Raw genomic sequence first — 124,445 nt, forward strand, 5'->3', positions numbered from 1 at the left:
GTTCTCATCAAGAACTCTTCTGATCGACCCTTATGGTTGGGGCGATAGATGTTGCAAAGCTTCTTGCCCCTTGATGGCTAAGTCAATAACCTTGCGAGCTTTAACCATCAACTGTACGGATCAAGTCTGATTCAAAGCAAGTTGTCAGTTTTGTTCAGGGGCTTAGTCCTATTCCTTGATGTTTAAGATGTTTCTACCGTGACATCTTCTTTCTAGTTGATAAGATTCAGGTTATGAATCTAGTCACATCCCTAGAGCTTCTAATAGATCCCATAGTTTTTATTTGTTGAATGCTGAGAATGATCCGCAAGCAACTCTTTGTCAAGGTAATGCAGCTGTTTCCTTCAAGGAAAGAAAACCTTTATAGTAGATTAAAGAACCCAAGCAATACTATCAACTTGGAGATCCCATGCTATCTGATCTCAGGCTAAAAAGGCAACAGGCAACATGTCATGAAGTCTCTTTATTTGATGATCCATCTTCCATCCATCAGATATGCCATTACATCTCAACAAAAGCAGTTGCTTTAGAATACTTCTTCCCAGGAAAAAACAAGGAAAGATGAGCACAACACACACACACTAGGAAATTTGAAGAAGACCACATTGTCAAAGACAAATAATTCCAAGCAGGGAAGTCATTTGATGAAGAGAATACAGAAAACAGAAACAAGAGGGGAAAAGGATCAACTGCTCCCTCCCCAAAGCCAAGCATTAGACTTGCCTATAGAGTGAGTCACAATCTCCCCCTTAGTTTTTCTTCCACTTGGGCTTGCATCTCTCATCTCCCTTCTTGAGCTCATAACCCGACCTCTGAGTTCCTGTCCTCCTCCTCCTCCTCCTCCTAATCTGCTGACAAGAACTCCTCAAGTCGTGAACAAGCTGCGCCATCGATCGATCTCCGGCGAAGGGGCGCAGGCAAGGCTTCACAGAAGCTGGGAGACCCCAAATCGAGCTGCTGCCACCGCTCGTAATATAACACAAAAAGAAAGAGTCAGCTCATAAAGAGGACAGAGATGAAGCGGATGTTGGTTTGGCCTGTCTCACGCAGATGATTCATACATCCACTTCCCATTGGAAGAAAAAGGAGAAACGGCAGCGAAAAGGCGCATGCAATGAGGTTTACACCTCACCTTTTCCTATAACATATTGTCGACTGTGCCTATAGAGTATCCTGGGCGAGCCTTTGTAAGTGGCGTTCGAGGATACAACGGTACCTGCTGCCTTTGGGATGTTCAACCTTTATCTACTACTGTAAGACATGGTGGTGGTGGTGGTCATCGACGTCTACTGCAGCGTTTTGCTTCGTAGCTTTCCCCCATTGTACATGTACAAGATGGTCCTCCTCCAACTCTAGCACATTTTATCTCGGAGCATGGAATCCGATGTGGGTTGTCATATGCTTTAAACAGCACTTGGATTGGGTTTCTGCACCAGCCACTCGTTCTCCATCCTTCACATCCTCCATCCATCTATCGTATCCTAAAGGTAAACAACAGTTATCAACTGCTGGGAAACGTTCCCCGGCCCCTCCATTTCCCCCCACAGAATCGACTACATGTTCTTAAAAACTTCACTGCTCACCCAATCTCATCGTTGAAGAGGCAGAACACAACCTACACCGTGTCATCAGATTCTTCTTACATTGTCACTAACTCGAGCACTTACCATATTGCTGTGGCACTGACACCACATGCTGATGCTGCAGATTGTAAGCAAGGTTTTGGCTTCAACTCAGCCAATCTGGATAATGTTGGTCAAGTCATGATCCACCCCATTAATTAAGTCCTCAATGGTCTGCTCAGTACTTGTCTGCAAATTTGTAAGTGGAGAAAGTGGAGTCTAACTAAGAGGGGTGACATATTGAAGATCCACAACCCCTCACAGCTATCTTTTGAGGGACCTACCCATCTTATAGAGCAAAGCAACTGCAGACTGGCTTCCATTCATGCCCCCACTCTCTGGGAGAAAGAACCATCTCCCCCCTCTCCTAGTGAGTTTATCCCACCTCTTCAAAATCCCAAGGGAACTGTAAGCTGTCGAGTATACATTCGAGGATAGAGGTGGGGCTGTCTCAAACTAAAGCCACGGTCGGCAGGTCGATCCCTTTCTCGTTGAGCAGTTTTCCTTAGTTTAATGGGAGGAAGTGAGAGGTTTATCGGGAGAAACATGTGGGGAATTAGTTGAAGTAGGTTAGCTTATTAGGTCATATGTCATTGTTATTACTCGTAGAACAGTTCTATAGTACTAAGAGGGTACTGATTCAGTGCAGGCATCCACCTATCCCTTTCTCTGTCTTCTCTTTCTTTTCTTCAAATGCCAATTTAACGGACTGAAAGTGGCGATCCACTCTCTCTCTCTCTCTCCCTTTATTTTTCTCGAAGGAAGAAGTGCTATTCCTTGTCACGAGGAAGGGAAGGCAAGGCAACCTCTACCTTACTTTAATGTTCATCAATCTGAGTCAAAAAGAGTAGAGTTGTTGTGATCTTTTTAGTGTTTATCCTTCTGAGTCAAAACAGTGGAGTTCTCGTCTGAGAAAGAAAGTGGAGGACAATATTGGAAGACATGCGTCATCCTTCGACAGGGAGGGGGAAATCTTGCAAGTTGCCGTAATAAAGAAGACAGCAGTCAAAAAAACTTGCAGTATGATGATAAAGAGGAAGTCAATTCTTAACTAAATCAATTGGCCTCAGAACCTCAACTTGAAGATGGTGAAGGGGAGAACAAAGATTAGAAGCAACCTAAAGCTATTGTAAGGCTCTAAATCAAAGCTCGACACTGGTCTTTGGATGAAAGATTCAGACACCTTGGAAATTAAAATCTTTTAGATGGGCTTGGATCCAGTCTCTCACTTGAATCATGTTATTTAAATTCACATGTAATATATATGATGCAGCACAAAGATAGCAAGGATGGTTTCTTGCTCTTTTTGGGCTTAAGTTGAGAGCCAGTCCTGTTATTGTCAACTCTAAGTAGGATTATTTTAGTTGATAGATCTAAAATTGAAGGCTGGGCTAACTCTGGAGGGATTAAACCGAAATGTAGCAAGCCAGATTTATGAGGTTCATGAGAGGTGCTTTGAGCTAAATTGTTTCATAGCTATCAGAAAGTGAAATAAGAAATATCATTTTTTTCATTAAAAAAATTAAGAATATAGAAAACACAAGATTTATGACATCATTTACTTACATCTATAAAAAAAAAAATATAATATTATTATAATATGAAATGAAAATAAGCTACAAGTTTGACCCAAACCCCTTATACAACCACTTCGATATATAAAAATCCTAAGGAGTAACATAGACACTACCTTAATTTTATGATGCCAATGGTAATTTATAAAACAATCACATCCTGATTTATAAGATTTTCTTCTTTCTATAGAATTTTTATCATATTTTAATTTCTTATCTTTCCAACAATTTGATTTCTGAAATTTACAAGTATTAATTAATAAACCCGGACATATCTTATTAGTGCCATCAGATGAATCCAACACCAATTCAAAATTCAGAATAAAACAAACATAACATTTATGTAGTCCGACATGCTATACTTAAATCTATCAAAAGATCAAAATTTTTATTATACAGGAATAAACTATAAATTCTCTTGAATTAAACCATACTTAAATCTAAAAGCATTTATATATTTTTTTAATAAACTCCAAAGGATTTCTCTACATTGTTGAAAATATCTTAAAAGTATTTGAAGCATTTGTCTTTACATCCTGTCTCCACTGTTACAGTATCTATGGAACAATCAAATCCTAATCTTTAGAATTTTCTCCTGGTCTTTTCATATTTAAATTCCTTTTTTATCATCTAACAATTTGATTCACCAAAAATTTAAAAATATTAGTTAATTACATAATATCTAACTAGTATCCTTTTCATGGATGGATATAAGGGTATGAATGGAGTATATATATATATTATATGATATTTTTTCCGATATAACATTTATTCTCCTTCTTTGATAATTTACCCTTTGATAGTTCAAGTTTATGATCAAATTATTTTTTACGCCATTGATCACAAAAGTATATTAGTTTATAAATTCATTTCATCGTTAGCACTAGTGGACCTACAAATCTATCACTAGTGCTAAAGGTAAACTAAGATGCAGATATTAGAATTACTAAAATATTTCTACTAATATATTCTAGTTTAAAGTGATTAATGGCATTTGTCTTTCACTATGCAATGACATCAAAATCATTACTTCTTAACGATTCCTTCAAATACTTATTTAACTTTGATTTGACACTATCATTAGTAGTGGTACCACTGACAAATAGTGGTACCACCGACAAATAGCAGTACCAACAAATAGATTAGTAGCGATACCACCAACAAATAGCGGTACCACTTATTTAACAAGTCAATATCTTCTTCCAAAAATGACATTTAATTTAAATAAATCAAAGAAGATCCTTCCTCTTATTTAGATTTGTATATACTCTCTCGCCAAATCATCCTTTCAATTCTACTCATTTGAATGGATAAATCAACACCATAAATCTTTAGAAAATAATACTTTATCAATTTCATCTTAAATCTTGGATCCAAAACAATTACAACTCTCTGTATCTCATGAATTATATTCTAATATTTTTCAAATTTTTCTATCATATTAGATGCTATTGTTCTAATTTCATTGTAACTAGAACTACTCCACTTAAAAATTGCTAACTTTAGCCCACAAACCTTAGGAAAGAAATTATTCATTGTGGAATAATTGATTCCTGAATTTCTATAGCATTATAAAATAATTGTAATTTATCATATGTTTCTTTTTCCACAATCTAATCTTATTCTTCATGCACACATTTATATTGGTATTCTTATTATTTCAAATGAAAAAAATACTTTAACGGATAGATCAAAACAGTGTTAAGTATCAAATAAGTTGAATTTTATCCAGTTTTGCAGTAAGTGCCAACTTCTTAGTGCTCAAACTCAACCTCAAACATTCAAGTTCTTTTTGGTGTTAGTTATCCTCTCAATTGCCTTACTATCAAATTTACAATCCATTCTTAACTATCAAATTTAATAAGTGGGCACAACAATGCATATGAAATAATTCTCCACCCAACATAATACAATTACAAGAAAATTTATCTAACAAAATAGAAATCATAGTGTCACTGGTAGAACAATTATCTATAGTTATAGTAGACAACTTATGGTCAATGTTCCAATCTAACAAACGCTCTATCAATAATGAAGAAATATAAGGACATAGCACATACATAAACCTAAATGATATGTGTAAAGCTATTATAAAATTTAAAAATATAAATTATAATTGAATCATATAAAAATTAATATCTCAAAATTTGACTTCATAGTTTACAAGAGTTATCTATGAAGTGAGTAGTGGCAATCATGTATTCCTCTTCTTTTGGGTAGTAGAAGTTTATATGTCTAAAGTAATAATAATTATACTATATAATTATATAAATATAAGTTCACGTGTCTATAGTAATAATAATTTTATTACGATAATATTTAACCAATTTCATTATTTGTCTTCTCAATTTCATAGATTTTCATGATATCACTTTTAATTGTGTTTTGAGATATAACATTAAATAATGATCGAAGAACTTTAGACGACCTTTTAAAATTATTATGTTCGACCATTGAAATATGGTATTTGTGTAATATAATTATATATTTTCATAAATGTTCATATGTTTATGTAAATATTCATATTCATGCAAAATAATCATATAATCATTCATCTCTCTCGGTAACTTCTAGGTCAAAATTATATGTTCCTAGAGTTCTTTTACCCTCATTTGTTTTAAAAAAATTAATACTGATTACTTAATGTCGTTATGTTTTCATAAATAATATTTTTTGAAATGATCATGTAAATATTTGTCTCATTCTTACTTATACCAGATAACTTTTAGCTATAATAATTACCAACTACCTTACCAACCCCCCTCAATTTTAATCTTATTAAAGAGATACCATTCCATAGAATTTTGTTTTCTTTTCAAGGTTACCTCCTTGTTATCACATATAGTTAAATCTCCCTGAGGTGAAGATCATTATGGACACTTGCTTTGTCAAAGTTGGAGTCATGATATAATCATTTTTTGATTGATTAGTTGACATAATATACCTACAATCTACCAATCAAAATTATAGATATAATTTAGTACATTTTCCTTATAGATCAATCATTTAATTTCTTTTATATGGTTTAAGTACAGGAGTATTATGCCTTTGAGTCGTACAGACACAGTAATCACTCAATTTATTATTATTTTATATTTTTATTATTCAGAGCACACAATTAATTACCAGAGAGAGATACTGTTCTAAAGAGATAAAGATAAACGACATGATATATGAGTATTATGCCTTTGGGTGGGTGTCACACAAGGTGGGTATTAAGTTAGTGTAACTCTCTCTCTCATGAAGAGTTTAGGAAATAAAAATTATAAAATAAGATAGAAAAGATAAATCTCAATAGGATTTTAATTTTTAATAAAATATTTTATTATTTTATTTATAAAATTTGTAAATGTACTAAAAATTAAATATAAGATTGATTTAGTGATTAATGTTGAGTTCAATTATGAAATATGTATATTTTTATTTATATTATTATTAATAAATATTATATATAATAATAAAAACAGGATAGGGATGGGTAAGAGGATAGAGTAGGAATGGTCACCCAATCTATTTTCTTATAATTTTTTAATCCATCCCAATCTATTTTCTTATATACGTACGAGACGGATTCCCATAGGTATCCCTAACTCCGACGCAATCCAAGAATAAACACATTTATATTTCGTCAATTTAGTTGCAGTACCAATCAATCACTCACCGTCCAAAATTCTTTTAGTTGCTTTCTTCATGCTCTGCCATTGCCACTTGTGCACTTGATCAAGCCGCCGGTCTCCCCAACTTGGTAGCACATGTCATTACCAGAGGAGTGCATGCTCGTGTATAGCCGCCTTGTGATTCACATGATAGCCTTGACGTACAAGAAGAAGAGAGAGAGAGAGAGAGAGAGAGATCAACACACGTTCATACGGGAAGCATCGTATGCTCCGCATAACATAATATAATGGTTGTTTGTGTAAGGAATGGTAAGTTTCCGAGAATATAATTGGATAGATAGTATCTTAAATTATCTTACGGTGTACACGTAACCAAATCTTTGTTTTGGTCAACAAATTAATGAGAAGTCACAGTCAAACCCAAACCTTCTCTTACTTGTTGACGTGCACTTCAAACGCCACAATCCAATCACAAAGCTTCGCTCGTATGATGCTCCGCGAGACAAACGTGGAGACCGATATTGCGTCTATCCTTTCCAGCCTTATCGTCGGATCCAACGGATAGGATCTCACCCGAGGGGAGGAACCAGTTTATTTGCAATAATGCGCCGGTAAATCTGCAAGTTCGCTCGCGTTTACGACACCGGCGAAGTCCCCTACGAAACCCTCCCGCAGAAAAAGGGGAAGCGAAGTGGACGTCTTTGGACGCGGCCCCGAATCCTTGAGTAAAGATTCCACTTCGATGCCTGATCGATGGAGACCATGACGTTCCTGGTGCTGAATTGGGTGCAAGATTGATCTATTTAATCGCGGAGCGGGTGAATTGGGGCTCCTTGTTTTTGGGGATTGTGGAGGCGTAGAAGGCGCAGATGGAGGGGTGGAAGTGGTTTTGCTGGAGCCGAGGAGTCCCCTACGATGCCGTTCCTTCCGAGCCGGAGTCCTTCTCCCTCCCTTCTCCCATTCCTGAATGGCCTCAAAGTGAGATTTTGTCTTTTTTACATCGCGAAGTTGAGAAAAAAATTGACTGAAACCAAATTCGTCTCCTTGGCATCGTGAAATCGTATTTTTGTTGATCTTTCTTCTGCTTTCCTTATTTGTTATTTCTTGTGCTCTCAAGAAATTCCAAACAAGAGGGTTGACTCTTTTTTTTTGGCATAGCTTCATGTTGGCTTTCTATAATTTCTTTCCCATATGTTTGCTTATCTTCAGCAATAATTATGTGAAGTGTTGCTTCCTTCTTGTTTTAGTTTCTAATTATGTGATCCATCTGTTTATACAATTTTCCATCTTTGTTTTGCTAAAGATTGGAAGAATTCCACGTAGAAGTAGCAGAAGTGTCATCCCAGCTTGATTCATTGCAGGATCTTTCTTGATATCCGTCAACTGCTACTCGCACTTACCGTGGAACCAACTTTCCAAAATGCATATGTCGTTCTTACACTGGATTTATGCAGTTGCAGCAGTGACTTGTAGCAATATCTTTTCTTCATGGGCACTGTTTCATGTTTTCTAGGTTTTTGAGTTTAAATAGATATCTTTGCATCTGCTGGAAAATGTCTTGTGTATATTCTAATGCCTGGTTTTTCAGGTGGGGCGTTTGCTAAAGGAAGAATATGCATCGGTGAATTGGAAGTTGTACAGATTACCAAGTTTAAGCGCATTTGGAGTTGTTTCTCTTCGAAGGAGAAGAGTAAAGGAGCTGTTTTCTATGAACCCTTAGAAATACCAAATGGATTTTTCAGCTTTGGCCATTATGGTCAGCGGTGTGACCAACCTTTGCATGGTTTTGTGCTTGTGGCGAGAGAAAACGCTGAATTCCAATCGGTGGCTGATCTGCCAGCTCTTCAGAAGCCACTGGATTATACACTCGTCTGGAGTACAGATGACTTCACAGAGGAGTCCCATGTTGGTTGTGGTTACTTCTGGCTTCCAATACCACCTGAGGGGTATCGAGCATTGGGCTACTTGGTTACCAGTGGACCCAACAAGCCCTCAGTTGAAGAAGTTAGATGCGTTCGAAGCGATCTTACAGACACATGCGAAGCTCATGAATTGATGATCGATATGGAAACGGTATTTCCAGAGCTGCCCTGCCGAGTTTGGAAGATGAGACCTTCTTCTCGGGGACTGTTGGGGACAGGTGTTTCTGTTGGGACCTTCTGTTGCAATACGGACTCGACCTCTGAAGATATGTTGAACATCTGTTGTTTGAAGAACTGTGATTCTTCTCTGAAAGCAATGCCAAATTTAGAGCAGTTGCATGCTCTCATCAAGCATTATGGTCCTACTCTTATGTTCCATCCAAAAGAAGTTTATTTGCCTTCATCAGTTTCATGGTTTTTCGAGAAGGGTGCTACTTTGTATAAGAAAGGTATCAAACTTGGAGAGATTATAGATTCAGAAGGTTCAAACCTCCCATTGGGGGGAACAAATGATGGGGAGTACTGGATAGATCTTCCTGATGATGATAGGAATAATCTCGTTAAGAGAGGGAACATAGGCAGTGCAGAACTTTACATTCATGTGAAACCAGCCCTGGGAGGCACGTTCACGGACATTGCCATGTGGATCTTCTGCCCCTTCAATGGCCCTGCTACGATCAAGGTTGGAATGGCAAACTTTCCGCTGAACAAAATCGGGCAGCATGTAGGCGATTGGGAGCATTACACACTTCGGATAAGCAACTTCACCGGTGAACTCTGGAGTATATATTTCTCTCAGCACAGTGGAGGGGAGTGGATCGATGCTTGTGGCTTGGAGTTCTTTGGAGGTAACAGGGCAGTCGTTTATTCCTCAAAGAGTGGCCATGCAAGCTTCCCGCACCCTGGAAACTACCTCCAAGGTTCGGAAAAGCTGGGAATTGGTGTGAGGAATGACACTGCTCGAAGCTCACTTTTCGTCGACTCAAGTACCAGATATCAGATTGTTGCAGCAGAGCATCTAGGCGATGCTGTGGAACAACCATTTTGGTTGCAGTACATGCGAGAATGGGGTCCAACTATAACATATAACTCCAGGTCGGAATTAGATAAGATTCTTAGCTTCTTACCGTTCACTCTCAGGTTCACGGTGGAGAATATATTTGACAGTCTTCCCATGGAGTTATATGGCGAGGAAGGACCCACAGGACCCAAGGAGAAGAACAACTGGGTAGGTGACGAAAGGTGGTAAGAGTCCTATTCAGGAGCAGTGTTGCGGCATTCTCATCTTTCAGGAACACGCCGAAACTTTCAAGTACTTAATTCAGCACAGTTGCATTGATCTGGCCACTTATGATCTCGAAAGTTGGGTAAAAGAACCATTTTGAATACACCAAATGAGAGTTGTGATCCAACCATTATGATAAAATTGCATCATTTAAGGAATGTAATCAGCTTAAGCTGTCATTCGGTATCACATAGTATTTCCACACCTGCAACTGTATGGTAATCGGAGCAATTTCAAGTTCCTCTTGTGGAGGTTATTTTCTTGTTCCTGTATTCCAGATCAGCACATTTGGGTATGTCTGGTTATCCAAGTTTAATTGCATGTATTATAAGACAATTTCCAACCACATGGTAATATATTGATGAATGGTGAAGCAGTTCTATTTCTTTGTGATTCTGCAGCATCATGTTCTTATCCAACATGTTGACGTAATTGATCTGGATTTTTATTCATTATGTGTATTTTATTTATTAGTCTTTGCATCCAATGCTCTGTTTATTGGTATTTTTTATTACTAAAAAGAACCGGATGCACAGTATGATCAACTTTAGTTCACAGAATCAGTAGGCAGTGTCGGGTGATTTGAAGGAGTCAGTCAGTGCGACGCTGATGAGACTCCATCGGTGTCCAACTCGAGAGGCTTTGGTTCGTGTTAGGTACACTACAAATGAATAGATTGCCCACCATCGATAGTTCCATACAGGGATCTCGGAGACGACAATGAAGGCCACAGGAGGGGCATGGGAACCGTTCCCTTCACGTGAGCTACCAAATCATGTACTCTCATTCCTTCGACATCCTTCGATTTCCGACAAGTGTCGTGTTACACATCGCTCAATTCGCTTCATTCGTCTCGAGTGCTCTGCTGTTCTTCGGAGACTCTCTCTCTCTCTCTCCGCCTTGAAGGTCTACATCCATCTCTGAGACCAGCTGAGACTCACTTCCACTGATTCCAGTGACTGCTCACATTCGCAGCCGCCATACTCATGGTTTGCCTCACGAGACCTTCCTTTACGTCAATCTTCCACAGAACCACACCCTGTCTACCATCTCTCCACCGCCGCCACCACCACCAGCTTCCCATCCTCAGTTCCAACCAGGAACCAAGAAGAAGAACTGCTCGCTCTGACAGGAAAGCCCATGCCATAAGACCCCTGGCGAGCCCCGCACTCGGGTCTTCTTCGCTCACCAAGGAGGGTACAGGCGGCAACGGCACTGATGCTGGAAGGCAGGTGTTGGCCTTGTGTGGGTTCGGGTACTGGGTGCAGGGTTTCAGGTGCTTCCCATGGCTGGCCCTCAACTTCCACCTGGTTCATGCCCTCAACCTTAGCCCTGCCACACTTCAGCTGGTTCAGAACACCGGGAACCTCCCCATGGTGGCCAAGCCTCTCTTGGGTGTCATCTCTGATGCCGTCTACATCGGGGACGCTCACAGGCTCCCGTATATGTCCATCGGAGGTCAGTTCTCTTTGGTCTGTCTTCTCTCTGTCTCTCTCTCTCTCTCTGCTGCTTTATTTTTTGTTTTGGCTTTCTACATCTGGTTTCGTATCTGCACTCAGTAAGAGTGTCATTAGGCAAAGGAATTAGCTTCCTATTTGAAGCTTGTATCCTTTCTCACGTGGTGATCATAACCCGACAATGTGCATCTCTTTTGCAGTCATATTGCAGCTTGTGTCATGGGGAACACTGGCATCGATCCCTGTCACAGGAGAAACATTTCCGACCCAAGTCACATGCATTTTACTGAGCAATCTCGGGGCATCCTTCGCGGAAGTTGCCACAGATGCTCTGGTTGCTGAAATCAGTAGAACACGGAGAGCAGGTGAACTCCAGTCTTACGCATTCATCGCTTTGGCAGCTGGAGCAATGTTAGGCAATTTGTCCGGTGGATTCCTCTTGCTGAAAACCCAAGAGCCGCAGATCCTGTTCGTCATCTTTGCACTCCTCCTCTCTGCCCAGCTTGCGCTTTCCTTGACCACGAAAGAGACGTCCATCTATCTGCCCCATATCTCGAATCATCGCGTAATCCCCAGCTCCCTATCTGAAAACCTCAGCAAGCAGTTCTCCAATCTCATCACAGCGATCAACGAGGAAAGCATCTCCTATCCTCTTTCGTGGATCGTAGCTTCGGTTGCCGTCGTTCCCATTCTCTCAGGCTCCATGTTTTGCTTCCAGACACAGTGCCTAAAGATCGATCCTGCCGTCATCGGTCTGTCGAAAGTTATCGGCCAGCTGGTGGTTCTCTCGGCGGCCTTCTTCTACGAGCGATACTCGAAGAGATTGCCGATGAGGAGACTGATATGTGGAGCACAGATCCTCTATGCTCTTTCCCTGCTCTCCGACCTGATATTGGTGAAACAAGTCAACATCAAGTTGGGCATATCGAATGAAGCTTTTGTGCTGTGCTTGTCGGCGTTAGCGGAGGCCATCGCGCAGTTTAAGATGCTGCCCTTCTCGGTTATGTTTTCGCGGCTATGCCCGTCGGGTTGCGAAGGTTCTCTCTTAGCATTCTTCGCTTCGGCGATGTGCTTGTCGTCGATACTGGGTGGAGTTTTTGGTGTCGGACTTGCCTCCTTGATTGGGGTGACCTCGGGGGATTACTCGAGCATGGCGACAGGAATTCTGGTGCAGTTCGTGGCTGCTTTGGTTCCCCTTGGGTGGACATCCTGCATACCTATCACGAGGAATCTGGAGGAGATGAGGATGGCCAAAAGGAGAAGAAGAGCTTGATATATGGCAAAACTGTGATTCTGCATGCCTTTAGTTGTTTGACTTTTTCAGTAATTATTTAGGGAGAATTGTTGAATACAGATCTTGGCAAAAGGAAAAATTCAATAAGCCCCCTCGGAATTAAGAAAAATGGATTCTAAGATATGCATCACATCATCACTCATTATCTAGCATATATTGTGCTCATACTGCCATTTAGTCTACAAAACACTGACATTGTTTTGGAAAAAGTTCTGTTAAAGCCAAAAATGTTCTTCTAGGGAATGACAAGACTGGATAAAAACATTTGAATAAGAAATTTAGATGCTCATCATAAGAACCAGACCGAAACAAATCATAGTATGGAAGATGAAGCCTTAATGCAGAAGATGAATTAGTAGCCGCCCTTGAGGTCATTGACGACGTCATAAGGAATAGGAGTGACGGTCTCAAGAGTGGCACCTTCCACCATGAAGCCAGGCTTGGGACCTTCCGGCTGCCGTTTGGTGCTGATGACTTCGCCTCGTGCCTTTGCCTCTGCTTTCAGTTGGTCGTTCTTCTTCACCCTAGCACGGAAATCTTCTTCGCACCTGGATGGTTGCACATGCTCAACTCGGACATGAATCCTTTTCTTGATGATCCGATTGCCAACCTGAGGAACAAAAAAGCAACAATAATCCATCTGAGTTGTGATCTTTCTTCTGTTCTCCTTGTGTGATCCGAATGTCTAGTATCTACCCATGTAGGGTGTGAAATGGTACCACCCTCCATTGCAAAACGAGCTGTAGTACAAATGACTTCAGTGAAAATAAGAACTGCTAAAACACAACAGCCATGTACTTGCTCGAGGAATTTGATTTGAAAAACCCAAGGGAGACTAGTTTCTTATCAGATGTTGAACATCTTTTTTTTTTGTCATGTTTGCTTTGTGCATGCACCAAGGGCAGCTGACATCTAATTATCCCCCAAGGGTGAAAGGAACGTATCTAGTGCACGAGACTCCCATCAATACGAGATCTAGGGAGGGTTGATATACGTAGTCTTACCTTTAAATATTTAAATAAGCTGTTTTAGTGACTCGAACCCTAGTCTCCTAGATCGCAGAAGAGCAACCTTACCGTTGTACCAAGGCTCGCCCTCAATTATCCCCCAAGAGCTGCTCCATCTAAAACAATATAGCTCAATGGATAAAGCCACTAATCATTACATGGTTTGGGCATGATGAGATGTGCAGGAACCAACCAACCTTACATGTAAATAGGCTTGCCATGATTCAAACACATCTAAGAAGCAAGGACACAAACACGAATATGACACAGACATGATACACACACACACACATGGTTTGGGCATGATGAGATGTGCAGGAACCAACCAACCTTACATGTAAATAGGCTTGCCATGATTCACACACACACACATAATTCAATTAATATAAGTTTTATAATATTGTACTTAAAACTTTAAAAACTCAAAAATGCAGACAAATAAATATCATCATATAGGTTAAAACAATTAAAATCATCTAAATTTAATTATCCAAAATAAAGATTAAGTTCATCAAATAATATTTAACAATTTCTTCATATAATTGATATGTATTTTCTTACAACGATCTCCAAATTTCTTTTCTTATCAAGCATATGGCCCTCACGTGAGGGCCACGAAAGCACAACGTCGCACGCGAGTGTCCGTCATGTGTCTGTGTGTCTAAGACGTGTGGGACACGAACACATCCACCAAAAGAATGTGTCTGTGCTTTTTAGAAACAAATGACAGTCAATTGGCACCAACGAGGCCTAACCACTTGTTTGCCGCAAACTAAGCTTACTAACATGGTGTGATCATCATCATCTAAAAATACAGGTTTGGTCCCTTAAAAAAAGACTACCAAAAGCTAAATGTACAAGCATATCCATTTCCTAGTGAGAGCATTCCAAGAGTGCATATATTCCAAGTTAAAACAAATGAACATAGATCTGAGTACAGAAGTAACAACTGATAACTGACTTAGTTAACAATGCATGGATGGAGCTAAAATGATAAGTCTTTCCCACTGGGCAGAATTGAGGCAGCCTACTATAAAGGGAAGACCTCTGGTGCAGACACGAAAGGGAACACATGAAGAGGAGACTCACACAATTAAAAGAGATAAAGAAACTTTTCACAGCTCATAATGATGTGGTCTAGCCCAATCCATAGATCGACATTAAATGGAAACCCATCAGAAATCAGTTTTTGTCACCAACCTTACATCATATGTTGATTGAATTGACCTCATCTCACACACTTAAACCTTGGCAATAATGACTATACCATCCACTATCACCTTGACCTGACTTAAAATTTATCTTTATAAACCACAATAATATTCATAACCATGTCAAGTTCCTCCAAAAGTTTTTGATCCAAGAAACTTCATTCTTTTGTTATACATATACACACAAACAAGAATATCAAAATTAATGAAAGCTCCACATCACATATTTGATACAGAACACATTGCTATCCGGTAACCAACATCAGAAACAATCTGGTCTAATTCCATTCTTGGATCAATGTTTTAGCCATCTCTGTACATGACCAACCCAAAAGATATTTTTAAACCACTGGAGGATGAGCTTTAAAAATGCATTTTTTTTTTTCAGTTCATGATCTCTCGAGGGCAATTTTTCTTCTTTCTTTCCGGTTTATGACCTCTGGAGGATAATTCGGGACACGTTATACCATAGCAATTCTTTCTGGGGCTTAGCAATACGCCACAAGGATTTGCATCACAGCAACGTAACCAAATGACTTCAAAGATTAACAATCATAACACAAAATACAAACAAAATGATGTAGTCTAAAAGTTATTTGATCATTCAGCAGCTTAATCCTACGAATCAAAACATGGTAACAACTACGACCGGCAAAAGGGAGGGGCAATGCAAAGGAAGGGGATGGAGCTCGGACCTGCTTGTTGATCTCGACTCCGATGGCGCGCTTGGTGACGTTCCATACCCTGCCGGTGCGGCCGTGGTAGAACTTGTGGGGCATTCCCTTGTGGACGGCGCCGTTCACCTTGATGTCGACGTAGTCGCCGATCCTGTAGGTGCGCAGGTACGTCGTGAGGGGAATGTACCCCTTCTTCCGAAAGGGCCGGGAGAAGAGGTCCCTCGTTCTCGACCTCAGTCCGTGACCGGCTGGCATCTTGCCTCCTCTCTCCTCGTCTCTCGCTCCGCCTCCACCTGCCGCAACTCTCTAGGGTTTCATGGAAGGCCCTCATTTATAGTTGTCAAAGCGGATCCAACAATGTAATGATCCGGCCCATTTTTAAGATTGCAATGAGCCGGCCCTACTTCTTGCGCCCCATGAAGATTAAGTATGCGTTGGATGTTGAGGCCGCGCATGCTGAGGCCTTTCTATAACCCGCCTACTAAAAGCACAGCGCTGTTATTCCACCACCACCTGTTCGAGAGAAGTCCCGAGAGAGATGAAGGGACGGGCGCCGACGCTGAAGAGCTTACAAGTGGTACGAGAGACGTGGATGGAGGATGACGTCGACTCCAACTCATCGACGGCAACCTCGAGCTCTTGTTTTGGTTTCTCTTGTGAGAATTTGACTTCTCTTCATGGGTTTGTTAATCAGGTCAGATTCAAGCCGACTGTTTTGCTCAGCTGCAACAACAAGCAGTAACATTGTGCAAGCAGGTACATGGCATGCCAAGGTACAAGCCCAGTTGTTGTGGATCTCACAAGGCCCGACGTGTGTGGCCTAGCGTTACAGCCCCAGGTACATCACACGCTTTGCTCCAACTGCGCCACGACACGTTTCAGACAAAATGCCTACACCCTGTTCTGATTGTATCAGGCCACATGTTCGACAAAAGTCCTACACCGACAAGGCGACAAAAACATGTCTCGGATTCCCTCCCCATCCATGCCCTGCGGCCCGACCGGTGGCGACTCCTAGTCTTTGTCGGACCTCCCTGTAAACGAGGATGGGTGAAATGCTGCAGCAGCATCAGCTATCCCCGTCCAGCCCATTCCCACATCCACTGCCTCACATGTAAAGAAACCAGAAGGCAGCAGCAGCAGAGTATGTTGGTCCAGTGAACTCGCAGCTGATCTCTAGTATTCAATACGATAACTGTGGGTGGCTTCTTCCCAAGCTGGTGTTCGTAAATGAGAGCCCCGAAGTTGGTGTGGTCTGACATAATGAAACAGCAGCAGCTTGAGTGTAGTGGATGATGGCTAAACCAACCACTGAGCTGCACCCCTAATTCAAGGTGCAGAGTTAGGTGTGAAGGTGTTTGAAAATGCAACAGCTCCTTATGAGCTTATGACACAGAGGACGAAGAGCATTAATTCTTCAGTTCAGCAGCATGTGTCGATAGGTCGAAAGTCTTCGCAGGCAGACTCGCACTCCACGCTAAATCAAACAACTGCGGTTTGGCATTTAGTGTGTATTGGAATTTATCCCCTATTCAGTGTAGGATCATGGTAACTTGGTTAGATCTGAGATGTCCGAGTGATGAATTAGATGAGGACCACATTATGAGTACGGTCCAATAATATGCCTGTTGCATAATAATGCATACGTGTAGTACGCTAAGATCTTTAGGCTTCACGTTCCACATCACTCCATGGATGAATGACCCCCACCATGGCCATCGCTTTAGGATGTCACTCTCTCGCTCGTGTCCTTGGTGCCCATGCCCGGCTAGAGGAGGAAGACTAAGCGAGGCCGACCGCTATGTCGACATCTCGGCAAATATGCGGCCTTATCGGTCAAACGGTCAAATAGGATTCGTCCAACCAACTCCCGTTTTGCTGCCACGTCAGGAGAGCCCGCGGTCAACCTTTTGACCCGATGGGAACATGACGCGTAGTCGCCGCCGATATCCGCGAAAAGGAAGGGAGAAATTGGGCATCTTCTCTCGACCCGATTTCCTGGTCTCGGCTGAGTTGGCTCAGAGAGCCAACTCGATGGTCTTCCATGATCGTGAAGAAACGTAGTTTATTCGCTGTCATCTGATTCAGTTTTACCTCATGTTGTTACGGGTTAGGTAGTAATAGGCAACTGCGCCGACGAGCATTGGATGCACTCAGTATTGACGAGTCGACTCACTGGATTAGACAATGCTCCCATCTATATCTCGCGTCACATACACTTCTTGATACAAATATCGCCTCTCCCTTCATAGTTTTCCTCTCAGTAACGCCGCCCACCACTCATCATTTATAGATAAGAGCAACTCCGGGAACTGCCCTCACCTCTTCAATTCAGTCGCCTTCTCCCGCTTTCTCCTGTGCACTCGTCGTCTCGGATGGCCACAAGCTCAAAGCAAGGCGCAATGGAGAGCGATGCACGCAGCCCCGCCATCACCGTCGAGCGGAACCCTCCCGAGTCGCGATTGCAACAGCTTGGTATCAAGTCCTGGCCCAAGTAAACCAGGCGATCCCTTCTGCTCTTTCCTTCTCTTGGTTCTCCATACCTCATAATGCCTATTTCCACTGGAGTTGCACCAGGATTCTTCTGCCATGTTGTGATCTTGTGGAGGCTACCTTTGTTCATTCCTTTTTCTCTTTCTGCTTGTTTTCGTTGCCGTTCAGGTGGGCATGTCCTCCAGGAAAGTTTCCTCTCAAGTTTGATGCACAGGAGACGTGCTATCTCCTCAAGGGGAAGGTAAAGGCCTACGTGAAGGGTTCTTCTGAGTTCGTGGAGTTTGGCGCAGGAGACCTTGTCATCTTCCCCGAGGGACTCAGCTGCACATGGGATGTCTCAGCCGCTGTGGATAAGCACTACAAATTTGATTCATCTTCTTAACACTCTAATATCTTCTCCATCTTATTGTTCTTCTTCTTTGCCCCTTCTTTTTCTGTAACATTAGACTTCTTCTTTACGTATATTATGTGGTCGCAGATGATATTTGCTTAAGAGGAGTTTAGGGTCGTTAAATATTCGAGTCAAAGACCCTCATCTCAGTCAATGCATGCAAGGCCCTTTCGAAGTCATCCTAGTTCTGTCTTTGAATGAGCTTTTAATGCTCCCTTGACCACCACTGCTTTCGTGACAGAGGGAAAACTCCTACGCATACAATCTTACATACAAGGTATAAACGGACTATGATGTTTGATGAACACTACTATTTTTGTTGTGTCTTGTTTATGCGTTTATCCATGATCTGTCAAAGTCTCCAGTGTTTTGCTGTACGTCGGCAAATGGTTTGAGATTCGAATGGAGGTGGTGTATCACTTAAGCTAATAGGGATGTGAAGGAAGAAAATATTCTAGGGTTTATAGTTCTAGGAAAGAGTTGCCAAGTAGTAGTCTTTTGCTTTGATGTCTTTGTTGTGTGCCTGTGGATCCTGCACCATGCTGGGTCGCTGGACCTGTTGTGTTCTCTTGGATGCATGCCTGAGGTTTACAGACTTCGGTGTCATGCTTTTGTCCTTAAGACTGCAATGGACCTTTCTGATTTTTTTCCTAGTAATCAGCCATAGTTTCTCCATTGGCTGCCTAATAGTTGAACCGCAATTTTTTCCATGTGAAACAGTGATCATGCTACCAACGATGTCTTCTAAAAGACATTTGGTTCAGATGCTTTCCAAGATGCTGATTTATGAGAAGTAAGATGTTGAGAGAAAACGAAGGATATTGTGCTGTAGATATATGACAGATTAAGATGATCGACTCAGAAGTAAAACTTTCTTTGCAAAGAGTAATTTGATGGACACTAGTGCTAAGATCTTGAAAGATAATTGAGCCAAAATATGAAGGAAGAGCAGAAGAAAATGAGAACCAGAACCCTTAAACGCCAAGTGTGGACAGATTTTAAAGTAGCTTTGCAAAAATTTGCTTGGAAATCTAAGATTTTGTTATGATAATCCATTGATGATGCTTTAAGCACACAAGATCTCTTAAGTCAACCAAATTGTATCCTTTTAATTATGGTTTGTATGAGTTGTCACACCGAAGGTCACAGCAATCTACAACTGCATGTGAATGTAAGGTTGAACATTCTACCAGTGTGCTTCATCTTAATTCTATGATCATTCTAGTTCTGTTTTGATTGGTTCTCCATCTGTATGACAGAAGTGCTATAATTTCCTTCAATGAGTGTGTTTGAAGTTCATCCTTGTTGAATTATTAGTCTTCATACATCTTAGTTGTAAGCCTCTTTGCCATTCGTAAACTATTTCATGATGTTAATTGGTTTGACTAGCATCGGTAAAGCACGCTTGCCAGCAATATATCCAACTTGAATCCAAGTCAAAATTTTGGGGATGAATTATAGCTGTAGTGTCTTTTTACATTTGCAGTAATTATGAGAATTATGCAGCTAATGGCCGGGCATGCCTTCCGTGCATGAAGCCCTACACCAGTGTTTGACATAAATCTAATACAAGCAAGGAAGTGATGCTAAGAGGTACGTGTGTTCCTCAAGTTCCTGCAGAATCAATGTGTTGGAGAAGTTATGAATCAAAAGATTCAAATCATTTTCCTTAATGCATGAGAATGGTTAACGAAGTCTCGCAATTACATGTGACCAACTTACATCAAAAGATCCCAATGACCCAACATGGTTAACGAAGCGTGCAAGAAAGCTGTAGTGTCAACTCACACACACAACCTGAGAAGAGAATGGGTATATCTGAGAAAGATTCTCAATGATAGAGGCCACTGCAAACTTTTGATGAGACTCAAAGGGCAATGAGTCATGCAAGTATGTAATACTTGGGCGGTGGAGAGTGGGATAGAGAAAGAAAGTGGATGTCAGCTCAGAGTGCAACATGAGAAAGATCGATCGATGGAGCTGGACTTGAAATCTGACCTTTATCGCATGTCTCACCAGTAGTCAAAGCCTGATCAGCTATACCTTCTGATTGCGGATGCTCATCACGCTGCCAGCCGTCCCCAGTAAGAAACAGACACCAGTTAGATAAGAATGTACTCCACAGTCAAACCATGATCGTCCCAAATGCAAAAGTCAATAGGCGTCCAGAATTTTATGTCGCCTGGTGATGATAAGTCAAACTAAGCAGGCGTTTGGAAGTGGTCTGCGCATTGGGAGCAGTAATGTTCACCAGTCGTCCCATTACCGCTTTGGAAAATTGATCTTCTCACACCATTCATTGTAAAGTGGCAGATCCCAAAGAGCCTCGTTGAAGTCAGTTTTGCGTTTCAGAAAATGGATATATGACTTACAGGCTTCATCCAGCCCAGTTTGCGCTTGAGCCTGATGTTGTGCAGCGGAATGGAGTGTGATGAGGCCTTCATCACCCTCACTTGTAACGAGTCATTCCATGAACCCCATTGCAGTGCTTCCAGGTCTGTAGTGAACGCAGAACCCTGGTTATATAACTCCACCAAATTGCTGGTGCATGCTTCAATGGGAATCATGAGTCCAAGAATTGTGTCATTTCGATTTGTAGTTATCATTCTTCAATGGGAGATGGACGAACGGAAGCAGTAAAGGCAATCATCATATTACTCCCAAGTCCTCTACCAGTGAGGCAGCGATTTAATCGCCTCGTTGAAACCGAAGCGATCAAGACCGAGGAGGAGGCAACGAGGCATTGCAAAGGACCGAAATGCTACCTTGAGTCGAGATTCTGTAATCGATGTACCCGATCAATTGGAACTATTGGGGGTAATTACATATTATCTCATCTATGATTAATATCTCGATTTTTATATTTTAAAAAATAATATTGAGATCCTAACACTTATAAAAGTGCAATATTTAATCTAAATTCTTCTTATATCGTTAATTTCATTAACAGAAAAAAAATAATAATTTTATTATTATTTTAATTATTAAATTCATAAAAAAATTTCTTCAACATCAAAAGTTTTCACATAAACTTCTTTACTTTCCTCCCTTGTGGTTCCCTCCCATATGAATACGCTGTGGATGGTAGATTAGTAGTAATATTAATAGCGCATGAGGTCGGTGACATTCCAAAGGAGATCCAGACGTCACCTCCGACTATGATCACTTTCCTCCTCCCCTCCCCTTTTTTTAGGACCAATCATCGCCCCTCTTTCCAACTTGCTTAACCACTGCCCTATCATCCCCACCCTGGTCGATGGCGGCCTCATCATCTATCCTAGCCTCACCCTCCCCTACCACAATGGTATCGCAATGAGCCTTTACGAATCGGAGCATGAGGAAAATGAAGAGGAGGAGGTTACCTCTCGATCCTACGAAGGGCACCGACCAAGGCACCACCTCGAAGTGCTGCCTTGAAGCGTCGATTTCCTCCTCCCCTTCACTTTCTTGAGGACCTACTATCGCCCCTCTTTTCAACTTGCTTGTCTGTCGCCCCGTCATCCTCACCCTGGCCGCCAGCAGCCTCATCGTCCACCGTATCCCCCCCTCTTCTACCACATCAATATCTCAATGGGCCTCGATGAATTGAAGAATGAGGACGATGAAGATAAGGAGGTTGTCTCTTGAACCTATGAAGGGCAATGGTCAAGACACTGCTTTCCTCCTCCCCTCCTCTTTCTTGAGGATCTACCACCACCCCTCTTTCTAATATGCTTAACTGTCACCTTGTCATCCCCACCTTAGCTTGCGATGATCTCATCACCCACCCCAGCCTCACCATCTCTTACCACATCAGCATCATAATAGGCCTCGATGAATCAAAGCACGAGGACGACAAAGAGGAGTAGGCTGTCTCTCGAACATGTGAAGGGCAATGACCAACGCACCACCTCGAAACACCACTTTCCTCCTCCCCTCTTCTTTCTTGAGAACCTACCCCTCTTTCCAACCTACTCGCTCATTGCCTCGTTATCCCGACCTTGGTCAATGGTGGCCTCATTATTCACCCCAACCTCACTCTCTCCTACCACATTGGTGTCTCTCGATCCTTTGAAGGGCAACGGCTAAAGTGTCGTGATGCTCCCATTGTTTGCCGAGGTTGATGAGTTATTGGACCTCTTGAGTATAACACCGACTAGAATCAAGGATCAGAGTATTGTAATGGCCCAAGTAGTAGCAACAATTCCCGTACAACCATGAGAAGAGTAAAGATGATGTACCAAGGTGAAGATCCTATTATTAAGTTATTGAATAATGAAGCCCAAACTGGACTCAATTATAAGAAAAGAGAGATCGGATCCACGAGTGACATCGGTAAGTATTTAAATTTTTTTTATTTTGAATTACTATGTTGAATGCAGATTTGTCGAATCATAATATGTGTTATATTTTATCTTAATAATGTAAATTAAGAATTTTTTTAAAAATACTAAAATAAAGTATAATAGATAATATAATTCAAAAAATAAATTAATTTTTCTTTTATATCGAATATGTCAAGAACTACTTGATCTGCACTATATGTAATAAAAATGCTACTTACATAGCATCATTGAAGCTTAATACATTTTGATCAAGTTTGTACCAAGATATAAGAAAAAAAAAAGGCTTAAAACTGAGTCAGCTAGAAAAGTGATCCATTTAATAATTAGATATATAGAATTATAGATATTGCAATGAGAATTTTATAATTTATAGTTATATATTTCTTATAGAATATATATATAATTTTTATTTAATATGTCAGTTGAGTTATTTTTATTTTTGTTATGTTTATGGTGTTTTTATCTCTTATTATATATGATCTTCTTATTAACGGTAGGAGATGAAATATAAAATTAGTTGGCAAATACTATGTATAAGAGGAGGCCAAGAAAATTGATCAATATGAGATAAACTTGTAAGTATAAAATCTATAATTATGTTATATCTGAAATACAGAAATAACTTATATGTCAGGATTGAAATCAAGTGTATAGATCTAATTATTATGATGCGTACCTTTTGATGTAATCTCTTCAGAGATCTTGATTGATCTGCTAAGCACCGTCTTTGATCCAAGATTACTGCAGCCACCGATCCAAGATTCCTGCAGGCACCGTCACCGTCTACCGTCACTGTCTACCGTCACCGTCTGCAAGGAGTAGATCCTTTCTCCTCTCTTCCTATCCTTTGACAGGACCTATTGAGAGTGATGGATTTTGGGGAGAAAGGGGTTTTGGGGGAGAAACTGAAATCCCTCAAAAGAGAGGTGCGGCGCTGTACGTAACGTGTCAACGCTCTCTCAACCCCTAAAGGTCCTATTCACAAAATCTAACAAAACTTTACTCAAGTTATATATAAATTGAACCAGCTTAAACAATATATCGTCATATTATTAGAAGATGAAGAAAAGGATAATAATGATGGTGAAGATACAATAGTTGCTACAAAGTGGATAACAAAAGTAAAAATAAATTATAATATCCATACTTTGATATTAGAGATGATAAGAATAATCATGATTTTTAATTTAAAATATGTTTTGATAATGTTGAAAAGTTTTATATTGCGATCAAGTAACATATTATTTCTATGGGCAAACAACTTGGATACGTAAAGAATGATAAGGATAGGACTAGGGTGGCATACCAAGTTGGATATGACTATATGATATATGCATAAAAAATGTAAGGATAAACTATTTTATAAATAAAAATTTTAAATATATAATATTAACGTGGAAGATCATTTAATAATCCTCTGGCTACAATTAAGTGGTTGATCGATAAGTACTAATTAGAATGAATCTCACTTGACCAATTAAGTTTTTAAATATAATAATCCAATAAAAATATACATTAAATATTCATATATATATATATATATATGTATATATATGTATATGTATATATATGTATATGTATATGTATATATATGTATATGTATATGTATATATATGTATATGTATATGTATATATATATATGTATATATGTATATGTATATGTATATGTATATATATATATACATATACATATACATATATACATATATATATATACATATACATATACATATACATATATATATATATACATATACATATATATATATATACATATACATATATATATATATATATAGATATATATATATATATATATATACATATACATATACATATACATATATATATATATACATATACATATATATATATATATATATATATATATATATATATATATATATATATATATATAGTGTATAGTGTATAAATCTTTGCCAAGCACAGTTGTGGGGAATACGAAATCATTTAGTGAATGTGGATGTTGAGCTTCATCATCTTCTTCCTTGAGCAATTGCTCACTGATCTCTTCTCTAGCTGCATTCTCAAGTAGTTCCACAACCCTATCTTCACCTCTTAAAATAGATACAATTGCTCACGATTACTGCTATCTTACAAAAGAAATATATCTTTTCAGTACAAACTATCAAGTAAAAAAAAATCCAATTGACAGGAACAAGAAAAAAAAAAAGGAAAATCTTACCAAGACAGGCAACCAAAGTAGCACCAGAAATAATACAAAGGCAAATGCTTCATAGCAATTCCTTAAGACGCCGCAAACCATAGAAAATTTTGAGTTCCGTAGTTGATATTATCTGACAAGCAAAAAACACTGCAGATTATTGACATAAGAAAGCCAAGTAAAGAGTTCAAAAGCCTGCAAATGGACAATACACTCGTAAATATAATATCTTCAACTTTAAAAAGAATTAAAGAAGTACCATAAGCCAGTAAATCAAAATTGTACTGTCTTAAACATCATGGTTGATGATAAAAGAGGACACAAACAAATGCTCGTTCTTGCAAGACTAATGCCCATTCCCCCAATGTATAGCAGCGACCAACAAAGTTCCTTAAAACGAAGAACTTATTGCAGTAACTCGTCTTGCACAAGAAGGTAGGAAACAGAGATTCCAATACAATTCTCTTTGGACTTCGGGCATCTCCTACTTCTGACCGCCCAAGTGCTTTGAAGAGTTTTTGGCATTGGTTGTCCATAATGCTTGCTATGCATATTGGTTTGCAAGTATGTGATAAGAAGACAATAAGAAAGAGGAATCTAGAAAGCATTGGGATTGTACTTGGAATTTGAAGTTAGTACTAAGCTCAAGTCAGTGGTGTGTCCACGTCATCACACAATATCATTGAAATAGATGTATGTGTATGTTTATACATGATTAGACAAGGTAGGAGTCCAGGAAGATATAAGCAATACTTACAGACTCAGTGGCATATACTGGAACCATGAATAGACACCGATGATCCATTTCTGTTCCTATAAACATCAAATGCAAACAGTCCTAACTTCAAAATATGTCAAATAATTGAAACATTACGATTTGTTGTTATTATTATTGTCGTTGTTATTATTGTTTTAAGACATTCCTATTACCCACATGGAATGTCTTTTTTGTGGAGGTTTAAATCTTTATGATGTCGATGCAAACATAATTTTACTAGTTTAAACACTGATATTATGGTCTATATTAGAAATTGATCGTGCTATATTTCACATATTTACGTTATCTAGATAAAAGGAAAGCGTAGTAGATTTTGTAATATAATGGTTCAAGAGGTAGTCTTCTCTTCGTTAGCCTCGTGTGCTCTGATTTGTTTAGGACTTATTTTATGTGATTTTATTGATGGCAAAATCTAAAGAAAACTTTACTAAATAATATCTTATATATCATTATCGAATTATATTACAAATACAAATGATTCAAAATAATTTTACTATACCTTCGACTCGTTAAAATATTATTAATGACATCAAATCGTTATCACTAATTTTTTTTATGTTTCAAGAAAGGACAATCGAGTGGTCAACAAATTAACAAATTACTCTATATTTACTCTATATTCTTTTGCATTAATTTGCTCGAATATTCCAAAATATCTAATCTTGGACTTGGATGCAAGTGTGATTCGTCAACTTTTGTGAGGGCTGCTAGTGGTCTAACTTGAGACCATTCAGATCAGATCTAATTATTATAATAAGACTGGGAATAATGGATTTTCCATCACATTCTAACTTTTGTTAAGTAATATATTTATCCTTTTTGGAAGAAAAAAAGCAGTAAAATTACTCTTTTGTGACCTAATTACAAAGGAAATAATGGGGAATTGCTATGACTGATCATCTTAGTCCTTAAATGACACATTAATGTGTAGAAAATTGTAGTTTTTAAGCCAATACATATATGTATATATAATTGGATATTTCATCCACAGTACGCCAGAAATATAACCTAACATCATTCTCCTTCTTTAATCTTTCACAAGTCAGAATCGAAAGTCCAATCCCCTTTTGTTCCCACAACACCTTTTGAGCAGACTTCTCTCACCTCCCTCCCATGTCTAACGTCACATCAAGCTGTCGCCGGAGCCAATCCTCCGCTACGAGCTGATTCCACCATGAAATCTTGCGATCCACCACCATCTTCCTCCTCTGTTTCCCACAGGAACCCAGCATACGCAGCAAGAACATGGCTGCCATGGCAAACAAATCGACAGTGAGAAGCTGTTGTCAGCTCTGAGAACTCACGGTTCTCCAAGCGACACGATTCCAGAGCAATTTGTGCTTGAGCCATGGATGTTTACCTGTCCTGTGGTGCTGCCTGAACTGCCTGTTGGAAGTAGCTGCAAGCTCGTTCTTCGTCGTGGTGCAGCTCCCACACCAACTTAGCATACTGTGACAGGATTTCGCCATCACCAGGATCCACAAGTATAGCACGAGAATAATACTCCTCCGCTCTTTTCAGATCTCCCTTGGCCTACAATACGAAAGAATTTAGTATAGCAATCGACGGATAATTGAGATATGGTGAAATCATTCGAGGCAAAGAATGCTTCTCTTTCATACAAAGCCGATGTGAAGCAGCAGCAACGATAGCAACGATACCTGGTAGAGATACTGCGCATAATTCCTCAGGAACAGAGCATTGCTGGGGTTCTCCTCCACCATCTTCTTGTAGTACGTCTCCACATCCGACTGCTCTCCGCCGTTGCCCGTCAAAACATCCCACTTACCACTGCGGCCGCCGCCGATGCCACCATCACCACCGCCCGCGGTCAGTAACCCGGATCCGACCCGGTCGATCCCGAGCCCCCTCGCGAGGAACAAAGGTGGTGGCGCGGGGCTTTCGACCTCGGGATTCGGATGTTTCAACCCACCTTTTCGATCGTTGCTCGCGAAGCCAAATCCTCCAACCGCGCCCTGCCCGTCATTCGCTTGGTCATCTTCCTCCTCCTCCTCCTCCTCTTCTGGCAGAGTGTTTGGATTGCGCACGGAGAATGAAGGAATGCTCTCGAGAGCTGGATGGGCGCGTCGAGCGGAGGAGCACTTCAGGGACGGGGGGAGGAGGTGGTTGTGATGGTTGGGGTCGTCAGACTGGTCGGAGAGGAAGGAGTGGAGATTGCCGTCGGAGCGGCTTCTCCGGATGCCGAGGGACGGGCTCTGGTCGTGAAGGCCATCTGAGGCAGGGGAGAAGTGGCAGGATAAGGTGTGAAGGTTGGGGTTGGGAGAGTTGTGGGGGTGGAAGTTGTTGGGGCTCTCGGAGAAGTGAAGGGAAGAGGAAGAGGAGAGGAGGGAGCCAAGAATTGGTGTCGACGAACTCCTTAGCATCATCATATATTCACTCTTCCAAGATGAATGACGCCTTGGAGAGCGAAGCAAGAGAGAGTGTGGAGACTAACTTAGCGAGGAAGATTAGAGGAGGCAAAACGCCGTGGAACAAGAAAGATTGCAGGTTTTATAAGGCCCCAGGGAGAGGAAGAGGTGATCTCGTTCTTGGCTACCGCTGACGACTAGTCTGCTCGGCGTTTTGACGGTGGGAATTGAAGGAGGATTCTTCGAGCAGTGGCGAAAGCCACCGCACGTTTCCTGCGGTGGGAGCACGCGACAACGTCGCCTTCAACCTGTTTTCCAGCTGTAACGTGACGTGCGTGTGTGTGCGCGTGAGAGAGAGAGAGAGGGGGGGGGAGAGGGAGGAGGTGAGAAATCTGTGAACGTAGTTCAGTTGTCTTCTTCGATCGCCTCGCCAGCCTTCTTCTTCGCGATTTCCTCACCTCGAAGGGACGTCGCCGTCAAACACGTGTAGTAGACGGTAGACGTGCCCTCCAAGAAGCCCGCACGTGAGCCGGACCTATGTGCCGAGGCAGCATCTGCAGTAAGATTTGAGTGACGAAAAAATCATGCATTGTGTGGTGCTATGATTGATGCAGCCAACGTGTATAATTCGCTAATGTGAACTTTCTTTATGAGTTGGATTATTAATTTAAGTTGGACGATTTGCTTTAAAAAAAATTTCTTTTTAGTTTTTCATAAAATAATTTATATATTTTATTTTTAAGTTAATCGTTTTTTTAAATCTCATATATATTCTTATTCATTCCGTATTCACTTCTATCACCTATACCCTATCATGAAATGATAATCCTTTCCTATTTTTGCCTCTACTTCACTGTTCACCCTTCGGGCATTGTCAAGTCATCTCTTCCTTCGTCGTCATTCGCTTTTATTGTCTATCGTTTTCTCTTTTTTCTTTCGTTGTTCCCCTCATGTTCCTACTCTTTCTTATTTTTCATCATTTGTCCTTTCTTATTGTCTATCGTTTTTTCCTCTTTCTTTCCTCACTCTTTCTTATCTCTCATCGCTCGTTCTTCGTCGTCACCAATTGCCTCCTTTCACTTGCTCTTTCATGCTTTTCTCCTTGAAAATGATGTTGACTTACATTAGGAATTAGGAACAAGGATTAAATGCGATGAGTGAGTAGCATTACACAGAGGTGATAAAGCCTCACTACAGGATGAAAACGACGGAGATGATAATAAGAAAAGATAAAGGTATTTATGAGATTAATAAAGTAGAGATACTATTTTAAAAATAAAAAAATATCAGGACTTTGTGAAAAAAAAATATCTATTTAAATTTAAATATTTTAATTTTTCTTATACCATTAAAATAGTATGGCCTACAATATCAATCGAATCATGTGTTGGTTTTGGACCATCTACACGAGCCAGATTACTATGTGGAGACATATCAAAGCTTCGAGATAACACTGTGTTGTTCTTTCCCTCTGACCGAGAAAAATACAAGAGAAATTTCGGCTTCTTTTCATGTCATGTATTCGTGTTCGATTGAAACAAGAAATGATATGATTCTTCTTGGGGTGGCCATCTCGCTCCTATTTAGCTTCATGAGATGATCACAGCAATGACGAAACACATGAACATCAAAATTACTCTCTCTCTCTCTCTTCGAGGTTAAAATGACTTATAAAACTATACAAAAGAAAGAGAAGCTTAAAAGCACGTATAATGACAACGTATGACTTCAAAAATAATTTATCGTTTCTTGTCATGTGAGTATCCATCCACACGATTTTTCTCTTATCACCCAACAATTTGATTCAAACATCATTTCTAATTATTAATTAAAATGTGAAATCTCATCTTAACAAAACCAAACACTATTGAGATCATTATGCATCCAAATATTGTTGTTCTTGAACAAAGAAGCGATTTTGATTTCAAATTCATTGGTGGACGAGAACATGGTGCCGCAAATCTTGTTTCGTCTTTTGTCGAGTACTAACAAGTTAAGGTATATTTTGAATGATCATAAATTAATATTTTATATTTTTAAATAAGATTAAATAGAATTTTAGAGATAAAAATTTTAATTTAAAATATATTTTAAATTTGTTTTAAATAAAATTAGATAGAATTGTAGAGATTATGAACTCTTATTTATATTTATAAATAGATGGTATCTATAAATCAATTCAAGTCTCAAGTATTAAGATAAGTCTAAGAATCATTATTATTATTATTTAATTTGATCTTGAGTTAGTAGTATTTTATTATTATTATTATTATTATTATTATTATTATTAAAAATTACACTTACGTGGAGCGGGAGGAGGCAGCAGCCCGCTGGAGGAGCTGCGACGCCGGCCAAGTGGCCAGGTCAGTCGGATCTCCGCTCTTCCCCTCTTAATTATTCTTCTCGATGGGCTTGTAGGGATCTTCGCCTGTTCTTAGGGTTCGTAGGGATCTATCCGATAGGGTTTCGATTTGAAACGGAGAGAGAAAAATCCTTCCATCCTTCCTTTCTCCGTCTTGCTCGCTGTTGTTGTACAGCAAACAATTCGTTGCAGCATTTCTTGTCTTGTCAATCTTTGTCACATACCCGAAAACTGTCGTAGTCTGCATCATTGGAATGGTCACCTCAACTCGTGCTACTGGTTGATTCCATGGTATCTATAGAGATCCTTCCTCCAAAGTCAATGCATGAGCACTAAAACATTTTGTAGGTTAGGCTTATCATTAATACGTCCACAACAAATTGGCAGAGTTAAGCCGTCTTCATGTGTTTTCATTTATTTAATCGAATAAACACAATATTTTGATTACTGGAATCGCCACAAAAACCAAAAGAATCCACCTTATGAATGGTTGACATTTAGTACCATGAAACATTCATGTCATACCTTTGTTCGCACGATTGCTTGCTGCTTGAGAAGATGCAAACTTTTGAGGGTTCTTTGGTTTTCTTTTTCTCTATTTGTTCCCATCACATTTCTTATCTTTTAATAACCTCAAATCTCTTCTAAGGTAAATAGTGGACATTAATCGTGTTGCATACCGATAACTTATGTAGCTGACCCCATAAACGGGTGGTGTTAAATCTCGTATTTTGATGATGAAACCTCTTAATATATGTTTATGATTTAATCTGCGTTTTGAGTGGCGCATGATGCTTCGATTAGGATGAGACAATTAAAACAGGAAAACTCATGTTGTGCCAGAGGAACATGTCAGAAGATTGGACGTTAGGCCGGTGGATCGATCGACGTATCGACAGATGGCTTCGGATCGTGGACTCGGGCATCGGGCCAAGAAGAGCGGGTATTGTGCCAAGGATATCGGAGTTGCGGAGTCAACTCGCCGATTGGGTAATAGGCCGCAAGAGAGGACGATGCGCCGAATAATCGGACGAAGCATCGAGGGACCAATGACATGTCGGACAACTTGGTTAATTGCTTATGATTAATTGTCTCGATCGAAGTTTTGTTTTACATGTGCAGGATTAACTACGATGGAAGAAAGACATGCAGTAGGAGTTACGTCGGAGTCAAGACTATGATCACGTTAGGAGTTCGAGAGTTCAACGGAAGTCCAGACGATCGTCGGAGGTTCTGCGGGAACAAATCCGAGAAGTCCAGCAGCTTGCCAAAGAAGCTCATCGGAACTCGCCAAGTGGATCGTCGCAAGTCCAGGAGTTTGCCGGAAGTCCGCCGGAGCATCGCCGAAGGTTCGTCGGATATTCGCCGAAAGCTCGCCGGAAGAAGCGATTGACACACCAGAGCAAGTTACAGTAAATGTCTTAAGAAATATCATAGTTAGCTTGTAGATTAAGTTAGGAATGAGAGGTGATCCCATTAACTTAATCTGGGGTCAATTGGGCCCTTGACAGACCTAAATTGGGCCGAATGGATCAACCCATTCGGGCCAGAATTCCTGCTAGGCGGTGGCACCGCCCAAGAGATGGTCTCCCAAGAAAGCTGGGCGGTGCAACCGCCCCTGACATGAGGTGGCACCGCCCAGAGGCTCAGTTTTCGAGCTCTGCCAGGCGGTGCAACCGCCAGACCCCGAAATTTCGGGAGATGACAGTTTTGAGCTCCAAATTCAAACCAGTTTGGAGCCTATAAATACCCCTCCCATCCCTGGGTAAAACACACAAGCACAGAGAGATTAAAAGAGAGAAAACGCTGCTGCAATCTCTAGAATTTCCCTCCTCTAGCTTAAGTGTTAGAATTCTGTTTAAGAGAGGAGAGTGAGTGCTTGTAAGGGTTGTCTCCTAAACCCAGTAACAGGAGAAGAGGGGTGTAAGGAGATTGATCTTCGCTTAGTAAAGGAAGATCGTTAGTGGATACCAGTGGTCTCGACGGAAGAGGAATCAGAGGAGTGGATGTAGGTCACGATTGACCGAACCACTATAAACTCTCGTCTTCTCTAGTTTGTATTTATTTTTGCTGCTTACCTTACTGCAAACCTCCACATGTGCTTTACTTCATCATTACTTTTGCTACACTCATTTACGAACTCGCTTTCAAGTTAAGTTTCCGAAAACGATTTTATGTCAGAAACGATTTCATCGTACGAACGCAATTTTAAACATCGAAAGTTTTTCGCTGTACTAATTCAACCCCCTCTTAGTGCTCTTGATCCTAATAGGTGGTGTGACCTTTAGATTTGGATATGGATTATGAGATGTGGAACATCCAATTGACATAATTCTTAAGAGGTTCTTGATTTTAGGTCCATTAGATACGCAGCTTTTCCATCTTCTTTTTCTCTTTTTAATGCTTTCAGCTTAAATTAACCTCTTCAGACATATGTTCTCCTTGAAACCTTCGTGCCATTTATTCCTTTTGTGAATCCTTATTATTTGTTACAATTGTATATTGTTGTTTTCCCCTAACAAATTCTAAATTCAAAATGTTTCAAATTTAATTAGAAATTTTGGAATATTCTATCCCAACAAATTATTTTTTATCTTTTTTTAACTAGATAAATAAATTTAATATTAATCTAAAAAAAATTAAGTTTTAATTTAATAATTTAATCTTAATTTTAAGTTTTAATTTAATAATTCTCTCATCCCAAAAATAGGTGTTTTAACTATCCGAATTTATTAAATTTATAATTTTTTACTTTACTATTGATGATATAAAATATTTTTGTTATCAATATTAATTTTATAAATTTTTTTTACCCATTATGGCAAATTTTTAGAATACAAAACATGAAATTTAACATTAAAAATTATTCAAACGCAAATTATAGATTGTAAAATCAGATTATATTGTTGATTATACTATTTATCTATTTTTTGTTAATTTCGTATGCTGTATTTATATTTTTTATGATTTATAGAATTTTTAACTCAATTTTATTCATTGTTTATAATTTTAATTAATAAAAAATAGTGTTTAGATTTTGTAACTCATGCTTCTATTTTATTTAAATGATTATGCAGGTATAAAACTTAAATTCCTTTTTTTGGATTTTTTTTATCGACTATATGAATTACTGTACAATTTTAGGTATCTCTGAACAAATAATTAGATGAAAAATCAGAATTAAAATTGATCTGACTCAGACCGGATCTGAGTCAGACCAGGCGATCGGGCTCGGTCGGACCCAACCAGTCTGTGGCGTGGCTTGATCCAGGTGCAGACTCGACCTGGCTTGGTCCGGCTCGACCTTGAGCCTGGGTTCCGGTTCGACTCGATCCCAGTGTCTCAACTTAACATGCTCGGCCCGGCCAAGGAGCGGGCTGCAGCAGCCCGCTGTTTTGGCTCGGCCCTTTCGTGCAGGTTGCAGCCCAGGCGCGCCCACGGGTCGCATCCCAACCCGCAGCCACCCTTGTCCAGTGGGCGGGCCATGCACATGATCCATTTGGTCTGATCTTAGGTTTGGCCCAGCCCTGTACTGAGCCGGCCCGACTTGAATTCAGCCCTCTATTTGGGTTGAATTCGGGTCTGGATTGGCCCAGTATCCATGTTTTGACTTACTTTTCTGCTTATGAGCCCAGTTAAACCTTAGACCGAATCTAAATCGAATCGGTTCGCTCAATTTGACCGGTTCAGGATGATTCTGAATCGATTTAAATCGATTTGAACTTATTTGGATCTAACCAAGTTCAAGTTGAACTAATTTATGATGATTCCAGATCAGTCTTATGAGGATTATGAATTGGTTCAGTTATGTTATATTTGAATTGAGTACAATTTAAGTCAATTGAATCGATTCAAATAAGTTTCATATCAATTGAAGGTTAATTAGGTATAATTCATGATATTGATGGTCTTTGATAGCTTTTGGATCGATGAGCATATGTGGTAGTATACAAGATATACGATTGATACGATAAAATGATCTATATGATTTCTATCAGGAAGGCTAATGTATCGAAGGATAATTCTAAATTGGTGGACGCGATAGTTAAACATTTTTTTTATCTTTTGTTGGGAGACATGTGTCTTCACTTTGACAAGTGAAAAATATTCCTTCATCTACTATTGAGAGAGAGAATTCATTCCGAAAAATTAAGCATCTTCATCTGTTGTTACTTGCTTATATCATTCATTCTATCGATCATAATCGTATTACTTATGTCATTCATAGGCGTACTTCTCAATTTAAGGTTTGCCGTATCCTACTTACTGCTTAAGTTTTATACCTTTAGGTTTGATTTATTATATATATATATATTATGAATATTTAAAATTTATTTTTGATTAAAATTATTATTATTATTATTATCTTTATATTGCTTGAGTTATTTTTATGGAAAAATATATGTACGTGAAAAAAAAAGCTGGGATGTGACAAGTTGGAAACGATGATGATGGCCATGGCAAAATGCTTCTACGGTTAATACTTTGTACTACCACTGTGGGATTCCCAAGCTTCCTTTTAGCACACCTACTCACGAATCCCACTTTTTGCAGATCCTAAAACCCATGCTCCAAATCTTGAGGGCGGTCACGTTTCACCACCTCGATCTCTCCTTTCCGACGAATACAGGAAACCCACCTCGGCGCCGCAGCAGCAGCGATAAGGGACAGTGTGAGATGGTAAAGGAAGAAATCCACCTTCAGTGCTCTCCGTCCTCTTCACTCCAGAAAAGGCCGTCTTCTTCGTGTACTCCAGTCAAAACCTTCTTCTGCAATCGACAGCAGCCTCCTCTTCTGACCGCGACTCTGCCATTGAAACACTTCTCCTTACTGGCCCAAATCACCACCAACTCATCATCACATGCATGCCTGCAGCAGCCTTTCTTTATTCAGAGCGTACAGAGCTCCCAGGAACATTTGACCAAGTTGACATTAGTCTTATCGCCACGATACCCCGCGCCCTTTATCCCCCATCACGCTTCCAAAAAGTACACTACTGCTCTTCCGTCAATTTCAACCACACTATAATTTACCTTTCTTTTGTTCCCTTCACGAGCAGATTCTAAGACGAATTCCACTACCCCACACCATTGTCACTTCCTTTGCACAACCCAAGTCCTTCAAAATGAAGCACCGGCAATGATAACCCAATGAAAGAGCAGATACAGTGACAGAGACCGCAGGAGAGAGAGAGAGAGAGACCACTTTGTAATAGATGGGCAGCCTCACAGCCCGTTACCGTCATACTTCTCTGACTCCTTTTCCGAGCTCTACGTTCGCATTGCCATTGTTAAAATTGGCCCTCACAGTACTCGCCTTCCTGTCGCCAGCCGCTGCCGGCGACCTATACAACCTTGTCTATAAGGGCTGCGCCAACCAGTCCTTCCCCGGCGGCGCTGCAGCCTACGGCCAGGCCCTCGCCGCCCTCTCCTCCTCCTTGACTGCCCGCGCCGCCACCTCCGAGTTCTACAAGACCACCGCCTCATCCGCCAACGGCGGCCAGTCCCTCTTCGGTCTCTTCCAGTGCCGCGGTGACCTCTCCTCCTCCGATTGCTCTGCCTGCGTTAGCCGCCTCCTCCCCATGTGGCCGTCTCTCTGCGGCTACGCCGCCGCCGCCCGCGTCCAGCTCTCCGGTTGCTACGCCCTGTACCAGGTGTCCGGCTTCCCCCAGATCTCTGGCACCCAGATGCTTTACAAAACCTGTGGCTCCGGCGGTGGCGGTGGCGACTTTGAGGTCAATCGGGACACGGCCTTCAGCCAGCTACAGAGCGGCGTCGCTGGCGGGCAGGGGTTCTACACCACTAGCTACGGCTCCATCTACACTATGGCGCAGTGCGAGGGTGACCTCTCTAACGGGGACTGCACCGACTGCGTGGCCCAGGCCGTCCAGAAGTCGGAAGTGGAGTGCGGCGGCGCCACCTCCGGCCAGATCTACCTCGACAAGTGCTACATTAGTTACAGCTACTACGCGAATGGCGTCACCTCCGCCGGCAGCGGCGGTGGCGGTAATGGAGGTGAGGACTGTTAGTACGACTAAAAATTTCAACTTTGATTCCTTTTATCTTCACAGATAGTTTTTCTTTCCTTTTCTCTGATTCTCAAGTTCTAAAGAAAGCTTTTTTTTTCGTTTTCTGTGTTCCTATAGCTCACATTGCATTGGATTTCCCTCTTATGAGGTTTTTGGTTTCCTTCTTATGAAGTCACCTTCTCATTCTTTCTCGGGTTCTTCTGGTTTGAAGGAAGCCTCCTGTGCATGCATACACATCATATTGCATCTGATTTCTTGTTTCCTTTTGCCATATGCTACTTTTCATTAATATTACATGGATTTGAAGTTTTCATTTCAGTATTCTCTCTGATCCTTATAATCTGAAAGTGCAGCCATTTGCATTCGATCTCCAGCTTACAGGTTTTCTTTCTGTTTCCCTTTTGCTAATTTACAGTTTTAGATGTTTCATTTGCTGGAATGGTATTGACTTTCTATATCTCGGAGGAAGGTGACTTATGTGCATGGTTCCAAATAAAATTGATGATAGTTGATTGCTTCTCGGTGATCAGGGCAAACAGGGAAGACAGTGGCCATAGTGGTGGGAGGGGCAGCAGGGGTGGGTTTTCTGATCATCTGCTTGTTGTTTGCCAGGAGTTTGATGAGAAAGAAAGATGGTAAGTGATGATGCCATTAAAACAAACCATGGGTATGTGATGCAAGAAGACCTGTTCAACTTTTAACTCTTTTGTGCCTTCATTTCTTTCAGATTTCTGAGGTTGGTGGGTGACAGGTGGGCAAGAACAATGGTAGGGGAGTGGGAGAGGTACAATTCTGTAGGTTTCTCTTCCATGGGGTTGTGGATTGATTGTAAGGGATAGAGAGCGAGAGATTTGGCTGTCTGCTATGGACATAAGCAAGTGATGGTGGGGAGAAGGGGAGAAGGAATAATGGGTTGGATCCAGTCTGGGGTGTTTTATAATATTATTAATACCTACATAGAGATGTAAACCTAAATAGATTCAATGTATTATTTTTCACAGAATATTAAGTAATCATGTTGTTGAGAGATGGGTTTTGCTATGCTACTTTTTCTCCAAATGCTGTGCTTGTTCTTGTGAGAAGAGAAACTTGCTGTCATGCACATTAAAATATAATCCAGGATCATTATACTTAATTAGCATGACCAAATTCTTCCTCAGGAGTAAAGAATTGTGCATATGAGTTGTTCTTAAAGCTTCATTTCTTGGAGAAGCTTCAGTTTTAGTATTTGAGACACATGGAGAGTTTGTACTTTTGTGTGATTAGATCTGTACAGTAGTATGTATTCTCCCATCATGAGTAAGCCTTACTGATGGATGCTGCAAACTATGATGGGGAGTGGGGTGTACCAAAAACCTAAACTTGTCAATTTGATTTTTCTAAATTTCATATTTTCTAAATTTCAATTTGTCAATTTGATTTTTCTAAACTTGTCAATTTCATATTTCTAAATTTCATATTTTATAATCAGGAAAAACCTAAACTATGAGTGCTGATGTAATAAATGACAAATTTTAGAGTATCTTTTAAAAAAATTTGAAGTGTTCACTTGAGTAAAAACTTAAGGTTTTCTAATGTAAATTACTTCTATATTTATCTTACTTTCATGTTAGGTGTAGAGGTATTTTTAAGAGCCCTAATTAGATTCAAACAGTTGAGAAGATAAAAAATTCAAGTATGAAAATACTCTTTTAGTTACTTAGGTCTAATTTGTTATATAAATATTTTATATATCTCAATGTTTTACATGAGATATTATTAAAAAAAATCATTTTGGATCTTAAGATTTTGATCTAGAGGGTTAAAAGAAAAATTCTTCAAAGTTTATGTTAGAAGATATAGAAAAAAAATTGAGCTTGAGTTTATATTAACTCAAAATAAATTTATTCTTAGTGACTATTTTTTATCTTATGGTAAAGATCTTGTTTTCTTGATGGACATCGGAATGGATTGTCAAACCATGTAATTTTACCATGGTTTTTCTAATTTATTTAAACTTTAAAATATTCTCTTTTAGTTCTAAAAACTTGGATGGAGTAAGATAATATCAAAGCTTAAAAGATATAGTGATTAAAGATTTAACAAGGATATTATTAGGTGTTTCTGTAAATTTTTATCACATCATTAACTTGGATGCATAAAAAATCGCTCCTCTTCAAATATATATATATATATATATATATATATATATATATATATATATATATATATATATATATATATATATACATCTTGTTTATTAGCTATATATCTATCACCTCATCTCAGATGTTCCACCAAATGTGAAAGCAGTTTTGGGTAAGCACAAATGTACAAGTAGGGAATAGAGATTAAAAAAAAGTAATAACAATGTGTTGAAATTGTCGATGAATTTATGCATATAATATGTGAGCCAAATGAGAATAAATAAGAGTACAAAATCATTGTTATAATTAGAGTTCATGCGAGGTGATAAGAATATGTACAACATGATTTCATTCAATATTATCCATAAATATAGTTAGTTATACATATGCATTCGACATTTGAGTTGAATATGTAATGGATACTGGATGGAGAAGAATCATATAATAGGTACCATAATTATCACGTGCACTAATATATATATATATATATAAAATCTAATTATTCATGTATATCATCAGAAATATCAAGTATAGTTAAGACACCCGATAGTACACTAATACGATGAGTTTATACCCCAACAACTAAAGAGAACCTATATCATACTCCCAACGGTATAAAGTGGATATATGTTTCTTATAATAGTAGATAGAAGAATTATCTAACTATCACGTCTGATAGTCTACTAATCCCAAAAGAAAATTACCCTCCATTATACAGCTTCGATTATCATATTAAAATCATATGTCATCATATCATAATATAATTATATCATCAGCTCAATCAATCAAATGCAATCACAAGATAGTAGATCATATTAGGAGGATAATTAAGGAGATTTGACCCAGTGACCAAAAGGTAGATAATTTTTGTTGATCACAACTCATTGTGATTCCCGTCCTATTCGACCTCCGAATCACTATGGTCCCGAGGGACTCGACCAATCATGATGCTCGGTTAAGTTAACACCATCGTTAGAAGATGAGTCTGATTTGATGATATACCATCGAAGGACTCGACCAAGCATATCATATCCTCTGGTCACTAGTGACATCTCTATATCATAGGCAAGATAGCGAATTACGATATAGATGAGCCTCGAGAGACTCGACCAACTCAACATACATCAAGAATCAGTCCCTACCTATAACGATGGAAGGCCACGTGGATCAATATAATTGCTTCACGTTTATTGACTTAATATTATCGAGAGATGAGATTTTGATTTGGTCTCCTAATATAACGTGTCACACACATACATATTTAATATATATCTACATCACATATAAATATATATAAATATCTAGTAGGTGTATAAGTAATCACACATCACATGAACAATCACGCTAGATGATCATGGACCATAGTCTAATGTGATCAGGCTCGAGCCACTGGGCCTAATCACTAACATCAGGATCTATGTTTGCAGCGGTGTATCTCCATGCCCTGTAATCGTCCATCTCGTCCTCATCGGTTCCGTCGGCATCTCAACGCATCTTAATACATCGCGATCGCCCATCTCGTGGGTCCCGCTATCGCTTCTATGCTCCTGCTATGCCTCCTCATGTAATTACAACTTAATCATAGGCATGTAAGCCCGATAATAAATGAGAAATAAAATGATGGCTCGCAGGCCTCAATAATAATAATCATAAGTACACACATCACACGGTCCATGATCATCCGTCCACATATTACATGCATAAATCATCATCATATAGGTCTACTAGATAATAATATAAATAATAATCAATTAAATATTTTTATTAATTAATATTTTCTAAAATTGGGGATATGTAGAGAATTTTTTAAATTATAAGGGGTATTTTTATAATTTGGACAAAGAATAGAATTTGAAATTTCTGAAATTTCGAGAGGCAAAATTATCTTTTGCCCATAAACCCTAAACCCTCTTCCCATTGCTTGTTGCGGCCGTCGCCACCCTACCGGTGGCAGCCCTCTATGATAGGGAGCGGAGGCCCCGTCGCCTCCGCGGGCTGGCCCATTCGGCGGGCGCCCCTATGGGCATCACCACCTTCGCGAGTGGTTTTGCCCCTAGGGTAGCGCTCGAAGGTAGTGCTGTCCAGTAGGGCGAGTGCCCCTATAGGGCCTACTACCCATATGGGCAGTTCTGCCTATGGGCACAGTGTCTGCAGGCGCTGCTGCCTCAGCGGGCGAGCGCCCCTTCTTGCAGGTTGTTGACCCTCGCATGCTACTAGCGCCAACGGGCTGTCAGCCCCCGCAAGCTGTTGGCCACCGACAACAAGTCTGATGAATGCAAATGACAACGCTACTATGGGATGGCAGCAAGGTCACCAACAGTTGCTGCTCTTTCTCGCTTTTGTGTCAACGATTTTGACGTTAAAAGATTCTTCAAAACACTATACATGCAGTTCAAAACTAATATTTCGCATGAACAATCTAGCTCTGATACCACTATTGGAAAATATTGGGGCGATATTACATGCGCCGCGGAAGAACAGAAAAAATAAAATCCCCAAATTTTTAAATATGTGTTCGTCGTCGTACGAAGATTGGTGCGTAAAAATTCATGAAACTTAAAATTGTGTATAAGATAGAATATATTACCTAGGGAGATCATATATTCCTGAATCGCTGTAGATCTCTAGGAGAGGGTGAAGGAGGTCAAGTGTCATCCTCTCTAGCGGTGATCTATACAGTAGAGCTGTGACGACGCTCTTCAAAACTCCAAGCTTGCTTTGAGGAGGAGAAGGGGAGGAGAATAAGAGAGGCAAGTTAAAAAGACTCTAGCCTATATACCAATAATTCCCTTATATTTATAGAGGTCCACTGTCAACTTAACCATAATGAATATTGTCCTATTGGGTATTATATCTCCATCCAACTACTCAAACATTTTAGATTAGTGGATCTTTATCCAATAATCTCTCATGGGCTCTTATTGGATCTCATCCATATGATCCAATAATTTATGGGCTTATTGGATATCCAATAAGATAGGGGCTCCGACGGATATCTCATATTCGAACATCTACTCATCGTAATACCTACCATATGTGTGTGACCCTCTAGGCCCAATATCGAGCTGGCTGTGAGTCATACCTGTCAGAACTACTTCTGACTCAGTGAATTATTATCTACATAATAATTCACTCGACCCATCAACTATGGACGTATCATGCCACTATGCCACAGTTCCCAAAAGATATAGGAGAATATAATCCATTGGACTCGTCTGTCCTTAGTTATCATGTACCTATAGTTCCTCATCCATCTAATATCCCAGAGACCATGTACCGGGTATGGTGTTGTCAGACCCATATGACTTCTATTCGAGTCTCGTTCTAATCGGATTCTCCTAGAGAACTCTTTCTCTCTCAATCCGAATAACCCTAGCCAGGGATTTGTCTGAGCAAGAACATATGAGATATTCCTCTTATGACATCGAGAGTGGATGATCCTCTATCGATACTCAATAGTTATTGTATCATTGGCTACCACTCTCGATGACTGGCTATGCTAGATCTGGAACCTCTAGACCTAGAAGTCCAGTATCAAAGAGTGAAGTACTCATACAAGACATTCTTAGTGTCTCAAGTCTAAGGACCAGATACACTACTGAGACTACGGAATCACTATCTAACAATAAGGTATTATCAACCATATAACATTCCGTAAGCGGATCAATTAATGAACTCATTCTCCAATGAGCACCTATACTATATCCTTAGTGTTCCCACATGAGTAGCTATGAGACCAATTGCATCCATCATATTAACGGGTATACAGCACATCAGTTTGTCCGATTATCTCTATGTCTCTCTCGAGTAACATATAACCAGGATTATTTAGGATTTATGTTTAAAGGTGAATCAGTCTTATTATCATGATCTCATCACGATCCAATTCCTATTACATAGATCCATGAATATCATAATATATTCAAGCAACAAATAATATAAAATAATAAAATATTAAAATATAATAAGTAAAAAGATTGTGTCAAGTCACATATGTCTATCACTCACGTGATTGAGGCATCTATATGAGTAGCATATATGAGATAATGTAGATACATCAAAATGTAGGTCAAATAGTGCAAGTATCACTTAAGCATGGTATATACATATATATTGTGAATCATGTATAAAAAGATGACAATCTTTTTAATACTTCTTTTTGTTTATTCTAAGTTTGTCCTACGTTACATTACGTGGATCATTTAATGTTGGTTAAAGAAGCTTTTGGTATGATATAAAATCTTGAAATCTATGTCATTATAGAAGATCTATTTGAAGTATTGAGTAAAGATAGTTTGGGGGTGGGTGGGTGTGTGTGTGTGTGGGGGGGGTGGGTTGCGCTGCCAACTAGCAACAAGTAAAGAAATTAGCTTGCCAACTAGGAACAAGTAAAGAAATTAGCTTATGGTTTAAGGAATCATAGCTATATAATTCTGTGATAGTTTTTGACATGTGTAACATGTTCATACAAATTTAGTCCAGTTGTTAACTAAATAATTTTTAAATTCTAATTTAGATAGAATTTCATGATCTATCTTGAAGGAAGAGAATAGAGGAATATCTGTAGGTATTATTAGATCTTTAACAAAAAAAGTTTATAAATATGCATGAAGATAACAACTAATCATTAGGCCAAATATAAAGGGTTAGTGATGAAAATAATAGAATATAAGAATAATTATTGAAGAAATTTTATTGAAGAAGTAAAGAAAAATAAATAACTTTAGCTTAAATACATTAACATATCTCTCTCATATTTATACAGATTATGAGAGAGGATTTTCCTCAACAGAGCTCAACAGAATATAGTTGGGGAAATCTTATCTAGTATCAATTAGTCTCCTTACTTATCTTCTCTTAAATCATATATTTTGTAATGTAAAACAAGTTAGTGGTAAAACACTACTAAACTTAGATTATAGGAGAGAAGGATGTGAACCGAATAGAATGCAAACAAGGAAAAGAGAAATATCCCTCCTAGCAAGGGAGATGCCCATCATTCACTCCTCTCTTCTACTATAGATATTTTTTTCTATCATTATCATTGACCTTGCTCTTTTGACGGCTTAGAGAGAAGAGGGAGGAGTCATACTAACACTAATGTAAGTAAGAGTCATAATCTAATTATCTTTATTTGATTTACACTCCTAATCCAATTAAGATATTCTTTAAATCTCCACCTATATTTTTAATTAAGATATATATTCCTAACCTAATTAGGAGAGATATCATGTCCAATATAAATTATAAAAATGTTCCTAATTAACATTAACCAATATTAAATTAGGAAATACCCAAAATAGGGTTAGGTAATATTTGAGTATAATAATTTTTCAATGAATAAAATTAATGAAAAAATATTATTATAATATTTTAAAGAAAGGTGAAGAATTTTTTTGTTAAGTGTAAACAAAAACATTAAAGGGACAAAAGATAAACTTGAAAAGATGAGTTACAAAGATTAGAAGAAACCAAAACTTAAGGTTTCAAATAATTATTAGAAAAATTATTTGGGTTGATAAGTACTTTTAGGAGTTATAATTATATATATAATTTTTAATAACACTTAATGACTTAGGACTTATTTATTTTATAAATATTTTGTAATCTTAAGGGTTTGATGAGAAAGAGATGTTGAAGTAAAAATACTCTAGTTGCTTGTTGAATTTTTTTTCTATTTAGTCTAAAAGAGTGTTGAGTGAAGAGTTTTTTATGTTTTTTGTGAGATAATTTACTAAGAATCTTGGATATGGATTTAGGTTTACTCGAAAGAGAATTATTCATTATTATTATTATTTTATTTTTCTCAAGATATGATTTTCTGCATGAACATAGATAATAGTTGTGTTTTTATAACAATTCTTTGTTTAATTAAAGGCCATGAAGGCAATAAAAAGACAAAGTTGCTAGAAAAAAGATGAGCAGCACCACTTCCCTAGACATGAGGAGGGGTTGCTTACTCTAGCAAAATTGGCAAGGCATGTGTTATGGTGTTCACATTTCTATTCACCAAGGAGAAGTTTGCTGTTGTGCCAAAAATAGAATGTCAAATACTTTTGACTTTTGACTTGGTAGTAGCATCTCATTCAGATTGAAATCCATTGCATAACAAGTATTAGTACTAATGAAGAGAAAACATCTATCTAGACTACAGAATCTATGACAAAGATTTTCTCTATTCTTCTTTGTTCTACATAAGCAAGCATCAACAAAATTATTCTTCCATATAGATCATCATAGCATAAACTAAATTCTATATTTTTTTCTACCCTACTATTGTTAGAAACCTTGCTTTGGTGGGGGGCTTCTTCCCCCGAGGTTTACCTTCTTTAGGGTGCACCCGAAATGTTTGGCCTAATCATCGATTTTTTTTCTATTTTTTCAAGCTTAGGTGCACAATGATTGAGACTAAAAACTATATCAATAGTAGCTCAGTATCATGAATCTATAAGTTTTTTAACACCATCTGTCGTCATTGTTGAGCAACTGAGCTAATGTTATATTTTTAGTTGATATTATACCGATTAGTCACTTTTGATCTATTTTTAACTCCTTTTTGCTTGCTCATGTTTTTGCAATCTTTCTCTTTCATTTCAAATGAGATACACAATGGAACTTATTACTATATTGAAATAGATTGTTACAACTTTTTTGGGTTACTATTGTTATTGAACTATATAAGTAGCACATGTAAATCTGTCCATTGGTAGAATATGTATGTTTATATAGAGAGAATATTATATTAACAATATCTATTCTATTATTATTTAGGTAATTCAATTTAAAATAATTTTTTATCTAACTCTAGCCTGTATGATATAATCAATCGATAGAAATACTCAACACTATACCTTTCTCGTATGTTCTATATAAAACATTATATAGATAAAATATTTAAAAAATATAATTCACTTTTAAGATATCTTGATGATGAAAGAAATGCTAGACACATAAAACTCAAAATTGCATATATATATATATATATTATCTCATCTCTTATTTATTGATATGAAGCATTCCAAAAATCTTATGATTTGAGTTCCAGCTGAGCTATTGGAATTGATGGCAAGGGATCATAAACTCTTGACAATTTTCTCTATCTAATTAATGGAGAGCCTCACCCACCTCTTGAGTACATAGATTCAAGAGAAATTACTTAGCTAGTTTTAAAATTTTATAAAATACCCACCAGTACCTAAAAATAAAGTGCATTACTTAGCTAGTTTTAAAGATTTGTAATTTACTCATTTAGTGACTTTAGTAGTGGGTATAATCAAATTCTTAATTTAGGTATGATCTTTTATTTCTTTTTTTGCTAATAAAATTTTGGAAATAATTATTCAATATTCCAAGTAGGATAATGTCATTTTTGTTAGTAAATTAAATATAAATAAATATAAATAAATATAAAAATAAAAAATCCTCACATTCTCCTATTTAATGGAAGGGATTCCTTACCTTTGTTGTTTACCGAAAGTCTAGTAGCGAAAGGAATGAAAAATTGCATCGAACTGTGGAGAGGTAGGTTCCTTTGCTTTTCTTGAAAAATAAAAATTTTCTTTGATTCTATTAAATGTTTAAAATTTTTATTTTTTAGATTAAAACATGTTATATATAGTTCTAAAATATCTTTTTATTCATTTAATTATCAAAAAATTTATTGATAGATTAAAATATGTTACATGATGTTTTTAAATTTTTTTATCCCTTTAAATGTTTAAAATATTATTTTCAAATTAAAAATATATTGAAATATGCATTTCTATTTTTTTAATGCATGATATTTGATTTTTATTAGATTTATATAATACTTGATTATGAATATTATTTTCTCCTTATAATGTTTATCTTTTTAATCTGTTATTATTTATTATGTTCTAATGACTTATTATGAATGAATATATGTTTGATTATAATTCATAAATTTGATAACGATACATATCGGGAAGAATTAATTATAAGAATAGGTGCTTATCAGTTATTGAGGATCATAGATAAGATATTTAGTGTATTATACTACCTCTTGTTATTGGTAAGTCTAGAAGAAACATATAAGAAAATAGGGATCGTTGGATATAAATGATAGTAAGGGATAAGGGAAAGAATCAAGTAACAAAAAAAAGAAAGAGCCTACATTATCTATATTAGATTACGATACCTGTATTATATGAAATGAATTAATATTTAATACATAAAAGATATATATTTTTTATTATCTTTGATTATGTATCCTATGCTTGGTAAAGAATTTAATCGAAAAAAACAATCAGATTGAAGGGTATATTTAAGAAGATACAAGTTAGTGTTAGGATCAAAATCGATATTAAGATGGGTGAATTAGTGCTTACGTAAAATTACGTAAATTTGAAATTCTTCGTTCAATAAACTCGTATCGAAAAAATATTTAAACTTAAAATATTTATAAAAGTAGTAATGAGTAGGTAAAGCAGTTGCAGAACAAGTAAACAAGCACAGAAAGAGAGGCACACCAATTTTATAATTGTTCGTGACCTACATCTATTCTCGATCTCTCTTCACTCAATACTATTGGCTTCCACTACGGAGGAAACTCAATTTTCTAATAGGGTTTACAACCTTAGAATCATAGAATTTTGGTTCTACTTTCGTGCTTTTTTAAGCAAGAAGGATTGAGATATTTATAGGCCCCAAATGGATTCAAATTTGGAGCCAAAACAATCTCATTATGGGTTTTCAGGATACTGATGGTACCATCGCTTGACATATTGATAACTAATGGTACCATCACTTGTCAATCTGACATTGGCAAGTACCACTGCTCAGTTTGACATTGACATTATGTAGTACCCCTATCTAGAGAACCTAGGAGGCCGAGTCCTAAGCGATGCCACCACCTAGGCCTGCTAAGGGTTGTTGTATGGGTCTTACATGGCCCAAAATAGCCCCAACTCAAGCCTAATGGGCCCCTAATTGAGTTGGCATAGTTACACCTAAAACTAATTCAATTATAATCATAACTACTTCAATCTAGATAAATTATTATAAGCATGAGTTCTACGTTGTCCGATGTGTCATTGGTTCATTCAGCGCTTCGTTCGATTCTTTGACGCTTCGTTCGATCCTTCGACACATCGTCCTCTCTTTCGGCGTATTGCCCAATCGACATGTTAACCTCCGCAACATTTGATCTCCTTAACGCAATGTTCAATCCTTTGGCCCGATACTCAAACTCGTGACACGAAGTCCTTTTGCCGGTACATCAACCGATCCTCCGGCTCAACGTCTAATCTCTTTATATATTTTATTTCGGCCTAACGTTAGATTCCTCATACTTAAATCAATTTATCTTTTTTAATCGAAGTTAGCGCCATGTCACTCAAAATGCAGATTAGATCGTAAACTCATCAATTAATTTCATTATCAAAATCCGAGATTCAATAATTAGTAGTATTAAAAATCTTATTCTCTATCTTGCGTTTGATTAGTATCTAATGTAATTGGACAAAAAATACTTGTCATGACATCCACTTTACAACATAAAAATCATGTGAATTACTAAATATGTGATCATTGGGATTGAGCCATAAAAACTAGAGAGAAGAACCAATGAGATTTTTTTTTTTCCGCATCTTCCTTTGGTAGATCTTGTCCCTCAAACAATCAATAGCCGTGGGCTAATAGGAGAAGAGTTGTAATGCACTTTCTAACTAGTTATCGTAAATGACAAGTAAAGACACATTCGAAGAATATATGAGAGGAAGAGTCGATAAAAAATTGCAAATGAGGCAAGTGTTCAATTGAGAGTGCAAATATTTTCAGAGTAACCACTACTATACGTCAGCAAGTCTTTAGGAATATAAATCAAACCATTATCATCAAACACATAATATATATATATATATATATATATATATATATATATATATATATATATGTATATGTATATATATATCTCTGTGACTCTCCCGTTCTTCGCTCTCGAACTCCACCCAAAAGCTTCGACAATCGCCTATATATGAAGGATCGAAATTGGTAAACTCTGGTGTTCCCATTGCAGATTCTCGAAACACGACTAGGATATGCAATACCAGGATGATCTATCAAGAAAACAAAAATGTTTTTGTTTGCTGTTATTGTTTCTGCTTCCACCCTCGGTGGAACATACGTCTTCCCTCTTCCGGCCCACCGTCAACCTCGGAACCCAAGCTTCTCACTTCCTCTTCTTTTGATCTTTTCTTCTCACGCCATTCCCTCTCTCTCTCTCTCTGTGTGTGTGTGTGTATATATATAAATACACATGGAGTTGTGCGATTTGAAGAGAACAATATATGTATTTATGCAGTGGTTTAGGTTTTCTTTTTCTTCTGTTTCATCTTCTTCCCATTCCTTTGTGTTCTGGTGATGTACCATATGCAATACAAAAATAAGAAAAGAATGATAACAATAACAAAACGAGGCCGGATTTCATTACATGTCTTTTCCATCAATAAAAAAAATTCAAAAAAAAGAAAGAAATGTTTGCTGTCCAATAAATATGTCCATTCATGCATGATATCGAACCTTTATTAGTTAGCAAAGGCACAGAGTCATGGACGAAGCAAGTCTTGGAGAACAGGAAATCTTCGTCTGTGCCCATTACTGCTCGCCATGTTGCACGCTGGCACCGACAAAGGTCAACTCTTGTTGACTTCGCCCTTGACCCAATCCAATAATGGACGTCGGGCGCTTGATAGCCAAAGGGAGACACTGTCTCTATCATGCTTTGGGACAAAAATAATCTATTAGAAGAAGCTTTTACCAGTAAAAGTTGGATCATTCTTTTGTTTAGAACAGAACCGAGAGCCTTTCACAATAAATCATCCTAAAAAACCCATTACAAATCCTCATGAATTCTAAAGCAGGTAATGAACCTCATCTACATCATAAAAGTAAGCATGCCATTGGGTTGCAGTGAAGTAAATTAGTCCTTTCGCATGTTCTCGGAGGAACACGGGGCAAGATAAAAAGATCATATTGCTGGTGTGTTTTCCGATGCTTGAGAACATATTAATGCTGCCAAGAAAAGAAACAGAGATTACATCTTTTCTCTGGAAAATGGGAGATCAGATCGTCCATCACATGCAGTATCATCTATCAGCAGTTTGAGACTCTGCAAGATGCAGAAATAGTTTTTGGTTCTTCTCTGTGAAGCTCTTGGAACACAGATGCTTGCAATTTTTGTCTTGTTTTCTTGCTTTCTTTTTCATTGGTCACACGTTTCTCGTCCGCAAACACATCGTCTCGCCACCCTGCAATTGATCGACCAACATGCGCCTTAATTCGCGCCGCTCGCCGCCCACACGGATTAAATTCTGTCGCAGAGCCGACCGAGTGCAGCGTTCCCTGATCAGGCGTCACCCAATGCAGCCTCCCTTCTCGCAGTCATGTTGAGGGAACACCGGAAGCAAGCAAGCAAGGATATCGGGAGATGGATGGTGGACGCAACACGAATCCACGCACGTTCACATCAATTTGGTTTCCGTCTCTTCGCCCAACTACTTTCCTCTCTCTCTCTCTCTCTCTATTTTTGTTCTCTTTACTTCTCTTGTCTTCTTCTTTTTCTCGCTTTGACTAGAGTAGGCCAAGGAGATGGGGACCCGCTGTACTCTGCACTCTGCGGCCACCTCTCTCTCTGTCCTCTCTTCTTTAGTCTTTGACTGGAGCAGAGACGAGCAGAAATGGATCGAACACGCGGCAATTTTTATTAGCGTCATAATTTTCTCGCTTATCAGAGAGGGAAGAACGAGTAAAAAAATCCAATTTTGGGATGTATTTTACATAAAAGACCGGATTTTGAGGCTTTGATTCACATGGGGGTCGCGGAGCAGGTGGCATTCCCACCGCTAACCACGACGTCTTGGATTTGATTGTTCTTTTGGACTGCTTCCTTCTCTAGTTTTTGGCCTCCCTGCAGTCATTAATGGTGGATTGGGGGGTTACAGTTGTTTCCGGTGCTTTGATGGCCGTTTTTGGTTCTCTGCGAGGGAACTATAGCTGTTTAATGCTTGAGAACTTTTGACGCAAAAATGCCTACTCAGATTTGGGGAGGAAAACGTTCTTTTCTCTGCTGGTCTCCTTATCTTGCTTTACAGTACTTCATTTCTACTCCTTTGTTTGCTGCTACAGTTATCGGTTTATTCCCCTCCCCTTCTCTTTCCTCTAATAATCCTGTTGTCTCTTCCTTTCCAATCTCCGTCTCCAATCTCTCTCTTTACTGATCATATCAGCAGAAGACCCATTCGATTTTCACCCAAAGAATATATTGTGCATGCCTTCCTCTTCTTGTTGATCCTCCCTGTCTCTGTTCTTGTGGGTCTTGAGATCTTGATTCGCTAAAAGACAAAAACGATCCCTTTCTATAAGCAGCTCCGACGCAAGTCTGGCCAACATCTGCATCCGAGGTGAGATCTTTAATGCCCTGCTCTTATGTTTCTTTAGTTTCATATCTTTATTTAGGGTTTTGTGAAGGGCTTTGGATGTTAGGCATCCGATGAAGATTAAGGAGCTTTACCAAATTGCTCTTTGGAATAATAAAAGTAAAGACTCAACATGTGATGGGGAATTTGTAGGAGAAAAGGGATATGACATTCCAACTGTTGATATATATGTTAGAAATCTAGTGAGAGTGGTAGATATGGCCGTGATGTATTTCTCTAATGATAATTTAGGAGAATGTCTCACAGGGATAGCTTATGGGTGGTAACAAAGGCCTTAAACATGGAGTGCTATTTGACATGAATTGGAAAATAGTATATTAACTTTGGGAATTAAAGATGAAGAATCAACTTTAGGCTCGCTGTAGTAATATAAATTTCCATTGAGGCATTGCACTTTGAACTCATCTTTATAAACGTATTCAAGTAGAAAGCAGCTTGTGCTTTCCGTCGAATGAGATGCTAATATCATTTTCATGCTTAAGTGTAATGTAAGTGTGCAATGTTTACATCTTCATTTTTCTTTTTCAAATAGAGTTTTCTTTGTACCCAATTCATGACATTATTTATATGTTAGAAAATAAATTTTTCGCCAATCAGAAAAAGAAAATGATACTCTGGAAACTGTATGGCTTGAATCGGTGGCATTTAGTAACCCAATGAAATTTGAGTTATTCTTCCCAAAAGATTTTTATGATAGGGGTACTTGTGATTTCACTAGTGTAATACAAAAGATACATCAAATTTATTTGCACATGGAACTTATTCGTATAAATGTATGCCTTTACTCTGTCATGGACATGTATATTGTTTTTATCATTGCAGCGTGAAGTTTTCCAGGTTTGTTCTTCTGAAGTTTGGTGTCACGATACATGCTGTTCTAACATGACATCAGAAAATATGAACTTGGAAGGGCAAGAACTGCTAAGAGATAAATGTGCTGCAACTTCTTGTTTGGTAAATAGTGCAGAAGTTGGAGAAGACAACCACACTAATGTTAATTTTTTGGAAGTTAAACTGGATTTGAAGGAACTTATTAGCAAGATTCCTTTCGTTTGGGATATCAAACACCTAAAGCTTAGTAGAAGATGCAGACAGATCCAAAGAACATATCCATGCAGCAATCAGATCAACTTTCATGATTATATCATGGATGACGATATAAACATCCCTGCTGATATGACTGCTTCTGGTGTAGACTTCAAAAGCTCAAAGCATAGGAAAGCAACTCGAAGCATGGACAATCTGAGCACCTTCTCTGTTGAATATTCACCTGATGAGCAGTCGGAAAATGTAATCATTACTTCTCCAGCTAAATTAATATATGATTCAGTAGAAGGGATCATGAAGAGAATAGGCCTCACGGAAATGCCATTGCCTTTTGATCCACTTAAACAAGATGTTGGTATGAATCATATTAGTTTGAGATCGGCCAACACCAGAGAAATGAAATTCTCGGATTTAGCAAGATCTCCTTGGAATTGTAGATCACTGACAAAATCTCTTAGGAAACATGGATCTGAAACAAAATTCTCTCAAGAGTCGATTTGTTCTTGCTCAAGTACAAGGTCAATTTCCTCCTACCAGTCCGCCTCACCTTCAGATGGCTTTGTCACATCTGCTGCACTTCTTCACTGTGTATCGGAGGGCAACATTCCTTATTTCTTATTTGTCGTGGATGATGATGGATGTGAAGTATACATGGCCAGACCTCAGAAGATCAGAGCCTCTGTTGACAAGCCCCTGGATTATATTTATCAGTTCCATTCATGGAAAGCTAGCAGAAAGAAGTGGAAGAAAATCGTTATTGATGCTTCTTCACATGTTGGAAAGATGAAGGTATCAAGTTCTTTAATTGTGAACTCTAACAGATCTAAATTCATGGAGACTGAGTTTGTTTTATTTGGTGCCAAAGAAGAAGAACAGTCCACTGAGAAGAAAAAGTCATTATCTAATTTCAAGAGGATTAATATGAGATCCAAAAAAGTGGCTAAGATATTTACACCTACCCGTAAAAGTGGCCAAAAACTTAAGGTTGATGAATCAGGTACTCAGTTTGAGGAGCCATGCCATCTTTTTCCTGATGAGCTGCAAATTATTGATGAATCAGATCGTGCAGTTCACTTTGCAAATGAGTTCCCACCCAATCGTGAGTTGACTGCAATAGTTGTCAGAGATTATGGATATAATAGCTCAAAAGGAGCAGCTTTTGGCGGTTGGGGCCTCAAGTTCTTGGAGAAAGTTAAAACCGATGATGCTAATTTTTTTCAAGAGTACCCATCATCTTCTTCTGAAAGTTGTGAAAACACATCCAGAAGTGCCACAAAGAAGATTTCCAGGAATGTGACCGTTCTAGTCCCAGCTGGGTTTCATGGTGATCCAATTGCCAGAGGTGGTGGCCCTTCTAGTCTTACTGAGAGATGGAAGTCAAATGGACATTGTGACTGTGGTGGATGGGATGTCGGGTGTCCAATAAAAGTACTAAACAATGACTCTATCTGTTCAAAAGTTTTGCCTGAGGCCGAGTCGGAAGAGGATTGCAAGTCATTTGAACTGTTTATAGAGGTGCAGTATACATTTTAATTCATTAGATTGTTTGGTCTCATTTTGACTACTTTTGTTGTCTCCAGCTTTTGTATTGATTATTTGACCTTGTGTGCTCGCATGGCACTTTTATGAACCTGATGTTGCCTAGCAATTTTAAGTGAAGTTCCATGGTTGAATCTAGTTTTTCATCTTCTTGAGCTTAAACGATGAATCATTGGATATCACATTATTATTTGGATTTATTGTCAATTCTGAAAATTTATTAATTCTTCTTTATCTTCCAGAGATTTCCAAATATGTTAGCATGTGCAGACAAGATCTGTGAATTTATATGGTCAGAAAACTATATCATCTGTCCTATGTGATAGATTGAATCTGTCTTGCCAATTTGTTTTTCTTTTCAATTCCAAGCATCTCTGATTATGTATTTCACACAATTTTCCTGGTCATTCCGTGAGACTTCATACAGGTAAATTTTGGTACCATAGCGACGATCGTTAAATGGATTGTCATCCACCCTTTTCTTTTTACTCCTGCACTTTTGAATCTCTCCAGTTACGCTGCTGATGATTGGTGAACCAATTGCTAATGAATCATCGATTGCACACAGATCATGATCTGTTTTTTATACCTTTTTTTCGTTTGTGCTTTTCATTTCTATTCTGGCTTTTCCTTTTGCTAGATGAACACAAGCTTGTAATATATTATGTGCAGTAGTAGTCATACTTCATGTTGCAAAACACAGACCATTCTTTTCTGTCTACTTTGGTTACATGTCTCACCATGAACAATACCTTGATTACTTCCCAACATAGATTGCATCGGTATGAGTTGACCATTTGGATGTTTCTCATTGCATGCTTAGTGCCTAATAGATGAAAAAGACACTACATGACTGTTTCTATGTGATTAATGTTCATTAATGTGTAAATTTTGTTGTGTTCATTCTCAGGGTGGAAAACACACACAACCGTCTCTCCAAATGTTGACTGTGAGCAAAGACTTGTATATCGTGAACTTCCAGTCGAAGTTATCAGCCCTGCAGTCTTTCTCCATAGGAGTTGCGTTCATCCACTCGGAGACTCTAGAATTGTGTCCAAAGCTGTAACATACACATGTTTTTAATGTGGAACAAATGGAAGAAACTGTTTCTCCAACTTGCAGAAACAGTTTCCTGAAATGATGAACTGACACACAGTGAATAGAAGGAAAATATTGTTTAGTTTGATTGAATCAGAATAGGAAGATTCAACCTCTCTGATGTAAATCCAGTGGGCATATTATACAGTTTTCCCACTCTAGTGATGATCTCAAAACCTGTAACCCAAAGAAACATCATCAAAAGTGGATCCTCATGCTAAGAATCCAAGTCTTTCTCCATTCTTCTTTGCCAAGCGGATCAACGCTTGTCTCTGCTTTCCATCAGCCCCTATTGCCTTGCAGAACTCCGTGATCACCTAACAAGAAGAAGAAGAAGAAAGAAAGGAAAACCGTCTTGATTGAGTTGTTCTGATGCTCTTAGAACAACTTCATTATTAGACTGCATGATACTTGTGAGTGCAGTGCTAAGGCCTTCCCTCTGAGCTGATTGAACCGCTTTCTCCCAATAACATTGCGAGCGAGAACGACAACGGGAGCGAGAGCATGATACCTCTGAGGTGGCTACGGTGATAAAACCCTAGAGGAGGAATTAATTATATATAGATTGATCTTTGAGGAATATCAAACCTTGGAACGTTATAAGGGGTTTCATCCTTTTAAAAGTCGTCATATGATGTAATTGTAGATAGATCTTATTCTCAAAGAGATGAAACTATATGCTTATAGAGAACTTCAAACCCTAATCATAGGGACTGCTTCATAAGTAAGTTATCATTTTTGCCCTCAATCCTAGTCGACCAACTCAGTTAAAAGAGAGATATATGATTATGTGTTTGCCAATCTATTTGGTTTACATTTTTAAGTTGATACTTCTTATGCAACTCAAACTCTTAACTAGAAGAAAAAAGAAAGTCACTAAATCCATGATGAAAAAATTAAATCATTAGTCTGATGAGCATAAATAATAGATTAAAATTTATGATTAGATATGTAAGTAGTTTAAAATTTGAAGTCCATGTACTAATTAATCACCATGTAAATAGGGGTTAATGTAATGTATTGAAATTATTTTCAAAAAAAAGGAGAGAAAGAATGAAATTAGTGTTTAATTTATTTTTGTATGTAACTAAAGGTTTTTTGAGCCATCCAAACCATCAATCCAAATATATAAGTTCAAATAAATGAATAGTATGCCAATCTTTTAATATTCCTGACCAAAATTAAAATACTCCAGGAAGAATATCCACTAAAATACTTGACTGGGTATGTCCTATTTATTGTCTGTACAGCTCCAAGAATTGCAGCTGCCACCATACAGACTATTCCTAGAAGTTAAGTATCTATTGCCAAGAAAAATTACAACAGCATCACTATTCATTATAATAAATTAAAAAATATTATTAAAATTATGATTCTAAGTTCCATCGTTATTAATTTTTTATTCATCAAACTCAGGTGCCTGTCACTTTACAGGCAAAGGAAGAATTCCTGTAACACTGCAACTTCCTAGAACACTGGTTTTCAGCATGTGCAGCAAATAGGACACTGTCCTATGGAAGAGACTCCGAGCATGGCCAATAATTCCCTCGAAGATTACCATCATTTCCGGCCCAAATATGAGCTCCCTTCTGCTGCTGCTCCTCTTCCTCTGCCTCCTCCGGGGTGGCAATTCATCGCCGGAGGAAGAGCTGCATATTCTTTTAGAATTCAAAGCATCTCTGAGTACCACCAAGAATAACACCTTCGAATCATGGACCTCGGAGGGTCGCTCCACTTGCAGCTTTGCCGGGATCAAGTGCGACTCCACCGGCTCCGTCTCCGAGCTCGACCTCACCGACTCGGGCCTCTCCGGCACGATACCCTTCCGTTCCCTTTGCCGCCTCCCCTCGCTCTCCAGACTCTCCCTCGGCTCCAACCTCCTCTCCTGCTCCATCACTGTCGGCCTCCTCAACTGCACCAGTCTCCGCCATCTCGATCTCGGCTTCAATTCTCTCACCGGGGCCGTCCCCGGCTTGGCGCCTCTGAACGAGCTCCGAGTCCTGAACCTATCCGACAACGCCCTCACCGGCCTCTTCCCGTGGGGCTCGCTGGGTAACCTCACAGATCTGGAGGTGCTAAGCCTCGGAGACAACTTGTTCGATTCCAGTCCCTTCCCTGAGGTGGTGGTGAACTTTGCCAGGCTCACTTGGCTGTTCCTATCGGACTGCAACATCCGCGGCGAGATCCCGTCTTCCATCGGGAACCTGACGCACCTCGTCGACCTTGAGCTCGCCGACAACTTCCTCACCGGTGGAATCACTGCGGAGATCGCAAGGCTCCGCAACCTCTGGCAGCTGGAACTCTACAACAACTCGCTAACCGGAAGCCTTCCGCCGGGGTTCGGAAACCTCTCCAACCTGGCCTATCTCGATGCGTCCATGAATTTGTTGAAAGGGGATCTCTCCGAGCTCCGCAGTCTGAATAACCTCGTCTCCCTCCAACTATTTCTTAATGACTTCTCCGGCGAGGTCCCGCTGGAGTTGGGGGACTTCCGGTACCTAACCACCCTTGGTCTCTACTCAAATGGGCTCACTGGAATGCTTCCGCCGAAGCTCGGGAGCGTGTCGGAGTTCGAGCACATAGACGTGTGGGATAACTTTTTCACCGGCGAGATCCCACCTGATATGTGCCGGAAGGGGAAGATGAGGAAGATTCTAACGGGAGACAACAAATTCACCGGAAAGATACCAGAGAGCTACGCCAACTGCTCATCGTTGGTCAGGTTGAGGGTGAGAAACAACTCCCTCAACGGCGTGGTTCCTGCCAGGCTCTGGGGCCTGCCCAATCTGGAGATCATAGACCTCGCATTCAACCGATTCGAAGGCCCAGTAAGCGCAGCGATCGGCGAGGCCAAGCCACTGAGATTTCTGTTTCTCAACAACAACTACTTCTCTGGCAAGCTGCCGGACATCACAGGAGCAAGGTGGCTCTACCTACAATACATGGACGTCTCCTACAATCAACTGACAGGAACACTGTCGCCACACCTGGGAGAATCCAGGACGCTCGTTTACTTGCTCATGGCGGGCAACCAGCTCTCCGGACATATTCCCGACTGTTGGCGGCGCATGGAAAACTTGACCTTCTTGGATTTGTCCAGCAATAATCTCACCGGGAGGATTCCGAGCACGATGGGCTCCATGGTTAGTCTTCACACGTTGCACTTGAGCAACAACTCTTTCACCGGTCGATTTCCTTTGTCGCTGCGCAAGTGTCATGGTCTTGTCACGCTTGACCTCGGAGAAAACAGGTTCCATGGAGAGGTTCCGCCATGGATAGGAGACAGCTTCCCAGCGCTGAAGATTCTCCGCTTGCGCGTGAATAGGTTCAGCGGCGGCATTCCTCCACAGCTATTTCGCCTTGCGGCGCTTCAGCTCTTGGACCTCGCTGACAACGAGCTCACGGGAAGCATACCACGGAGCGTCGGTAATCTAACAGCGATGGCCATCAGACGACAACAGCGAGACGATTTGGACGGAAACGTATTTGGTTACTCGGACAGCGTTTCTTTGATGTGGAAGGGGGAAATGTCTTTCTTCAAGCGGACACTTTCACTGGTTCGAGGCATCGATCTCTCGTGCAACTTTCTTTCGCAGGAGATCCCATCGGAGCTGACAAATCTTTCAGGAATGGTCTACCTAAACTTATCCAGGAACGATCTGACAGGATCTATACCAAGTGCGATCGGCAATCTGGACCTGATAGAATCTCTGGACTTGTCAAGGAATCAACTTTCAGGTGCAATCCCCCCAAGCATCGCTTCATTGACATTTCTGGATTCGTTGGACCTGTCAAGCAACAACTTGTCGGGGAGAATACCCTCGGGCAATCAACTGCAGACGCTTGACCCCTCAGTTTACGCCGGCAACGACGGGCTCTGTGGACCTTCGTTACCCAACAAGTGTTCGGATCATTGGGAATGGTCGACTGATGTTGAGGAGAACGGCGACGGGGAAGAAATCGTATGGTTATATCTCGGCACCGGACACGGATTTGTGGTGGGTTTTTGGGGATTCATAGGCCTTTTATCCTTCAAAACATCTTGGAGGCTTGCTTTCTTTCGTTCCATGGATAAGGTGCTGTCGAGATTATCCATAGGGTAGAAGAGGTGAACCTCCACGTCTCAAATGTTCTTACCACATACTGAAGCAAGCAGTCACTATGGAAACAAATCGATATACTTACCAAAGAAAGGAAAAGAGAAGAGACGATGGACACACAATAACAGAACTCCAGCAAGCATAGAAGAAGGATTTGCTTCCACAAAAGGCATCAAGTATGGAATGTGCATAATTCTTCCGACAAAACAAGTTTAAAATGTCAAGAAAGATTCTCTCTTTGATAGGCAGCAACACTTTCAAGTCAAGCAATAATAAAGGTCATCCTCAAGATTTTCCACTACATCAACTAAATAAATAGTGAGCAAGCATACAGACTATGTATTCTGTGATTAGAGCCTCCCACAATCTGTTGGTATTGAATACTTCTACTGCAGAAACGATGTAATCTGTGCAGAAGATTTACATAATGGTGCACAAACAAGAATCCAAATACTCATCCTCAGAGTCGCTTGAATCACTGTAAATAATCCAGGAAAAAATTATAAGTATATATATACCAAAGATATGAAAATTAATTCTTACTTTGACAAGCCTTTGAAATTAATTTCCACAACAAGTTGTAAAAGAAGATAACAAAAAACAAATGTCTCTATTGGCATGTAATATCAAAATATTTAGAACGATTATTTTATAATCCAAAAGTATCTACTTCAATCCAGTTTGTTACACATCCACATAGACCCTTTACGTAACACTTAAAGAGCTACTTTTTTCCTTAAACAAAATTCAGACTCTTTTGAAACACATACTACCCATATGATTATAATTAATAGTAGTTTCTAATCAATCCTAGGCACTTCCACCGCAATTCCTTTAGAGATGTCTACTTTCCAAAACCAAAACCAAGTGTCCTCTACCTGTCCATCGGTCGATCACATGTAGCTCGACGCTAAAAGGGAACTAGACCAGTTTTCCATCTAAATAAATCTTAGTCATGTAATCCGCTTGGATTTTCATAATCAACCACAACAAAGATACTGTTAGCAGCGATGGTTACTTTCCAAGTATTCAGCTCTGCTTAGCGTAAACTCTGTTTGAATTTGTTAACATAATTTCTTGTAACATATACTTGTTCTTAACAGGTTAACTAATGAAGAGGCATTCAGGCTACATTTGGAATATGTTTATATTTTTAATATGCATCTTGAGAAAGAAACTTGAATGAATGTACAATTATGGAATGCTTTGAGTGCTTGATAACAATAGATGAAAATTATATTTTAAATTTACATTGACGTACGTGTTATTTATTAAAATTGTTTCAAAAGCACGTTGAATATTATATAATAAATTGATCATTTTAATATTTTAAATATTTATTCAAAGGTAAATATATATTTTTTATTTAAATAAATATATATGTGTGTGTGTAATCTTTTAAAAAAGATATATTGCCTAGATATATAATAAATAAAAATATAATCATATAAATAAATAAATAATATTTAGAAATAAATTAAAAATTACCTTATAAAAGACATAAATCATATTAGTTTCTCACTAAATCATATTGGAAATGTTATAATTTTAGATAATATCATAAGATATTTTAAAATTTTAAAAAAATACATTAGCATCCTACAAATGCTAAAATGTTAATGTTAACTTGAGATAGCACCCTTTGAGTATTTGTAATGTAGCATCCAAACCAAATAAAATTTGAAAATAATTTATCAAATATTAATTCTCATTTGAAATATGTATTGGACCCTCAATACACATCTCAAATGTGTTCCCAAATACACCATAAATAAGACAGTCATCAAGTCCAAGGAAAATACTTATAAAATACTAATCTCGCTCATAGAAGCACATATACTAAATTTTGGCCAAAAAAAAGTAAAGCAACTGCATAACACAAAGATTTATATACACAATAACCTATGACACTAAATTATGAAAAAGAAAAGTAAATCAACTGCATAACAAAAAGATTAGTCACCTGCATAAATCAGTGATATAAAAAAGAGAACAGAAGAACAATGATGCCACCAAACAATTATAAAGATCAGTGCTCCATGTATGAAGTAAACCATAGATGGCTAGCATGGCAACAATTTGGTAGATTTCCTCTAACAGAGATGGCTAGTTCGTCTATTTCAACCATATAAGAAAAGAAATCAGAAAGAAAGATTAAATAAGCCTTTGAAAAAGTAGGAATGCCTGGTACAGGGAGTTGGGATTGACCTGGGCTGGAATTCCAAAACCTCTACCAGATTGTCGCCTTTGCAATCATTCCACTGGACGTTCCTCGCCGAGCCCTTCTTCCTCCTACCGGTCGCCACTCCTCCACTCTCTTCTGCAGGCAAAAGAGATTCCTTCTCGGCTTCTGCCTCTTCTCTCCTGTTAGCACCCTTCACAGATTCCACCACAGCAGAGGGCCTATTCCTATTACAAACTTTACGGATCTTGCCACTCAAACTCATGTCTTTTTCACCGCAGATAAGAAACCGCAAGAAAGGGCACTCGAGAAACGTCTCATAGGAATTTTCGCCCTTCCAGAGACCACAAGAAAACCTAAATCTATCGAACCCAGTCCAACCAAAAGAAATCTTGAAATCTTGCCACTCAAACTCATGTCTTTTTCACCGCAGATAAGAAACCGCAAGAAAGGGCACTCGAGAAACGTCTCATAGGAATTTTCGCCCTTCCAGAGACCACAAGAAAACCTAAATCTATCGAACCCAGTCCAACCAAAAGAAATCTTGAAATCTTTCCCAACCCAAATCGTGACTGCGATCAAAGATGTACCCAGGAAGAAAATCCCGCACCAAAAGCCGAAAATACAGCGCCTTATTTCCGAGCAAAACTCCACAGCGATATCCAAAATTAAGCCGAAAAGCCGATGGTAGTCGAGAGGAACATGCAATAACGGAAAGAAATCACAAGAAATCGTGCGACATAGAAGATGATCTGTTTTCTATGAGGAGAGATGCGAGGGGAATTGAGAGAGGAAGAAGGCGGGCTACGGAAAGCCGCACATCTTTATCGCCAAGAAAACTGAATCTTGGCCACCCCTGGATCTTACCCTTAATTTCATCCCGATTAATTCCCAGTCGGTAGATCCTGTAGGGCCTATGTACGTTACCAACAACTACACCGGTATCTGAAGGGGTAAGGTGTTAACGGATAGAGAAGCGAAAAGGATCGAGGAGAGCGGCCAACTGCCGAACGGCCATAATATTTGTGCCCATCTGCTAAATAATGGATCGGACGGCCCGAATCAAATTGGGCTTGGCCGACTCCAATTTAACCTGATCTTTCTCTCTCTCTCTCCGCCACCGACATGCTTCCGCCCAATACTCTCCGGTTTCTGCTGGCGTCGCGTCCATCATCTTCTTCCTCCGCCTCCACCTCTGCATATCTTTGTATCGCCACGGAGGATCTCATTCCTTTTCGTAATGAGCATGAGTTTGTGGGAAGTTGTCGAAACCCCCTATTTCAGGTACGCATGTGTCGTCGCACCGAAGCAGGTTCTTTAAATCGTTTTCCATACTGTTCTCCAATCCCATTTCATGATCTTTTTCGTTATTTAGCTATCTTCTTGATGATGCATTCGATGTATGCATATGCTTTTACTTTCCACCTTGATTAAAAGGAGCTCTTTTTAGTCAAAAGGTGTTCGCTTTTGTAAATTGGGGGACGATTTGCATATGGATTGATATCTCCATCGTTATGTTGATGACGTGTGTGTAAAGAAATCGAGGGGTATTGTAGGCTGAAGCAAGTTTTACAATTGTTGAAACTTCCCACCGCGTGGAAACGTTTATTTAGAAATCCATAATTACATAGTCTTTCTTTTTTTTAATTGTGCTTTTCTCAATCATTTACATTTTATTGTAACATAGATCAAATCAACTATTTACAAGGAAAGTAAACAATTCTTGAGATATTACAGAAATCTTTGAGAAATCTTAAAATCATAAAGATAAACCTTCAATATTTATGAAATATTTCCATTCATCTGATAAAAAAATTTGCATATGTCATGAATACTCATACAACATAGCCCAATATCTACACAAAACTGTTAAGCGACATCCACGTATAATATATGCAGAAAGATCGAATACTTGATGGTGCACTTTTCCAATAATAGATGGAGAGACTGAGATTTTTAATCCAAATCAATCCATTTAAATACTTTGACTGAATTATTTAACTATCTTTTAACTCGAATCCGATCGGTAAGTTACACTTAATTACCAGTTTCTATAGTCTGGAATTAGTGGAACTGCTCATGATGTTTTCTTTTGTGGCAACCAAAGATAAGAATAGATTATTCTTATTGTGAGAAATGAAGTTAGTCCCTTTAAATTAAAATCAATTTATTTCATCAGAAGGTATACTTATCCCAGGCTTTCTATGATGATGACATGACACTTGCAGGCTATTTTAGCTGCATCTAATTGTCTTTTCTGTAGATTGGCAAGTAACTCTGTTAATGTCAAGCCGCTTGTGATAGATAGTTCCTCTTCGTTTGGTACTCTCTTCTCCTTTCCATCGCCGGCCATTGGCACTTTGGTTTTCCTGATCGTCAACCTTCTTCCCTGCTACTGTCAATGGCATGGCATCATAGTTGGTTGCCGACTATATTTATGTACCATTTCAGGTTCATGCATCCTCAGGTCATTAATTTGCTGAACTTGTAAATAAAATTTAGATATAAATATTTATTCATACATATTATTTTAGATAAAAAAAATATCTACATTATTTATGGATAAAATATATAATGAGTCCGGTCCATGCATATATCAATTTTTATCCAAAATAAAATGCATATTATTTTGAATATAAATTAAAAATGTTGGCTCACAGCGGGTTTGGTTTTTCTTCGACGAATCGGTTCTGCAACGGACCGAACCAGAGACGACCGAACCAACATCAGCCGACAAACCGGGTCGGGTTGCTTTCGGCTTCCTCTTCTTCCCAGTAAAACCCGTAGTCATCTAAGAAACAGCTCTGCCTTTCACTTCCTCCCCATCGATCGTCGATTCGGGTGAAGAGGAGGAACATCGATCGATTCGATGCCCCCAGACCCCTTGATTTGCTCTTGAGGCGTCGATTCGGAGACATGTATGCAAGCTCCAATCACTTCCCCCTCCAATCGTCCTTGTGTTGGGGCAGCTGTTTGCTTGCTGGATTTTGATTTGTGTTTTCTTGGATCTCCAGGAGCCCGGAAGAGATCGGGACGGCGGCGATCAAGCGCGCCATCGTGGCGCTCCGAAAGCGGCATTTGCTCGAGGAAGGCGCCCACGCTCGGGCCATCAACGCCCTCTCCAGACCCCTCGTCGCGCAGGTACGTCGAGACTGCACCATGGAATCGGGGGCAATGGCAACCCTCTATTGATGTAATAGTGGGAGTTCCGGTGCTTGTCGGTTATCCTAGAGCAGGATCGACACCACGGGAGAACGACCATTGTTAGGTTTATGCCTATGAACACGGAGGAACTGGATTATACTCTCTGGAAATAGATTAAATTTACACAACATGCGATTTGATGTCGACTTCGATGACTGCTGCTGTCTGGAGGCTATATCGGAAATTGATTCTTCCTTAATCCATCTCCCCTGTGCTCTTAATTCAACACCCCTAAAACTTATACTTTTGAAACTTTTTATCCATCCTAATTAACCATAGAGTATGACTTAATTATTCTTGTCGTATTGCTAAATTTTCACTTCATATGCTTGATACATTTTGTCTTAGTCTTTTTATTCAAAACCCAAGTTCCTAAGTTGTTTTGATGGTCAAAGGTCAATGCTAGCTAGACTCTGATTAGTCAAAATCATTATCGTCAACGAAGCACACATACCATAAAATTTTATCTTGAGTATGCTTTGAAATAAAAGCATAGTCATTTAGTTAGACTGTTGTGAAAATCTGGGACTGGCCTTATCTCGTTATTATATCTGAATTAATTGTCATAAAGAATCGCCATTGTGGCCAAGGATCTAAGTCACCAGAGAATGAGCAGTGTCATTGATCCTTGGAATGGTTTGTGTAGTTTGATCTAGATTGACATGGCTCAAGGATCTAAGTCACCAGAGAATGAGACTGTAATTCTTTTACATGCCACTCCAACCACAAGTTATTTCATAAATTACCTCGTAAAGTTACAATCTTGCATGAATACCTTTGAAACTACATAGAAACCATTCTGAATAAAGTTTATATAAACCTATCCAAATTTTCAACCATCATGTGCAAGCATGAAAAAATTAGGCTTATATGACAGCTATAACATTTGCATTTAGCCAGACATGCCCGCTAGGCGACACCAGGAATTGTAGAGCCCTAAAAAGGATGAGTCGGCTTAATAAGGATTTAATTTTTATTTTTTGTAGCATATATAAGGATCATGTCATACTGGTTTGCCACTAAACTGTGTCCAATCCTTAATTAGTGTCTGTGCTATTGGAGGTGTGACGGGGTCTTCTATGTTTCGGATTATGACAAGATGGTGGTGAATTTCAACTGAGTTTCAGATGAAAATTTTTTCATTGGTTGTATCCTCATATTGGATTTTCTTCTATCATATCAAGATACAATTGAGTTCTCATCTCTCCAAAAGAAATTGTGGGAGGTTAAGGCTAAGTTTGTCCATCTCTTATATGTCTTTGGTATGATGGTTTTAATAAAAAAGATAGCAGTGACAGTTGGGTGGAACAGGGTGAGATTTGCCATTTACAAATTCTCCCCAACTTTTAATTTAATCCTCTTTCTCATCCCTGCACCGAATTCTGACAATGTAGGAATTGTCTTTCCCACCCTTGCTCTGTTGGTAAAACTTCCTTCGCTTGGATCAGGCTTTTTATGTCTGACATACTTAGGATCCTCAGTACTCGAACCGAATAACTAAGCTGAAGGCCAGATACTTCAAAAATAATAGAAGTTAGATAATTAACTCCAGGGAATTATAAAATCATGAAATTGGGAATTTGGTGACAATGAGGGAGAGGAGAGAGACAAAGGGAGGAGAAATGAAGAGAGTGAAAGGATGCAGAAAGGTGATGGATGGCTAGTAGGATGTTAATGTTATAATTTGGGGTAAAATGGACATATATGTGCATAATACATTATGCATACAAAAGGCCAACCAACATTTAGAATAAACTCAGACTTAACCAATAGTCATTATAACACATGTATTTCACCCATAACAGACATTATTGATTTGCTTTTAGACACATTCTATTCTTAATGAAGTCATATCTAATGGATTGAATTCAAATTCAAATTCTGGTTGTTGTTATGTTAGACTAAAGTGGTCATTCGGTGATGAATGACTGAAAATAACATAAATCATCTTCACTCAGGTCATTAATGTATATAAATTTATGTATGTATATATATGGTCTGTTGTGTTACAAAGCATTGAAATCTAGCAGGGCTTGGAGTGGAAGGAAAAAGCTGAAAACCTTGAGCTGGAACTGCAACAATGTTACAAAGCTCACACACGGTTATCTGAACAGCTTGTGGTAGAAATTGCAGAATGCAGAGAATCAAAAGCCCTCGTTCAAGAGAAAGAAGAATCAATTAATAATTTGCAAAATGACATCTCACTAGCAAGGTTGCCTTTATACAACCAGTATTACACATGTTTAACTAAGTGCTATTTGTATGAGTATGGTCATATTAATTTCATAAAAACAAATGTTTCAGGGAAGAAAACCTACAAATTAAGCAGGACCTAGATGAAAAGACAAAAGCTTTGGATTTGTTAATGAGTGAAAACCAGTCACTCAAAGCACAACTTGAGGAGATTAGATTGAAACTGAAAAAAACAGAGACTGAGAACAAGGATTTAATTGATCGTTGGATGCTTGAGAAGATGAATTCTGCAGAAAAGCTAAATGAGGTACTTTCAATTCTTATAATAGTGATTTCTAGCTTTATGGTGACTCTTTTTCCTTCTAATTTATCAATGAATTATGAAATGTTTCCATATGGTTGTCTACTTCATATCGATAGGATTTTTCTTTTTACAAATGTGCCTCAAAAAATTGTATAATTGAATTTATACCAATATGAAGTATAATATCTTGGTCTGTGTTCATCTAAGGATTTAAATACTTGTTGGAGCTGTATGTACAGCGATAAATTTTTTGGTCCAATTAAATGCTGATATCGAAAGTCATAGCTCATATAGTACAAAACTGTCATGTTGAAATTTTAAGGGCTAATTAGGCCCATGCAAGGACTGTGTTAGGCCGAATGAGAGGCCCAAACAATGCCCCAAGAAGTCTCACTATCGTGGCACAATCTTTGAGACTGTGTCAGGCGGTGGTACCGCTAGTCTGGGCGGTTGTACCACCCTGGGAGGGTACCAAGCGGTGGTATCGCCAGTCTGGGCGATGGTACCACCCAGCACTGCCCCCTATGCGGTGGTACCGCCCAGGGCAGTGTTAGTGTCAGACTGACGCTGGGTGGCGGCGGTGGTACCGCCCATGCCCGGGAAACCCAGGATGAGATGTTTTTAGGCTCCAAGTTTGAATCAACTTGAAGCCTATAAATACCCCTCTCATCCCTGGTTAAAGGACACAAGCATAGAGAATACAAAAGTGAGAAAATGCTACGGCAATCTCTTTATAAATTCCTTCCATTTTAAGTTTAGAATTATGTAAAAGAGGAGTGTGAGTGCTTATAAGGGTTATCTCCTAAACCTGTGAAAAGGAGAAGAGGGGTGTAAAAGATGATTGGCCTTCGCCTATTGAAGGAAGACCTATAGTGGACACCGGTGACCTCATCGGAGGAGGAAGGTGAAAGTGGATGTAGGTCACGTTGACCGAACCACTCTAAAAATATGATTTGCATTTTACCTTAAGCAATTTATCCTTACTGCAAACCTCTTTAATAGCTTACTGCCTTGTACGCTTTCGGGCTATCATTACGAAACTGGTTTTATCGAAACTAAACATTTTTGAAGAAACTGGTTTGTACTTTTTCTACCAACCTAAAGCAGCAAGATATCCATTTGCTTATCATTTTTGAAGAAAATTCATGTCCTAGATAAAATATAAAGGTTGGTAAAGAAAAATTAGCTCTACTGATATTGATTCATATGTCCCTAATTCAGTCTAATAATTAAACTTTATTGCTTCAACATATCATAATTAAGTGACAAAGTACATTTTTATTTTTATTTCTTTGGAAAAAGATAATAGTATAACTATCAAGACTACAAAGAAACCTAGTCAAATCCATTAGGTTGTAAGACATTTTCACTAATATTCCAACAATAATAATGAGACCCTAAAACTTCAATATCAAATCGATATTAGATAACATTTGTCATGAGATAATTAACATATTTTATATTATGATTTATGTTCTAATTCCATTAAGATTAAATCTCCCCATCTACATTCCTTGTGTTAACAAACATATAAAGAGAAAATTAAGGTTAATTACTTTTAATTGTAATTAATATTAGTAGTTTGAGCTATATATATATATATATTAAAAGTAGTCTTAATGTTTTTATTATTATAATAAATTGAATTACTGAGATTAAGTACAAATATTTGTATAAGTAAAACTGAGTCATTTCACCTTTAATAAATCAACCATATATAATTCAGTGATACATTCGGATTTTGTGATTCCCGTCCTTTATGAATTTGGGACCCATTAGTAACTCAACCATCTAACGGGTCAAGTTCTAAGGATCCGTAAGCGGGTAAATAATTAGGTCATTTAGCGGATTGAGGATTCCGATCCATATTATCGGGTCGGATTTGTGTCATGGAAACGGGTTATTAGGCCTAATAAACCCTTTATAACAATAGCCATTATTTTTCCCTTCTTACCGTCGACGGCCCGTCCGCTTTCTTCTCTCACTCGCCCTTCTGCAGCCCTAGAATCGCCACCTGCGCCACCACCGAAATCCCATCTATCTGATCCTTCCGCCATCGTTCTTTCCTCCGATCTCGATCCCTTTGCGTGTCGCGAAGGGGAGGTTCCATGAACTGCGAAACCTGCCAACTCAAGGAACTGGTGAGACCCTATTTTCCGAAATCCTTTTGGCCCTTGTTCGTTTCATTCCTAACCTCATCCTCGAGTAGCTTCGAGTAGGTTCGCATATACCGATCCTCGTTTCTTGCCTCTTCTTCGTGTAATTTCAGGCGTGCTTAGTAGCTATCGCTTTAATTTCTTGTTGACTATTCTTCGATCATTAATACCAGGTGGTGGTGCCGACAGAGATACAAGATGTGCTGCGTTGTAAGTTCAATTATTGCTTATGTTAAACAGTGGAATTGGCATGACTATGATTAGGATGTGTAGCATTTGTCTTTTACGATTGTTAGTCTTGTACAATCAGCTGATTACCATGTAGTGGCTTTCTCACCGTAGCTATTTTTTTGCTGATGCATCGTAGATGCCCCTGTATGTAGATGTCAGGCATGTGATAGCCGTGTGTCATGCTGCACAACACGTGCTACAAATGCCAACAACTTATGCAATGCTGAGTTATAGTTCATGTGCGCACCTCGATACGAATGATAAGTTGGTCTGACTTTGCCAGATTCCTAGTTTCGTGAGAGAAAAAGGGTAAAATGTAAATTGTTATAGCTTCGGAAGGTCTAGCACTTGCATATACATGCAATTAAAGGAAAATTCGGTGTCATTTCAATGATTTAGGTAAGAATTCTTTTGTATTTGAGAATATCAAAGTTACTTTCTAGATTTCTTGGGAAACTAAAGATTTTAAAGTGAGCGAAAAAACAATGCAATGGTAAAAAAAATGGTTAATTGCAAAGATATGAAAGTGCTCAACCCTTACGCTATATGAAAATTTACGTTTTTTATCCACGAGATTTTCAATTTGACATGGTCACACCAATTTATCATTCATATAGAAGTTTATGTGGCGCCATGTCATAAATATACAATTTAGTTTTCCGATTTTGCAAGGAAAATATAAGGCTAAATTCTTCAGTCCATGGTTTCGCTGTTTTCAAGCTCACTTTTCCAAAATTAACACAACTTTAGATTTTCCTGCACTCTAAATATAAAAAAAAGGAAAATTGTAAACATACTATTTTTTGTTTATTTATTTATACTTGAAGCATTTCATCATGGAATAAACTTTCTACAAATTTTCTTTGAATCAAAGTGGCGTAAACTATTTTTAATCTCTAGTTTTGCTTATGCCTTCTTTATCATGTATATTTTTTTCTGAACTTCTGAAACAAATGCTGGAACTGCTTTAGCATTCCAGACCATGTGGTTATAGTGCGTATACTGCCTGTGACCTTTGATCTTCAGCAGTTGTCTTTATCTGTTGCTGATTTTTGGACACCTCTGCATATATTTATCAGTTCCTTTTTTGCAGGCATATTTCATACAATTATCTTCCATAGAGCATTAGGACTTGTTCGGCCCAAGGATGTTGAGTGTGAACACTTCAAGCTCACCTATTTAAGTTGTTTGCCTTATAACAGAAGCTACTTAAACTGTTGAGTTGTAACCATATCTGGCATATGTTGTTGCATACAGTGTCCCATTTGGATTTATTTCTTTATGTTTGCTTTCTTTCAATTTTTTTTGTGTATGGTGTCATAATGTGGCATCATCATTGGACACCCTTTCTTAACTAGGTAGCATATATCCAATTATCCATAGTTTATCAGTCCAAGTTGTCATGACCTTCTCTTTATGCACATGACCGGATTCTGTAGCAAACAGTCAATCCACAAGTTTTGGCATGCATTATTATCGACTTGACAACCAAGAAAATTGGGCATGCCTTGGTGCTGTTTGGTGTGTTGCTTCTTTATAAAGTGTGCTGTTAGTTTATGGTTTGCGTTTGACCTGTAAAAGACTGCCAGTCTGTTGCTTAATTGTGATTTGCATTGCTTTTGTCTCCGTTGAAGTTCTTTGTTTTGCGTTTATGTTTCTGTTATAGCCATCTTATCCTGAAGCTTTCATGCAGGTTCGTTGTGGAGATCATGAGATTGAATAGAAGATAGATGAAAAGATTGACCAGTTCATTGGTTGGGTAGAGAAACATCCAAACAGAAAATGCCAGGTTTATGCTTTTATATTATCAGATACCTATCAGTACTTACGGTTCACAGATGATGCTAGGACTTTATTTTCATTTTTTTTAGGCTGATACGTTCATGAAATTTTTGCTGGTGCAGGTATGCTTATCTTTTTACGAGGTCAAAAACAAGCATGCAACATGGTTTGGGAACAAAATTGAGCGCCTTTATTGGGAGCAGTGGTATATCAATTTACATGTGTCAAACCCTAAATCTCATGGTAAATCTCATTATACCAAAGCACCCGTAAGCACTGGAGGTAGTAAGGCTCTTTCTCTGAATTTGCCAATTTTATCATTATTTTATTATTTGATAATCTAACCTTCTATATATCTTATGATCTTAGAAAATGCATCTGAAGAGAGCAGTTCGAGACATGCTGCCTTAGAGTCATCATTATGTGAAGTCTTGTTTCAAATTATAAGATTTGCTGATGAGAAAAAAGACCACATTCCAACTGTACAAAACTCTGAGATTATATCATTTCCATTTGGGATCTCAACTCCAAGGTTGCTTTGTCCGGACACCATTCTCTATGTCCTAGTAGCCACAATGCTTGATTTAGTGCATTAAGTGAATTAGATTCTACACAACTCGATCTCCAGGTAACACCTTTTCTCGACATGTTCGACAGTTCATCAGACTCCTCTTTTGGTTGGCATGCTGATGTGCTTAAGAGGATGCTGCAGACTGGACATCCTTCCATGCTCAGTTGACTTTAAAATTATGCAGGCGTAAGTTGCATACAGTCATCCTTTCATTTCTAAAAATGTTTATTCATGCTACAGAAACCATTGCTGCTTAAAATGTCATGGTAAATTAATATCAACTACTTCTCTGAACCAGGTTTATACTCGGTGGTGAATGAAGCTGAAGAGAAGGGGCATTTTGTCCATTGATCTTGTACATAACCCTTGGACAGGCCTATTAAATCCTCATCATTTGTTGCAGTTTCCTGAACTACATCTAAGGCATCATGGCAGACTACAATTGCCCCTGCACTTCAGTGTGAGTATCAATGCCAACTTATAATGTGGCTAACAAGTTATATCATGATATGCACTACATACTTTTGCTCAAATGTTCATTCGTCTGTCTCGGTTGCTCGCAGTGTTTCATATTGCTCTTTAACTTGTTTCATCTGCAAGTTTAAGTATGACTTTTCGTGCACCAAATAGGGTTCTTTAACTGGCCATGTTATGTGCTTCTATTCTGTCGCTGAACTTGCATCAGGTCTGCAACCTGTAATTTTCATATTCTACAATTGAGTATTGGCTAGTGATCAACACTCCTGCAGTGGTAGATGACAGTAATCTACAATAAACATAGCTCATTCTTGGCATGTACGAATTTGAATATTTTATTGGATCTAGTAAAAATCATCTCATTGGAGATATATACAAGATAGCTGTTGCTGTTCACTTGGTTGGGCAGCTAAAGGCATCCTAGGTGAATCCCTTGGGTCCCTCCGCCATGTGGGATCTGCTGCACTATCTGAGCACACATAAAACTAATGTATGTTACTTTAAAATGTACTATTTATCCATATTGAAGTGAAACAAAAGAGAGTGAGTAATTTGTCACTTAGATGTATCCATATGTAACGAATGAAAACATTTGTTCTAATGTCCATCGGATGAATCTTCTTCTAGTTTAGTGATTGCATTAGAATGTTTTGCATTACCCAAAACTTGGTCACGGGTACTGCCAATACTTTCTGGTTCGATCAGTGCAATCCTTTCTCTTGCATCTTCATCATCAAAGTAGGGAAAAGAATACCCAAGATGCCATTGAATGACATGACTGGATTCAGTTCCCCATTCATGCTAAATGGGATATGACTCTCTGGAGTTCAACTTGTCTCCCATCAAAGATAGAATCTTCTTCTCTTTGCTCTATCTTTCTCCCCAGTATCCCTGTCAAGCTTGACCAGTCCCAGAATAGAGAAGGCCAAACACAAACACAGAGAACATATCCCTCCTTCCCTGCCATGACCTCCAGTATGTGTTCCCTTCACCGCAAGCCACACGGATCAACTGTGAGCAATATGCCTGAGCTATAGCATCTACACCTCTTGTAACATGAACTATTTCTTCAACAATTTTCCTGTCTCAAATGTCATTCCAGAAAGGGTAGAACTTGCAATGGTCCACCATCATGGGGTGCAAACTAGTCAGCAGAGGTGGTATTTAACATGTGCCCTAAAATGGAAGCCATCACCTCCCAGCTCACTCCTTGTTTGTGAAGATAAGATCAGAACATATTCTGCAGGCAGGATGGGGCCGAGAACACAAGCATTTAGCTTGAACAGTGTGCCAGCTCTGATACAAGAGTTGGAGATATCAGGTTGTCCACTTCCAACCCATTTCCTGGGGCCTGGATACCCTACACGGTTGTGATAGATAAATAGTCATGTATAGCACAAATCGTATGAACGGCGACGGGGAAGAAATCATATGGTTATATCTCGGCACCGGACACGGATTTGTGGTGGGTTTTTGGGGATTCATAGGCCTTTTATCCTTCAAAACATCTTGGAGGCTTGCGTTCTTTCGTTCCATGGATAAGGTGCTGTCGAGATTATCCATAGGGTAGAAGAGGTGAACCTCCACGTCTCAAATGTTCTTACCACATACTGAAGCAAGCAGTCACTATGGAAACAAATCGATATACTTACGAAAAGAAAGGAAAAGAGAAGAGAAGATGGACACACAATAACAGAACTCCAGCAAGCATAGAAGAAGGATTTGCTTCCACAAAAGGCATCAAGTATGGAATGTGCATAATTCTTCCGACAAAACAAGTTTAAAATGTCAAGAAAGATTCTCTCTTTGATAGGCAGCAACACTTTCAAGTCAAGCAATAATAAAGGTCATCCTCAAGATTTTCCACTACATCAACTAAATAAATAGTGAGCAATGCAGACTATGTATTCTGTGATTAGAGCCTCCCACAATCTGTTGGTATTGAATACTTCTACTGCAGAAACGATGTAATCTGTGCAGAAGATTTACATAATGGTGCACAAACAAGAATCCAAATACTCATCCTCAGAGTCGCTTGAATCACTGTAAATAATCCAGGAAAAAATTATAAGTATATATATACCAAAGATATGAAAATTAATTCTTACTTTGACAAGCCTTTGAAATTAATTTCCACAACAAGTTGTAAAAGAAGATAACAAAAAACAAATGTCTCTATTGGCATGTAATATCAAAATATTTAGAATGATTATTTTATAATCCAAAAGTATCTACTTCAATCCAATTTGTTACACAGCCACATAGACCCTTTACGATACACTTAAAGAGCTACATTTTTTCTTAAACAAAATCCAGTCTCTCTTTAAACACATACTACCCATATGATTATAATTAATAGCAGTTTATAATCAATCCTTAGGCACTTCCACCGCAATTCCTTTAGAGATGTCTACTTTCCAAAACCAAAACCGTGTCCTCTAACAGACCATCTATCACATGTAGCTCTACGCTAAAAGGGAACTAGACCAGTTTTCCATCTAAATAAATCTTAGTCATGTAACCCGCTTGGATTTTCATAATCAACAACAACAAAGATATTGTTTGCAGTGATAGGGCATCAGCAACACGGTTACTTTCCAAGTATTCAGCTCTGTTTAGTGTAAACTCTGTTTGAATTTGTTAGCATAATTTCTTGTAACATATACTTGTTCGTAACAGGTTAACTAATGAAGAGGCATTCAGGCTACATTTGGAATATTATATTTTTAATATGCATCTTGAAAAAGAAACTTGAATGAATGTGCAATTATGGAATGCTTTGAGTGCTTGATAACAATAGATGAAAATTATATTTTAAATTTACATTGACGTAAGTGTTATTTATTAAAATTATGTTTCAAAAGCATGTTGAATATTATATAATAAATTGATCCCATTTAATATTCTTTAATATTTATTCAAAAGTAAATATATATATTTTTATTTAAATAAACATATATATGTGTGAGTAATCTTTTAAAAAATATATATTGCCTAGATATATAACAAATAAAAATATAATCATATAAATAAATAAATAATATTTAGAAATAAATTAAAAATTACCTTATAAAAGACATAAATCATATTAGTTTCTCACTAAATCATATTGGTAATGTTATAATTTTAGATAATATCATAAGATATTTTAAAATTTTAAAAAAATACATTAGCATCCTACAAATGCTAAAATGTTAATGTTAACTTGAGATAGCACCCTTTGAGTATTTGTAATGTAGCATCCAAACCAAATAAAATTTGAAAATAATTTATCAAATATTAATTCTCATTTGAAATATGTATTGGACCCTCAATACACATCTCAAATGTGTTCCCAAATACACCATAAATAATACAGTCATCAAGTCCAAGGAAAATACTTATAAAATACTAATCTCGCTCATAGAAGCACATATACTAAATTTTGGCCAAAAAAAAGTAAAGCAACTGCATAACACAAAGATTTATATACACAATAACCTATGGCACTAAATTATGAAAAAGAAAAGTAAATCAACTGCATAACAAAAAGATTAGTCACCTGCATAAATCAGTGATATAAAAAAGAGAACAGAAGAACAATGATGCCACCAAACAATTATAAAGATCAGTGCTCCATGTATGAAGTAAACCATAGATGGCTAGCATGGCAACAATTTGGTAGATTTCCTCTAACAGAGATGGCTAGTTCGTCTATTTCAACCATATAAGAAAAGAAATCAGAAAGAAAGATTAAATAAGCCTTTGAAAAAGTAGGAATGCCTGGTACAGGGAGTTGGGATTGACCTGGGCTGGAATTCCAAAATCTCTACCAGATTGTCGCCTTTGCAATCATTCCACTGGACGTTCCTCGCCGAGTCCTTCTTCCCCCTACCGGTCGCCACTCCTCCACTCTCTTCTGCAGGCAAAAGAGATTCCTTCTCGGCTTCTGCCTCTTCTCTCCTGTTAGCACCCTTCACAGATTCCACCACAGCAGAGGGCCTATTCCTATTACAAACTTTACGGATCTTGCCACTCAAACTCATGTCTTTTTCACCGCAGATAAGAAACCGCAAGAAAGGGCACTCGAGAAACGTCTCATAGGAATTTTCGCCCTTCCAGAGACCACAAGAAAACCTAAATCTATCGAACCCAGTCCAACCAAAAGAAATCTTGAAATCTTGCCACTCAAACTCATGTCTTTTTCACCGCAGATAAGAAACCGCAAGAAAGGGCACTCGAGAAACGTCTCATAGGAATTTTCGCCCTTCCAGAGACCACAAGAAAACCTAAATCTATCGAACCCAGTCCAACCAAAAGAAATCTTGAAATCTTGCCACTCAAACTCATGTCTTTTTCACCGCAGATAAGAAACCGCAAGAAAGGGCACTCGAGAAACGTCTCATAGGAATTTTCGCCCTTCCAGAGACCACAAGAAAACCTAAATCTATCGAACCCAGTCCAACCAAAAGAAATCTTGAAATCTTTCCCAACCCAAATCGTGACTGCGATCAAAGATGTACCCAGGAAGAAAATCCCGCACCAAAAGCCGAAAATACAGCGCCTTATTTCCGAGCAAAACTCCACAGCGATATCCAAAATTAAGCCGAAAAGCCGATGGTAGTCGAGAGGAACATGCAATAACGGAAAGAAATCACAAGAAATCGTGCGACATAGAAGATGATCTGTTTTCTATGAGGAGAGATGCGAGGGGAATTGAGAGAGGAAGAAGGCGGGCTACGGAAAGCCGCACATCTTTATCGCCAAGAAAACTGAATCTTGGCCACCCCTGGATCTTACCCTTAATTTTATCCCGATTAATTCCCAGTCGGTAGATCCTGTAGGGCCTATGTACGTTACCAACAACTACACCGGTATCTGAAGGGGTAACGTGTTAACGGATAGAGAAGCGAAAAGGATCGAGGAGAGAGGCCAACTGCCGAACGGCCATAATCTTTGTGCCTATCTGCTAAATAATGGATCGGACGGCCCGAATCAAATTGGGCTTGGCCGACTCCAATTTAACCTGATCTTTCTCTCTCTCTCTCCGCCACCGACATGCTTCCGCCCAATACTCTCCGGTTTCTGCTGGCGTCGCGTCCATCATCTTCTTCCTCCGCCTCCACCTCTGCATATCTTTGTATCGCCACGGAGGATCTCATTCCTTTTCGTAATGAGCATGAGTTTGTGGGAAGTTGTCGAAACCCCCTATTTCATGTATGTACGCATGTGTCGTCGCACCGAAGCAGGTTCTTTAAATCGTTTTCCATACTGTTCTCCAATCCCATTTCATGATCTTTTTCGTTATTTAGCTATCTTCTTGATGATGCATTCGATGTATGCATATGCTTTTACTTTCCACCTTGATTAAAAGGAGCTCTTTTTAGTCAAAAGGTGTTCGCTTTTGTAAATTGGGGGACGATTTGCATATGGATTGATATCTCCATCGTTATGTTGATGACGTGTGTGTAAAGAAATCGAGGGGTATTGTAGGCTGAAGCAAGTTTTACAATTGTTGAAACTTCACACCGCGTGGAAACGTTTATTTAGAAATCCATAATTACATAGTCTTTCTTTTTTTTAATTGTGCTTTTCTCAATCATTTACATTTTATTGTAACATAGATCAAATCAACTATTTACAAGGAAAGTAAACAATTCTTGAGATATTACAGAAACCTTTGAGAAATCTTAAAATCATAAAGATAAACCTTCAATATTTATGAAATATTTTCATTCATCTGATAAAGAATTTTGCATATGTCATGAATACTCAAACAACATAGCCCAATATCTACACAACTGTTAAGGGACATCAACGTATAATATATGCAGAAAGATCGAATACTTGATGGTGCACTTTTCCAATAATAGATGGAGAGGCTGAGGCTCCACATACAACATATAAGAGTGGTATCCCTCAGCCGTCAATACATGATCTCTTATATTCTCCCAATAGCATATAAACAAAACTCAGAGTGTTATCCCTCTTCCGCCAATACATATTCCTTGTAACAACAAATGGAGTAGATGGAGGAACTATGAAGTCGTCATATCTGACAGTCCAATAATCACCCTACAAGTACTGGTTTGCTTGCCCTTTATAGAAAAACAATGTCCTCATCTGTATCATCATATTATCACATTCATTCATTCATACACACATTCTAAGAGACATTTAAATATATATTGAAAGTGTCAACATAGACCATACTTGGTATATGGCATGATAGATCCAGTCCAGTGGAATTTCTATACTATGATGGGTTGGTAGCCCCTTTGTCGAGGACACATAAAAATGTCCAATTTCAATCACTCTCCACAGCCACATGTACTTCATACATATAGTAAAATTCATGTCAAACATACACATCATAATATCGACATCGATTTCATTTAATGGTTAAAGTTAATGATTGATTAATCTTAAAATTCATAAAACAACATCATATAGAATCTCTTAAAATTCACTAGACCAAGAGATAAAGGGGTAACTAGCCCGCTAGTCCTAAGATTGGCCTAAACTCAAGCTGAACTGGCTTGGACTCAAGTTGAACTGGCTTGATACAACTAGAATGTATCTAGAATCACATAAAATCAACTTGAAGTTGTCTAGTTTCAAGTTAAGCTGACCTCAAATCAAGCTGAACAAGCCTGAATCGACTCGAGCCCATCTGGAATCATCCAAAACTGACCTGTATCAGATTTAAATCAGCTTAAATCACATTGAATCTACCGAACCAACTTAAATTGGCCTGGTTTGGGTTCAGCCTTATCGAGCGTCAAGCCACTCCAAGCTATTCAAGTCACTCTAGCCCATTGGACCATGTTGGGCCATTGAGCCACACCGACTTGGTGTCAGAGTCATGTCGGACCTGACCCAAGTCAGATCTAGTCTACCTCAATCGAGGGATCCAACCTATGTCAAATTTGGTCCAAGCCAATCTAGAGCTTGCCTTTGGATCCAACTGACTTGTTTGGGTCCAAAACCAACCTTGAACCGAATCCAACAATCATCCTAAATATTTTTTTTTTGTCAAAAAATCTAATTTATTACAGAAAGATATGAATATCAGTTAATATGGTTTGAAGACAAAAATCTTTAAATATGATATTTACTAACTTTTGTGTCATCATACAAAATTTCAAAAATCTTTCATTAAGATTAACAATGTAATCTAATACAATACAAGAAGATATGAATATTGTTAATATGGTTTTAAAACATTAACATCACAAGATATGGTTTATTATTTTTTATATCATGATACAAAATTTTAAATCAATTAAATTAACATTAACAATTCTATATTGAAAATATTAAATTAATGAATATTAAAATTTTATGGAATATTAATCAACTAAAACATCAATCAAGTATTTCAAAACTTAAAAACTAAAAGAAAAAATGTGGAGGACTTGCTTCTTCTGATAATGACTTCCACCTTCTCCTGCTTCACAATTCTCCCCTGCAGTTAGTCCCAAACTAAAGACGAAAAGGGAGGGTGAGATGAGGGAGAATGCTAAATAGTATGAGAAGATCTATTTCATATTAGTTTTAATTTTAAATATAGATTGAACAAATTTATTTGTATTAGAACTATGAAACAAAAAATGATTGATGGAATGACTTCCATATCAAGGTATAAATCCAAATAAGAAGTAAATAATAATTTGTGAGGTGTGTGTCAAATATAGTTTTTCGAGTTAGTGAAAGAAAAACAAAAGGGTATTACAACAATGATATAATACCATTTGGATTTCATTATATGCATTGCACTGCCAACAAGATTTGTTTCTTTCTCGTTGGCATCCCAAGGACTTCGAGTCTAATGGCAGTTGATATAGTGCTTAATACAACGAGGAAAAACTAGAAGCTGATCTAAGGATCATTGCCAACCCTCACTGCACTTGGCTGAACCATCTGCAAATAGTTACGCCATCCACATTTCTTGGACCAAATAATGAGACTGGATCTTCAAGGATAGATTAGAACCATCATTGACACAATACTAACAATGACAGTTGAGCATGTGCCACTTTTCTGAAAGCTTTATGTTGACAGTCAGACAGTTCAAAATAGTTAGAAGTCTACTGCATTTTATAATCTATGATTACCTGTAAAAAATCTTCCATATCATACTCATTCTGTTTGTTAAGAACAATTCCTCACTGCAAGGAATAGTTTCTTTAAGATATTGGAGATTGTACAACAGAAAAGAATAATGGTAGACAAGATCTTTAAGACACTGATTGTAAGTGAACTTCAGATCGAGACTGAACGGTCTCTATTGTTTCCAGTGATCCAGATACGGTTCAGCTGAAGCTCAAAATGTATTGGTTCATAAAGGGTATCACCTTGAGGCTAACATCATGAGAGAGCAGTGTTCACAGCAATGGGTTCATTCATATTTGCCTCTGAAAGTAGATTATGCATGCTGGTATTCATAAAATTAATCAGCCTTTACAGGCCATAGCTGTTTTGTTTTACCTGTAATCTGTCATTCCGTCTTATCCTTGTCATAGTGTGTTTGGAGAAGCATTTTGGGCTCCATAATTATATACTGATACCTCACGAGCAATCATAGCATACAAGGGCCACACAATCAAAGTTACAGCCCCACTCCAGTAAGCAGAAAATATCAGCTGTTCATAAGTGCTGTTTGAGAGTTTGACCTGAGTTCTAAAGCATGGAACTATTTCTTTTTCTTCAACACAATTTATGCCAGCATATACCTGAATCCTTTGTTTTCAAGATGAGATGCATCGACAGCCATTCCTTTTGCTCCTCCTACCCAAAGAAATCAAAGAATTGAACTCCAAGCCTTTTTTTTTTTGCTTAAAAATTAAAATGTAAAATTTCACTTGTTGATGGAGATCTGTGAGGGACTTACACACAACTTATTTGTTATAATGGTTTATTTGGGAAGCTGATGATGCTTAATCTAATTTTCTGTACTTCCTCAACAAAGGGATCTTTTGAACTCTAAGCCATTGCCGTCGAAACCGATGTAGTAGCCACTTTATTTTGATCCGATAGTGGAATTTCTTGATTTTGTTAGTTATGATTGTATACCTCTTTTTGAACATCTTTGATCTTGAGAAATTCATCAATTTCTTAACATTTTTGTGACCACCTGCATTGATGCACATAAGCAACGTTAAGAATGAGCTAAAAGGAATAAATATGATTACTTGGTCTTGTTTCATATGACTAGCAGAGAATTAACTTATGCTATTGTTGCCAATAACCAATGGTGGTCTTCGATGTGTAGCATAATACATGTTCTGCAAGAAGGTTTGTTGTAATAGTAATTATCTACACTAGATCCATTATCTCAAATAATGCATGTGTTGTAGAATGTGCATAAAAATGTAGTCCCTAATCTTATATCAAACTAGCTAGCTGATAATTGTGTACTATTCCACATTATATAAGATTCTTCGATGAACCAAATTACTGACTTTAAAAAATCATAAATGGAAGTATCCAAGTTTATGATTACCGATTTGATGTTTTTTGACATCTTCATCTCCTCTGATTCTTGCACTTCTTATTACCTGCAATTAGTAAGTATACAATTTAGCGTTGCACTGTCAGTAACTAGCCACTGCAAGTACTGGACGTAAGTTTCTGCATCTTGTAGGTTATTAGATGGTCATATTTATAAAATATTGAAATGTAGCATGAACCTAACACAAATCTTCATGGTAAGTGATCCTAACATGAATACTCATACTGCTAGTTATCAAATTTTTTACTGCATGACATACAACTTAAAACATTTAGATTTTTTCCTAGTAGATGTTGTTGAGCATAGGATCAGGGGATATTATTCGACCAACATTCAGTATTTTGAATATATACCACCCAGGATCTGAACTCAATCAAAGTGATGGTCAGGGACTCAGGGTATTGAATATATACCACATATCATTGAATAACTATCACAAATTTAGAAGTTTGTTCAAATCCAAGTTATTTTATGCCATTTCAATTTAATTTTTTTAGCTAATTTGGTGGTTTTTTTTCTAATGAATGGGAGGAAATGGTGATCAAATGTGGGAAAATATTGCAAAAATCAATGATATGAACACAAATGGGCATGAATAGAAGTCTAGTAAGGATATGACAATAAACACATGAACTATCAAGTTACTTCTTGCTATTAGTATTTCTTTCTTAAAGAAGTGTTTTCATGATAGCAGGATATCAACCTCAGTTAAGCTTTCCTGACGCTGCCTCATCTTTCTTTGGATAAAGCCTCTGGTGCACTGCTGAAATGTTGTATCAGGTTCTTGATCTAGGATCTGCCAATGGAACTAGATTTTCTTGCAATCACTCACCTTTACATGATACTTTACATAGGAAACGAAAGTCAGTAAATTCCAGACAGTATTGTCTGCCTTTGTACCTCTGATGTGTTGTGAGAAAATTTCTGCAAAATCCCCAGATAGACAATGTGTTATACCAACAGGTTATTAAACATTAAGTCTCATAAAAAAAAACCATGGTTGTTTCTTCAAGCAACAAATACTTATATAACTTGTTATTACTGAATTCCCCTGACGGTACGTGAACATATAATGTTTAGCATACTGTAACTGGAACAGAATGCTGCAGATTTGGAAACCCTTGTCCGCCAGATGCAAGTATCATTCATCAGCATGAGTTACACCATTTTTCTTACAGAAGGGCAGAAATGAACAAAAATGCTTTATACCTAGGGATACAAATCCTCCATTTGTTGTCAGATATTGGAATGGCTCTCCTCTCAACTCCAGAGGAGGGATTGGTGACCAGGTGCAACGTGGTGCTTTGTAGTGTGCTTCTAAATTGCTAACATCTACAAGTTCCTGCAATCCAGTTCCTCTACTTTCAGAATGACAAACATAGGTAAAGATAGGTTGTTGTCAGCATCATCTTGCTATGTCAGCAGCCTACCTGAAAGAATGATGTTGCCAAAATTACATCCGTATCATCTTTGAAGCGCATGGGATATATCACGGTTGTCTTCTCCAGCTGCATTATAAAGATGATGTTTTCGTTGTGACAACAGAGTGGCCTCATGAAAAACACAGAAAATGGAAGCCAAAGAAATTGTTAACGGAAATTTTGTATGCGAAATGGTCATTCACTGAGTGGTTTCTCATTTTCTGAATCATGACATTGATCTATTGATACCTTTTTCAATTGGCATGCTTAAGTTTATGTGATACTGTGTAAAAAGTCGAATCGTCTTGAAGTTTACGGAAATTTCATGCAAACATGGTAATGTTCTTGAAGTACCATTTTGATGACAAAGAAGGGCTCTTTCAGCTGATGGACAATCTTGATTGGGTTGCACATGCCATTGCCCATGTACCGGGGTTCAAGGTTCCACAACATGTCCTTCATTTGTGAACTCAGTATGACTGCGTGTAATGAGGAGATCTCGCTGATAGCCTTCATCCGATCTTCTGAAATAGTCTGGATGTCAGTTTCTATCGGGATGTCAGAATTTGTATATTAAGAAAAGCTTTGAAAGGTCAAGCAGATTGTTTCATCTACATTGATCTAAATCCTCACTGTCAAGGATAGGACCGAGCATTAAGAATTCTCCAGCCGCTGTTGTTTTGTGTTTATTGTTTATACAGAGGACAGGAGAATTCCATACCTTTTCTCTGTGGAAGTTCCGCAAAGTCGATTCTGAGAGTAAGCATATAACCTTGCTTCGAAGGTTCCACTACTTCTGCAGAATCAAGATATACCCTTTTGACATCTTGTAGGGCACAGTCAGGTAGACAATCTGAAGAGAACTCTGGAGAAAGTGGTGGCATCCATGTGGACAAGTTAACAATTTGTGGACTTGATGCCGATGCCTAGTCACAGCTATTGACAGTGTCAAAACCAGGATAAAAGAACGGCGTATGCTTACTATGCTAAGGCTACAAGAATCAGAATTCCATTGCAGTGTTTGATGTTGTGGGATCAAGAAAACATGATCCCGCAAACCAATTATATGCAGAGTGGCAAAAGCACCTGGATATTGTATCGAACTGAGCCATATTCATATAGGTTATGATCGAAGTCTGTTAAGCTTTCACCACTAGCAAGAAAGAAGATAAAGAGGATGTAAGTGACCAAAGCAGTTGGAAGCTGAACATGCATGTTTACTCGATTAGAGTCTGCTTGAATGAAGAGAAGCTCCATGAAGGTGGGACTAGGTTTCAGAAAAGCCATACCTCTGCAACTTGTTCAGGATTTCCACCAGTGCAGGTGACACCCTGTTGAAGAATGCCATATCTGTGGGTTGAAAGTCATGAAGAGAGTATATGATGGTATATATGTGGATGAATGGTCCTTGTTGCTTTGCATGCAAGCCTTAATTTCAAGAACAAGCTGATGAAGAGGCAGGTGAGAGCAACTCCTTTCCAATGATGTGTTGTCTCTTTGAAGCAAACGAATTCTCATGCTAACAACCATTTATTGCCTTGATTACAGAGCACTCTACAATGATATGCTCCATCTACTAGTTTTTGGTACTGGGAAAAACGACCCTTCAACTACGAAATCAGGTGGTGTGACTGCTGATAGACTTCGATTTATGTTGCAGATGTGGAGATTTGGTCAACAAGATTCTTAGGTCCACCCAACTCAACTTCATTAGAAGACAGAGAGGGCAAGTTGAAGCTTAAAGCTCAAGTTATCGTCTGCTGTGGTTGCTGCAATAATGGTGGGACCGAATTGAATGCTCATTGTTGAGCTCATCATGTAAAATTATGAGAAGAGCAGGGTTTTCTCTTTCTTATGCTTATTTTTTCTTTCTTATGCTAACCTCAAACATCTCTGGAAAGAAAGTAGAGTCGTGACAGAGAAGCTGGCGGCTACCTGTAGATTTCAAGAGAAGCCTCGAGCAACATGCTTACTCGAGTCCCTTAGATTGAATCAAATGCACAGGTCCTCCTCTATTTGTTCCGTCACAAGTTTGTCTATTCGAAAACTTGTTCTTTTCATCTACATAAGAACCTTTCAGCTTTTAATGTAGTCAAAGAATTATCCTACTGTAAGCCTTGTATGTTCTCTCTCTCTCTCTCAGAATATTCATTGTAAATTTAGAATCTATTACTGGCTCCAACTTGTCGTCTCTGGATCATATACACAACCCTCCAGCTTCGTAAATCACAACTAGAGACAACTTTTCCAATGATGACATGCATCATCAAATGATGTTGCTGGTAAACGAGTGTTTGTTTGCCATATAAGGTTATATATTTCTCAAGACTACCAACTGCAGCTCATGTAATGTCTGCTAAAACAACAAAACATAGATTCTTACCAGTCGGTCGCCGCCATGATGTGTTTCGATTGCACTCAGAAGCCCATCGAACAATAAAAAGGAAAGATGATCTCCGCAGCAGATGGATGCAATACCTGTAAATTTCACTTGAAACCAACTAAATCCAAAACCCTGAACTCAACGAGGCATCAAGTCCCGGTGCCCAAACCATTAGCATCCATCACAAAGCCCTTGTGCACTACTAGAACAATCCGAATCCGATGCAGCCATGCTGAACTCCATACTAGAACAATCTGAATCCGATCAGCTACTGAAGCCACAACGATGAGTGACACACCCCCCCCTCCCAACCTACAAACCCTGGATCGGTCTGGTCAACAGTTACAATAAGCTTCAACTTCTTTTTCGGACCTCTGGATTTTTACAACATGAAAGAATGCGTCGGCAGAAACCGTCGGCGTTGCACCCCCCCCCACCAGACGCTGAAAATTCTGGGCAGAGATCACCGGAGGAGCAAAAGAAGCAGCTGCGTCCGCATGATCATCTTCCTATCTAGGAGTCGAGTTCTACCCATTCGTAGCGGCCCGGGAGCGGGATGTCATTCGCGGGATCAAAGTTGTACCTGGAAACAAGGCGTAGCCAGCATGGTAAGAAACAGGTACGAGATATGCTCCCGAGTTTTGGGACTATCGTCTGCGACAGACATGCTCATGGAACTCATTAGCACATTCTTTTCCTAATTGAAAACCAAAGCATAGATGTTTTACTAAGCCAACAAAAGAAAAGCACTCCAAGAATCGTGTACTTTTCTATGAACGCTTGCTGCTGGAGTTTCTCTAGCCCCACAAAAAACTCTTCCATTTCGTGACCGGTAGGGATGTTCTGAAGCACCAGATTCTGCATTCTCTGGTTACCAACAATTGAGTTGCTAGATCTTGTCGTAGAACCTGGAGTTGCCATTGTTTCCGAGTCCCTTGTCAAACTGCAAGGTGTTGTCTCCCTGATATGGCAGCAACCGACTGATAGCATTAGAACCATAGCATTCATTCTCAAGGAACTAAATATTAATTTTATTCAAAGATCTAAGAGCCAAGATACTTGAGAATGAATGAACAGGAAAAGCATTAACAAAAAGAGTCCTAACTTCAATATACTTGTGTCATGGCCAAAAGCCCCACAAATCAGGACCAATCTTTCAAAACATAAGCATGCACCAGAGGACACACTTTCTACTCCCAAGAACAACACAAATTGAACAATGTCTTCCTGCATCCATCCAGCCACAAGGCAGGAAAGGTAGCAAAAGAACCACAGTGGCCTTCCAAGTCATACACAGGTCAGATCATAAGATAAATGTGCAAAATCTACAGGGATTCTAGAGATTCCACATGAACCCACATAAAAATATAGGCCCAGCAAATACTGGCCAGCCGCCCTGACATATGATACAGTCAAGTGTTCAGGACACCTATGTTTGACAGGAAGACACATGTCCCTTAATATTCAAGTTTACTTCCACGCATGCCTGGAGGGGACATTCACTGACAAACCACTTCAAAACAAAAGCAGCAACTTGCATCACAGGCAAGTAATTTAAGATGCTGACCTGATTGCAAGATTGTCATCCTCTAGGATCAATTTTGTCAAGTGATCTGAAGGCAACCTCAGCATTAATTGAGATATCTCAACCATCACCTTTACTTTTTCTCACGAAATTGTTCTCCACTTTCTTTTACCATCAACAACCACAGAATCAGCAGGGATCAAATCAACTTTAATACCAACACTAATCCTCTCTCTCTCTCTCTCTCTCAACTCAAAAAGGAAACAAAGGAAAAAAAAAAAGCATGGTATGCTACTTTGCAGTTCACAACTCAGTATAACCATTTAAAAACATAAATGTCCAACAGGTCCCATCATACTTCAGACACTAAATATATATTTTTTTTGGTGGAAAAAACAGAACCCAAGATTTTGGATAGCTTGTGGGGAGACATGATAAATAGTGTATTGGGCCAGGGTAGGGGAATGCTCAGGAACTGTTGGTACTTAGCAGCCTAAAACACCTTATAAGTACCAAGGAAGCAAAACCGACATTACGAAGGCCATGATTTCAGGCTATGTCATATATGGATATCCTCTATCAGTCATATATTGTCATCGAGGAGATATAACATTACTAAATGCCTAAAGAGGAGTAAGAAATTGACTGAAAAGAAGATAAATGATGGCTAGTCTTGCAGTTCATATCTCAGAAACGAACCATAAAAATCAAATTACAAGTTCACTAGGAGAAGCAGAAGCGAGTAAAATCAAGAAATCCGGTAGAATTAGATACTCTCATGACAAGAAAATTTCAGGACTATCTACTGCTGATGAGACTAAAAATCTATTAAGAAAAAACCTATAAAATTGCAAAGACAAAGACATGGAAACCAAGTAAATACGTTTCCAAAGTTTCAATTGAGCTTAAAATATGTGGAGACTCTGCAGTAATAATGATATATAAAACTTTAAGAAAATACTCTCTAAAGCTTAAATTAATATGAAATAAAAATTTGAAGGTAGCACCCACTGAGAAAGAAGAACAAAAGCAAAGAATGACACAGTTTTATGTTGCAAACCTGAAGACATAAGAAACTACACAAGGCACTCGAAAATTACGGTTCATGTTAACCTGTGTTTCGGCAAAAAGACTCTCTTTTCGTCGGTGCTAAAAGAGAAAAGCCCGATCTTTCAAGAAAAAAGAACACAAAGAACGACGTTCTTGAGGAGAAGAAAAGAAACGACTTTGGCAAAGAACTGAAAACAGCTGTTTCATCATCTCCAAGTCATCGAGATTCAACAAGAAGCACAGTTTGGGGTAAAGATTCCAGCAAGAACCCACCTTTCTCTCGATTCGGCCTCGAGAACGTTCTCCCCGAGCGACACCTCCACATCCGGTGACGCGCCCCCGCCCTTCTCATAACACCTCCTCGTCCCCGAATTCGACGTCGGAGAACGGCTCACCTTCTGTGAGCTAAGCCTAGGGTTACGGCTGGAATCGGGGGTATCCTTGGGTAGGGCCTTCGTCTTGGATGCCGGAGCCGGCGGCAGAGGCTTCTCGAGGCGGCGGCTGCGGAGCTCGAGGTAGGCGAGGGAGGAGTCCTGCCCGGCTGCGAGGGCCCGGGCGCGGGTGCGGACGCCGAGCGAGGGCTGGTGGGCGGCGACCTCCATGACCGCCACCTCGCCGGAGAGTTTGGCTTTCCTCATATATTTCCCCATCATATCCTCCTCCTTTACTCTATGTCCCTTCACTCCACAAAACAGAGAGAGAAAGAGAGGGAAGGAATGGAAGAAAGGGAGAAAGAAAATGAACTGGAAGGTTTGGGGAAGGTACAGCAGCGGTGGGAGAAAGGGAGTGAGTAGGAAGAGGAAAGCTCGGTGTTTGGTTGTATATAGAAACGATGGGAGTGGTCTCTGCGTGTATTTTTGGTGAAATCATGACGGAGAAATGGCCTAATTTATTGGGTTGCTTTTTTTTTTTTTTTTTTGATACTGTGTAATTGTAGAGAGTATTTTAATCTGATAGGGTAATTTATTTAGAATAATTAAAAATTATCACATAGAGCTTTTTCTGTAAATTTCATATTTACTTACTTATTCTAATCATTTTTTTTCTTTTTCAAAATTCTCTAAAATAATTATAACTTAATTCGATTTCAAAATTTTTGATAGCATTCATATTTAAATCCACTAAAATAATATAATATAACAAAAAAGAATATATACATATTTATCTATTCATAAAAAAAGATAAATCAGCAAATATAGTACTAATTATATAATTAATCACTGAAGTCGAATTATAATATGTTAATTTGAGGTAAATTCGAATGCATGATTGATATTTTACTTTGATCATCTTCTCCATCGTTCAAAGGAAGAGCTTTGCATATTGATGTGGCGCCAACTCGACTGCACAGAGAGCCCAAAAAAGAAATTATTTTATTGTGCAAAAGACCTGAAAACAATTCCCGATTCCAGTCAAAGAAGCGTTGACCTTTTGATTTCGAATTCAGAAATTTATGGAAAGTCCAATGTGATGAAGTCAGTAGAAAAGATAAATAATATTTGTATTCACAAGTAAATATGCGTAGGTTTAGATAGAAGATAAACCGAGTGGAAATTGTATAAAATTATATGAGTATCAGTTTTAATTATATTATTTTTAAATAAATTTGAGTATGATAATTCATAAAATTAGTACTAAATTAGTCTTGTCGTTGTTGAAGTTGTCATTAGTACTAAATTAGTACTAAATGATTCAGAAAAGCTTCATTTCTTTTGACTTCAGTATGGTTCAAAATTCAAATATTACACACTATAAAAGAAAAAAAATATATTTTATCGTTCTCTTTTTGAATAAATCGAATTCAAAAAGTAAGTTTCAATGGCTTCATTCTTTTTTTATTAATTTTATAAGTTAAACAAATTAACTATAAATTAGCTTTTATAATTAACTATCTTTAGCATTGAGATTCTTATATTTTTAAATGTTATGTTGAGATCTCTGTACTTATGAAAGTGAAATAATTCACTTCGTTCTTCTAATAAAATTTATTTTTAATCTTATAAAATTATCTTTTTAATCCTTATATAGAAACCTTAATGTTTTACTTTTATAAATATAAAAATTAATATACTAAAGATAATTAATTATATGAGATAATATATTATTAGTCTCAATTAAAATGAAAAACTTAGACTTAATGAATATGATCTTTCTCTTACTCACTACCACCAACAGAATTTAAACTCAAAATAGAAATCTTGATACTCTATAGATCAAACACAAGCTTCTTTGCTTCATCAAACAAGGGAAACAGAGGAACTATGCTAAAATTTATTCTGCCAATAAAGAACATGGCTCTAAGATATCTAAAGAGATTATCTAAAACAAAATCTTAATAGATAGAAGAGAATTTTTTTTTTTTAATTGTGTAAGCAGCACATCCCTCCTTTTATTATAAGAAATGATCCATAGCCATTTGGAAATCAAACGACAATAATGTATTGTAACTTTGATTAAGATTAAACAAAAAAAAATGAATTAAAGTAAAAGTCATAATGATAACACCGCAGATAAACAAATAAGGAAAATAAAAAATTAATTGAATATAAATTTTGAGATTTCTTTCTTTGAAATAAATAAACAAATCAACCAGTTTAATTCATCTTCATGAGATTAAATTCTATTTTCGTCATTTAATTTTACACAAATAGATAAATAAATGAGCCAAATAAGTGCTATATATATATATATATATATATAAGGCGGGATGCTTCCCGCCAAATCCGGAAGGCGCGTCTTCGGAGCTTCCCGCCAAAAAAAAAAAAGATTCCCTCGCCGAGACGTCCAACGTGGCAAAACCTCGCCCGACAAACCCGCACGCAATTGGAGTCGTCCCCACGCGTGACGACGGAATCCGGCCACTCGGTGACTGTTCGCCTTCGACGGGGAGTGGGATTAGCAACGACTCGCGGCACGAAACCCGTTCGCGGAAGCTCCTCCAAAATTCCATATCCTCGGCCGCTGCGCCACCGTCCGTACCGCGCGTCCGGCGCCACTCCCCCCTCGCCGAGGATTTCCCAACAGATCGGCGGTCTTACATACGTATGCCTCTGGAATCTCTCTTCGTATCGCGTCCTGCACGATTTTATGCGCTTGTTTCTCGCTGGCAAAATCGTCGTATCACCGCCCTACATTGACATCTAAATTGTCCTCACTCCCCCTACTTATATCATGTCGTCTGTGTCAGTGAGTGGTCATTACAGTCTTCTTCCGCTTCAGAGTTATTTTTCTTATTTGTTTCTTGACCAAATTCGTCGCTCTAAATATAGTCAAAAGGTTTCATGATTGATAGAGGCCATGGTAACTGAAGAAATCTCGATTTGCGTTACGAGGTGTTCTTGAAAAGTTACCATGTATGTTTCTTTTGTTCTTTACATTTTCTTGGCCAGTCAATGAAGATATCTAACATAAATCTGTCACCAACAATCTTAACTCATAGATCTTTGGGCATCGACGCCGAGAAAGCCAAAAAGGTTTCCTTCACTTTCGGACGAGCTGCTCAAGTCAAAAGGCATGATATATGAGAATCCAAATCTTACAGCATCCCTTCGCATTAGGGTTCTCTCTGGAGGAAAAAGAAGACTTTCTTTAGCTCCACACGTTGTCCCTTCTATTCATGCTTCACTTCTGACAAAAAATATGCTGGCCAGCCCTACTTGTGATCATTGCAGCATAGCTTCATGTGAACATTGAGATGTAAGGCATCCATCATTAGGAAAGCTCTGCGAAAAAGCACTCCTTTTTTCTGCAGTGCATGCAAGCTCATCTTTTCCTTCCCACCATTGCTACGGACAAGAATTTTGCAGGAAGGAATCGTCTTTATCCGGTCGAGAGAAGGACATCATTGGATTAAGATCGAGCCTCCCTTTACTTGATGTGGCCACTGTGACCTTTGGTTCTCAAGTTTTGCTCTCTCTCTTTCGAATCGATGGTCTCATGCATTCGGTACGAGACTGCCATTATTTCAACCAAAAGCATTAGGGTTTGGGTTCCCAGGCCAACTCTCTTTTCCTTTATATCCAATCCGATGCGGTACCTGCAGATCTTCTTCCCCAGATTCAAACGTTTCATCACTTCATGCAAGCATTCGCTGAACTGTTTACCTCCCAACTGTTTCTCCAGCTATCACAAATTCCATGTCCAACAAAGGAATCTCCAAGAGAACACCGTCCAAAGGTCATCATCATCTGAGGGGTTGGCAATCTGGTCCCGGAGACGAACAACGCTTCACGCGAGCTGTGCTGTGGGAGACATAGAAGACATGTTTGTGTGGGGGTTCTTCGTTAGCATGCACCTTCTGTGTGAGAGCAAAAGCGTAGCCCACTGTTTACGGGTTATGCTGATTCCCACCATCATCTTCTAAGCGAGAAAGGCAGTGATTTTGATGGTTCGATGCCATGTTCGTCGAACAGCTTTGGATCTGCATGCATGGAAAGAATCTTTCATGGAACTAAAATCTACAAGGACGTCCCAAAACCAACTCTTCTTTCGGACAATAATACACACGCATACATGTGCATATATCCACATTCATCAATGTGCTCTTAAGTTTTAAGTTTATCTATATGTTTCTTCACCTAAAGAATCACTTGGACAAATACTTGATCAACCATCTTCGATCTTAAGAACTCTTCATTCTAAACGCTTACTAACAATGAAGATGGAACCCTGGATCAGAAGGAAACATCTTCTTTTAGAAGGATTACCATGCTGAAACACGTTATAAGAATTAGAAATCGACCTGAGTCCTGTGTACGATACAGGATTTAGTAAGGGGTGGAGAGAAAAGATTAATGTCATCGATCCCAAATAAGCAGTTTCTTTTTGCATGAGAATCCTTTTCTGATTTGGTTTTTGGGGTGAAGTTTCCCATTGAATTCAATTCCACGAAACTACTTTTATGGGTTTCACTTTAAATTTTCATGTTTTATATTATCCTAAATTTATTATATTTTTTTTCTTTGATAATTTTTCTGATTCGTTTTTTATATACAAAGTGTTGTCTTAAAACTTCTTCGTATTGTTAATCGAATATATGATGTTAGAAATGCTATAACTTTTGGCTTCTCATTTTTAATTAATTAAATGGATATATGCACTATATTTAATTTTTGTGTAGAAAAACCTTTTCGTGCGACATTTCTCGCCAACAATTGTGAAGCGATCTATTATAATAATTTGCTTTGATCTGCTTTTACTTGTTTTTATCAAATGCATAATCTTTGATGTTGAAATTGAAGGTATCGAATGAAAAAAAAAAGAAAACTTTATTGTTCTCTGAAATGAATGTGAGCGATCCAATCGGCTCAACGTGATGTTTATCAAAACTAAGATGACTGCTGATAAACGTGGTTCTGTTGACCAGCATGAAAATGTCCGAGACTTGCTAAAAGCTATCGACTAACAATTCGTCACTTCGGATAAGGCACTAGCAAGTACCCTAATAATGAAATTCTCATTCCTTAGACTCACCAATATAAAGGGTGTGCGTGAGCACATAATGCAAATGCGAGATATTACGGTTCAACTTAAGAAATTCGAGGTTAATATGTCAGAATCCTTTCTAGTGCATTATATTCTGAATACTCTTCCACCTCAATATGGTCCTTTTAAAATTTCATACAATACACATAAGGACAAATGATCAATCAATGAATTAATGACCATGTGTGTTCAAGAAGAAGAGAGGCTAATGATGGAATTAGGTGAGAGTGCATTGGTAGTAATCACTCGCGGGAAGAACAAAACTGACAAACATCAAGCCAATCAGAAAGCTCATCAGCAGGGAAAAGGTAAAATACCACCCCAAGCTGATATCAGGAAAGAAGCAAGGTGTTTCTTTTGTAAAAGAAAGGGACACATGAAGAAGGAATGAACAAAATTTCAACAATGGCTTGAAAAGAAAGGTAAACTAACCTCGTTTGTATGTTATGAATCTAATATGATCAATGTTAATATTAACACATGGTGGATTGACTCTAGATCAACAATCTATATTGCAAACTCTTCGTAGAGTATGCAAAACCTAAGGAAGCTAATGGGAAGTGAGCAAAGCATATTATCAGGAAATAAAATGGGCTCATATGTTGAGGCAATTGGAACATGCATTTTAACTTTAAATAGTGGTTTTGTTTTAAAATTGGAAAGGACCTTTTATGTATCAAGTTTCTTGCAAAACTTAATTTGTGTTTCCAGGCTCGTACCATTTGGGTATTCCTTTAATTTTAAAGATACATCATTTTGTTTACTATATAATTCAGATTGTGTTGGGAATAATATTTTGTCTGATGGTCTTTACCGTATTTTATTACAAAATGATAATACTCAAAGTTCAATGCATGTTCATGCTGGCATTAAGATGTGTAATATTAATGAGGACTCATCTATATTATGGCATCGGAGATTAGAACAAATCTCCATAAAGAGAATTAAAAGATTAGTTAAAGATGGGATACTTAGCACTCTTGATTTTGCTATTTTTAAGACTTGTATGGGTTGTATTAAGGGAAAGCATACCAATAAATCCAAAAATGGTGCTAATAGGAGTTCAGACTTATTAGAAATAATTCATACTGATATATGTTGTCCAGATATAAACATACATGGTCAGAAATACTTCATCTCATTTATAGATGATTACTCAAAATATATGTATATATATTTGCTTCATAACAAAAATGAAGCATTGGATGCCTTCAAAGTCTTTAAGGCTGAAGTTAAAAACCAATGTGGTAAGTAAATTAAAATTGTGAGATCAGATAGAGGTGGAGAATATTATGGTAGATATACTGAAAATGGACAAGCACATGGTCCTTTTGCTAAGTTTCTTCAAGAACATGAGATAGTTGCCCAATACACTATGTCTGACTCTCCAGACTAGAATGGTGTTGCAGAAAGAAGAAACCGAACATTATTAGACATGGTACGGAGTATGCTTAGCAACTCCAATCTTCCTAAGTTCTTATGGAATGAAGCACTAACGACGGCTACGTATATATTAAACTGAGTTCTCACCAAGGCTGTCCAAAAGACATCATTTGAATTATAGAAAAGTTGAAAACCGAGTTTGCGATACATACGCATTTGGGGATGTCCGTCTGAAGTCAGGATATATAATCCACAAGAGAAGAAATTGGACCCGAGGACTATTAGTGAGTATTTCATTGCATATGACGAAAAGTCCAAAGGTTACAGGTTCTATTGTCCATCTCACACAACTAGGATAGTGGAATCAAGAAACGCTAAATTTCTAAAGAATGATGTGATTAATGAGAGCGATCATTTTAAGAATATAGTTTCCGCACATGATCATACAGAATCTCAATCTTCCACATCAAATGATAGATTGGTTATAGTTCAGAGCACTCCTTAAGTACAAACTAGTGCTGAACAACCAATCATTGAAATTTCACAAGTTGTTGATAGTATTCTAATAAATCAAGCAGTTTAGGAATTACAACAAGCTCCTGAACAACTAGATGAACCATAAGTTCCTCAGGGAAACATTGGTACATCATTAAGAAGATCTACTAGAAATAAAAGATCAGCAATTCCTAGTGATTATATTGTATACCTACAAGAATCTGACTATAATATTGGAGCCAAAAATGACCCTGAAACATTTTCGCAAGCTATGAGTTGCAAAGAGTCAAATTTGTGGTTTGATGCAATGAAAGAAGAGACTTATTCCATGATGAGTAATAGAGTCTAGGATCTTGTAGAGTTGCCTAATGAAGCAAAGGCTATTGGTTGCAAATGGGTCTTTAAAACTGAGAAAGATTCATTAGGCAACGTTGAGAGATATAAGGCAAGACTTATTGCAAAGGGATTTACTTAAAAAGAGGGAATCGATTATACGGAGACGTTTTCTCCCGTATCTAAGAAAGATTCTCTACGTATTATTTTGGCATTAGTTGCTCATTTTGACATTGAGTTGCAATAAATAGATGTGAAAACGATATTTCTTAATGGAGATCTAGAGGAAGAGGTTTATATGAAACAACCTGAAGGTTTCTCCTCTAGTGTTGGTAAGCACTTGGTTTGTAAGCTTAAGAAGACTATATACGATTTAAAACAAGCTTCTCGCCAATGATATTTTAAATTCTATGAAGTTATTTCTTAATTTGGATTTGTTGAAAATCTCATGGATCAATGCATATACCAAAAGATTAGTGGGAGTAAAATATGTTTCCTTGTTTTATACGTAGATGATATTTTGCTTGCAACTAATGATAAGGGTTTGCTGCATGAGGTGAAACAATTTCTTTCTAAAAATTTTGACATGAAAGAAATTGGTGAAGCATCGTATGTCATTGGCATTAAGATCCATAGAGATAGACCTCGAGACATTTTAGGTCTATCACAAGAAACCTATATCGATAAACTTTTAGAAAGATTTCGGATGAAGGATTGTTTACCAGGTGTTGCTCCCATTATGAAAGGTGATAGGTTCAATATGAACCAATGCCTAAAGAATAACCTTGAAAAGGAATCAATGAAAAATATCTCATATGCTTATGCCGTAGGAAGTCTTATTTATGCTCAGGTCTATACTAGACTTGATATTGCATTTATTGTGGGATGCTAGGTCGATATCAGAGTAATCCAGGTATGGACCACTGGAGAGCTGCAAAGAAAGTGATGAGGTATCTACAAGAAACCAAAGATTACATGCTTATGTATAGACATACAGACAATCTGGATGTGATTAGTTACGCAGATTCAGACTTCGCCGGTTGTGTTGATTCTCGTAAATCAACATCAGGATATATTTTTATGATGGCCGGTGAAGCTATTTCTTGAAGAAGCGCTAAGCAGATCTTGACGGCTACTTCTACCATGGAAGCTGAGTTTGTCTCCTGTTTTGAAGCTACTTTATATAGTGTATGGTTTAAGAGTTTCATTTCTGGGCTTAGAATCATGGATTCTATTTCTAGGCCATTAAGAATTTTTTGTGATAATTCAGCTATTGTCTTTATAGCTAAAAACAATAAAAGTAAAAGTCGAAGTAAACATATCGACATTAAGTATTTAGCAATAAGAGAACGTGTAAAAGAAAAGAAAGTGGTCATTAAGCATATTAGCACTGAATTGATGATTGCTGATCCACTAAAGGCATGCCACCTCTAAAATTCAAGGATCATGTAGAGAAAATGAGACTTGGTTCTACTTTGTAATGATATTGAAACTCTTATATATTGTGAAATTTTCTCATTCATGTGTACGTTATTTTGAGAAAATATATTATTACTGGACCAAGAATAAACATAAGATTTATTCATTAAGTAATATTACCACATTGAGATTAAGAAACTAAATACATTGTGATACATGGATGATAATACTTGCTCTTAGAGGACTTATCGCTATGATTCGTATATTTATTTCTTAAGAAAGTTATTCAAGAAAGATTAATTCAAATTATTAAGATGAACGTATGGACCAAGTGGTAGTATGTAACCGTTATTATTAAATATCTTATTTAATAATAATAATAATAATATAACTGTTCTCGTTAAGATTCATAATTTATTATCATGAATTTCTTCATTTATTATGGTTTAAATGATTTCAGTTTTATGAAACCGTTATATTTAATATCATTAAAGTTCTTCGTTATAATCCAAAAGTTACAAATTTGAATTAATTTTTGAACGTTATGATTCGGTGATAATAAATATTCTTGATGGGAGAACATTTATATATATAAGGACTTTGGTCCCTGGGCTCAATCATCTCTTTAAAGCAAAAAAGCTTTCTTACACCGAGAGTTCTGAGCCGTGCCAAAGTTCAAGAAGAAATCTCTATAGATATTCTTGATAATAATGGTTGAAGGTACGTTATTTCGTTTCAATATATAATTTTCTTACATCTTACTCTGACATTCATATGATGAATCGTGTTTGTGATTGAAGTAATGAAGCAGTTGTCTGGTTTGGTTGTAGCGATCAGCTTTGAACTTATTATTATGACACTCCATGTTGCCATCTGACACTTAATTTACTTCTTAGAACTCATAGCCGTAGTGTTTGGCAGCCCTTTCTCATTGTCTTGATGAATTCATCCGTGCTATATGCATAGTTGATCTCCTTTTTGATCTTTGATTGTCTTGTGGACGCTTCATGGTCTTACACAGATAATTCAATGGATCTTATAACCTCGACTATGGGTTAGGATGATCACAACCTTATTAACATTGTTCAAATTGCTCTCTATGATCACAAGGTTTGATGTCGCTCATAGTGCAGGAAGCTATAGATGTGCAAAAAGCTTCGATGTGGTTCCGAACCTAAGATGCTTCCCTGCATAAAGATTAGTGTCGAAAAGATTCTTGATGCGGTCTCTCCCATGCTCAAATTAGGATTCTCGAATTGAATCTGTGAGATAGAAAGACACTATATTCCACCTCGATAACCATATCCGCCTTTACCTTTTATAAAAGGTCATTCCTTACTGCTTGCGCTGCGGTCAAGCAAATATTCGTCGTATTCGCCTTTACCTTTTATAACTGATCTTTCCTTGACCGCTTGCGGTGCGGTCAAAGAAATATTATTGGACTGTCCATGGTTGGCTTTTGTGGTTTTACGATGATGTGTCGAACTGGAAAGGAAGACCAATATTCCCCGTCTCACTCTCTAATGCACTCATGTGTTGATATGCGGTTCCCATGCTTCAGCTGCTGGAGACAACTACGAAGGCGGGTGCTGTGCCACGAGTTCTTCACTTCACTCCTGAAGCTTCGTGATGGTGGAAATGTAGCTCCACCTGCGGTGAAACCTGCTACAGAAAGGACCTCTGGTGATAGATCGCTTCGGTGAACCTCACAGCAAAGTGCATGCAGGTAGAGATCCGCTATCTTGGCAACCAGGACGACACGCGCATGCAAGCAAGGCTGCAGCCATGGCGACAAGAAGAGTGTTGAAGGCAGACGTGAACTGCTTTACACATTTAGCTACGATGCATGTCGACATTTTACCATGAGATGCACTTCCAATTGCCTCATCAAGTTGCCTTTCTTTAACTCCCAATATTTACTAACAGCCTTGATGCTGTTCTCTCTTTTCTTGATGACCGTAGCTAGAGACTCTGATGCCTTGTCTTGGATTACCGCTTAGAGACATTGATTCCAGAAACTCGTGCTGTTCGAAACTGATCATTCAATGTATGGAGAGCTCGTATACGTTTAACATGTTATGCTTGAACGCACACCTCCCTTCTGAATCATGAGAACGGATTACACAACTGCTCTGAACGAAAATACACACTATTCATGAGAACACTGCACAGCACAACTCGTACATCTTCCATTCTAATGTCACGTCTCTGCAAGAGCTATACAAAAAGAGAGAAAATTTTCCCTAAAAAGACAGAAAGTTCTCTCCCGAGCTATATTTAATTAGTTTCACATGCTACTTAATGTCAGAATAAGAGCATCCAGCATCTTCTAAGGCAATCAAATGGAAACAAAATGCCTACTCGACGTCTGTAAGTTCTGATAATGTAACCTATAAACAGCCAGGAAATTAAGGGGGACTTCTAGAGATCTAACTAGCGAAACTACATAGTGCATAACAGCTCAAGAGCCAAAAACATGTTCACTTGAAAGAGGGAAAACGAGTCCAATTTATCGACACAATAGCTGATATATGAGAAAGTATAAGAAAGTCTCACTTCTTTTCTTAGCTGATATATCAATATAATCCCTGCGAGACAATATAAACATGCACCCGAAAATTCTCATAGAATTGTTCTTATCAACACGAGCTCATGAACCATAGTCTCACGTCTCGCCCTGCTTCGAATTTAAATGTGGTGCCTTCGGTCAAACATTTACGTACCCACAAATTAGATACTCATAAAAGCTTGAGAGCAAACACGAGCCGCATGCACGAAAGCAAACGCACAGCAACATATGGTTCATTGTCTTAAGCACGGATGCTACTACCGAAGTAGGAGCAGAACCACGAAGAGAATAACATTTCGATCCTCGTAAAAAGCACGCCATTTAAAATAAGCAACAGCAGAGGAGAGAGAGGGTAAGAAAGAAAAACCAGTCCTTGCATTTAAACGGGAAATGCAGCAGCATTCAGCTACGTCCAAAGCTACAAGAAAGCAGAGATTAAAGAAACATAACAAATGGCGATAAAGATGATACGAAAGCTTCGACAAGTTTTTTCTCGTAAGTCACTCATCGTTGGTGTCACCCACCAGCTCGCGCCACTGCAGCGAAACGAGATGTAGTAGTAGCAGTGCATGGGTTTCATCGAACCTTCGATCGATGGATCTCCACGTGTCCTCCCGTCATCGCCGCGACACTGCTGCCGTCGTCACATCTGGAGCCACCGAGCCAGTTGAGTGGGGTTGACCACGCCTGGTATATGGGCCCCGCCCCGCATCAGCAAATACGAGACCTCTGCGTAGGTCCCCGCCGGCTCAGCCGAGCCTGGCTCAAGAGGCCTTTTCCCCGAGTCGGCCCGGCCCGGTCCCAACTTCTTCCCTAAGAGGGTTCCCTTGGTGAGGAACTCGTGCGCCAAGTAGCCGGCCAGGAGCAGGTTGCCCTCCTTAGCCGTCGGCGAGCGTGCCGAGGCCGGTTCCTTAGCCGGCTCGGCCTTGCTCGCGTGATGGGCACGGGGTAGGTCGGGCGGGCTTTCCCGGTCCTTCCGCTTCCTTGACGCGCCAAGTGTCTCCGCGAGACGGGCGTGGCTCGACATCGAAACCCCTCCGATTCTCGCCACGTCAGCACACCGAAAGAGGAGATGCAACCCCCCAAGTAGCGTTATAAATCAGAGAGAGAGAGAGAGAGAGAGAGAGAGAGAGAAAAAAAAAGATTGGACGGAATAAAAAAAAGGACCACAGTTTCAATTAAATTGACCCGACGACGAAGAGGAGCGACACGGCAAAGGTCACGGAACGTGAAAGAAATTGGAAACGAATAAAGGAGAAGGAGAACGGAGAAGATGACCGGACTCCGTCTAATCTCGCCGTTATAACGGCGATCGCCGCCGAGTAACGGAGAGAAAGAGGAGCGATTTGAACAGCAACGAGAAACGCAAAGGGGAGGAGAGTCGGGGATTTTTAGGGGAGGAGCGGCTCGCAAGCGGAGCCATCTTATATAGGAGAGTTCATCCCGCATATGCCCCGAACCTGGACGGAAACTACCAATTTGCCAGATGGTACCCTTGAAATGACCGAAGTGCCACCGCTTCATCATATTAACTATTTTCCCCTCTGTCCCACTACGATCGGATCATCGACTGGTTGACCCACCGATAAGTTTAGCGTTTACTTACCACGGTGGTGGCCCCCTGCCCCGCTGTATTGTGTTGAACAGGTGCCAGATGAGGATACTCCGAAATGTAAGGGGCGGCTTAGCCCCTCAAAATAATTCAACTGACCACGACAAAGACGTGTTATCGACTCAGATCCGTTTCCGACCCCACCCGGTATCCAATAAAACATTTATACTCTCATTCCTATATTGTTTATTACATTTGTAATAATTATATATAATTGCCGAAGATCTTTTGTTGGAATAGAAGATGCAAGGACGAGGCACTGCCTGTCCTGATCCCGTCTCTAATCTCCGTATAATCCGACCCGATTCGAATTGCGTCAAGCAGGTTATCGGACCCATCAATACTTGCCTTTTGTGTACATATATACCAAGACGGATGGATGAATCGATTTCCGGGGCAAAAGAGTCATTCTAAATGGAAAGAGGGTTTGTTCGTGTGGTGCCGGAGAGAGGGGGATCTTGGAGGCTGGATGCGGGTGCAACGTACCGCTATTGTTATCCGCCGCGAGATCGACGTCCGATATTTTCCCACGTGGCGGACAAGGACCACGATTCAAGGGGCACGATTGCCGATGCGGGGATAGTACACTGTTCAAGCTGGTACATGATTAGCATCGGCGCGACGCCCCCACACTTGGACGGAATTGACGGAAGTGCCATCAGGGCAGTTAGACCGGCGTCGTACCGATCAATAATTCATTAACTAGATACTTTCTCCTACCGATTTTTCGACTTACCCAGCCAGTCACCATCGTCGTCACTGGACTCGACGGCCGCCCCACACGCCGGCTGGCCCCCAGAGGTCAAGTAAGTCGAAGGGTGAATTCTGCGAGATGTACGGAAAGCGTGGCTCTTGATAGTAAATCCCAAGCGGGTGCGAGCGTCCATCAAGGTTGTCGAGGACCCCACCAGATGCTCTGTTCGATCCACCCGTTAACAAGTGGAGGATTAGATTTGACCGTTAAGTGAATCATACGGTGCCAAAGTCTGCACTAGTCTCTTTCCTATTCGCATGGAGAATTCGACAATCCGATAACCCGTTAATGGATGACTAAGCTGTCATGATTTGTGGTGATGGTTGATGTGATGAAACCCACAGCAGATCGAGAGTGAATTAGATCCGTTCAAAATGAGAGGATATCTTAGGTGAACCCTCAGATAAATGGGTTCGGGTCGGGCCGAAACGAACGCTTTAACGGAGCCCCAACCGGTCCAAGCTGCTGCGAGCGAATGTCGACTCGAAACGTCACATCGACCAAACCATTCGGTCAGGTCAAAGATACCAGGATCAAATTTAGGTATATATATATATATATACATATATATATTTATATATACATATATAGACAATACGATTCACATCGATCTAATTTGAAATTTAATCTGTCAAATGAAGACGACTCGACCCAATTCAACTGCTAGTACTATGCTTAGGTGGCTTAGACGCATAGGCTGGAGAGTCGTACGCAAATGGCAATTTCGCAGTGGATCAAAATTCAGGCGGGGAGAATTGAAAGCAGAAACCGTAATTTTCCCGCCAAGGTATCCCAAATTCCCACCATTACAAGCAGGCCAGAGAGCACGAAGGAAGAAGAAGAAGAAGAAGAAAGGGGAACAAAAATGAAACCGAGACCGTCGGGAGTGAGGGAATTCGGCCAGACCTCTCTTCCACCATCTTTCTTCTCCAAATCTAGGTGCTGTTCTTCTTCCTTCTCAGATCTCTCCTATTTTGATTGTTTCTTGGCTGTGGTGTTCCTCTCTGATCTGGAAGATTTCTTGTGATTTGTCCCCTGCAAACGCACATTTCCAGAGTTCCCGACGAGCATCATCCGAAAAGGTCATCCAACAAGCAGCCGGTGCCACTTTCCGAGTTCTTGAATCGAAAGCTCATCAAAACCACTGACAGATCAGTTAAGGTGTCTCATCTTCGTTACAACATATGATGTTTACATGCTATTCGCATGATCGAAGAGCAGCTGTTTGGAATATTCTTCTGCTGGCAGGTGAAGCAAACCTCTTTTTCATCGATTGGTTCTGCTACCAAGGATTCATCAAGTAAAAACGATGAAGCGAGCGGTAGATTCATTCTCCATGATGTGATTTTCCGGCAGTTTATGGTCTCGGCCAAAGGAAAAGAACAATCGGAAATCACCGGAGGAGGCGAAAGTGGGGGACCTCAACTACAATCATATACCGGGGGAAGCGACAATTCAAGGAAAAGAAAGAACCCCTTTGATTCTTCAGGTTCGTAAGCATGAAACATCCATCAGCTCTCTCCAATCATATATATACCTCAAACCTTTCTTGATCCAATGAGAGATTTTTCTTGATGGCGCGTGACTTATATGATCTTTATCAATGCTTGCTAGGAAAATGTAGGCTATGCTCCGCTGTTAGCATGCAAATTTCTCTCTAACTAAGTAGACTACACTAGAATAACAAAAATCAAAAGCCTTTGTCTCAATTTAGTTGCACATCCATGCTCAAAATTCAATCAGTCAAGGTGTGTAAAAGTTACCTTCAGTTGATCTTACTCTGAAGGATGGCAGCCCGCCAAAGTATTTTGGCAAGATTAAAGATTGTTTCTTTGATTCGAACCATGATCACTCAAGTCATAAACGTTATTTACAGTTGATGTTACTCTCTGCATTAAAATGTTCTTATTCGGTGCCCTAAGAGTATTTTTGCTCTTTTTTTTTGTCTCACTCTTCATTAGAAAACTGGCTTTAGGATCTTATATTGAGCATCTAATTCACCTTTCACTTTGTATGGTAAACAAGAAAAAGAATTGTGCTCAAGCAATCGAGGGTCTGAATGGAGTCCATGTGAAATTGTTTGATAAGCATAGCATAGCACAGAGGATTGCAGAATTTATCACCAGCATCTATCATCATTTTGATCTTCTAGTGTCACAATAGACATGAGTTGCTCCAGTCATCGTGCCATCTTCAAGATGGTAACCATTCCACTCGTTGATGATGATAATCTGCTCTACACCATTTTGTGGTTCATTTTGGCGTGGCTTTTCCTTACAATTGTTCATTGATTCAGAATCTGTTCTGTAAAGCTGCATCGGTAAAATATATTAGCTTTCCAGGTGATGGTGAGAGGGTGACAGCTCGAAAATCTATGATTGTTCTTGGTGATGATCCAAAGCCCTGGCGAAGTAGAAGAGGGAAGACAACAGTGGAAACCACAGATAAGCCCTTCTACGATCACTGTAAGCCGTCTTAGTTTTGCTTTGCTCAAATCCTTCGCCTTGAAATCGTTCCACAATATGCTTCCGTCATAAAACTTTGAACATAAAAAGCTTTGGTATGTTTCAGATGCAAATGGAAGTGGGCAGTGGGATTGCAGCAAGGAAGGAGTGGACAGTGAAGAAGTTGGCTGCAATGATTTCTGGGAAGGAATGGGTTCCACCACGTTGGGAGGTTTGGAATGGCACTGACTCAACTCTAATCTTCATATAGAGACACTATTACGCTACGCTGGATATGATATCTGTTCGCTTCAGCTCATCTACTCCACCTATGCCTTGACGACATTGATCGAGTGTAGCCGCTACTTTATTCGAAAGCGTATCTTTCACAGCATCAACAAACCAGCAGTTGCCCTGTGCTATTTGCATGTTTTCACATAGAGCCAGCCAGTAAGAGCACGAATCTATTATCTCGATACATGTTGCCCAGGCTTGTTGGATTTGTTGTGGTTAAACCTGTTAACCATGTGTTCATTATCTACATTGTATAGCCTGATGTTACATGGGTACCTGCAGCCTGCTGCACCCACGTGATGCGTAGATGGAACCATGGCCCTTTTGACCGGTGGACATGGGGATGGAGCACCTTAGCGTAAAGCAATATATTTGTGCTCCATGCCCATGATGTGTTATGGTTATCCACACAATCTCGCGCAACCCTCGAGGATCATTAAAGAAAGAACAACCACGGCAATAAAGAATAGACAGTGTCACGTGTGGCACTGTAATTAGTCGGCATCGTGGTCTATATAGAGAGATCTCGAAGACCTCTGCTTTGTGTGAATTAGTGTTGAAGAGAGAAAAAGGAAAGAGTAGCGCCGCAATGGATCGCTCCACTCTCGCCTTTGTTCTCCTCGCCGCCGCCATCTGCGTCCCCGCCAGCTGCCTCACCTCCGCCACCAGCTCCCCTGCCGAGTTCGTGCGCGATTCCTGCAGGGGCACGCGGTACCCCGCCCTGTGCGAGCAGAGCCTGGTGGCCTACGCGCCGGCGGTCCACCGGAGCAAGCGGGAGCTGGCCCGAGCCGCCCTGGCCGTCAGCGCCGACCGGGCCCGGTCCGCCTCCGCCTTCGTGAGCCGGATGTCTTCCGGGGGCCAGAAGAAGGTCCGGTCCCGGGAGGCCGGCGCGGTGCGGGACTGCATCGAGACTATGCACGACAGCGTCGACCAGCTCCAGCAGTCAATGGAGGAGATGGGCCGGATGGGGCGGGCGCGTAGCCCTCGGTTCGCTTGGCACCTCAGCAACGTCCAGACCTGGGTCAGCGCCGCGCTCACCGACGAGACGACCTGCCTCGACGGCATCTCCCAGTACGCCGGCCCCGCAGTGCGGGCGGCCATCAGGAAGAAGGTGGTCGACGTGGCTCGGGTCACCAGCAACGCCCTGGCTCTCGTGAATCAACTCGGCCCCAGGAACTGAAGCGGGGTTCGTCTTCTGGTTCGAGGTCCTCCGTCGTCGTCGCCCTTACGTTTTGAACTGTGTTGTGCTGTCCATGGACTCTATGAATGGATGTCTCTTATAAGTACGTATACGAGGAGAAGAGTGTAATGTAAATTAAGCTGTTAAGCGTTCTATGGATGTATAATGCCAGTCGAAGTTTTGATGTGAATGCTGTGAGCAAACATAGCTACTGCTCTGTTCATCAGCGTCCAATTCATATGCTCTTCTTCTCCAAATGAAGTGTTCCTCCGACCAAAACAGGAACGAAAGATTAATCTCAAGCCGGACGTCATACCCGACCCGACCTAAAAGAAGACGAACCTGCAAAGCAAAGGTTATGGAGTTGGACCATATTACATCATGACAAAGGAGGGCAGCTCGTCAACTTTCTTTGACTACACTTCACGTCTCTGATCTCTTCACGGCCTGATGGCTTCAGTTAGGCATCCACACTGCACAAAGTCTAGTGATGGGTGAGGGATCCACTAGCAGACAGAGACACCGGATATTACGCCACTGGTTGCGATGTTTAAGACTCGCACACACAAATCGAGGCAATTACCTCTAAGCTGGTCATTTCCCACCACCACCTCACTGGCAATTTTTCCCCACTCCATGACCGAGCTCCGTCACCGTTCCCTGTTGCGGTCCTGGAAAGTGTGAAGTCACGTACTATCTTCATGTCCTGATATAAAGAAAGAGCTATGATGGGGTTGGGTCGATCCATTTAAGTCGTTTCCTCTCCGATCGATGATAAATTAGGAGAGACGAAGAGAGAGAGAGTGTGTATGTGTGTGAATGGCGATGGGAGGATGTCTTTGGAGTGCGGGAGGAAGAGATGGGCCACAGAGACAGCTGCACGTGGAGGTGCAGCAGCAGCAGCAGCAGCCAAATGGCCGCGCTGGAGCAAGCTTTAGCAGGCGAAATTACCTTTCCCTTTTACCTTTGATGTCTCTAAGTTTGCAACTTCAAGAAAAAGATGAGATACCATTTAAGGAACCGATCGATACAATAATGTATTTAGAGACAATCCAAACGACTTAATTCCTTTCGATTTATCAAATATTACATGTTCATTAATCAATGTAATTTTAATCATGAACCATAAGTTTTTATAATTTATTCATATCTAAAATAATTATATTTTTAAAAACATAATATATAAGTTAGTTAATAGATATTAGAATCTTTTTACGTGTAACAGACTCATAATAAATTATTAATATATATATATATATATATATATATATATATATATATATATATATATATATATATATAATATGATACATATAATTTTAAAACATAACATATAACTCATGTGATTTTGGTCATGTACCACTTAAACCCTTATGATTTTATTTGTACATAAAATAATCCTCATATTTTTTAAAATATAATATTTAAGTCTCTCTTATCAAGTCTGAGTTGATAGATATTAGAGTCTATTTACGTAACATATCGATTCATAATAAATCATTAATATAATGACATACGTAATTCAAGAAATAAGAAGCAACGAATGATAGAAGAAAGACAAAGATAGGAGAGGCCGGAGGTGGAGGTGAGGGAGAGTTGGACCACCCCATCCTAAGCGCGATAGGTGGGGGCGCAAAAGATGACAAAGTGATAGGTGGTGAGATGAAGGCACCTATAAGAAGGAAGAGTGATCAAGAGACCATTACATGCCTAGTCTTGGACTGATCGATGCATATCTACCTAATCAAAAGCTCATAAGCTTATCGTAAGCATAGGAGAGGCTACGTGCATACAATGCTCAAATAGACAGCAACAACTTGGTATTATTGTTGATGGTCATTTCCACGACGATGCCTCATCCCGCTATTGATGGTAATATCAATTTTTTTAATTTAAATTATATGTATTATTATATTGATAGTATATTGTAAGTCCGCATGTCACGTAGAGTCTAAAGTCTATTAACTCAAACTTGATAAGAGAGGCTTATATGTTATATTTTTAAAAATATAAAGATTATTTTAGACATGAACAAAATAATAAGGGCTTAAGTGATTATGATTAAAATCACATGGGTTAAAATGGATCCTTTTTTAAACTTAAATTATACATGTTATTATATTAATAGTTTATTATGAGTCAACATGTCACATAAGTAGACTCTAATGTATATTACCATAGACTTGATGAGAGGGATTTATATGCTACATTTTAAAAATATATAAATTATTTTAAATATGAGTAAATTATAAGAACTTAAATAATCCATGACCAAAAGACTAAAATAGATATTAACCGAATATTAAACTACACGAAGAAGATATACCGAATATCATTTTATATTTGATTTGTTTTCTTAATAAATGTCATTACACAAAATACATTCCCCAATAACTTTTGCATTTCTTTTGAAGCTCGTAATAGTCAAGAAAACAAAATAATAATATATATATATATATTTTTAAATGTCCCCCATCTTGGAGATAGACTCTCTATATAATGGTGCAAAGTTTCTCTACAAAAATTTGAATTTGAATGTTTGGGTATTTACTATCAATGTACAATATTACAAATCCTATATATATATATATATATATATATATATATATATATATATATATATATATGTATATATATATGTATGTATATATATATATACATACATATATATATATATACATACATATATATATACATATATATATATATATGTATATACATATATATATATATACATATATATATATATATATGTATACATACATATATATATACATATATATATATATGTATATATATATATATGTATATATATGTATATGTATATATATATATATATGTATATATATGTATATGTATATATATATATATATATATATATATATATACATATATATATATATATATATATATATATATATATATATAGATATATATATATATATATATATACATATATATATATATATATACATATATATATATACATATATATATATATATACATATATATATACATATATACATATATATATATATACATATATATATACATATATACATATATATATACATATATATATATATACATGTATATATATGTATATATACATGTATATATATACATATACATATATATATATATGTATATATATATAGTAATTTTCTATCTTGTATGTTGATTATAAGTACCCAAACGTTGGGATTTTTATATCTACATTTGAGACTTTCCATGTTGATTATATGGAGGGTCTATCTCCAAGATTGACGAGGACCTTTTCCAGAATAAATATATGTTTGCTTTTTCATGGTAACAGAGCATTTCTTCTCCCTTGCAAAGTGATCACATCAAGAGCTGTGATTTTTTTTCTTTTATTACACAAGTTATATTTTGGAGTATTGATCAAGAAGAGCTCGAGTCAAATCAGGTCTTCATCTCAAGCAAGCGTTGTGCCTGTGGGATCAAATCAATGTATCATCTCAAGTGTTGTACTTACCTGAGTTTTGTATTTAAAATGTTAGAACAAAAAAAAAAAAAATCTAAAGACTGAAACTTGGGCTGTGTCTGTCTGCATGTCTTTTTTGTCTTTTGAAACTTGACGACCATACAAGACATCTTCACGTGGCAGAGATCTTCGCTTGTATCTATCAATCTAAGCTTTTGCTTCTGTTGAAGTTGCACTAAAATCCAAATCCATAGCGTTACTCTTTTGCATTTAGTTCTTTATTTTACGCTGTTATAAGCTGTAATAAGAAAAAACTTTAATGTCTTAATTGAAATAAAATATCAGATTTCATATATCTTTTGATGTTTTAATCAATAAGATACTTCACCACACTGTTAAGGACTAAAAAACTAGACTTGAAGATCTTATCATTGCATAGGCTTACATAAATTAGGATAATTAGGAGAGTTCCTTTCATTAATATTATCTCCTAATATTTTACTTATAATCAATAAGATATTATGGATGTCGTGGATCACTACACTAGGAATCTGGACAGTGAAAAGATATATAATTATCTTCTCTTTCTTTTTATAGGATCATCATTATCATCGTCATAGATGAAGTAAAGATTACCAAGAAAAATGACCCTATTCAATGAACCCCATTTTTGCATCATACTTTTGCTGCAACATTGCTATCTTCAGTTAAATCTAAGGGATTTCTCACTGTAAAGAAACTAAGCAGAATGAGCTGGTAGAACATTCACTCTAATGATGGCTCTGAGGGCTTTTTGTGCTGTTTGATGATGAGAAAGATGGAAGTGGGCAAGCGGCGATCCTCTTAATTACCTCCCAAAGTAGAGGACCACAGTGTCACGTCTCTTAAACATATGAGGGCAGGATTGCAGTCATCATTAGGCACACACAGAAGAGATGCAGTGGGTCAGCAGAAAGTCCCATCCTCTGTTTCTCTGCTTCGATCGATTCGAGTGGACATGAGCTGCAGCTCACAGAAATATGGTTTCGACAAGCCTTTTGTTCGAATCATCATGGCATAACAGCTGAAAGCAGCAAAGGTCTATTCATTAAACCTGAAGCTGGTGCATGATGGCTGAGCTGCTGTCTGTCTCGATCTCACCTTAAAGCTCTCTGCTGCTAATCCGACAGGATAACAAGTGAGCTCTGAGATGTGATGAACTCATTGCAGGTGGGGATGATTCATCTCTTTTCTCTGCACACTCGAGGTACAGTGAAATCTCTGTTTGAAGCGAATGAGTGGTCGACTGCATCCTCTTCCTTGCAAAGGGATTCTCACGGGTGAGGCTAAGAGGATAAACAGTGATTAGGTCCCTTTGATTAGGTTATCATGGATCAAAAGAACTTGGTTTCCATATTTTAGTACTCAACATAACTAAAGATTCAGCAATATTTCATCCAAAATCTCCGCATACATCAACCCAAGCAACAATGATTAAAAGTACTTAGTATTTGAATGAAAAAAATATTTATCTCAATCATAAATAACACGTAATACAATTAGCAGACGAGTCCGATCAGAGAAATATTTTACCTATACTATAGAATATTTTTTCTAATTAAATTTATTATAAAACTCATTATACTATAGTAATTATTGTTTATTTAAAATTCTTATTTTTGTTCCAGGACTAATCAAAATATCAAACGGATTATCTCAAAAATTCATCCAATCTCGATTTTACGTAGGTCGATCATCGAGTGAGTACTTAACTACTTTTGTTTTTATGAAAGGATTTTTTTTTTTTTTTGTATGTGAGCTCGAACAATTGAGTTGATCCATTATATTTTTTAAATTATTTTTAAATCATTTTAACATTAGAAGGACGTATGAGTTCTCGGTTTTCACTCTAGAATTATTTTTTTACCCTTGGAATTATTTTTTTTGGGCTCCTCTCGGAGGAGTGAAATCTTTAGTGGGCTGATACAGAAGAAAAGTAGACGCAAGCGAGAAAAGATTTGGGTTGGATCCCATAGTCGGAATGTTTAGTGGCATCGAATGCCAAGTGTTCACGCGCGGCCTTCAATAATAAGTGCATCGCGTTCCTCCTCTTCTTCCTATAAAATGCCGCTCTGCAACCCCCGGCTCGATCCACCCAAACCCGAAAGAAGTCGCCATGGGAAGCTTCAAGAACGCCGCCATTGCCTTTCTCGCCCCTCTCCCTTCCGTCCTCTTCTACCTCTCCTTCCTCCACCACTACCGCCACCGCTCGTATCCCTCCCCTCCCCCTTCCGACCACCTCTGGGGCTGGTGCTTCCACCACCCTCTCCTCCTCGCCAACGTCCTCTTTTTCGCCAACGTCGACGTCCTCTTCTGGCTTATCGGCCTCCTCCTCTCCAACCACTGGGTTACGTTCTTCACAATCGCCGTGTTCTTCGGAGGATTCCTCGCTGTTGCGGCTGCTAATGTTTCTTTGTTTGGGCTTGCAGTTGATCGATCTGTATTGGACGGTGATCCCGGTGATGCTGGTCCACTACTTCGCTAGCCACCCGCTGGCGAAGGCGGACGCTGCTAGGTCGGCGGTGGTGACCGTGTTGACTTGGATATGGAGCGTGAGGCTCACCCACAACTATTTCAGGAGGGAGCGGTGGCAGTGGGGGGCGAGAGAGGATTGGCGGTTCAACGAGATGAGGAAGGAGTACGGCAGACCCTGGTGGTGGATATCCTTCTTTGCCGTCTACCTCTCCCAGCAGGTGAGTCAGAAAGCCCGTTATTCCCTTTTTCTCTGTATCCTCTCAACCTGTTTCCTGTTTGAGGAAATGCCAATGTGAATCTGTCTAATATAGTTTGCTTGAACAATCACTTCTTGAAATGGTTTGATTTGAACGCAAACCACTTATTTAACTCTTTATATTGCAAGATAATTTCACAAGTGCTATCGCATGAGTGTTTAGCTTTTGGTGATGAAACCTTCAGTTATACTTGTTAAACAGTATATTGCAAAATGCAATCACAAAATCATCTAGAGGTTTTAGCTATCCTAGAATTTACTTGAAGTGTCCATTAGAGACTGACACTAATCTCCTTCCCTGTTAGCTATATATATATATATATATATATATATATGTGTATATATATGTATATATATATATATATATATATGTATATATATGTATATGTATATATGTATATATGTATATATGTATGTATATGTGTATATGTATGTGTATGTGTATGTGTATGTATGTATATATATATGTATGTATATGTATGTATATGCATACATATATATATATATATACATATACATACATATATATACATATACATACATATATATATATATATATATATACATACATATATATACATATACATATACATATACATATACATATACATATACATATACATATACATATATATACATATATATACATATATATATATATACATATATATATATATATATATATATTATAACTTTACTAATGGTTAGCACCAAAATAGCTAACAGATCTGTGAAAAAATAAGTTAATTGGAGAAACTACATTAACTCCAGTTTTCTTATAATAATTTTAGCTTTGGGTATATCTTGAGATCATGTCCATATTTTTTACATCATCTATTGAGTCAACTCATGATCTTCTAATGTTTCTAAATTAGCAAAGTAGTAGAGATCTAAACAATGAGGACCAATTGAACTTGGTTCCTCATTTATTGTGAAGTTTCTTTTATGCTAAATATCACATCAAACACTTAAATCCTTCTCTATCAGATGTGATGCAGGTCCTAACAAGCTCTTTATTCACAGGTCTTTTTGATTGGCATATGCCTGCCAATGTATGCTATTCACTCGAGCGATAAACCATGGAATATCTGGGACTCTCTCGCTACAGTTGCATGCTTGAGTGGAATAGTCATCGCATACTTTGCAGATACACAACTCTATGAATTTGTGAGCAAAAATGAAACTTTAAGTAAACATGGTGCACCCTCAGTGCCAAATCTTGACACCGGGATCTGGTGCTACTCGCGCCACCCAAACTACTTTGGGGAACAGCTCTGGTGGTGGTCCTTGTTTGTGTATGCTTGGAATGTTGGACAAGGTTGGATGTTCATTGGCCCACTGGTGAATAGCTTGTGCTTGGCATATGTTACAGTGCTGGTAGAACGGCGGATGCTAAAGAAAGATCATCGGGCTGAGGCCTACAGGGAGTACCAGAGGAGAACATCCGTCTGGATTCCTTGGTTCAAGAGAACAAGTGGAGTTCCGAAGGCAAAGAGTAGCTGATATTTAATCTGCAGAGACTTGTTGATGCTATCATTCCTCGAGTCTTTGCCATTCTGGATATGAGTGTTTTCCTTTGTATCTTTTTCATTTGAATCCTGTTTCTCAAGAAATGTATGCCATAATCCTGTTTCTCAATAGACTAGTTGCAGGTTTTCTTTTCATTCAAATAAGTTTGTTGTGGAAACAACTCTTTTACATGTTTATTCAGTATCTTGAAAATGTAAAAACAATTGTGTGCTCATATGTACAAGTTTTCCGAGGCCTGTTTGAAGATCTAATTTTTTAGAGATTTTTTAGTGTTGCTTGAATTAAAGTTGTTGAATGTTCCGTATGTATTGGTTCCTCTCCTTTGTTTGTCTCGTATCTTTTACATACTCAGCAGATGAATTTCTAATGTAACCTAGAGTTGATTGCAAGTTTGGTAATTAGATGAATATCTAATGTAACCTAGAGCTGATTGCAAGTTTGGTAATTAGATGAATATCTAATGTAACCTAGAGCTGATTGCAAGTTTGGTAATTACTTGGGACAGCATATGAACTTGGTATTGAACTCATGATCCAATTCTTTAGATCAAAATGCACGAACTATTATCTTGAAGTTAATTCATTCTACATGTGTTTAAAGTTAGATTAGTGTAACATAGTGTTAGAGGAACTCTCATAATTATTTATTTTAGATTTTTTATTCTTATTTATAAACAAATAAGATCTCATATGGATTAAAAATATAATATGTGGAGATGTTGATACATGATATTATTAAGAGATTATAAATTTTCTTTATCTTCTCTTATTTCTGATCCATCGATCATACTAATCATATGAAAGATATGAAGAGAGGAGAAGATAAATCTAGTTCTTATTATAGATCGACATTACTGTAGTTTTCGGATCCGAGGACGATGCCCTTACAGATTAGATAAAAGTTTTTTTTGAATGACATCAAAAGATACATATCATAAAATTAATCTATTTCACGTAACAGTAGCATATTATGATTTTTTATGCTCTACGTAGTCGAGTTTTTTAAAATCAAATATCTTAGATTTGTTTGTTTTTTATTTACAATACTTAAATGATCCATGTATATTATGGATCTACTTTTCTATTTAGTCCATTATGCTATTTGTTTGCGGGAGATGTCAGATAATTTGTTGTTGATGATAGTATTATTAAGGGCTATGATCTTCAACGATCGCCAGCCCTACAACGGCTATGCTGGCTACACAACGTTGCTGCATATGATGGTTGTAGTAGCACCGCTACTTATGGCAACTGCACAGCACTGTTGTTGATGATAGTTGTAGCAATGTTGTTGTGACGACATCTATTAGCTACGGACGATATCACTAAATGCCAAAGCCCAACGACTATGTTAAATCGTATATGTGCATAGTGGCATAGTACCGTACAGTCGACAATAGCGCACCGCGATAGCCAAGCAACCAACAATCACGCATCGTGTTGATTGTGGCACAATAAAGGAATTATGGTTTTGATTTTCAAAATTATATTTTTACCCTTATAAATCTTATTAATTTTAGTTTACATCCTTTTAATAGTTCTATTATTCAAAAACTTTATAATTCTACTTATATCCTATTAAAATTATAGTTTTACCCCTAAAAAATTAAGATTTTTTTATTTATGTCCTTCATTATAAATTGACTAATATGATTTATTTTTAACTAAATATTTTAATTGGATAAGATCATAATTATATTTTGTTTGCTTGATTGGATTTAGTTTCGATCAATATCGAATATAGGAAAAATCAAATTATTGATCAATTTTTCTTTTTAACATATTTAATTGAGCTAATGTTTAGCCTTAACCAATTAAATAAGGTTAACTAGTCTAATTTAGAATTTTATATAGAATAAAAAAAATACATTATGGTATTCTTTTATAGTTTTCTAATATATTTTTGCATATGATAATTAAACTCTAATAATTAACTCTAATATATTTTTGAATAATTATTATTCACATGTATATTCTTAAAGATTGTAAAGTTATATTTATTTTTATATAAAGGCATGATTTATATTTTATCATGATTATAATTATCATATGAGTTTTCATTTATGTAGATTAATGTTCAATAATTATCATAGTTATTATTATTATTAAATTATTTTGTTATAAATTATATTAAAAGATATTTAATAAATATTATTTTAACTTATAGCCATAAGTTTTATCTGATTGGTAATTACCAAAGTGGCAATAGCTTTATCGGATATAAATAATAATAAATATTTTCTCACATATAGATATTGGTATTTTATATTACTATATTAGTTTTATAGTTGCCAAAGTAGCCTAGACCAATAATTTATAAAATTACATTAAAAAATTAGCCCTAGATAACATTAAGAAAATAATATTCATAATAGTATATATAATTTAGATATTTAGATAATCCCAAAGGAGAATCTTCTTTGAATAATAATATAATTAGGTAGGATGATATTGTTTTGGATATTCAAAGATATTAATACTATTCCATAAGGATGATACGATAATTTTAAATGAACATTGGATATGTTAATATTTTACTTAAAAGTAAAATATTGATGATATTAATAGTTCATCGTATTTTGAAAACTCAAAGTATTAATTTTATTATATATTTTATAGTGGTACTTCCTTCCATACGGATGCTTCAAGTGTCCCAATTTTCTCTAGTTCAAATTATTCAAAATAGTTAGAACATGTGTAATTCATAATATATATATTAGATTTTGATTTAGCATTACTCGTTGAAAGACCCATAGACTTGAATGATGAAAGTGCTATGGAACAAATTAATGAAATGAATGCTTGGAAAATATCTAATCGGCTAGGCTTAATATTTATAAGAATGATAATTATAAATAATATAAAGATACTATTATCAATTATAAATAATGCATTGGAATATTTAAGGGTTGTTGATGACAAATTTAAATATATTGATAAATTATTAACTAGAATATTAATGAAGAAACTGACTATAACTTAGTATGATATACTCGAGAGATTCAAAATCACATCTTCAATATGGTTGATAATGTTATGAAACTTAAAGTATTATGCATAAATATGAATGAATATTTCCTCGTGCAATTCATTTTTAATTATCTTCCTCCTTAGTTTCACTCATTCAAAATTCCCTATAATACATATACAAATAAGTGAGACTTGAATAAGTTGATTAGTATATGTTTAGGAAAAATTAAAATTAAGATAAGAAAGATTTCATAATGTTCTGATTATTACTCAAAAAGCTAGTAACAAGAAAAGAAGGTTGAAGCATTATCCATTAAAAAAATTTGCTGGGTCGAGAAATGCTAAGTAGACTAATGAAAAAAATATTATTATAATAAAATACTTCTTTTATGGTAAGAGAGGACATATGAAAAAGGACTATATTAAATACAAGACTTGATTTAAAGAGATAGATAAAAATGTGCAAAGATTTTAAACTCGACCTTTGTATGTTTAAAATCAAATATTATAAAAGTTCTTCTAATGCTTAGTATGCCTTACTAGGTATGCCATAACAAAATAACATTTTTGAAAGGTAAAATCATATTCTTATGGACATAATTAAGAGTATGATGAACTATTCCTTTATACTTGAGTCAATGTAGGGTGAAGCTCTTAGGACAACTATATATATCTTAAATAGGATTTCTAGTAAATCGATTCTATTAATTCAATTTGAGTTATGGATTGGTAGAAAACCTAGTTTGAGACATCTACATATTTTAGAGTGTCTTATAGAGATAAGAGTCTTTAATTCACGTAAAAAAAAATTAGATCCAAGAACTTTCTAGATTTTTTTATTGATTATTTAGAAAAATTCAAGAGATACAGATTTTATTACCCTAATCAAGGATACTAGAATTTAGTAATATAATATTTTTAAAAAATTATGAAATCATTAGGAGTAAAAAATCTTGAATGATTAATTTTGATATCAAGAAGATATATATGTTAATTCTCTTTTATCATCTCTAGTTTGACATATTATTATTTCTTAAAACACTAAGAGAATTAATGAGGGTGAACAAGAAAATAATAGTGATATCGTCAATAATAATCTTGTTGAACAACCATAATCAATAAATTTCTAAAGATCTCAAAGGGAAAAGAGACATGCTCTTTTTATGATTATGTAGTATATCTGTAAATCTGTAAAAATAAATTATTACACAAGGATAAAAATAAATCCCTTATCATTTTCATAAGTCATAAAAAATAACGATTTAGAAAAGTGATATGATGTGATGAAGAAATAAGAGTTAAAATTAATCGACCAGAACGATGTCTAGGAAACAATGAATTATGAAATAACTATAAAAAGATTAGTTGCAAATAGGTCTTTAAGATAAAATGTAACTTAACGGCTAATATCGAATGATATAAAGTCAAACTTATGATCAAAGATTTTTCTCAAAAAGAAGGCATCGATTAGAATGAGACTTTCCTTTAATTTTTAAAAAGGATTTGTTGAGGATCATCATGACATTAATAGTTTATTATAATCTTATGTTATATTAGATGGATATATAAATAATATTTTTGAATGAGGATGTAGATAAGAAAATCTATACATAATAACAATAACCTGAAAGAAAATTTAAGCTTGCAAAATTAGAAAATCTATTCATAGCCTTAGATAAGTTTCTAGATAATGGTATATAAAGTTTGATGATATTATTACTTCTTTCGAATTAAAAAAATATATTAATGATCGATGCATATATCTAAAGATTAATAGGAGTAAGTTTATTATATTAGTCATATATGTGGATGATATTTTATTTACTAGTAGTGATCTTAATTTATTGCACGAAACTAAGATATTTCTTACAAAAAAATTTAATATGAATGAGGCAACCTATGTTATTGGTATCAAGAAATTTAAGATAAATCTCAAGGATTGTTAGTGTTGGAAAACTTGGGAAATCATCATATGTACAGCAAAAAAATAAAACATAAATTAGTTTTCCAAAAATAGATTTATATCAAATCACGTGTGATGATTAAAAGCAAAAAACTAGTCAAATAAAAAACTATGTAAAATGTGAGACGACCTAAGGGAACTCATATATCCTTGATCTGCAAATCTTAATCTATGGAGGAAGGAGATATTACATTCTTCCCCCTAGCGGTGATTCACATGATGGATGAAGCGGCGACACACCTTCTCTCGTGATACGTTCTTTCCATGCTTTTGTACACCACCAGCAATATAGGATGGGCAGTCCTTGTTTCTCTCTCACACCAGAGAGGAGGTAGTTGGCCAAGGAAGAAGCAGGAGGATAAGTCAAGGAAGTGGCGATTAAGGGATTCAACCTTATAATCCTTTTAGTCTCAAATCCCTTTTTAGAGAGCTTTTGCTGCTAACCTTAATCAATCATGTTCTATTATGTATTAATTTTTTATCAAATTATCCTAGCATATTGGATACTTGATTCTCATCCAATTATTCCTGGCTTTATAAAAATTTGATCTTTATCCAATTATTCACTCTAAGCTCTTATTGAGTCTCACTCAATCCAATAAAATATGGGCTTATTGGATATCATAATATATCAATCAAGAAATATAAAGTACGAAAATATCATAATAATAATAACAAAAAAAGACTATGCAATATGTCACATGAAAGATTATATACTCATATCACATAAGCTTGAAGTGACAAGATATTTAGATAATAATTTTATAAAATATCTTGATAGTAGGAAATCCACTTTAGGATTTATATTTTATCTTACGAATTAATGTGGTCAACTTAATTATCAAACTGCTAAAATATTTTATAATAACATCACAATAATTTGTTTTCTAAGGATGACAATTATTCTAGTGGTTCCAAGTACATAAGATAAAGTATTTAGTGGTTAGAGAAAAAATTCAAAAATAATAAGTGTCAATTGAGATATGAGAAACCACTTTGATAATTATTGATTAATTTACTAAAGTTTTACCGTCTAAAATATTTAAAAAGCATATTCTTAAGACTTCGAATGTTATTATTGAAAATTTTTTGTTTAATTAAATTTATTTAATTCTATTATCCTATTTTGAATACCTTTCTTCTGATTTGTAAACCTATTATCACATAATTAGAATGAAATAACAATATCAATAAGAACTAGATTCATAATTAAATTTGCCTTTTTTTATCCTTTATAGAGAATCTATAAGTGATAAGAGAAATTTAGAATAGATCTACAATTTTATTAAAATTATCCCTTAAGAAATCCTATCATAAACATAATTTTAATCATAATTATAATTAAAATTTGAAAAGATAGGAAGTATAGTCTAACAAGGTGAGTGTAAGAAGAAGGTGGGTTGTCTTTATTCCCAACACCTAATCTTACGGTTGGAGTTAAGTACAGCTGGAGAAAATAGCGAGACGCTTTTTTTTTTCCTTTTTTTATTTTTGTGTATGGTAATTTTCTTTATTAGTGTTAAGGTTCTCACATGTTGGCTCAGATTAAAGTCGGATCCATCAGAATCCCTATCTAAACCCGATAAATTTATATAAATATCCAGAAAGAGGATCGATGCCTAATATTTCGAAGCGTATGTATGTATGTATGCCAGGACGCATTTACGATCCGATAATGCTCATGGATCCGAAGGATCCGTATCCGAAACGTTACGGTTCGGATTTGAATTATCGGATCGGTAGGGCGCTTTCTGTGGGCGTGACGTCATCGATGCGGTAATGTTACGAAATCCGCGATCCGTTCAAGTGAAGCGGGAAAAGATCCAACGGATGTCATACTTCGTCGTAGAAATCCAACGGTTGGTGTCGGATCAAATGGAACAAACAATATCTCGTACTAATGATTCAGATGATGCTTTGAAGGCTCCACTTTACGTACCAGAGAGCAGTGAATCGGATAGGGTTCCTCAAGAACATCAGCGAATCCCCCGAAGCCAGGTGATCGCATTCATCGCCCTCACTTTTACTCTTGATTTTTCCTCGTATTCCTTCAGAAGCTATTCATCTGGTTCTTTTTTGCGACCGATCTGCTGCGCAAGAAAGCATGTTGCTCCCTCCTCCTCGTCCTCCTCTTCTTCCCTTTGTGCTTCTTTGATCAGCTAACTGATCGACAACATGGATTCTATATGGAGTAATTGAGGCAGAGAAACTTTAATCTCCTATAATTACGGTCGTGTAAGGAAGAACACAGCATAATCATGTTACAAGGTACATCCTGGCTATTTTTTTGAAGGGAAAATGGGGGCATCCCGGAGTTGATATTGAATCTGATAAGAAATCAGATCGATAATGTCACTGAAAGTAAAACTGTGTTTGATTTTTTTTTTTTTTGTTTCAAGCCAGCTTCTTGTTGTTGTATGCAGAGACATCGTACTGCATTTTCCTCTTTATGATTTCCACGTCAGTAAGTCTCTTGTTTGTCAAGATTGCAGTCTGATTCTGTGTTTTCCGAGAGTATTGAATTTCTAAACAAGTTAAAGAATTGACCTTTCGCTGTCAGTTGGCTTTTCTTTTCCATAATTTTGTGTTCTTATAGTACAATTAAATGGCTATAAAAGCTAATCGTAGCAGATTGCATCATTGCTTATGCAAAATCATACAGCTATACTGGGCGTTTTAAAAATTTTCTTATATTTATTTATATTATGATTTCTAGCAACACTAATTTTATGAGAAAAACCGTACTATGCGACTGTATGTGGTAGTTTCTTCTGAAGATAGGCTGTTGATTATATACAAGCTTAAGTGGCTTGTTCATGCGCACTTATGTTGTTCACATAACAGTGAATGACAATATACATAGGTCTGCCAAAGGCACAAGTTCTTCCAGTGTTCATAAATTCTACTCAGTGGATTTCCTATGCCCGACAACCCTCAAAGGAACAAAAGAAAAAAGGGGATTGCAAAGAGTATCGATGGAGTAACCTCTCTTATATGGCTCTCGGAGGCAAAAATCTTTAAATTTTGTCTACATTCTTGCCATCTGTCCAACATGCTTCTAACAACTAGTGTCATAGATCTAATTTCTCTTTGTCTTGTTTTATTAATCATGTATATGAGTGCATCATTTAACAGTCTGATTTTTTGGAATGTGAGCAGCTAATTCAACAATGGCAGCCGAACTTGGTCATGGGAATTGTCTTTCATGGGCAGCAAGAAATGTGACTGGAACCCTTTCACCCTATAGATTTGACCGCAGGTCTGTTACATGTTGAAGATTGAAAAAAAGTTAATCTTTTTCTCAGTGATACTGTCCTCTTTGAACTTGCAAGCACAAAAGATATTGTTAAGTTCAGATGAACATTTGGCACAGGGAACATCAGAACTGAGATCAACACATTACTGAATTCATGTTGTCAATGAAAATATTGCAAATCTTGTAACTAGCAAGGACATGCAGACACTGAAGTTATACAAGGACTTACCTCACATCAAGTTTACTTTTGTGGTTATGTCTAATGCATTCATTATATTGTGCAATATTTTCTAAGTCTCATTGAACAACAATTTCCAATGAATCACAATTATTTTTTAAAAAAAACTTTTGCAGATCTGTTGGAGCAGATGACATTTCTTTGAAGATAAAATATTGTGGAGTTTGTTTTGCTGATGTTGTTTGGACAAGAAATAAACATGGTGATTCGATGTACCCATTGGTGCCTGGGTACGTTTGTTTTAGTTCATTATGATGTTGCTCGTTTATAGTCTAATTGTGAAAATGTGTTGTATAAATCACATACTCAAGTGCTAAGAAAACCAATATATGCTTGCGTAGAAGTAAATTTTTTTTAATATACGTTAACAGATCACTATAAAAAATTCTTAGTATCTTTTATTGTTCTATTATTAGTACTTTTGACATTTTGTAAGTTAAAGCTAATCACAAGCATCAGCTGATCTAAATGAGCTGAAATTTTTAGACAAATGGAATCTACAAGAAAGTTTTGATTTAAAGGCCATATGCATATATTTATTCTGTTCTGTCAGCATTGCCAGACCAGTAAAGTTGTTTCTATTTAAAAGACTACCATCTACTTAAGTAAATCTGTAAGTGGAAACATGTTTCTTATGAGAATATGATTAAAATTTCAAATATGAAGAAACAGTGGACCATAGATAATTCGAGAATTACTAACTGTAATGAGTTGCACCACATAGCAATACATGCTACTTGTTCATTTCTACGAGAAAAAAATCAACTATATATTTTTATGCTAAAGTTTGGCATCAACATTTAAATGTTACAGGCATGAGATTGTTGGAGTTGTCACAGCAACTGGTTCCAATGTTAAAGGCTTCAAGGTTGGTGACCATATTGGGGTGGGGACATATGTAAATTCATGCAGAAACTGCGAGTATTGTGATGATTTTCTAGAGGTCTTTTGTTCCAAGGGACCAACCCTTACTTTCAATGGACTTGATTCAGATGGAACAGTCACAAAGGGGGGATATTCCAGCTTCATTGTTGTTCATGAAAGGCAAGTGTTCCGTGAGCTCAGTATCTCCATTATTATGTATCAGATTTTAGACATTCAGTTAAGCTGCACCAAATTCCTAAGTCAAACCTTACATTTTTCTTTTAATGATAGACTGATTGTCATTCCCGGCCAGATTGAATTGGCATATGAGGGTAATTTGGTAATTAAGCATTTATATATCAGATTTGATCAATGAGATCGGTAGGTGTTGTTTGGAGAGTTACGGTAGATTGGATGTTATCTTTTTTCGACCAAACATTACGTCGTTTCCTTCTGCCTTTCCCTTTCTTGTGAGAGTTTGTTTTGGATAGAAGATTGAGGCTTCCTTGTCGGTGATCAAAGAGAAGGATGAGGATATGTTTAGTTGAAATCCTTTCTAATAATTTCCTTCTATCTTGTTCATTAGGTTTTTGTTGTCTTTTCCAAACCATGTAGGGATCTTTTTTATTTTGCTGTTTGTCATTGTACCTCCTGTCGATGTCGTGCTAATCTTTACCATATTAGATCCTTTATCTGGATGGGCTTTACCCATTACTTTTTTATTATTTAATCTGGTTGGTGGTGTCCTGCATTGTAACTTGATGAGTGAGAAAGGATTTGGTTGGGAAAATTGATTAGAGAGATTTTTTTGTCTCTCCTTGTTGCTTTGCCCATCCACAGAAGCCCAGCTATTATTAGCCATGGATTTGTGTGGCTAACAGACATTCGCCAGGAAGGGAAAGGTAGAAGGAAACAACATAATGTTTGGTTGGAAAAATATAACATCCAATCTACCGTAACTGCCCAAACAAAACCTGGCAATCTCATCAATCAAATCTGTGGTCTAAATGCTTAATTATCAAATTACCCTCATATCCCGATTCAATCTGTTTGGGTATAACACTGATGGGGGTGAGACTGGGAATAATGTCCATGATCTTGTACAGAATTTGCAATTTGCGTGCCTATTGGTACAGATGATATTAGTCTCTTCACCTTGTTATTAAGCTTGTCTCTGTGAAGACAAGCTCATGGACCTGTGCAGTGCAAAATGAGACTTATTATGCTGTTTTCTTCTTTTATCTGGTTTCTAAATGATGTTGGAGTTTGAGAGCAATTCCTGTTATTTAGACTGACTGATGCAACTAATTTGAAATTCTTCTAATAATTATCCATGCTATTTTGGTAGCGAAAAGAATATAAGCATTGCCGGAAATTTCATGTAATTTAGTCAGCAGTCGTTTGATCTTGCTATTAAAACAAAATGCTTATGTACTTATTTGCGACAAGAACAGTTACGCTGTGCATGATATCAATCCATTTGTTGTCCTTCAACAGGTACTGCTATA

The 124,445-nt window shown here is 37.9% G+C and overlaps 16 protein-coding genes, 2 long non-coding RNA genes and 1 pseudogene across 30 annotated transcripts in view; 12 read left to right on the forward strand and 7 right to left on the reverse strand.

Annotated features, from left to right (window-relative positions):
• Nucleotides 1–448: 448 nt before the first annotated feature.
• Nucleotides 449–1,872, reverse strand: LOC135634878 (uncharacterized). Its single transcript, XR_010495466.1, has 2 exons — nt 1,133–1,872; nt 449–957 (listed from the first exon to the last, which is right to left on the reverse strand). It is a non-coding gene; the product is annotated as an uncharacterized LOC135634878 (long non-coding RNA).
• A 5,556-nt stretch (nt 1,873–7,428) lies between these two features.
• LOC135582934 (hypothetical protein At1g04090-like) lies at nt 7,429–10,406 on the forward strand. Its single transcript, XM_065147179.1, has 2 exons — nt 7,429–7,791; nt 8,402–10,406. Exons 1-2 carry the CDS (start codon nt 7,683–7,685, stop codon nt 9,982–9,984), a joined length of 1,692 nt encoding a protein of 563 aa, XP_065003251.1. The 5' UTR covers nt 7,429–7,682; the 3' UTR covers nt 9,985–10,406.
• Nucleotides 10,407–10,863: 457 nt separating this feature from the next.
• LOC135635821 (probable folate-biopterin transporter 8, chloroplastic) lies at nt 10,864–12,858 on the forward strand. Its single transcript, XM_065147180.1, has 2 exons — nt 10,864–11,478; nt 11,678–12,858. The coding sequence occupies exons 1-2, from the start codon at nt 11,007–11,009 to the stop codon at nt 12,748–12,750; spliced, it is 1,545 nt and encodes a 514-aa protein (XP_065003252.1). The 5' UTR covers nt 10,864–11,006; the 3' UTR covers nt 12,751–12,858.
• Nucleotides 12,859–12,894: 36 nt separating this feature from the next.
• On the reverse strand, nt 12,895–15,981 carry LOC135635822 (large ribosomal subunit protein eL21z/eL21y-like). The gene is made up of 2 exons (XM_065147181.1): nt 15,685–15,981; nt 12,895–13,381 (listed from the first exon to the last, which is right to left on the reverse strand). Exons 1-2 carry the CDS (start codon nt 15,919–15,921, stop codon nt 13,124–13,126), a joined length of 495 nt encoding a protein of 164 aa, XP_065003253.1. The 5' UTR covers nt 15,922–15,981; the 3' UTR covers nt 12,895–13,123.
• A 1,821-nt stretch (nt 15,982–17,802) lies between these two features.
• On the forward strand, nt 17,803–18,729 carry LOC103980514 (uncharacterized). Its single transcript, XM_009396986.3, has 2 exons — nt 17,803–18,160; nt 18,328–18,729. The coding sequence occupies exons 1-2, from the start codon at nt 18,042–18,044 to the stop codon at nt 18,539–18,541; spliced, it is 333 nt and encodes a 110-aa protein (XP_009395261.1). The 5' UTR covers nt 17,803–18,041; the 3' UTR covers nt 18,542–18,729.
• An 8,035-nt stretch (nt 18,730–26,764) lies between these two features.
• On the reverse strand, nt 26,765–28,430 carry LOC135637275 (uncharacterized). The gene is made up of 3 exons (XM_065149896.1): nt 27,500–28,430; nt 27,199–27,371; nt 26,765–27,087 (listed from the first exon to the last, which is right to left on the reverse strand). The coding sequence occupies exons 1-3, from the start codon at nt 28,226–28,228 to the stop codon at nt 26,967–26,969; spliced, it is 1,023 nt and encodes a 340-aa protein (XP_065005968.1). The 5' UTR covers nt 28,229–28,430; the 3' UTR covers nt 26,765–26,966.
• Nucleotides 28,431–35,663: 7,233 nt separating this feature from the next.
• Nucleotides 35,664–37,612, forward strand: LOC103980341 (plasmodesmata-located protein 2). 2 transcript variants are annotated; one of them, XM_065145590.1, is made up of 3 exons: nt 35,664–36,583; nt 37,013–37,232; nt 37,325–37,612. In XM_065145590.1, coding segments are annotated over exons 1-3 (1,020 nt in total). In that variant the 5' UTR covers nt 35,664–35,784; the 3' UTR covers nt 37,326–37,612. The 2 variants fall into 2 exon arrangements, with proteins under 2 accessions (XP_065001662.1, XP_009395030.2); XM_009396755.3 differs by having other exon boundaries at nt 35,667–36,583; nt 37,128–37,232; nt 37,325–37,610.
• Nucleotides 37,613–50,435: 12,823 nt separating this feature from the next.
• Nucleotides 50,436–55,116, forward strand: LOC135636180 (uncharacterized). Its single transcript, XM_065147793.1, has 3 exons — nt 50,436–51,142; nt 52,001–53,740; nt 54,675–55,116. The coding sequence occupies exons 2-3, from the start codon at nt 52,061–52,063 to the stop codon at nt 54,828–54,830; spliced, it is 1,836 nt and encodes a 611-aa protein (XP_065003865.1). The 5' UTR covers nt 50,436–51,142; nt 52,001–52,060; the 3' UTR covers nt 54,831–55,116.
• Nucleotides 55,117–56,439: 1,323 nt separating this feature from the next.
• On the forward strand, nt 56,440–58,965 carry LOC135636407 (receptor-like protein kinase 7). The gene has a single exon (XM_065148095.1). It carries the CDS (start codon nt 56,440–56,442, stop codon nt 58,963–58,965), a length of 2,526 nt encoding a protein of 841 aa, XP_065004167.1.
• Nucleotides 58,966–62,178: 3,213 nt separating this feature from the next.
• On the forward strand, nt 62,179–70,702 carry LOC135635188 (autophagy-related protein 16-like). 3 transcript variants are annotated; one of them, XM_065146086.1, is made up of 6 exons: nt 62,193–62,428; nt 63,805–64,062; nt 64,159–64,285; nt 66,379–66,560; nt 66,653–66,848; nt 70,326–70,702. In XM_065146086.1, coding segments are annotated over exons 2-6 (543 nt in total). In that variant the 5' UTR covers nt 62,193–62,428; nt 63,805–64,060; the 3' UTR covers nt 70,362–70,702. The 3 variants fall into 3 exon arrangements, with proteins under 3 accessions (XP_065002157.1, XP_065002158.1, XP_065002159.1); XM_065146087.1 differs by having other exon boundaries at nt 63,854–64,062; XM_065146085.1 differs by lacking the exon at nt 63,805–64,062 and having other exon boundaries at nt 62,179–62,428.
• A 33-nt stretch (nt 70,703–70,735) lies between these two features.
• Nucleotides 70,736–72,419, forward strand: LOC135636408 (autophagy-related protein 101-like; annotated as a pseudogene).
• A 1,388-nt stretch (nt 72,420–73,807) lies between these two features.
• LOC108953435 (uncharacterized) lies at nt 73,808–77,257 on the reverse strand. Its single transcript, XR_010495567.1, has 2 exons — nt 75,849–77,257; nt 73,808–74,105 (listed from the first exon to the last, which is right to left on the reverse strand). It is a non-coding gene; the product is annotated as an uncharacterized LOC108953435 (long non-coding RNA).
• Nucleotides 77,258–77,790: 533 nt separating this feature from the next.
• LOC103979923 (actin-related protein 2/3 complex subunit 2B) lies at nt 77,791–84,447 on the reverse strand. Of its 8 annotated transcripts, none has more exons than XM_065146079.1 (11): nt 84,266–84,447; nt 84,063–84,129; nt 83,698–83,902; nt 83,331–83,500; nt 82,986–83,063; nt 82,765–82,897; nt 82,388–82,479; nt 82,259–82,318; nt 81,547–81,601; nt 80,935–81,177; nt 77,791–80,831 (listed from the first exon to the last, which is right to left on the reverse strand). In XM_065146079.1, exons 1-10 carry the CDS (start codon nt 84,322–84,324, stop codon nt 80,981–80,983), a joined length of 1,116 nt encoding a protein of 371 aa, XP_065002151.1. In that variant the 5' UTR covers nt 84,325–84,447; the 3' UTR covers nt 77,791–80,831; nt 80,935–80,980. The 8 variants fall into 8 exon arrangements, with proteins under 8 accessions (XP_065002151.1, XP_065002154.1, XP_065002150.1 ...); XM_065146082.1 differs by having other exon boundaries at nt 83,698–83,912; nt 84,266–84,333; XM_018829188.2 differs by having other exon boundaries at nt 77,792–80,831; nt 82,259–82,315.
• A 995-nt stretch (nt 84,448–85,442) lies between these two features.
• On the reverse strand, nt 85,443–89,049 carry LOC135635186 (cyclin-dependent kinase inhibitor 4-like). Of its 2 annotated transcripts, XM_065146084.1 has the most exons (3): nt 88,208–89,046; nt 86,126–86,320; nt 85,443–85,942 (listed from the first exon to the last, which is right to left on the reverse strand). In XM_065146084.1, exons 1-3 carry the CDS (start codon nt 88,585–88,587, stop codon nt 85,873–85,875), a joined length of 645 nt encoding a protein of 214 aa, XP_065002156.1. In that variant the 5' UTR covers nt 88,588–89,046; the 3' UTR covers nt 85,443–85,872. The 2 variants fall into 2 exon arrangements, with proteins under 2 accessions (XP_065002156.1, XP_065002155.1); XM_065146083.1 differs by lacking the exon at nt 85,443–85,942 and having other exon boundaries at nt 85,949–86,320; nt 88,208–89,049.
• Nucleotides 89,050–100,260: 11,211 nt separating this feature from the next.
• Nucleotides 100,261–100,644, reverse strand: LOC135636409 (uncharacterized). The gene has a single exon (XM_065148096.1). The coding sequence runs from the start codon at nt 100,642–100,644 to the stop codon at nt 100,261–100,263; it is 384 nt and encodes a 127-aa protein (XP_065004168.1).
• Nucleotides 100,645–102,796: 2,152 nt separating this feature from the next.
• LOC135636063 (uncharacterized) lies at nt 102,797–105,098 on the forward strand. The gene is made up of 5 exons (XM_065147602.1): nt 102,797–102,922; nt 103,039–103,144; nt 103,232–103,472; nt 104,326–104,448; nt 104,555–105,098. The coding sequence occupies exons 1-5, from the start codon at nt 102,849–102,851 to the stop codon at nt 104,674–104,676; spliced, it is 666 nt and encodes a 221-aa protein (XP_065003674.1). The 5' UTR covers nt 102,797–102,848; the 3' UTR covers nt 104,677–105,098.
• Nucleotides 105,099–105,233: 135 nt separating this feature from the next.
• On the forward strand, nt 105,234–106,091 carry LOC103979475 (pectinesterase inhibitor 9). Its single transcript, XM_009395678.3, has one exon. It carries the CDS (start codon nt 105,311–105,313, stop codon nt 105,899–105,901), a length of 591 nt encoding a protein of 196 aa, XP_009393953.2. The 5' UTR covers nt 105,234–105,310; the 3' UTR covers nt 105,902–106,091.
• A 5,361-nt stretch (nt 106,092–111,452) lies between these two features.
• Nucleotides 111,453–113,861, forward strand: LOC135637201 (uncharacterized protein C594.04c-like). The gene is made up of 3 exons (XM_065149726.1): nt 111,453–111,733; nt 111,816–112,079; nt 113,141–113,861. Exons 1-3 carry the CDS (start codon nt 111,503–111,505, stop codon nt 113,618–113,620), a joined length of 975 nt encoding a protein of 324 aa, XP_065005798.1. The 5' UTR covers nt 111,453–111,502; the 3' UTR covers nt 113,621–113,861.
• Nucleotides 113,862–120,457: 6,596 nt separating this feature from the next.
• Nucleotides 120,458–124,445, forward strand: part of LOC135635555 (probable cinnamyl alcohol dehydrogenase 1) — a 5,036-nt gene continuing 1,048 nt past the window's right edge. The window contains exons 1-5 of one of the 2 annotated variants that reach the window (XM_065146697.1): nt 120,458–120,577; nt 121,739–121,838; nt 122,190–122,303; nt 122,887–123,117; nt 124,435–124,445. The exon at nt 124,435–124,445 is cut by the window's right edge and continues 275 nt beyond it. In XM_065146697.1, coding sequence (XP_065002769.1) covers nt 121,750–121,838; nt 122,190–122,303; nt 122,887–123,117; nt 124,435–124,445 — 445 coding nt within the window. In that variant the 5' untranslated portion in view covers nt 120,458–120,577; nt 121,739–121,749. The other variant, XM_065146696.1, reaches the window with a different exon arrangement.

This window comes from Musa acuminata, chromosome BXJ3-4, assembly GCF_036884655.1.
Source record: "Musa acuminata AAA Group cultivar baxijiao chromosome BXJ3-4, Cavendish_Baxijiao_AAA, whole genome shotgun sequence".
Lineage (NCBI taxonomy): Eukaryota > Viridiplantae > Streptophyta > Magnoliopsida > Zingiberales > Musaceae > Musa > Musa acuminata.

Bases quoted from the DNA above. Each gene is read 5' to 3' on its own strand.
- LOC135637275 (XM_065149896.1), bottom strand. From the start codon at position 28,228: ATGATGATGCTAAGGAGTTCGTCGACACCAATTCTTGGCTCCCTCCTC. The intron at 27,372-27,499 runs GTATCGTTGCTA...TTCGTATTGTAG, and splicing joins ATGCGCAGTATCTCTACCAG to GCCAAGGGAGATCTGAAAAG. The intron at 27,088-27,198 runs GTAAACATCCAT...TTGCCATGGCAG, and splicing joins CAGGCAGCACCACAGGACAG to CCATGTTCTTGCTGCGTATG.
- LOC135582934 (XM_065147179.1), top strand. From the start codon at position 7,683: ATGGAGGGGTGGAAGTGGTTTTGCTGGAGCCGAGGAGTCCCCTACGAT. The intron at 7,792-8,401 runs GTGAGATTTTGT...CTGGTTTTTCAG, and splicing joins CATTCCTGAATGGCCTCAAA to GTGGGGCGTTTGCTAAAGGA.
- LOC103979923 (XM_065146077.1), bottom strand. From the start codon at position 84,191: ATGCATGTTCAGCTTCCAACTGCTTTGGTCACTTACATCCTCTTTATC. The intron at 82,898-82,985 runs GTAGGCTGCTGA...ACTGGATTGCAG, and splicing joins TGGCAACATCATTCTTTCAG to GAACTTGTAGATGTTAGCAA. The intron at 81,178-81,546 runs GTAATCATAAAC...GCATCAATGCAG, and splicing joins TGTCAAAAAACATCAAATCG to GTGGTCACAAAAATGTTAAG.
- LOC135636407 (XM_065148095.1), top strand. From the start codon at position 56,440: ATGAGCTCCCTTCTGCTGCTGCTCCTCTTCCTCTGCCTCCTCCGGGGT.
- LOC135635821 (XM_065147180.1), top strand. From the start codon at position 11,007: ATGGTTTGCCTCACGAGACCTTCCTTTACGTCAATCTTCCACAGAACC. The intron at 11,479-11,677 runs GTCAGTTCTCTT...TCTCTTTTGCAG, and splicing joins CCCGTATATGTCCATCGGAG to TCATATTGCAGCTTGTGTCA.
- LOC135636063 (XM_065147602.1), top strand. From the start codon at position 102,849: ATGAAACCGAGACCGTCGGGAGTGAGGGAATTCGGCCAGACCTCTCTT. The intron at 103,473-104,325 runs GTTCGTAAGCAT...TTAGCTTTCCAG, and splicing joins GAACCCCTTTGATTCTTCAG to GTGATGGTGAGAGGGTGACA. The intron at 104,449-104,554 runs GTAAGCCGTCTT...GGTATGTTTCAG, and splicing joins TAAGCCCTTCTACGATCACT to ATGCAAATGGAAGTGGGCAG.
- LOC135635822 (XM_065147181.1), bottom strand. From the start codon at position 15,921: ATGCCAGCCGGTCACGGACTGAGGTCGAGAACGAGGGACCTCTTCTCC. The intron at 13,382-15,684 runs GTCCGAGCTCCA...TTTGTTCCTCAG, and splicing joins GAGTCGAGATCAACAAGCAG to GTTGGCAATCGGATCATCAA.
- LOC103979475 (XM_009395678.3), top strand. From the start codon at position 105,311: ATGGATCGCTCCACTCTCGCCTTTGTTCTCCTCGCCGCCGCCATCTGC.
- LOC135636409 (XM_065148096.1), bottom strand. From the start codon at position 100,644: ATGTCGAGCCACGCCCGTCTCGCGGAGACACTTGGCGCGTCAAGGAAG.
- LOC135636180 (XM_065147793.1), top strand. From the start codon at position 52,061: ATGACATCAGAAAATATGAACTTGGAAGGGCAAGAACTGCTAAGAGAT. The intron at 53,741-54,674 runs GTGCAGTATACA...GTTCATTCTCAG, and splicing joins CATTTGAACTGTTTATAGAG to GGTGGAAAACACACACAACC.
- LOC135637201 (XM_065149726.1), top strand. From the start codon at position 111,503: ATGGGAAGCTTCAAGAACGCCGCCATTGCCTTTCTCGCCCCTCTCCCT. The intron at 111,734-111,815 runs GTTACGTTCTTC...TTGGGCTTGCAG, and splicing joins TCCTCCTCTCCAACCACTGG to TTGATCGATCTGTATTGGAC. The intron at 112,080-113,140 runs GTGAGTCAGAAA...CTTTATTCACAG, and splicing joins CCGTCTACCTCTCCCAGCAG to GTCTTTTTGATTGGCATATG.
- LOC135635186 (XM_065146083.1), bottom strand. From the start codon at position 88,587: ATGATGGGGAAATATATGAGGAAAGCCAAACTCTCCGGCGAGGTGGCG. The intron at 86,321-88,207 runs GTGGGTTCTTGC...CTGCCATATCAG, and splicing joins GAGGCCGAATCGAGAGAAAG to GGAGACAACACCTTGCAGTT.
- LOC103980341 (XM_065145590.1), top strand. From the start codon at position 35,785: ATGGGCAGCCTCACAGCCCGTTACCGTCATACTTCTCTGACTCCTTTT. The intron at 36,584-37,012 runs GTGAGGACTGTT...GCTAATTTACAG, and splicing joins CGGCGGTGGCGGTAATGGAG to TTTTAGATGTTTCATTTGCT.
- LOC103980514 (XM_009396986.3), top strand. From the start codon at position 18,042: ATGGCCACAAGCTCAAAGCAAGGCGCAATGGAGAGCGATGCACGCAGC. The intron at 18,161-18,327 runs GTAAACCAGGCG...GTTGCCGTTCAG, and splicing joins GGTATCAAGTCCTGGCCCAA to GTGGGCATGTCCTCCAGGAA.
- LOC135635188 (XM_065146085.1), top strand. From the start codon at position 62,385: ATGAGCATGAGTTTGTGGGAAGTTGTCGAAACCCCCTATTTCAG. The intron at 62,429-64,158 runs GTACGCATGTGT...TTGGATCTCCAG, and splicing joins GTCGAAACCCCCTATTTCAG to GAGCCCGGAAGAGATCGGGA. The intron at 66,561-66,652 runs GTTGCCTTTATA...CAAATGTTTCAG, and splicing joins AATGACATCTCACTAGCAAG to GGAAGAAAACCTACAAATTA.